The 144,179-nt window shown below is 44.2% G+C and overlaps 1 protein-coding gene and 1 long non-coding RNA gene across 3 annotated transcripts; one reads left to right on the top strand and one right to left on the bottom strand.

Moving 5' to 3' along the window:
* The first annotated feature begins 27,488 nt into the window (after positions 1–27,488).
* LOC130362702 (uncharacterized) lies at positions 27,489–44,518 on the top strand. Of its 2 annotated transcripts, XR_008891528.1 has the most exons (4): positions 27,489–27,641; positions 29,702–29,821; positions 40,249–40,789; positions 43,921–44,518. It is a non-coding gene; the product is annotated as an uncharacterized LOC130362702 (long non-coding RNA). The 2 variants fall into 2 exon arrangements; XR_008891527.1 differs by lacking the exon at positions 43,921–44,518 and having other exon boundaries at positions 40,249–41,050.
* SNX5 (sorting nexin 5) lies at positions 41,848–141,444 on the bottom strand. Its single transcript, XM_056567605.1, has 13 exons — positions 141,262–141,444; positions 101,751–101,855; positions 101,524–101,634; positions 97,758–97,879; positions 88,009–88,132; positions 84,896–84,991; positions 80,125–80,230; positions 68,081–68,156; positions 59,038–59,077; positions 57,351–57,437; positions 57,098–57,257; positions 54,927–55,012; positions 41,848–42,153 (listed from the first exon to the last, which is right to left on the bottom strand). Exons 1-13 carry the CDS (start codon positions 141,298–141,300, stop codon positions 42,103–42,105), a joined length of 1,203 nt encoding a protein of 400 aa, XP_056423580.1. The 5' UTR covers positions 141,301–141,444; the 3' UTR covers positions 41,848–42,102.
* Positions 141,445–144,179: the final 2,735 nt, after the last annotated feature.

Here is a 144,179-nt window from a genome sequence, read left to right as displayed (position 1 = left end):
TGCACCAGAATTTGTGACAGAATTGAAAAAAACTCGACCAACTCCCCATTTTACTGAGAAAACCCGAAAAATTGGCGTGGCCATTAGGGAAAGGGGGCATGGCCACCAAAATGGGTGTCCTTGACATTTTCTAAAAATCCCAACATATTTACTGAGGTTTCCACAGAAAATGTGTTAGATTTGAGCCGAGGAAAAACCCACTACTCAGAGCAGGTGTAAAAAAAATAAATAAAATAAATAAATAAAAAAAGCAAAACATGAAAAGTGCAAAATGTTGGGAAACCTTCGTAAATACTGTGGAAAAATACTTGTAGGGAATTAAACCCCACAAAGAAAACAACACCCCACCCTTAGTAAATCAGGACTAATCTGTAATGTCAAAACTTTATTGTAATAAAATCAGGCATGGTAAATAAAAAAGTGATGTATTTTGAGTGGATCAACCCTTCTTAGTCATAACATTTTTGACCGTGTCTGATATCTGATTTTACTACAATAAAGTCTTGGCATTGCATGTTCTCTTTGTATTGCTGTCTGCTGTGGGTGCTGCCCTGCACCGTCTGGGATGCAGAGGGAACATGGGCCCAGATTTATCAAACTATGTGAGAGCAAAATTGGAGTGATTTTCCCACAGCAACCAATCACAGCTCAGCTTTCACTTTTCCAGAGTTCATTAGCTGCACTGTGATTGATTGCTGAGGGAAAAACACTCCAGTTGATAAATCTGGGCTACTACTGTGTACCAGAAGTGGAACTGACACAGATAAAACTATATTGAAAAGATTTTTTTTTTAATTCTGTGATTTTAACTTACTTCTGGTATAGCTTAACAATACTGACCAAATACTGTGTGTTAACCCAGCTTACAGACAAATAACATTTTATTGTTGTGTGATAACTCGCTCTTGCAAATAGGTGCGGTTACAGTATAGAGGCAAGGAAACAGTACTTTTCAAATCAAAGTTCAGTGTTTTATTCACACCTGTGTCCAGGCCATGCGGCATCAAGCAAGTCTTATCCAGGCCTCCAGGCAGTCTTTTCACCAGCTTCCAACCTTAGAGCAAACGCAGGGGTGAACTCCTCATTCAGATCTCTCTGGCAGTGTGAGCTGCAACTAGCAAATCCCCCCAGCTGGTGAAGCAGGCTGCCTTTAAGGCCAACAAAAGGCGGCCTGGATTGTGGGGAATGGCCCCCACCCTGCACTTGGTCATTCCCAGTAAGAGCCATCCCAGATGGGCCTTCCAGCCATACTACAGCCATAGTGTCAGACTGCATCGCAGCACAGACACTGAATAAATACCGGCTCTTACTTCACCAAAGCCAGGAGCCTTGGTGACACATATTGCCCCCATCCACCACAATGCCTTTCACCTTAGATACAAAATTCTGTGCTGATTGATTATTATAATTTTATAGTGATCTAAACTCAGTTTCTGATATATATGGTATATCCAAATCTCATTGAATAAATTGGCCCTGGTGGAAGTGCCACAGTGACATCACCGTACACTGTGCTGAGATGCTGCAGTCAGTCACTGGCTTCAGTGGTCACAAGCACTTTTTCTTGCACTGACTGTTTCTTGTGACTGTTGAGGACAGTGATTGCCTGCAGCATTCTATGCAGAGTATGGTGATGTCACCGGCACCAGGGCACTGCTTCTATGGGGCAATGGTGGCACTGGGTCAGTAGTCATCAGAGAGTGAATGGAAGTTTAACCCCTTAAGGACCGGGGTTTTTTCAGTTTTTGCATTTTCGTTTTTGCCTTTAAAAAATCATAACTCTTTCAATTTTGCACCTAAAAATCCATATGATTGCTTATTTTTTGCGCCACCAATTCTACTTTGTAATGACGTCAGTCATTTTGCCCACAAAATCTAGGGTGAAACGAAAAAAAAAATCATTGTGCGACAAAATAAAAAAAAAAAAAACGCCGTTTTGTAACTTTTGGGGGCTTCCGTTTCTACGCAGTGCATATTTCGGTAAAAATGACACCTTATCTTTATTCTGTAGGTCCATACGATTAAAATGATACCCTACTTATATAGGTTTGATTTTGTCGCACTTCTGGAAAAAATCATAACTACATGCAGGAAAATTAATACGTTTAAAATTGTCATCTTCTGACCCCTATAACTTTTTCATTTTTCTGTGTATGGGGCAGTATGAGGGCTCATTTTTTGCGCCGTTATCTGAAGTTTTTAACGGTACCATTTTTGCATTGATAGGACTTATTGATCGCTTTTTATTCATTTTTAAATGATATAAAAACTGACCAAAAATGCACTATTTTGGACTTTGGAATTTTTTTGCGCGCACGCCATTGACCGAGCGGTTTAATTAACGATATATTTTTATAATTCGGACATTTCCGCACGTGGTGATACCATGTATGTTTATTTTTATTTACACTGTGTTTTTTTTTATTGGAAAAGGGGGGTGATTCAAACTTTTAATAGGGAAGGGGTTAAATGATCTTTATTCACTTATTTTTTTCACTTTTTTTTTGCAGTGTTATAGCTCCCATAGGGACCTATAACACTGCACACACTGATCATTGTTATCCCATAGGGACCTATAACACTGCACACACTGATCTCTTACATTGATCACTGGTTTCTAATAGGAAACCAGTGATCAATGATTCTGCCGCTTGACTGCTCATGCCTGGATCTCAGGCACTGAGCAGTCATTCGGCGATCGGACAGCGAGGAGGCGGGTAGGGACCCTCTGGCTGTCCTGTAAGCTGTTCGGGATGCCGCGATTTCGCCGCGGCTATCCCGAACAGCCCACTGAGCTAACCGGCAGTTTTTACTTTCACTTTTAGCCGCGTGGCTCAGCTCTGAGCGCGCGGCTAAAGGGTTAATAGCGCACGGTTAACCCCGCGTTATATCACGGGAGCAGGACCGGTACGTCCTTGGTCCTTAAGGGGTTAAAAAGGAAATCAGAAGTGGAATCCAGCACATCAGTTGCTAAAATCCATAAAACTACCTAGAATGTGAAGTCAGAAAGCATATGTATATGTTCATGCATATCGGACCCTTGTGACTTTTCTGCACAAGAAGCAAAGCAACACTATCCATTTTAAACCTGAGGGAGTCATTTATCTACATGCCTGACATAAATACAAAGTAAAGGTCAGGTTGATCATTCTTTGTATTCTAGCTACATTGCAGGTAACGCCTTCCACTCTGATATAAGGGAAATAACATTAGTTTCACTTGCTGATCCTCTTTTGTAATAAATAGCAGGTGTTACCTTAGGATTCTTGTTGTTTTCACCTTTTTTTGCAGTTTTCTCTGTGTAGGAAGTCAAGTTTTCCTCAGGTAACCCAATGAAAAGAATCTAATTCATTCCTTACATTCGGTTTACGTTATTCGTTAACATGCATTATTCGTTATGCGTTATTTAACGAATGCATTCGTTAACTGTATATTCGTATTCTTTTTCGGAAATATTCAATTTTTTTTTCGTGCATTCGGATTGTAACGAACACCCGAAAACGGGAACATTCGTTAAGTTTAGTATTCGTTCCGAAACGAATTGCACATGTCTAGTGGCCATCTTATTTGAATGCAATATCAGTGTGTATTATGCTCCAGGTACATGCTACGCTAAGCACAGACTGTGAACTATATCCTGAGTGTATATTGTGGTAATATCTCGGCAGTGTGTACTACTTCTAGAAGTTGTGAAGATAAATGATATCACCATATAAGTGGAAACGCTATATCAGTGTAAACTGTGTCGGTCATATATGCTGTGGTCATTGCAATAATTAATGCATTGGTTGTGTGGATTGCGCTTGGAATCCGTGAACGGAACTACCTAGAATGAGTAATTCATAGAAAATGCAATATCAGTGTGAACTGTATCTAAGATCCATCATCTATAGTAGGGCTGGGCGGTATGACCAAATATGTGTATCACAGTATCTTTTTAACTTACGGCGGTTCCACGGTATATAACGGTATTTTCACCCCCCCCCCCCCAAATCATGTGACCCGCCAGCGCTGTTCTGCTCCCCCCAATTAATGATCAGCCCAGCAGGCACTGCCCTCCTCAAGCACTGCCCTCCTTCTCTTTGTTGGGGGCCGCCGTCGATGGAACTCACTGTACGCCAGTGGTCTCCAACCTGCAGACCTCCAGTTGTTGCAAAACTACAACTCCCAGCATGCCCAGACAGCCAATGGCTGTAGGTAAACTTTAACTTACCTACGTCGGCCACACACTGTTCCTTGGGACGGGAACGTCGGACAGCCGTCAGCCTATCACCGGCTGCAGCGATGTCCCCCCCCCGGCCATTGATAGGTTAAACGCACTGTCATGTAAGAAGCCAGCCAGAGCTCCTTACATGACAGTGTGCTCAGCCTATCACTGGCCAGGGCGGGACATCGATGCGGCCGGTGATAGGCTGACGGCTGTCCGACGTTCCCGTCCCCAGCGTGAGGCCGACGTAGGTGAGTTAAAGTTTATTTTCTTTATCTTTTGCAGCCCAGGCATAGGGATACAGCGTACAGCAGTGGTCTCAAACATGCGGACCTCCAGCTGTTGCTAAACTACAACTCCCAGCATGCCCGGACAGCCGTTGGCATGCTGGGAGTTGTAGTTTTGCAACATCTGGAGGTCCGCAGGTTGGAGACCACTGGCGTACAGTATAGAGTTCCAGCACCCGGCGGCCCCCAACAAAGAGTAGTAGGGCAGTGCTTGACATATGTGAGTAGTACCCCGCTGGTCTGATCATTAATTGGGGGGGGGGGGGCAGAACAGTGCAGGCGGGTAACATAGGATTAGTTCCCCGATGTGGGGACAGCGCTGCGCTGGGCTGACAATACATTCCCGAGGGGCCCAACCGGTATTGCGGTATAGGGGAAAATTCATATCGTGCGGCACAAAAAATTTGGTATTCGGTATGAACCGGTATACCGCCCAGCCCTAATCTATAGTAAATGGCACTTGATGATCTATACTTGATGTATTTACAGTAGGACTATTACAGTGCATCCTGTGAGAATGATGTCTTGCCAACTGTAGAAAATCTTCTCCATAGGGATGAATCCGGATTTCCGCAACAGTAACGGATCCCCATGCCAAGTGGTGATGCTTAAGGTGTGAACTTGTGCTGAGCCGTACATATTCTATAAGTGAAGCATCCATAGACTTTGGTACCCTAAAATGGATGCACTGCTATATATTAAAGACAGCAATCTGATGGCGACCTAATCTGAACATTTTTGAATTTTTTTTTTTTTTTTTTGCTATTTTTCTTTTTTTGCGATGTTTTACACATTATTGCTATTTTTATACTAGCATTAAAAAAGCTAAGTTTTAAGGTTCCCTGTACAGTCACTATTTTTCTATTACCTTTTCTGGGAGACCTAATTTACCTATCTAGTAATATCAATGCCCCGTATTAGTACAGGTACTACAGCTCCCATCATGGAACAGTTTGTTCCATGCTGGGAGTAGTAGTACTACCTAAAACAATTAAAAAAAATAGAGGAAAAAAAGGGAAACATACACTCTTTATTAAACAAAATATTAAAATACACTACTAATAAAAAAAAATTAAAAAAAATAATTATAAAAAATATATTATTTTTACATTTAAATGGCCCCTTTCTACATTTTTATTGTTGTCGGACACATTTTAAGGTCCCTGCCCACCCACATAAATTGATCCCTGTTTAAAAATAAAATTTTCTTTTTTTTTGTCTTTCAATTTTCAGAAGCGGGCAGGGACCAGAAAATTCAGCGCTCAATATTAAAAATGAATGAGGAGTGCATTTCATAATTGTTTTTTTCTAGTTTTCGTTCTAAATCATCATTTTTTTTATTTTCACTTTACTTCTTTAGCCCCATTTATTTTATTTTATTTTTTCGGGCATTTAGATGTGCTGCCATGAATAATTGCGGGGGCAGCAAAAAATGTAATAAATGGGGCTAAAAAAGTAAAGTGAAAAAAAAATTATGATTTAGAACAAAAACTAGAAAAAAAAATTAAGAAATGCACTCCTCATTCATTTTTAATATTGAGCCAGAATTTTCTGGTCCCTGCTCACTCCCGAAAATTGAATGACAAAAAAGTTAATATTAATTTTTAAACGGATCAATTTATGTGGGCAGGCAAGAACCTAAAAATGTAGACGACAATAATAATAATGTAGAAAGGGGCCATTTAAATGTAAAAATAATATTTTTTTATTATTAATTATTTTTTTTTTTTTATTAGTAATGCATTTTAATATTGTGTTTAATAAAGTGTGTGTGTGTGTGTCTGTGTTTCAGGTAGTATTACTACTCCCAGCATGGAACAGACTGATCTGTGGTGTTAACAGTGGTGTTTATGGTGATACTGGTCTGTTTACAGTGGTGGTAATGGTCATATTGGTCTGTGTATAGTGGTGTTATTGGTGATACTGGTCTGTGTACAGTGGTGGTAATGGTCATATTGGTCTGTGTATAATGGTGTTATTGGTGATACTGGTCTGTGTACAGTGGTGGTAATGGTCATATTGTTCTGTGTATAGTGGTGTTATTGGTGATACTGGTCTGTGTACAGTGGTGGTAATGGTCATATTGGTCTGTCTACAGTGGTGGTAATGGTCATATTGGTCTGTGTATAGTGGTGTTATTGGTGATACTGGTCTGTGTACAGTGGTGGTAATGGTGATACTGGTCTGTGTACAGTGGTGGTAATGGTCATATTGGTCTGTGTACAGTGGTGGTAATGGTCATACTGGTCTGTGTACAGTGGTGGTAATGGTGATACTGGTCTGTGTACAGTGGTGGTAATGGACATATTGGTCTGTGTATAGTGGTGTTATTGGTGATACTGGTCTGTGTACAGTGGTGGTAATGGTCATACTGGTCTGTGTACAGTGGTGGTAATGGTGATACTGGTCTGTGTACAGTTGTGGTAATGGTCATATTGGTCTGTGTATAGTGGTGTTATTGGTGATACTGGTCTGTGTATAGTGGTTTTATTCAGTATTAGTATGTCAGTATTATCCTGTCACTTATATGAGTCACTATAAATGTATCCATTACCCAAAGAATAGGGGATTGGTCTCGAAACGGGGGGCAATTTTCTGGGCTTTCTCTAAGGTGCAAAAGGAGCTAGCTACAGCTCTGGATATAATCTTTGTAAAACTCTGTGTTTAGAGCTGTGTATTCTCCAGCTGTGTGCCGCCAGCTCTTGCAAAACTACAGGCAAAGGATGTGTGGACATGCTGGGAGTTGTAGTGTTGCAACAGATAAAGGCAACACTGCTCTAACACAGTGCTTTACAAAAACTGCAGCTTCAGCTTTTGCAAAACTACAACTCCCAGCATGCTTGAACAGCCAAAGCTTTCTCTGACTCCTGAATTACAAAGAAGCTGATCAGACATTCAGGAGTCTGCGACAGCTGAATGACACACATAGTGAGAGCTATGTTGTGGTGTCCCGGTACCGTATTACATACCGTACCTAGTGTAGAGGTCCCCAAAGTCAGAGTAACTACGCTCAGGTAGGGTCCCTCAGGTGGGACAGCCCCTAGTCGCCTCTCCTTAAGTCTAATTCTCTAATGTTAATACGTGTATATATTTAAGAAATAATGTATATCTAATATAATGTAAAGTACTTACCTTGTTTAGAGTCGCAGGACCTTGGGTCATGTGACCATGTTAATATACTCTATGGTATGTTGGAGGACCTTTGGAGGTCCTTGGGTCACGTGTTACCCACAAGTCCTTGTGATGGTGATTGACAAAAGTATGGACCAATTAGCACTAGTCCAGCCCCTGCCCATATAAGGGCGCTGTAGCCAATTATCGCTCTCTTGGGTTGCTGCGCAAAGACACGCTAGGCGTAAAAAACCTACCGGCCTCAGCTGAACTAAAACCTTGAGTTCTAAACTACCCCCGCTAAAGCTAGCGTGACTACTGGACCGCAACTAAATCCCCTAAATCCAGTGGGACAGCGCACAATACTTAAAGACTCTAAATTGCTAAAGTCCCAACCTTTGTCAATCTCCAAAGAAAGCAGTTGTATGCATAGAGACTGTTCAGTTTATGAAGCTTGCAGAAAATCTTCAGTAAAAATTATACCTGTTTCAGAAAACTCTCCGTTTGTGGACATTCAATTATTCTATACCTCCCTATCGCTCTTGGGAAGGGTGGCGGTAGGACAAGCATTACTGAGGAGCCCTCACCCTGGCGTCATGAATAGCAAGGGTTAACAAGCACCATTTAATTACCACACAGCTACACTCCCCATACCCTACATCCCCCAGGCTATCACAATGTTGATTAGCATCCATCTTTACTAGGAACAGATAGAAAATGTATGCATAAAAACTACTGTGCAGTGATTTGCAGACTGCCAGGCTGCACCCAGACTCATAGCAGATGAGTCATCACAGTGAGGGAGAGAGATGGACATATCCCATCCACAACGAAAAAGACAAAGCAAGTGAGCTACATTTAAAGGCTATTTGTTAGGGATATATAGGTCCTAGACACATAAAAATTATAATGTACATGATCAGGATTAGGTACTGAGTAACATATCCCCTTTTTCTTTTATTTTGGCACTATGACAGGTACGCTTTAAGGTTGAATGTTCCTTCATTTAAGAACATAAATAGCCTAATATATCTACCGATACTCACTACAAATTTTTTCTCCTCAGAAAAAATAGCATTGCACTCACTTGACATAGCTAGATGCCTCCCGATCTATGTGGATAGGTTCATGGAGTTCAGAAAAGATAAAAATCTTCTTATCCTGAAAGTCAGAAGTCACAAAGGCTTCAAAGCCACTAGGCCTACCCTATTTAGGTGGTCTATAAGAGACTCCTTTGTTGCTCAAGGTTTGGATCCACATGCCTTTTTTTTACAGCCAATTCAACAAGGCAGTTTCGACTTCTTACACAAAAAGAAGATCTATTCCATTTGCCCAGATCTGCAACTCTGCTTCTTGGAACTCTAACTCTACTTGCATTTCCCACTACCGCTTAGATGCCAGAGTTTCTCAATACTCTTTGAGCAAACCATTCTAAGTTCGAACTTACATGAGAGGTATATATATATATATATATATATATATATATATATATATATATATATATATATATATAGTTCCTTTTTGTTAAATACAGATCTGTGCTGCTGGTAGGATGTACGGGAATTGTTACTTTGTAACAGTAGTTTGATTTCTCTTAGTCCTTACAGCAGCACACAAATTACCCTCTCTATTTCTTTTTATCTCCTTGTTTTTACACACTGGACTGGGGGTGCTCTTCTTGTTTATAGGGGATATAAGTGGATATATAAGTTCCACCACACCGATCTGTGCTGCTGTTCAGGCCAAGAGAAAAACAAATTTTTGCTAGAAATGATTTCCCAGCATTAAAAAGCACCATTTTACAAGGTAAAAGTGATCACTTAGTGGCTCAGTTAACAACAAATTTTGGGTCCATGGCCAGAAAATTTCCCAGATCTCAATCACATGAAGAACATGGAGTCAATCTGTGGTGGCCCAGTACAGGTAACTGTGTCCCCGTACTTCTCCTGCCCTGTCAGGCAGAGTCTCTCCATGTCCCCAGGGCCCCATTTATGGGTTATCCCCTATGTACATAAGTTGTATAATAAAATGTACTGTTTCTTTAATAGCTGTTACCATGTGATTGTTACCCAGGAGGCACTACTGACCAGGTGACCCCTCTAGTGAACTATGGGCTCTTTGCTAGACACCCCTATAAAACTATGGGTGGAGCTACAATCTCTTCTCGCATTCTTGCTCCTGCTGAGGTCCAGTTAAGTCAAGACGTCTCAGTGTGTCCAGAGCATTGGAGGCCTCAAGCCTTAAGTCTGCAGCCACAAAGTCAGCTCAGGTAAGCTCAAAGTCATCTTCATGTCAATTGTCAAGTCAGTCAAGTCTTCTATATAGTCACCGTGGTCGACACTAAAGTGTCTCTAAATACTGTAAGGCCCAGCAAGCCTGCGAGGTCCCCGTGTCACTGGTCACTTCATTGGGATATTGGCTGTACTTCATAGACTGTATCACCTGTCTACCCTCAGTAAAGCTACCGTTGTCTGTAACTTGGCGTCGGTGTCTTCATTGCCCCCTGGTCTAGCCCAGGACCAGTGGTATGACCTTCGTTTGGTTAAGGCTAAACCACGCCCTGGCATCACGACAAGAAGGGATTAATAACATCTGCCCCCAGGTTACCACATCTGCCCTACATTGCACCCCCCGACACCACAACCTTTGGCGTCCTACGAACTGGATACGGGTGTGTGCCATATGCCACAAGTCCTCCCCCCTAGTCTGAACTGTGTCCAATGCCATGTTATGAAGCCATGTTATGTTATCCAGCATTGCCTGAACCTGAACAGCTTAAAGATGCACCGGAGAAGCGCGCAAAAATGTCCTGCGCTGGTCAACGTCCCGCCACTGGGCGTGGAAATCATGTCGCTGTCTCCATGCCGAAGGGGAACTGTGAAGATCTGCCCCTTGTTTCCGGGGGGAGTAGAAGTCAGCTCTGCACTGCTGACGTCCTTTTGGTCGGCAGCCATTTTCTTGGAGCCCAATATAAAAGGGACCACGCTGCCAGAGCTGTACAGTATACCAGAAGATGGAGAGAGGAGTAACATGGCGGAACAAGTGAGAGCACATGTGGAGAGTCTCAAGATGGCACCAGAGGCCCAGCAAGTTGCCACGGCTGCGGCACAGCTGTTCCAAGAACTGGCTGACTGCTTGCAATCTCTTTCCCTCAGGCCTGCCATCTAGTCCCACTGCCAGAGGATGACGGGGACTGGCCAGCAACCCCAGAGAAGGAAACATCCAAGTCATCAGGTACATCATTGCCAGTGAGGCTGTCCCCTCACCACTGAACCTGGGCCGAAATCCTGACGGAAGAATCGGAAGTGAGTACCCCTGTTGAGGCCGCATTCTCCACCCCTCCTTCCACTTCTGGCCCTGAGCAAACCCCCCAGGCCCTGAAGTCTGTTGTCTGTCCACCATCACCACCTTTGCCTAAGTAGTTATTTGGCGATGAGCCCGGTTTGATCCGATACATGAGGGAGCTCATTCTTCCCCTGCCAGGGAAGTTCAATCCCCAGTTCCTCCGGCCCAGTCCGAAAGGGCCAAAAGAGAAGCTGAAAAGTCTGAAATTGTGGAGGGACTGAGTGCTCAGAGAATGGAGAAGTATTGGACAAAGCTGCCACTGAAAGTCAAAAGTACCACCTGAGATAAGGTTTTCATGCCCGGGGCGCCTGCTATGGCTCCAGGGTACCTGCCAGAGTCATCTGAGGTGTGCCCAGGCCTACTCATGTGGTCGAGGAGGTTTGGCCTGATCAGCGGTCACCAACCAAAGTGCCTAAGCCTACTCCAGCTGTTGCGGAGGTTTGGCTGGTTCACCAAGCACCAACTGTTCATCCCCCATTGGCGCAAGCTGCTGCGGTTCAGGTTGTGGTCACTGTGAGTCCGATCATCACCGAATCCCCTTTGTCCCATGTGTTATGGAACACACATGTCAACCCCATGGAGGGGGCTCAGTCTCGTGGCCCTAGGTTCATGTCACAAACCGACAAGGCTGGGAATGAAAGATGCCGTATTGAGGAGCATCTTGTTAACTAGCTCAAGTAAGCTCAAAGTCATCTTCATGTCAATTGTCAAGTCAGTCAAGTTAAGTCTTCTATATAGTCACCGTGGCCTGCACTAAAGTGTCTCTACATATTGTAAGTCCCAGCAAGCCTGTGAGGTCTCTGTGTGACTGGTCACCTCCTTGGGATATTGGCTGTACTGCATAGACTGTATCACCTGTCTACCCTCAGTAAAGCTACCGTTGTCCGTAACTTGGCATCTGTGTCTTCATTGCCCCCATGCCTAGCCCAGGACCAGCGGTATTACCTTCGGGTGGTTAAGGCTAAACCACTCACTGGCGTCTCGACAAGAAGGAGTTAATAACATCTGCCCTACATTGCACCCCAGCTGACACCACAAATCCTTAAAAAGCTCAAATCCTGTGAAAAACTCCAAGCAGTGATTAGGCAAAAATAGGTTGTCAACAGTCAGGATTTGGCCCTGAATCTGATATCCAGCATGTCAAATCGAAATGAAGAAGTCTTAAAGGGTCAACACTGTAAATACTGAGTTGTTGCATAAACTTGATGTATTTGTCAGTAAAGGTTTAAAAACATATAAAAACTTTATACTTGTACTTCAGTTTCTATAGAAACTTTTGACTAAAAGATAAAAAATTGCAGCAGCAAAAATAAAAAAATTGTGTCAGTGCCAAAACTTTTGGCTATGGCAGGAAAAAGAATGTGAACATTCAGGTTAATTAATCAAATGTTACAAAGTTGTTCAACTGCTTCTGTCTTATGTGGAATCTCCAGGGCCTGTGACTGAGCGCCAAATATGTTGGTGTTCTAAATATGTGTGTATGTACAGTATATAGAAATTATATGTGTTTGTGTTATGAGAGTGTACAGTAATACTGCAGTCAGTCTTTTATTGCTATAGAAAACACTGTCATTTTTAAGCTTTCAAATATATTGTTATGAATGCACTATATACAATTTTACGATTATATTATGGTGCAGAGCCATTTGTCGTGATAATTGTCTTTTGTTGTCATTATCTTTTATCATTCACTGATTTTACTTGTCTTATACATCATTTTTTTCCTTATAAATTGTTAATTCAGAAAGTTCTCTGGTAGATTTATCTAAGTCTTCTCTCAGGAGCAACTAAATGGTAGAACATTTTGTAATGGAGACTATTCAGAAAGTTGCGTAATTTTGCAGTTGCTTAAAAGAAAAAGAAAAATCAGTGCAGAGGTGTCCATAGCCTTTAAAGGAGTACTCTGGAATAGAAAAACGTATTCCCTATCCTAAGGATAGAGGATATGTGTAAGATTGCGGGGTTCCAACTGCTTCTAAATGGAGCATGTCGGCCACTACACGAAACAGTGGGTGACATGCCCTCTCCATGCAGCTCTATGGATGGGAGAGCCGGAGATTTCCCAGTGCAGTCCCCAGGTGCATTGATGCCCTCACTTTGTGCGGTGGTCGTCATGCCCCATTCAGGAGGAGAGCCGGAGCACCGTACAGGAGTTTGTGGGGGGGTCCCAGTGGTTGTACTCCCCATGATCTGACACTTATGCCCTATCCTTAGTTTTTGTATCCCTGGAATCTCCTTTAAAGGGGTACTCCGGCGCTAAGACATCTTATCCCCTATCCAAAGCATAGGGGATAAGATGCCTGATCGCGGGGGTCCCGCCGCTGGGGTGTGACACACCCCCTCACATAGGCTTGCATTCAGGGGGCGGGGTGGGGTGTGACATAATGCAGGGGCGGGGCCATGACGTCACAATGCTCCAGCCCCCTTGATTGCCAGTAATCAGACCTGGAGCGAACGTGCTTCGGGGACTGATTCTAAAGGGGTGCTGTGTGCAAGATCATGGGGTCCCCAGCGGCGGGACCCCCGCGATCAGGCATCTTATCCCCTATCCTTTGGATAGGGGATAAGATGTCTTAGCTCCGGAGTACCCCTTTAAGGTCTAAAATAGGCTAGGTTAAAGATGTAAAAACTGAGTTATACAGCCAGCTAGGTCAATAAATGTGGAAATATGCAAAGGGAAAAGGTGGTCTTCCACTTCTGTAGCTTAACTTAACAATTCAAACAGCCCACCCCACACATGAATAGTCTCTTGGTTTTTAAAGTTTCTCTATAAATACATTAGAAAACACAGGTTGAGGGAAGTTAAAGCATCTGAAAACTCAATAGAAAAATTGTCAAACACAATAGCAAGATCCGATGACAAAATGATCTTCAAGTTTCTTTTTAGCTAAGAATCATGACAGCATAGCAATGCACTGGCGGCATCCCAGAAATCTGAGTCAGATTGCCACACACCCCGATTCCCTGGAAGCATTCCTTGTCTCCAACAGGCATTCCTTAGCATGAGCTAGAAATTATCAAATAACTGGAAATAACCCAAAAATAACAGCTGTCAGTTGGCAGGCCTGGTAAACTTGATTTAGGCCAGGTATGGATCTGGCACACTCATTCCATGAGACATTCTGAGCAACTAATGCGGAATTTAGTCTTAGGAGAAAATATAAAATAAGAGCCGCTTCCCTCCCTGCTCTTGCTAGTAACAGTAACACGGGGCGCAAGAGCAGGGAGTGGGGTTATGGATATTGATGAGCCGGCTGGGCCTAATCTGGACGCTGATAGGGATGACCCTTATGTTTCTAATGACTAATATATATATTCATATTAAAATGCCATTGCTGCTGGAAAAATCTCTGTTCCCTTACCCTTTAACCCATATACATCAATGCTATCTGTTCGTGACTCTGGACCGAGATCTTGCCAAGACGCCTTGCGGGAGTAAAGACAAAACATCTGACGAACAGAGAACTTCTGCCAAGAAATGAATGGACACTAGATATGCTAATATACACGGACACAATAGTTGAACAACCAATCCCAATGTAATATGCGAATTGTGATGTCATAACTATCCCGCCTTTCTTCCGAATGTAAAAACCAAATTTACTTCCTGTAATAAAACAGAACTCTTTTGGGAGCAGCAGAGCTTCCAGCCAAGCAAGAGTGTATACCAATATATCCTGTGTGGTGTATATCTTTTTATGTCGACACTTGGCAAAGACCTTACCTGCCTCCTCGGTGTCTTCTCCGTTCAGGGATCCCCTGTATGGCCGGCGCTCTCCTTCCTCGTCATCACGTCGTCGCGTACGTGCGTCGGCATGTGTAACGACGTGATGGCGGCGACGGAGAGAGAGGATACCCGGCCGGCAGCAGAGACGTTCCGGAGCGACGGGGACACGGCGACAGTGATGGAGCGACATCCAGGGCAGCGGTGACGGGTCCGGAGCGGCGGGGACACGTGAGTCTTACCTCCGATGCAGTGGTCTTCAATATGCGGACCTCCAGATGTTGCAAAACTACAACTCCCAGCATGCCCGGACAGCCAACGGCTGTCTGGGCATGCTGGGAGTTGTAGTTTTGCAACATCTGGAGGTCCGTAGGTTGAAGACCACTATTGGGTTCAAAATCTTTATTTTTTAAGATTTTGCACCTATAAATTGGGTGCGTCTTATACGCCGGTGCGTCCTATAGGGTGAAAAATACGGTAGGTTTTATTTTATTTTACTTCTTAAAAAATTATAACTACATGCACCAAAATAATTTGTTTTGATGAGACTTTTTGATCGCTTTTTCTAAAAAAAAATTTAGAGTATACAAAGTGACCAAAAATACGCATTTTTGTACTTTGGAATTTTTTTACGTGTACGCAATTGACCGTGCAGTTTGATTAACATAAAATTTTTATAGTTCGGACATTTACGCACGTGGCGATACCACATATTTTTATTTACTTTTTTTTTTTATTTATTTTTTTATGGGAAAAGGGGGATGATTCAAACTTTTATTCAGGAAGGGATTACATCACATTCATTCACTTTTTTCTTGACACTTTTTTTTAGCCCCCATAGGGGACTTGTCACACAGACATGCTGGCCGTTAGCGCTCCCCTTCCTTGTCCTCCCCAGCTGGCGAGGCCGAGATTTGCCTTGTATTTCCTCAGCCGCCTGTGTGGTCGCCTGCTTTGTGGCAGGCTCTGGTGAAAACCAGCAGCACCTTAGACTCCGCACCCTGACACAGCCCGCATCATCAGCCACACAGGTCCAGAGGATCCATTACTTCCCCGTGTGCTACAGCTTATTACTGTGAGTCTTCCAGGATTATTGCATGGAATCCTTTGATTGCATACACTGAACAATGCTATGCCATAGCATAGCATTGATCAGTGTAATCTGTGCTCGATTGCTCCAGGTTGGATTTCAGGCTTAGTGCAATCAAATGCCGATCGGACAGCGAGGAGCAAGGTAAGGCATCTCCCGCTGTCCTCTCAGCTGTTTTGGATGCCTAGATTTCACCGCGGTGGTATCGAACAGCTCCGCTGAGCTAACCGGCAGTATTTTCTCCCAGTTTAGATGCCGCGATCAACTTTGAGCGCGGAGTCTAAAGGGTTCATACCGGACATCATCCCAATTGGCGATGTCCAGTATTAGCCGCGAGTCCTTGGACATTTCCGCATACAGCGATATCAAATATGTTTTTTTTTTTTTTTATATTTACATTTTTTTAATTTTAATTTATATTTTTATGGGGGGACTTCAATACCTTTTTTAAACATGTTTTTAATACCTATTTTACACTTTTTTTTCCGATCCCCTTAGGGAACTATTTATAACAATCATAGGATTGCTTTTAGTGTTCAGTACTATGTAATATCACAGTACTGTTCAGATCTATCTGAGATCATCATGTATAGCCTGGCTCTGCAGGCTTTATAGTAAGATCGGCCATTGATAATGCAGGAGGTGAGTAGCAGATCTCCGCCCTCAATTAGCGCTCATCGAACTCCCGCGATCGCAAACTCACCAGTACCTCCATTTTGCCTACATGTGCCGTGATCTGCATTGAGCATAGCATCTACAGGGGTCAAAAGTGACCATCATGATTCCTGATGTCCACCATTAATGGTGAGTCCCCTGCTGCTGATAGCAACCGGAACCCACATGCTATGAAGAGAGTGCAGCTCCTTTATTAGACTATGAAGTAGAGTGTGACTTTTAATTCATGTGGTCCTTACAATGAGCAATTACATCAAACATTGTTAAATTGCAACAAATAGCTAACTAACACTAACAAAATAGGTGTTATAGTAAGTTACATATTAATGTATTTAAAACAGAAACATGGATACAATTAAATAAAACCTTACAACAATATAAATGGAGTCTTGGTTTTCACATTCTGTATATAAATGTCATTCCGCACATAATCACTTATATTTGGTACAACAAATATTTACTTTACAGGTGGAAGAGGAATCATTTTCATGTACAAGAATCCGGTTTATCTTGTAGAATGAAAAAACTTCTCTTTCACTTACTTTGTATTTCTAGTTGTTTCTTATTAATAGACTACACATTTTGGAAATACAGTGCTCCAAGGTAGATCCCCCGCTTTTCAGATGAATTGCCTTTAGGGGATACAATGCGTGCTCTTCTTAAAAGGGTACTCCGGAGTAAAAAAAAAATAAAAAATCTAATCAATTGGTGACAGAAAGTTATACAGAATTATAAATTACTTCTATTAAAAATCTTAAACCTTCCTGTACTTAGCTGCTGTATACTACAGAGGAAGTTGTATAGATCTTTTCTGTCTGACCACAATGCTCTCTGCTGACACCTCTGTCCATGTCAGGAACTGTCCATAGCATGAGCAAATTCCAATAACAAACCTCTCCTGCTCTGGACAGTTTCTGACATGGACAGAGGTGTCAGCAGAGACCACTGTGGTTGGAAAGAACTTCACAACTTCCTCTGGGGCATACAGGAGCTGATAAGTACTGGAAGGATTAAGATTTTTAAATAGAAGTGATTTACATATCTGTATAACTTTCTGGCAACAGATGATTTAAAAACATTTTTTTTCCACCAGAGAGAGAAAGTGTCATAAAAAAATTATCTTTTGTTTAAATTAACTTCCTATGTTAAAGAGTACCTGTCATCAACTAAACTTTCCCTGATCCCCCTCCCCAATTGTCCCTTACTCTAACTATGCCTATCCCTGTGTTTATTGAGGTTTAAAACGCTGTGGAAATACCTTTTATATCCCTCTTCATTAGCTCAGGAGCACTGTCTTTCTGAGGGGTGGAAGGAGGCGGGTCCCGGCGGGCATGATGTCACATGAAGCCTGTCCAGGACTCTGCTTCTGCCAGTCTTCCTGTATGCTGCTCTCCCTCTGCAGCAGTGTTTTCCAACCAGGGTACCTCCAGCTGTTGCAAAACTACAACTCTCAGCATGCCCAGACAGCCAACAGCTGTCCGGGCATGCTGGGAGTTGTAGTTTTGCAACAGCTGGAGGCACCCTGGTTGGGTAACACTGCTCTGCAGTGTGCATACAGACTAATTACAGGGGAGGGACGGCAGCCTATGTCTCTCTCTCTCCTGTGTCTCTCTGCACTAAAAAGTCAATGCTGAGAACCAGGTGCGGTGAGAGCAATTACAGAGGCAGTAATTAAGATGAATGTCAGGGGGGAAATATACAGAGCAGGGAGTGCAGTAAGATAATACAATGTATAAGATAACGTGTGGTGAGGGGCAGGGAGAACACAGAGCAGGGGGGAGGGGGAGGTGACTGGCCTCTGTTATATGAGAGGCATGTGCAGGCTTGTAGCTCACAGTGCTGCTCCAGGCTGGGAGCGAGTCCTGAGCTGAGAGTACTGCACTTCCTGTGGAAGGACCAGAGCCCTTTCAGCATTAGTCCTAAAAGCTGTACACTTACTATGAAAAGCATAGGAAGCTGCCTGCAGACCAGGCATAGAAGAGTGACCCCTAGTGGCCAAAAGTATAAAATGAAAAAACTGGTATAAATATTAATATTTTTTAATGAAGATATATTACAATATGTCTTCATTATTGATTATGAACAACATATTAAACGTTTTTGTTGATGACAGGTACTCTTTAAACATATGTTTTAAAAATTTTATTGATACTTTTTCTAATTTTCTATTTTATTATCTAAATTTATTTATTTTTAAATCCTGAAACTTTGCAGTTGTCATTCTTGTCCCTAGTACTAATAATAAGCTGATGTTTTCTGTTCTGTAGAGAAAACTTTTCAGCAGCCTCCTCCTTACCATCACACAGAAATACAGTCAAAGTTGACACTTATATAGAGAGTGCAGGCTCCACCATTGGCAATAGGCGATGTTTATGGCTTCTTTCATTCCCATCTCTGCACAATGACCTCTGCACAGGTCACAGAACATGCCTAGAACACTCTAGTCCCCTCTAGTCTATTGTTTCCTATGTCCTTATAGCTCTGCTGTTAAGCACATCTCTAAACAACTCTCTGTTAACAGAGCAGAGCAGATGCCATGGCAATATCATGTCCAAAAATATTAATGTTTTACAATTACAAAGTAGAAACAGGTTAGAAAAAAGAAACATGTATCAGTCTCTATTCTATGGAGTTAATTGTGCTGCAATGTAATCTAAATTGACTTTTCTCAATAAACATATAGCTTTTTTCCCTTTATGTGCTTCAGAGGTCAAAGGTAATGATCATGACTGCTAATAAGATATCTACAATGCTTAATCTTAAATCTGTCATCAGTATCACCTGTATTATCCTGTTGGATAGGCTTGTAGTGCAGGTGACACTGATGACAATGATACTCACTGGTCCCCGCTCTTAGCCTCTATCCACTCCACTGCAATCCCGGTTCTTTGGGACATGCAAATGACCTGCTTGGTCATTTGTATGTCCCACTGGGGGCATTACCAGGTGTTAAAATGAAAATGCGCGGAGACGTCCCTGTGTTGATCCTCGTCTGCTGCAGAATGGAGCTCCACTCTGCAGAGGCTCAGCACAGTGGAGAAGGTGTTCGTAGCAAGAAAAGATAGTTGAAATATTTTGATTCATCCAAAATGGTAGCTATCCTCTGCAAAATTATTTTGCGCCGTCGACTGTTGTGTTCTCCCATTGTTTACCCATAAATATCAGTGCCACTGTAGTATGATTGATTTGTATGAAATTACAGGTCCCCCTATGCCACTGTGTCTATTAATTTACAAACTGATGCCTACAGCTTTTTAGCTGTTCAATGGGCACTAAATTAGGAACACCTTTGGTAGGGTCCCCTTTTGCCAGAGAATGAGAAGTTTTTGTCCTGAAATGGATGTGCATGGTCACCAGCTATATTCCATAAGAAACTCCAATGACACTGCTCAAAGATTTTTATTACTAGAAAAGTGAGAACATTGAAAGCGCACTGACATTGATCTGAATGGGCCTTTTGCTAATGTGGAGTCCGATACCGTATTGCATCCAGTACCTAGTGTAGAGGTCCCCAAAGTCAGAGTAACTATGTTCAGGTAGGGTTCCTCAGGTGGGACAGCCCCTAGTCGCCTCTCCTTAAGTTTAATGTGTATATTAATAAATGTATATATTAGTAATTCTATCTATATTATATAGAAATGTATAGTACTTACCTTGTTCAGCGTCGCAGGACCTTCGGTCATGTGACCAAGCTAGTAACCTCTATGGTATGTTGCAGGACCTTAGGAGGTCCTTGGGTCACATGTTACCCAACATTCTCTGTTATGGTGATTGACATCCGTATGGACCAATTAGCTTTAGTCCAGCCCCTGCCCATATAAGGGAGCTGCGTCCAATTATCGCTCTCTTGGGTTGCTGCTCTCGTGGATGCTGGACTAACAGGATGGTGCTACGCAACTTTCAACGACACGCTAGGCCTCAAAACCTACGGCCTCAGCAGAACCAAAAATCGTGAGTCTTATACTAATTCCTGCTAATACTAGCATGACTACTGGACTGCAACTAATTCCCCTAGTGGAACCGCGCAATAGACTAAAGACTTTTAAAGCTAAAGTCCAAACCATTGTCAATCTCAAAAGGAAGCTGTATTGATGAGAGACTGTTATGTTGTTGAAGTATACAGAAAATCTTCAGTAAAGTTAACGCTGTTTACAGAAGCTTTCCGGTTGTGGACAATCCATTATTACTATCTACTTAAACTCAGTATCATCTACCTCCCTATCGTTCCTGGGAAGGGCAGCAGTAGGAAAAGCTTTATTGAGGAGCCCTCACCCTGGCGTCACGAATAGCAAGGGTTAACAAACCCTACACCCCCCAAGCTACCACACTAAGAATGTGTGTTGGATTTCCAGTAACAGATATCTCAGTGCTAGATTGAAAAGATTATGTTTGAACAAAAATGATGCAAAACATATTTGGTAAATAATTTTTTATGTCATTATTTAAAAAAAATCTTACATAGTTACACAGTATGGTTAAAAAAAGACACAAATCCATCAAGTTCAATCTTGCTTGGTCATAACCTACATCCCAGGTACTATCTTTTATTTGTCTCCTCTTAAAGAAGATGTCATAGTAAAAAAAATTATCCCCTATCTGCAGGATAGGGAATAAGTTTTAGATTGCGGGGGGTCCGACAGCTGGGACAGAAGACCCAGCTCTCCCCGGGAGCGGCGCGCCACGACCCCCGCCCGAAGCGGGGCTGCCACACTCCCTCCATATATCTCTATGGGAGAGCCGTTCGGCTTTCTTATGGTCTCCCATAGAAATATATGGAGGGGCGTGGCACACCGCTTTCAGGGAGAGACAGGGCCCCATACAGGAGATCGTGGGGGGTTTCACTATGAGCCTTCTCCTTTAAACACATGAGGTTAAACATCTTGAAAATATCCACCTTTGTAAATATGGTGGCACCATAATCAAGGGTAATGGATAAGGTTTCTTTCTGGATTTCATTCAAACCCCTATAATCTTTACAGGATTTTCAAAATAAAAGCCAGCTCTAAAAAAGGATGTTGTAATAAAGGAATAATCAACATTTTCTTTGTTACCAAAAGATATGGCATTTGTCTATGGGAGTGATAGGGGGTACACAATGGCCCTGATTTACTACTGTAAACCCAACCTATTTTGTTGGGCTGTGCACCAAATTAAGGCGCATTGCTCAACAAATTGTATCTATGGCACAATTTGCACCAGAATTTTAAAAACCCGACCAACTCTCCATTTTACATAAAAAAAGGGGTGCGGCTGCTGGGGAAAGGAGGCATGGTTGCTGGGGCAAGGGGTGTTTCCTAGACATTTTTGAAAAAATCCCAACAGATTTACTAAGGTTTCCACAGAAAATGTAGTGGATTTGAGTACTGGAAAACACCACAGATCAGGGCATGTGTAAAAAAAGCAAAACTTAGGGAAAAGTGCAAAACATAGGGAAACCTTCGTAATTACCATGGAAAAATATCTGTTGGGAAAAAACAACAACAAAGAAAACTACACTCCACTCTTAGTAAATTACGGCCAAAGAATCCCCTAAGAATCAGCCTAGTATATGACCAGTTAATATTGAACAGTGCCGGACATCCTGCAGTCACATGTTGCCTTTCACGGCAGGGCTTCCATCTGGCAATTTTCAGTGGAATGATTCTAATTCACACATAGCAAGGGTTTCTCAGAAAAGTCTCAGATTCTCAGATTGCAACACTTTTTTGGCCTCACCGATCACCAGATTTCTCCAATGAAACAATTATGGGATCAACTGGAAAACCAGCATCAGCAACCTATGCAGGATCTACAGGCCCATCTGTGGGCAAATGTACTGCGGGATGCCATATGGAACTTTTATACCTCCAAGCCTGTTTTTAATTGTGCAGTTTTCCCCTAATAAATGTATCCTTTCATACTAAGCCAGGTTCAGACTTAAAAAAAAATGTAATTTTACTTAAAATTTTGGGATGTATTTAAAGAAGCATTCTGGGATTTTTTTTTCTTATATAGTGCAGCATAAGCTATTACCTGAATAATGTAGGAGTTTCTTGTGTACACGTTCTCCTTACTATGCTAGCTGATGTGGCAGGCATGGCATAGGCCATTGGTTATGCTGCCTACATTTCCCATGAATCCTCTTGGCTTTAGCTGGGGTGTTTGGTTATTGTAGCTGGTCACCTCATCAGGCTGCTAGCACGGGAGATTACCCAGATGAATTCATAAGACTCATAAGTGGGTTGGGGTTAGTTCACACTGGGCAGTTTTCATGCATCATTCTGAGTTTCTGAGAGAAATATTGCCATGAGGAGAAAGTGATTTGGCCTATCACAATTGAGGAGTTATATAAAGTTTTGACATCTTTAGGTTGTGTTTCACACATTTCTACTGCATTTTTGTAAAAATGAAGTTTTTACCATATTTGGTACAACTGACGTACAATATCTAAATTTTTTTGTAATTTTTGGGGGAAATTCACAACAAAAACTGAAAAAGAAGCAATAAATGCAATATGTGAATACAGCCTCAGGCAATGCGTATGTGTTTTAATTAATTAATTTAGCGCTCAAGTTGCGCCCACCGAATATCCCTTTTTGTAGATATTTACTTATCTCTACATTTCTTCTACACTAGCCATGCCCCCTTCTTTAGGCTTACCTAGCTAACCTACCAAGACTCACCGCAGGCAATCATAATGCCCTCCATACGGACCCGACCACAACTAATATATATCATGATCCCATAGACATAGCTGATAGAGCTGTGTAGGGTCTGGGAGCTAGTAGGAGGGATCTGGTAGGTGATGTCATCTTGTAGTCCACCGATTTTAGACAGAAAGTTTGAATTCCGATCTGACATCCTGTCACTCACATTAAACACAGTAGCTTTTTTTTTAACCAGACTGGTGATCACATGACCAAGCTCTAGTAATGAAAAACAATTGACTCTGTATGACTAGTGAGTGCGCATGATGTAGGGAAAAAAACGGTGGAGTGCCTCTAATTTTACTCCCACTTTTTGCAGATAATTGTGTAAAATGAAATACTGTACGTTGGTAAATTTTGCCATGTCTGAACTAATGATGTAATCACATATATCATCATCATTATATGCACACATATAAAGTTTCATTTGACTCCAAAAGCTCCTTTGTGTATTTGTCATCACTACAGGACTCATTTTGGGGGTAAATAATATCTGTTGAATAAACTACCTGAAAACATAAAAATAAAAAAATTTAGAACAACCTACATAATGAATTGATATCTACTCTAATTTTAAATAATAAGAAAGCCCAATGCAGGAGACTTATGAAAACCTCTGTAGAGGAAAACTGGTGCAGCTGCCTATAGCAACATATCCGAACACTTCATTCATTTTTAAAGAGGCCTGGGAATGAAGCAATCTGATTGGTCGCTATGGAAAACCGCACCACTCTTCTTCTACACAGGTCTTGATAAATCTCCCCAATGTGTCCTGCAAAAGAATAAATAAATAAACAAAATAAACCATTGTGGGGACAATTAAGAAACCAAAAAAAGAAAAAGGCCCTGGTCATGAAGGGGTTAAGCTTGTAAATTGTCTCCACTATTGTGAAATTTACAACACTGTATACCGTATTTTTCGCCATATAAGACGCTCCGGCATATAAGACGCACCTAATTTTAAAGGAGGAAAATCTAGAAAAAAAAGACTCTGAACCAAATTCAATGTAAAAGTATATGTGGCAGTGTGGCAAGGAAAGGGTGTATTTCCTTGGCTCACCCTGCAGAAGCTCTCACCTGCTTCTTAAGTAATGAGGCAGAAGGGAAGGGAAGTGTGTATATGAGATGGAGACTCAGTCTAATGTGGGCTCTTCCTAGAAGACAGCATGTGGGCTGTAGGGAAGAGACAGAGCCTGCTGAGGAGGACACAGCCCGAGCTATGAGTGGCTCAAAGAGAGTGACATACATTGTGAGTAGAAGGTTGCAGGGGACATATGTTTAACCGGCTGAGGGAAGCTCAGCGGATGTTAGTCAGGACAAGCTGATCTGTTTAGTCAGTGACCAGACGGTCTAGGATTTTGTTTGTTCCTGCTTTTTGTTTATTTCTTTCCCTGCAACCTGTCTAATAAAACTGGCAAGGTGCCAGATTTGCATTATAAGCGTTTGTTTGCTGATTTATTGAGAAAAAACGCATCCTGTGGCGTGGTCCAGGACGATCCCAGAGCTAATCCCCAAGACGGATCGTCACATATAGGACAGCGATCTTCAACCTGCGGACCTCCAGATGTTGCAAAACTACAACTCCCAGCATGCCCAGACAGCCGTTGGCTGTCCGGGCATGCCAGGAGTTGTAGTTTTAAAACATCTGGAGGTCCGCAGGTTGAAGACCACTGGTATAGGATGTAGTATTCACGTGTCCCCGCCGCTGCGGACCCGTCACTGCTCGTCACCGCTGCCCTGGATGTCGCCCTCCATCGCTGTCGTTGCATCCCCGGGGTGTCCCTGTCGCTCCGGAACGTCTCTGCTGCCCAGGATCCTCGCTTTCCGTCGCCGCCATCATGTCGCTACGCGCGCCGCTCCTATTGGATGACGGGACGGCGTGCGCGACGACGTGATGATGACGAAGGAGAGCGCCGGCCATGCAGGGGATCCCGTCACGGAGCAGACACCGAGGAGGCAGGTAAGGTCCCTCCTGATATCCTGTAAGCTGTTCGGGATGCCACGATTTCACCGCGGCGGTCCCAAACTGCCCGACTGAGCAGCCAGGTTAGTTTCACTTTCCCTTCAGACGTGGCGGTCAGCTTTGATCGCCGCGTCTGAAGAGTTAATACAGGGCATCACCGCGATCGGTGATGTCCTGTATCAGCCGCGGGTCCCGGCCGTTGATGGCCGCAGGGACCGCCGCGATAGGACAGGGTTTTAATGTGTATTCGCTGTATAAGATGCACCAACTTTCCCCCCCCCCCCCAGTTTTGGGGAAGAAAAAGTGCGTCTTATACGGCGAAAAATACGGTAATCTGCTTCCAAGATATAAATAGTCACTAATGATAAGAATACATGCTCATAAATGCTTTACTGTACTCCCACTATTGGTCCTTCCCAGTTATCTCATATTTCCTGAGCCAGATGTAGTTTGGGAATTCCCTGTCCTAATATCCAATTTAGTATTGTTATCTGCTTCTATTTGGGTGTCATTGCCAGCGTCAGAGAGAGAAAAGAGCAGCGTTCTATTTCATCCGGCCACACACGATGATTCCTGTCCGTTTCCCCCTGGCCGACAGCTTCATATTTTTATATCAAGAATTAGAATTTTCTGGGTAATGTTTACTTTAACATGTATGAAATACTGAGCAAAAATAGCTACAGGAAGAGTAACCGCAGAGGAATCCAGTCTGCTCCCTATACTGGCTGCTTTACTTATTTATGAATGGATTCTTAAAGTGTATCTATTATTTAAAAAAAACTTTTAACAAGTCACAGAGACGTAGAAGAACGTTAGGTTGGGGGAGAATGACAGCTTATTTTTTTTAACCCCATGGATTGCTTGAATGGGCTGGGAGAAGTGTGTGGCTTCTCGTTCCCCAGTTTGCCGTGCTCCTCCACTGCAGGAGACTGGCTCCATAGACATTACTTTAGAGTTTGTCTTGTACAGCAAGACCTCTAGCCTAAAGGGGTATTTTGGATGTACAGTGACCCCTCGACCTACGATGACCCCGACATACGATCATTTCAGCATACGATGGTCTCTCAGAGGATATCACATGTTGAAGGCAGCATCAACATACGATGCTTTTTTATGTCGGGGCCATGGCATAAACGGCTATCCGACAGCGCAGACTGCTTCAGCTGCCACCGGATAGCCGTTTACGGTGCCCCGTTAGCTCCGCTGACGATCACTTACCTGTCCTCGAGGCTCCGGCGCGTCCTCTTCGGGATCCCCTGCATCGTCGGCGCTCTCCATCGTCGTCATCACGTCGCTGCGCACGCTGTCCCGTCATCCAATAGGAGCGGCGTGCGTAGCGACGTGATGGCGGCGACGGAGAGCGAGGATGCTGGGGAAGCAGAGGCCTTGCCAGAGCGTCGGGGATGCAGCAACAGCAATGGACGGCGACATCCAGGGCAGCGGTGACGGGTCCGGAGCGGCGGGGACAGGTGAGTATAACCTCCAATACCAGTGGTCTTCAACCTGCAAACCTCCAGATGTTGCAAAACTACAACACCCAGCATGCCCGGACAGCCAACGGCTGTCCGGGCATGCTGGGTGTTGTAGTTTTGCAACATCTGGAGGTCCGCAGGTTGTAGACCACTGTCCTATACTTTACATTGCACGGATCCCTCAACATACCATGGTTTCAACAAACGATGGTCCATTTGGAACGGATTACCATCGTATGTTGAGGGACCACTGTATACAATTTTTTATATGTTGCTGGAGCTGCTATTAAAAAAAAAATTACAAACAAAAACCTACCTGGTACCCCTGCTGCAAAATCTTAGGATTGCCCACTGGTGACTTTGCTTTCTTCTTACGGGATGGACTCGACTCGGCAGTGACTAACTGCTCAGCCAATCACTGTGATGAGTAGGGGACCAGAAGACGTCATAGCTGGAGCTGCGGCAGGACCCCAATAGGAGAGCATGTCCCAGCAATACAGTGTGTTAATGGTGTCCCTTAACTTAGACCAGTATTGTGAAAAATCTAATTTTTTCCTTTTTTTTAAAAAAAACAAAAAGAAAAAAATGCTGTTAATATCATTTATTTTTATTTGTTTAAAGGAAGGCTTCTCAAAGTTAGAATTTTCAGTTTTTAAACTTGTATTGTATAATATCTGTGGGAGGAGTTGTACATTCTGGTTATTAATGTTAGTCAGGTTATCTTAATATACTGTAAGACCTTGTACAAAATATAGGTCCAGTGGGGGAGATTTATCAAAACCTGTCCAGAGGAAAAGTGGCCCAGTTGCCCATAGCAACCAATCAGCTCGCTTCTTTCATTTTTAACAAGGCCTCTGGAAAATGAAAGCGATCTGATTGGTTGCTAGGGGCAACTGGGCAACTTTTCCTTTGCACAAGTTTTGATAAATCTCCCCCATTGTGTTTCATTAAAGGGGTATTCCCCTTCCGAACATTTCTAGCATGTCCACTGGATGCGGGTCAGAACTCTAGGACAGCATCAATCTTATGTTCTCGGGCTCCCCAGCCTAACTCGACCTGTTATATCCGCTAGAGGTGATGGGTAAGATGAAAGCAGCTGAAGTGGAGGAGATAGCCCCATAAAATACGTAAACAATATATTGGTGGCGCTATGCTATTTGCCCAACTTATATTAAAAGTCACTGGGAGTTACATAAATTGCTTTAACTGCTTAAAGGAGTACTCCAGTGCAGTAAAATGCATTCTCTTTCTAAAGTATAGGGGATACGTTTTAGATCGTGGGGGTCCGGCCACTGGGACCCCCCGCAATCTCCTGCAGTCCCCAGGAAGGGGACACGTTGACAGCCGCATAAAGCGATGGCTGACACGTACCCTCCTTATATCTCTATGAGAGAGCCAGAGATACAGGGTTCAGGTATCTCCAGCTCTCCCATAGAGATACATGGAATGGGCGTATCGGCCACCGCTTCGTGCAGGGGTCCACATGCTTCCTGTCTGGGGACTGATGCGGTGCTGCTGTGCAGGAGATTGCAGGGGGTTCCAGCGGTCAGTCCCCCTACGACCTAAAATGTATCCCCTATCCTTTAAGTAGGGGATAAGTTTAACTGCACTGGAGTACTCCTTTAACCCCTTAAGGACTCAGCCCATTTTGGCCTTAAGGACTCAGACAATTTAATTTTTACGTTTTCATTTTTTCCTCCTCGCCTTCTAAAAATCATAACTCTTTTATATTTTCATCCACAGACTAGTATGAGGGCTTGTTTTTTGCGCGACCAGTTGTCCTTTGTAATGACATCACTCATTATATCATAAAATGTATGGCGCAACCAAAAAACACTATTTTTGTGGGGAAATTAAAACGAAAAACGCAATTTTGCTAATTTTGGAAGGTTTCGTTTTCACGCCGTACAATTTATGGTAAAAATGACGTGTGTTCTTTATTCTGAGGGTCAATATGATTAAAATGATACCCATTATTACATACTTTTCTATTATTGTTGCGCTTAAAAAAAATCACAAACTTTTTAACCAAATTAGTACGTTTATAATCCCTTTATTTTGATGACCTCTAACTTTTTTATTTTTCCGTATAAGTGGCGGTATGGGGGCTCATTTTTTGCGCCATGATCTGTACTTTTTTTTGATACCACATTTGCATATAAAAAACTTTTAATACATTTTTTATATATCTTTTTTTTAATAAAATGTATTAAAAAAGTAGGAATTTTTGACTTTTTTTTATTTTTTTTCGTTCACGCCGTTCACCGTACGGGATCATTAACATTTTATTTTAATAGTTCGGACATTTACGCACGCGGCGATACCAATTATGTCTATAAAAAAATGTTTTTTACGCTTTTTGGGGGTAAAATAGGAAAAAACGGACGTTTTACTTTTTTATTGGGGGAGGGGATTTTTCACTTTTTTTTTACTTTTACTTTTACATTTTTTTTTACACTTGAATAGTCCCCATAGGGGACTATTCATAGCAATACCATGATTGCTAATACTGATCTGTTCTATGTATAGGACATAGAACAGATCAGTGTTTTCGGTCATCTCCTGCTCTGGTCTGCTCGATCACAGACCAGAGCAGGAGACGCCGGGAGCCGCACGGAGGAAGGAGAGGGGACCTCCGTGCAGCGTTATGAATGATCGGATCCCCGCAGCAGCGCTGCGGGCGATCCGATCATTCATTTAAATCGCGAACCGCCGCAGATGCCGGGATATGTATTGATCCCGGCACCTGAGGGGTTAATGGCGGACGCCCGCGAGATCGCGGGCGTCGGCCATTGCCGGCGGGTCCCTGGCTGCGATCAGCAGCCGGGATCAGCCGCGCATGACACGGGCATCGCTCCGATGCCCGTGGTTATGTTTAGGACGTAAATGTACGTCCTGGTGCGTTAAGTACCACCTCACCAGGACGTACATTTACGTCCTGCGTCCTTAAGGGGTTAAGGAAGAGTAGAGAGTAAAGTCTCAGATTCAAGATGGTGTCTGATCAGAGGCCGACAGGAGACTGAACTGCAGGGAAGTGAGCCCACCATACTGTTCTTAAAAGAGATGAATTGGGGAGGGTTCTATGAAAACTCGTGTTTCTATTGGATGAACCTTTCCTTATTTTGAAATACGTTCATGCAGAAAGTCAGGTTCCTGAGCTGCAGTTTTGTGACTATTACAGAAGGAACAGTGTTTCGGGTCTTTGCTAGATTATTGACTTTGACCATCTGGCTCACATTACGAGAGTCTTAGACACATCTGGTGAGTTGACTCCATGTCATTTATTTTTACTCTTTCCTCTGAAGAGCGTTCATTTGTTAGAAATATTTGCATGGTACATTTCCTCTATGACTGTCAGAAACTGTACAATGAAAGTTCAGAGATGACTCTATTCTTATTGTTAGAAAAGATCTTCTCTGAAGAAAGAAAAATTAAAAAAATTCACAGTTCATTAGAAATATGTAGATCTGTATATGTCAGATAAGAAGATGGCTGCACATACTGACCTAGGCTAGGCCGAATGCACAGCATGAACACAGCTTCCCTGCATCTTGCTGAGCCCCATAACTTTCCTACCACATGTCAAAACCCTTCTATTTAACCAATTCATCACCAAGATTTCCCGTTAGAACATACATTTTCCAGCCTATTTAAAAATGCTTGGCAAAAAAGGAATTATGGCTTACCGATAATTCTGTTTTCTTGAATCATCATCATGAGATTGGCCCCAATGATCTTAAAGAAACAGGAAGCACAAAGAGGTTAAAAGGCCCCTCCCCGGACAACCCCTCAGTGTTTACAAATTACTAAGAGGCATACATATATATACAGTGACCCCTCGACCTACGATGGCCCCGACATACGATCATTTCAGCATACGATCACTCTCAGAGGCCATCGCATGTTGAAGGCAGCATCAACATACGATGCTTTTGTATGTCGGGGCCATCGCATAAACGGCTATCCGGCAGCGCAGACTGCTTCAGCTGCCACCGGATAGCTGTTTACGGTGCCCCGTGTGGTCCACTGACGATCACTTACCTGTCCTCGGGGCTCCGGCGCGTCCTCTTTGGGATCCCTGCATCGTTGGCGCTCTCCATCGACGTCATCACGTTGCTGCGAACGCCGCCCCGTCATCAAGTAGGAGCGGCATGCATAGCGACGTGATGGCGGCGATGGAGAGCGAGGATGCCGGGTAAGCAGAGGCCTTGCCGGAGCATCGGGGACGCGGCGACAGCGATTGACGGCGACATCCCAGGCAGCGGTGACGGTCCGGAGCGGCGGGGACAGGTGATTACAACTTCCTATACCAGTGGTCTTCAACCTGCGGACCTCCAGATGTTGCAAAACTACAACTCCCAGCATGCCCGGACAGCCGTTGGCTGTCCGGGCATGCTGGGTGTTGTAGTTTTGCAACATCTGGAGGTCCGCAGGTTGTAGACCACTGTCCTATACTTTACATTGCACGGATCCCTCAACATGCGATGGTTTCAACAAACGATGGTCCATTTGGAGCGGATTACCATCGTATGTTGAGAGACCACTGTATATAAATAAAACATACGTACACTATTTAGGGAGGGATTAAAGGGTGCTGATGTGATGATTCAAGAAAACAGAATTATGGGTAAGTCATAATTCCCATTTTTCACCTCATCATCACATGAGCACCACACATGAGACATACCAGATAAATGATGTCTAGGGAGGGACTACAGCTGGCAGCACTTTCCGTCCAAAGGCCAAATCTTGAGTCGAGGCTACATCCAGTTTGTAGTGTTTAAAGAAGGTGTGCGTGGTAGACCAACTCGCTGCCCTGCAAATCTGCTCTAATGGAGCAGAAGACTTTTCGCCCAGGAGACTGCCATTGCTCTGGTTGAATGAGCTCTTAGATGTTCCGGAACTTGATTCCCTGATCTTCTGTAAGCTTCAGAAATAGATGACTTCACCCATCTGGCAATAGAAGCTTTAGAGGCTTTCTTCCCTTTGTTAGGGCCCTGGAACTGAACAAATAGATTTAGATTTTTCCTCCAATCCTTGGTTTGTTGTAAATAAAGAATAGTTCTTCTCACGTCCAAGGAATGAAACATTTCTTCTTTCCAATTTTTTGGAGAATTACAAAAGGTGGGTAGGATGATGTTTTGAGACCTACGGAAGTCTGTCACTACTTTTGGTAGGAAAGCTGGATTTAATTGCAGAATAATTCTGTCTTCAAAGTACAGTTAGGTAAGGTTCTTCAATCGATAACACTTGAATTTCACTCACCCTTCTTGCTGTTGTGATGGCTGTTAAGAAGACTGCTTTCCAGGTTAGAAATGTTATTGAAGAGTCCGAAAGTGGTTCAAAAGGTTCTTTAGTAAGACTAGTGAGGACTAAATTTAGATCCCAAGGTGGAGAGAGGTTAGTTATTCTGGGTTTCAGTCTTGCCACAGCACCAAAGAATCTTTTAATTCACTTATGGTCTGCGCTACTTGTGTGGAAAAAGCAACCCAAAGCTGCTGTTTGTACTTTTAAAGTACCAATGGATAAACTTTCGTCAAGTCCATCTTGAAGAAAATGAAGGATTTGAGGGATATTAGGGTTTAAGGGATTCAGAGGATAGGAGCCGCACCAAGAGACACATTTTTTTCCATTGTTTCCCATAGATAGCAGAGGTAGTAACATAGTTCATAAGGTTGAAAAAAGACCAGAGTCCATCAAGTTCAACCTATATTCCTAATGAATCCCTGCTGAGTTGATCCAGAGGAAGGCAAAAAACCATCATACTAGAGATAAAAATTCCTTCCCGACTCCAAATATGGCATCAGAATAAATCTCTGGATCAACGTTTTGTCCCTATATATCTAGTATACATAACCTGTAATGTTATTATTCTCCAAAAATGCATCCAGACCCTTTTTGAACTCTTTTACAGAGTTCACCATGACCACCTCCGCAGGCAGAGAATTCCACAGTCTCACTGCTCTTACAGTAAAGAACCCCCGTCTGTGCTGGTGTAGAAACCTTCTTTCCTCTAAACGTAGAGGATGCCCCCTTGTTACAGATGCAGTCCTGGGTATAAATAGATCATGGGAGAGATCTCTGTACTGTCCCCTGATATATTTATACATAGTTATTAGGTCACCCCTAAGCCTTCTTTTTACTAAACTAAATAATCCTAATTCTGATAATATTTCTGGGTACTGTAGTCCTCCCATTCCGCGTATTACCCTGGTTGGCCGTCTTTGAACCCTCTCCAGCTCCACTATATCTTTCTTGTACACTGGTGCCCAGTACTGTACACAGTATTCCATGTGTGGTCTGACTAGTGATTTGTACAGCAGTAGAATTATTTCCTTGTCGTGGGCATCTATGCCCCTATTGATGCACCCCATGATTTTATTTGCCTTGGCAGCAGCTGCTCGACACTGGTCACTACAGCTAAGTTTACTATTAACGAAGACTCCTAAATCCTTTTCCACGTCAATCGTCCCTAGTGTTCTCCCATTTAATACATAATCCCAGCTTTTTTCTTCCCCATCTGCTTTACCTTACATTTATCAGTGTTGAACCTCATCTGCCACTTCTCAGCCCAAACCTCCAACCTATCCAGATCCATTTATAACAGTGCACTGTCCTCTATAGTGTTTACAGCTTTACAGAGTTTAGTATCATCTGCAAAGATTGCTACTTTACTATTCAACCCCTCTTCAAGGTCATTAATTAATATATTTAATAGAACAGGACCCAAGACTGACCCCTGTGGTACCCCACTAGTAACAGTCACCCAATCAGAATAAGTACCATTAATAACCACCCTTGGTTTCTTATCACTGAGCCAGTTACTTACCCACTTGCACACATTCTCCCCCAGCCCAATCCTTCTCATTTTATGCACCAACCTTTTATGTGGAATCGTATCAAATGCTTTGGAAAAATCCAGATATACGATATCCAGTGATTGCCCCTGGTCCAGTCTGGAGCTCACCTCCTCATAAAAGCTGATCAGGTTAGTTTGACAGGAACGATCCCTCATAAAGCCATGATGATATGGAGTCATACATTTATTTTAATCAAGTAGGTTTCTTTATCTAGTAGGTTTCTTGTGTTTTGATAGAGTATCAATAGCTCTATGAGAAAGACCCTTCTGATTTAAAATTGACCGCTCAAACTGTCAACTGCAGATTTGATAGATCCTTGAAGAATAGCGGGCCCTGCAACAGAAGATCTTCTCTTATGGGAAGAGGATAAGGGTGATCTATGGGCAGTTGCAGAACCAGGGTGTACCACCCCCTCTTGGGCCACCTTGGAGCTATGAATAGGACTTTGGATTTCTCCATACGTATCTTCTGCAGAGTCCTGCTGAACAGAGGGAATGGAGGGAACGCATAGACTATTTTGAAGTTCCAACTTTGTTGAAGAGCATCTACTCCATCTGGGAGGTCGCCTGGAAACAGGGAAAATAATTTGTTTACCTTCCGATTTTTTCCGGTGGTGAATAGATCTACTTCTGGTACTCCCCACTTCAAGACCAACTCCTGAAAAACTTGTGGATTGAGTTCCCATTCTCCTGGATTGATCTGGTGTCGTTTTAGGTAATCTGCCTGAATATTCTTGCTTCCCTTGAGATGTATAGCAGTAATTGACAATATCTTGTCCTCCGCCCAAGAAAAGATTTTTTCTGTCAGTGCTTGTAGGAAACTGTGTCTTGTCCCCCCGGTTGATTTTGAATGAGATGTTCTGAAGCCTTCAAAGCCTTGAACACAGCTTTTAGTTCTCGGAAATTGGAAGAGCGGAGGAGAGTTTCTTCTGACCAGGTGCCCTGGAGAAAATGATCCTGAACATGTGCTCCCCTACCTTTTTGGATGGCATCCGTTGTAACTGTAACTGACGAAAGGAGAATCCAGGATACCCCCTTCTTTAGATTTTGCCTTTTCCTCCACCATTTGAGAGATTTCTTGACAGTCAGAGGAATCACCATCTTCTTTTCCAGAGAACACTGGGAACGATCCCAGACTTTGAGGACTTGTTTCTGAAGACTTCTGGAATTACTTTGGCTCCATGGGACTGCTGGAATACATGAGGTCATGGAACCTACCAGGGACATTGCATTTCTGATGGAAGTCGAGTCCGCTTGATGTTTATGATCCAGCCTAAATTCTGTAGAGAGAGAATTGTTAGATTGACATGCTGGGACAAGAGTACTTTGGACCGAGCAATGACCAGAAGATCATCCAGATATGGAATAATTAAAATTCCTTTTTGTTTCAAGGATGCTACTAGTTCTATCATAACTTTGGTAAAGATCCTCGGGGCCGAGGATATCCCGAACGGTAGTGCCTTGAATTGATAGTGGAAAGTCAGATGGTTTTGTGTTACAGCAAATCTCAGGAATTTTTGATGTGTTGGAAAATGGGTATGGGGAAATATGCATCCCTAAATCTATTGTTGCCATACAGGCATTCTGAGGTATTAAGGGAATAGCTGTTTTGAGTGTTTCCATCTTGAAGCATTTGTAAGTTATAGAATGGTTCAGATGTCTTAGATTTATTATTGTCCTGAAAGACCCATTCGGTTTGGGTACAAGAAAAAGGCGAGAATAGTGGCCCTGTTCTTGTTCCTCCAAGGGGACAGTAATGATTGCTCCCAGAGCTAGTAGATCCTGAACCCCTTAAAATAACCGTTTGTTTAGACAATCAGAACTGAGATTTGTTGTGCAAAAGGTTTAAAGGTGGAGGGGAGACAAACTATGTTGAACCCGTTCTTGATAGAATTTAGAATAAACTGGTTTCTTGTTATATCCTTCCACTGATGGTAGAATAGAGTTAGTCTCCTCCCACCGGAGAATTGTTAGGGTTGAGCAAGAAATCTCGCCCCTTACCTCCTTTAGGGTAACTCCACCTTCCAGACTTTCCTTTCCCTTTATATTCTCTGTTTATTCTTGAACGGACGAAAAAAATTTTTTTTAACAGGAATAAAAGAAAGTAGTTGATCTTTGGGCGTTTTATTTTCAATGTGGTTTTTCCAGTTGTCCAAGCCATAGAAACAGAGATCATGCAACACTTGTGGCTGCAATATTAGGATTTTCTAAATTCTCTGGCTACAGGTATTCAGTTTACTCTCACATGCTCCACCTCTACTGTACAGTTCTTGGACACCACAGTCACTATACAGGACCATAGTCTAGTGACTGATATATACACTAAGCCAATTGATGTAAATTCCATAGTGCGTTTTGACATTCATCACTCATGCAGTATGTTACTTAGTTCCCTATTACTCAGATGATGAGAGCAAAAAGGATCATCAGCACTAATAATGTGGAATGTACACTAGACAAAATGTGTAATCATTTTATGAATAGAGGTTATCCTCGCTCACTGGTAACATCATGCAAACAGAAGGTACTAAGCAACAAAGAGTCTTTAAGCTCACCTCCTGCACTGACTCTGCACGGAACCGCCTGGACCAGGCGCACAATGTAGCAAGAAGAAAGGATTCGATCCAGCAGGGTCTGAGTCATTCGATTTATTTGCAGGTAAAATCAATACATTCACGGCAGTGGTAGAACACTGGACGCGTTTCGGACGGATTACCGTCCTTTGTCACAGCTACAGTCTAACTGATACAGATCTCTTTTTATATAGATATTTTATACACACACTCAGGATATACAAAACAGGTGTGGTAAAAACAGGTAACTTAAGATCATGTGATCAAAACAATGGGTGGTACAAAACATTAACTCTTTCCTGGACACAGCATGTGAGCAGGGTGTGGTATACAGAGAAGCTTCTCTCAAAGTGCAAAAATTAACCACTGTTCACATTGTGTTTTGGGATCCACATGAGACTGCTTGATTTTTTTATACATATATATAAAACAGAAAATAAGTATACAATATGGAAACATATGTGTATGTACCTAGGAAAGAAATACACCTAAGGAAACAGCATTTGCGAATAAATAAAAAAGTAAATATATGAATAGTAACAAAAATGAAAGTATTGCAAACATAATGATAATAAAATGTATATGTAGGAAAGGACCTGGTTAACAGAAATACGGCAGATGAATAGGCTATCAATAATATAAAAATAATTCTTTGCGAATATTCATGCCCAATGGCTCTGCAGTATTTAGTGTCACCTACCAGAAAGCTTCACGATTCAGAAGCCGTCTGTGCAGATCTCCTCCACGTGGATTATGAAAAACTTTTTCAATCGCATAGGCTCTAAACGCATTGTCTGAACCTGCATATCTGTTTCCAAAGTGAGCAGATGCCGCTGAGATGTTGCGCCTAGCAACGCTGGGTATGTCATTGAGATGCTCCAAAATTCAGGTTTTTAATTTGCGTTTGGTGCAACCCACATACATTTGGTTGCATTCTATACATTTAATGACATACACTACGTTAGTAGAGCAACAATTCAGAAACTGTTTGATAGTAAATTCTCTATCTCGGGATGAGTTAGAGAAAGTTTTTTTGTTGTTAATGTACGTGCACACCCGACATGGGTGTCGACCACAATCATAAAAACCACTACATTTTAGCCAATTTTTGGGTTTAGACTCATATACCCCTGTTGGGTTGACAGAGAGTTGATCACCAAGAGACTTGGCTTTTTTAGAGACGAGCATACAACCCTGGGACAATAATTGGGCTTATACCGGATCCTGTCTTAAGATATTTAGATGTCTCAAAATGATACCACAGGCTTTGTTAAACTGTGGGGAATAGGTTAAGGCTAGAACTGGTTTAGAAATGGAGGTGGAAGGCAATTTGGGATGTAACATTTCGTCTCTATCCCGTTTATCCACTATTTTCTCAGCTACCTCTAGTGATTTACGTGAGTAACCACGCTCTTGTAATCTGCCCATGAGTTCAATTTTCTCAGCTTCATAGGTCTTCAAGGTTGAATTGTTCCGTTTCGGGCGTGTCAATTCGCCTATAGGGATGGCCCTGGTTGTGTGCCTGGGGTGATTACTGTCAGCCATAAGTAATGTATTACCGGATATGGGTTTTCTATATGACATCGACTGAACAGTGTCACCGGCTCCCCAACCAGGGTCAAATCCAGAAATGATACAGACCTAGGAAACGTCTCAGAGGTAAAACTAAGGTTGAAGGGATTACTATTAATATACGTGATGAAGTCTGGTACGGAAGATACATCAGACTGCCAGATGACGAGCACGTCATCAATGTATCTTCTGTACCAGACTATGTCAGCGGAGAAGGGGTTAGAATCTGAAAAAATAAATTTGGACTCCCAATACGACATTGTTAAATTGGCAAGAGAATGGGAGTGTCTAGACCCCATAGAAACTCCACTGACCTGTAAAAAGAACTCATTACAAAAGGAAAAATAATTATGAGACATGAGAAATTGAGTGGCTAATAAAATAAATTCACATAGGTCTGGAGTGTAATGGCTGAAATTAGAAAGATGGAACGTAAGAGCAGTCAGGGCAATGTCCCATGGAATGCAGGTACACAGCGAGATGACATCGCATGTCACCTAACTGTTACCCGCATCCCAGGGCATGTCCCTGAGTTGGAATAATACATCTATGGTGTCACGTAGGAACCCGAACCAAGCAAATACTCCTAAGTGTCTCAGGGCAAAACAATGAAAATTACAATTTTAGGGACACGTCCCCAAGGACTGCCCTAAACTAGAGACTACTTAACTAAATTGTTAAAACTTAACTTTTATTACAACCACTAAATTATTGTGCTTTTGGTACCATAGTGAAAAAATGTTAAAAAAGTCCGGTCATCCACAGTGTGACTACAACATAGGTCAAAATTGCCCATATGTCTTGTGATCAGTATCACAGTGGAAAGGTCTAGTTAAGCCAGACAGTGTCGCCACCGCTGACTAGAGAAAACCCCCACCCTGTTAGAATCTTGCTATAGTGTCACTAGGATGCCGATTTATAAAAACATTATAGCCCCTCCTGCTGACGTTTCGCCAGTGTACCCTGGCGAAACGTCAGCAGGAGGGGCTATAATGTTTTTATAAATCGGCATCCTAGTGACACTATAGCAAGATTCTAACAGGGTGGGGGTTTTCTCTAGTCAGCGGTGGCGACACCGTCTGGCTTAACTAGACCTTTCCACTGTGATACTGATCACAAGACATATGGGCAATTTTGACCTATGTTGTAGTCACACTGTGGATGACCGGACTTTTTTAACATTTTTTCACTATGGTACCAAAAGCACAATAATTTAGTGGTTGTAATAAAAGTTAAGTTTTAACAATTTAGTTACGTAGGAACCCGGGCACTCGTTGGACCAGAGGTTGTAACATCTGGTCCAACCATTGTGACAGACGTTCCATTGTGACTGCCATGGATGTATTGATTTTACCTGCAAATAAATCGAATGACTCAGACCCTGCTGGATCAATTCCTTTCTTCTTGAAACAGAAGGTACTGACTTTAAATAGATGTAAGTTACTACAAACTAACCCTCCAAAACGAAATGACATCAGGATTGCATTTGTCACCACTTATTCAGAAGCCTCACATAAGATGGCCAATATAGTGGGGAAAGATTGGCACATTTTAAGCACCAGGTTATCACAAATATCTGAGTTCACTAACCCTCCAATGATGTCATACCATAGGGCTACCAACTTAAGAGACAAAATAGTGAGATCGGATGTGTCGATTGCAAAACATAAACAAAGATATTTGACCGTGGCCAACAAGGGATCTTTCCCTTGTTGGTCTTGTGTAAATTGTGCGTATATGATGTAAGGCAAATAATTTACTCATCCCATTACTGGTAAGAAATATTCTAATCGGTTTTATCTCACATGCAATTCTGATCACGTGATATATATTCTCCAGTGTCCTTGCAATATGCTATATGTTGGCGAGACTACACTTGATGCAAAAACTAGGCTAAATCAACACCGATACTCCATTGGGAAGAGACATGCTGATCTGCCAGTCCCCAGCCATTTTAATGAATGTGGTCATAGTGAGAAAGATCTAAAATTCATTTTGATAGATCATGTGCCACTGCCAAAACGGGGTGGCAACCGTACAGAAATTTTGACGCGTAAATAATTGTGGTGGATTTATTAAACACTTTAAATGATCACTCATTAAAACTAATTTTTGCTATTGCACTCCTTATGGTAAATAAAAAATATTTCTAATATACTTTAAAAAAAAGAAAAAAAGGAAGTTTTCTATGTTTTATTTGTGCTTAAAAAAAGCTCAAGAGCACATTTCCCCCCATCTCATACACAGACTTTGGACCGAAGCCCAAACACAGGAAGTGCAGCCTGGAGTGCTGGGGGGGGGGGGGTGTCCAACCAACAGCATATGGCAGTTAAGTGTGAGAGGAGCTATGATTGGATGAGGCTGGACACACCAAAGGCGTTGGTCCAAAGTCTGTGTATGAGATGGGGGAAAATGGGCTCTTGAGCTTTTTTAAGCACAAATAAGACATAGAAAACTTCATTTTTTTTTTAAACAAAGTATATATATATATTTTTTATTTACCATAAAGGAGTGCAATAGCAAAAATTGGTTTTAATGAGTTACCCTTTAAAACATAATGGTCTGAATGTCAATTTTACACATGATATATACCATGCATGATCCTACAAATGTCTGTTTGATGTGCTGGCTATCTTTTCGTATCTCTTGATACCTTACTTCTATATTTCTTTTTACCTTTTTAGATCATTGGGGAATTGAGATGGAGGATCACTCACCGAAAATTACATCTTTTTGTATATACTATTTTAATTATATGCCACTAGGAGCTCATATACAGCTTGTATGCATTATGTTTTAAGAACTGTTTTCTTCTGTAAAATGAGGCCACCTTACTGAAGCACTAATGCATTGGGTTGCACTTCTTCATATAGTGCCTCCTAGTGCCTCTGAAACCTGGAGTCACTATCATTTGATGGTGTTCCTGGTAGTAAGGGAATTGGGATGCTAGGTATGTGATGGGGCTCCGCCGCTGCATGGCTTTACCATGCGCTGGATATAGGGAACTGGAAGATTGCTGTGCGCCGCTATAGCTATATGTGTGTAGGTGTGCCCACAGTTAAGATGGCGGATACACTTTTCTCATGTGGTTTGCGTAAGCTCGGCCGTGCACTTTACCTGACTTGTTCACATGACTGCTAGTGATGCTACTTCTGGCTCTTGCAGTCGGCGTCTGTAACTCCACGGTAATGGCGTCCTCGGGGCGCTGTATTCACATCTTCCTTGGTGAGTGACCCCATGTCCCTGCCCATATGATCATTGTTTTTTACTTTGCACCTGTGTATATGCACTAATAATTTGCACTTTTATTTATCATACATATTGTATACATGTTTGGGTCACAATCGATATGCACTCTGTACGTATATCTCTTAAACCTGCACTGAACTATTGATCCACAATATTTTGATGTATTTTTCACTAATTATGTATCATTCATTGTAATTAATTGATTTTGTATGCCTATATATACCCACCACTGTGTATCATTTGTTGCTTTAAAAATGGCTAGGTGAGCTAGCGGAAACATTGCCTCACGTTTATTGAATAAATCATTTTCTTCTGCTGCTGCCTTTTGGATGTTGTAGCTGTAGTGGGTCCTGGACCCGGACCGGACACAGCGGGCACCTGAGCACCTCTTTTAGTCGGGTGCTGCTTTCCTGGAATGTGCTGTAAGCCACATTATAGCAATGGACAGAAATGCTGTAAAGCTTTACCTTCACCTAAACCAGTGTTGCATAACCAGGGTGCCTCCAGCTGTTGCCAAAATACAACTCCCAGCATGCCCAGACAGCATTTTGTTCCTGAAAGCAGAAGCAAAGCTGTCTTTTAAGGGGACTTTTTACCCACTGGAGGCTCCATCTCTAATTTTTAGATGTTGCCGAACTAGGGTTGAGCCTAGTCTGATGTCTCCCATACACTGCACATACATACAGAGAAGAGTGGATCCTGCTCCCCTATATTTCTATAGCACACCCTCAGAAGTAGCAGCACAGAGTACGATATAGAGCAGTACTGAGCAGTGTGTCTCTTGTCCTTGGTCTCTCCCCAGTCTCCCACCCCCATTTTCTTTTACAACTTCTATGTGCAGCATGTAACCTGATCCGAGTGTATTTGCAGTTTAAAAGTGGAAAGGGTTGATAAGTGACGAAATCTGATAAGATACATTACAGAGTTTCTTTCATCCACTTTTCCTGATGATTTCTGTAAAGTTTGTTGAACCAACTGTGACCATTAGACTATTACCCGTTATTATCAATAAAGAAAATGAACACAACTTTATTTTTGTATGTATATTTGTATTAATATATACAATGAAGCAGATCTTGCCCAACAAATACAGAAAAAAGATCAGCTTAAACTTTTTGCGCAAAGCTTAAAGAAAATATCATCTTTAGTATAGAAATTAGATTTCCCCCATTGTTAGAAACTTTACAAAACATATATACTAATATATAGCTTGACTTCTATGGTAATCTTCTAGGACCCAAAGTTTAGATCACATTGAAGTTGGTGCTTCTTTAGGTTAAGGCTCCTTTTTAGCTGTTTTTAAAGAGGTCAATGCAGCTTTGTAATAAGGACATGTTATTCTGTTAAAAAGAAAGAAAAACAAAATGTAATGCATAAAACAACCAGTATGTAGAGACTTTCATAACACGATTCTCCTTGACGTTCTGAGAATCTACATATCATTCGCAGGCATAAAACGTTGTCCCAATTTTAGGATGAGTTTAGACAAGGTGGATATCTTGGCTTTGCCAATAATCCATGTTTGCTGCAGATCTGCCACAGATTTTACCCCTTAGACAGGGTTTACACACAGTATTTTGGTCAATATTTTAGTCTGTATTTTTAGCCAAAACCAGGAGTAGAACAGACAAAAAAAACCTATAAAAGTTCTGAAAGGATAATTGTTTTTTTCTGAGTTTTAAACTCCTTCCTGGTTCTGCCTAAAATGCTGACCAAAATACTATGTGTGAACCCAGCCTTACAATGTCAAAGATTAACGTGTGCCTCCAACTCTTAATATTATTTGGTTTTAGGTGTCAATTTCAGTTCTGATTAACTTTATACTATTCTTTATGTTTGAGCTCTGGTTTTCTGATACAGAATTTCCATCTCCCTTCTTATCTTTATTAACACTAATAGACTTACATAATTCCTGCCAACAGAGCGAATTTTATCCCTAGGGCTCATTAAAGGGGTACTCCAGTGCTTAGACATCTTATCCCCTATTCAAAGGATAGGGGATAAGATGCCTGATCGCGGGAGTCCCGCCGCTGGGGACCTCCGAATCTTGCACGCGGCACCCCGTTTGTAATCAGGCCCCGGAGCGTGTTCGCTCCGGGTCTGATTACCGGCGACCACAGGGCCGACGGCGTGTGACGTCACGCCTACGCTCCCATGTGACGTCACGCTCCGCCCCTCAATACAAGCCTATGGGAGGGGGCGTGCCAGCTATCAGGATAGTAGGCTTGCATTGAGGGGCGGAGCGTGACGTCACATGGGAGCGAAGGCGTGACGTCACACGCCGTCGGCCCTGTGGTCGCCGGTAATCAGACCCGGAGCGAACACGCTCCGGGGCCTGATTACAAACGGGGTGCCACGTGCAAGACCCCGGAGGTCCTTTGGATAGTGGATAAGATGTCTAAGCACCGGAGAACCCCTTTAAAAGCTATAAAAAACTATATGCAGTGAGCTTTCCTTAAATGGGCACTCATTAAAACTAATTTTTGCTATTGCACTCCTTATGGTAAATAAAAAAAATCTCTCTAATGTACTTTGTTTAAAAAAATGAAGTTTTCTATGTTTTATTAGTGTTTAAAAAAGCTGCCACAAGGTGTCTCCCTACTTGTAAAGAGGACATTTTTCCCCATCTCTTGCACAGACTTTGGACTCCTGTTGGCCTGGCAGAAGGCCAAAATCAGTCTGGAGTGCTGAGGGGGGGGGGGGGGGGGGGGGAGTGCAGCCTTAGCCTATCATAGCTAATCTCACACTGAACTGCTCTGGGCTGTGTGTAGCAGAGATAGGGAGGAAGTTCTCCCCTGTATGGCTTCATATGATGTTACACCTGCTGGGTAACACCCCTTTCCAGTCTGTGAATCTGACTAAGAAAGAGCAGAAAATACAGAGCAATATCAAGGTAGAAAACTAAAAAAAAAATATATAAAAAAAAAAAAAAAAAAAAAAAAAAGGCAGGGGGTGGTTTATTATGATGGGGGCAGTGACCTGGGAGGATTATACAATTTAACAAGTTTATGAGAGGTACTCTAAGTGTTGGAAGCACACGGCTAGTATTACAGGGAGAGCTATCCTTAATGTGAATCATAATGTATTTAATTGTTTTTCCAACATAGTTTCTCAAATGATGGCTCCTGGAAGACATTTAAGGACCGCGGTGCAGTGCCTGACATCAATATATCAATGGGGCGGAGCAGCAATACCAGACAAAACAACATAGACCAAAGCAGCACTGAGTTGGGTACTAAGGGAGCCCTGGCCCCCTTCTTTCTGATGATGATTGTGGGGTCCGGTGTCACAAAAATGTCAAGCATTAAAAGGGTTGCCTGGCCCCACAAACTTCTTGTGCTTCCCATTTTCATTTCTACATGCAGGAAGTGCCTACTTAGTCACTTAGTCAGCCGGTAATCAGGAAGCCTGCTGTGGGGGTGTCCCTAATGGCACTCGCTCCGAGGGTGAGAGTGGGTGCCGGGAGCGTGTACCTGTAGCGGGGGCCCCCAGAACTGAGACCGCAGCGGTGGCGGCAGGATGACAGGCAGGATGTGCGCAGCAGCAGGAAGTAAGGCCGTGCTTCCTGCTGTTGCCTAGCAACAACAGAAGGCACAACTACAACTCCCAGCATGCAACTGGACGCACATTTTTTCTATGAAAAAGTGTGCCTCCAGCAAATGCATAACTACAACCCCCAGCATGCACAAACTACCAAAGGGCATGCTGAAAGTGGCAGTAGTGTGCCTCCATCTGTTGCATAACTACAAGTCCCAGCATGCCCTTCGGCTGTAAGTGCAGGCTGAGAGTTGTAATTTTGCAACAGCTGAAAGCACACTGGTTGCAAAACACATAGTTTGTTACCTAACTTAGTGTTTTGCAACCAGGGTGCCACCAGCTGTTGCGAACTACAACTCCCAGCATGCACTGACAGACCGTACATGCTGGGAGTTGTAGTTTTGCAACAGCTGAAGGGCACACTGGTTGCGAAACACTGAGTAAAGTAACAAACTCTCAGTGTTTTGCAACCAGTGTGCCTCCAGCTGTTGCATAACTACAACCCCCAGCATGTACGGGCAGCCAAAGAGCATGCTGAGAGTGTTAGTAGTATGTCTCTAGCTGTTGCATAACTACAACCCCCAGCATGCATGGACAGCCAGAGCATACTGGAAGTTGTAGTTTTGTAACAGCTGGTTTGCTCCCCCCCATATGTGAGTGTACAGGGTACAGTCACATGGGCGGGGGTTTACAGTGAGTTTCTCATTGCAAGTTTGAGATGAAGCAAATTTTCCGCTGCAACTCAAACTCCTAGCAGGAAACTCGCTGTAAACCCCCGCCCATGTGAATGTACCCTAAAAGCACGACACCACGCTGCTCCTACACAAAATAAAGGCTAAAACACTACATATACACATAACCCTACACAGTTACAACCCCCCCCCAAATAAAAATGAAAGACGTCTGGTTGCGTCCAGCTGTTGCAGAACAACAATTCCCAGTATTGTCGGACAGCCATTAACTGTCCAGGCATGCTGGGAGTTTGGCAACAGCTGGAGGCACCCTGTTTGGGAAACACTGCTGTAGGGTAATTTTGGTATTGGAGGCAAGTCTAATTCTAGCATCCGGGTCTGTCCCATGCAAATCCCTAATTCAGGCCTCAAATGTGCATGGCGCTCTCTCACTACGGAGCCCTGTCTTATTTCAAGGCAACAGTTTAGGGTCGCATATGGGGTATTTCTGTACTTGAGAGAAATTACCTAACAAATTTTGGGGGGCTTTTTCTCCTTTCACCCCTTATGAAAAGGTAACTTTGGGGTCTATTCCAGCATCTTATTGTAAATAAAAAAAAATTTTTACACTAATATGCTGGTGTTGCCCCATACTTTTCATTTTCCCCAGAGGTAAAAGGAAAAAAAAAAAACCAAAATTTGTACAGTGTAAGGGGGTGTTTATATAGTGTTTTACCCTTTATTTTGTGTTAGTGTAGTGTAGTGTTTTTAGGGTACATTCGAACTGGCGTGTTATGATGAGTTTGCGCTGCGTCGAAAAATTTGCCCCAGCCCAAACTTGAAGCAGGAAACTTACTGTAAACCTGCCTGTGTGAATGTACCCTGTACATTCACATGGGGGGGGGGGGGGCAAACCTCCAGCTGTTTCAAAACTACAACTCCCAGCATGTTCCGTCAGACCATGCATGCTGGGAGTTGCACTTTTGCAACAGCTAGAGGCACACTGGTTGGAAAACCTTCAATTAGGTTCTGTTACCTAACTCTGTATTTTCCAACCAGTGTGCCTCCAGCTGTTGCAAAACTATAACTCCCAGCATGTACTGATCGCCGAAGGGCATGCTGGGAGATGTAGTTATGCAACAGCTGGAGGTACTTAACTACAACTCCCAGCATGCCGAGACAGCTGTTTGGGCATGCTGGGATTTGCAGTTTTGCAACATCTGGAGGGCTACAGTTTATAGACCACTGCACAGTGATCTCCAAACTGTGACCCTCCAGATGTTGCAAAACTACAAATCCCAGCATGCTCAGACAGCAAACAGCAGTTTGGGCATGCTAGGAGTTGTCATTTTTTGAAAATCTGGAGGGATACAGTTTAGAGACCACTGTATAGTGGTCTCAAACTGTAGCCCTCCAGCTGTTGCAAAACTACATATTCCAGCATGCCCAAACAGCTTTTTGGGCATGCTAGGAGTTGTAGTTTTGCAACATCTGGAGGGCAACAGGTTAGAGACCACTGTATAGTGGTCTCAGACTGTAGCCCTCAAGATGTTGTTAGGCAACTTACCAGCTTCTGTAGGATCCAGGGAGCCGTCCTCTTCTGCCGCACGTAATCGCCACCCGCCGATCACCGTCGCCTGCTGCCTCCGGATGGGTAAGTGGACTTCGGCGCCCGGTCCCTGTCTGTTTCCCCGTTCTGGCCCGCCTATTGTGGGTGGGCAGGAGGGAGAAAACAAAAGTTAACCCCTCCGCCCCCGATCTGCTATTGGTCGTCCCTTCTGACGACCAACAGCAGGGATAGGAGGGGTGGCACCTCTGCCATCTCACTCCTATCCCTTCAGGGGGATCATAGGTGTCTTAGACAACCGCGATCCCCCTTATATTCTGGGTCACCGGGTCACCATAGATTCCGTATGACCCAGAATTGGCGCAAATCGCAAGTGTGAATTGAACAACCCGCTCCATATACTATTATGCATTTTTTCCTAAAATATATTTTTTTTCATTCACCTTCTGTTGTCACAGTGGACCAGTTACTTTCTCGGAATCTCCTGTCCCTGGTATTTCTAAGTGGTGCGTTCAGCACCTTAGTGACGCCGGCATAGCCCATCCAGTGGGGGTCTCCCCTTTCTGGGTGGGCGGAGTTAGCTGTGGTTGAGGCCGGATCGCTCCACCTTTAGCTGAAGTATGCACCAGGGAATTACAGAGAGATTTCGATAGTTAGGACCACAGTGAACTTTGAAATCTAATTAAAGAAATAAAGTAAGATTTATTTTACTGGTACAGAGTTCGCAGCTCCCGTATCCACGGTTGCCGCGCAACAGGAGACGCGGTCTCTCTGTCAGTGACTCCGCTCCGCTTGAACCAACGGGATCACAATCCTGTCGGAGGAGGGCGGAGCTGGGAGTGGGCTGTGGAGAGGCCGCGCCACCCTGTCATGAGGCGGTAGCAGGGAGGACCGGCTGATGCGCGAAGGTAAAGGTAAATGCAACCTATTGGTTGAAGTCAATTGCTGCACAGGTGAAGTGATTAATAGTAGGAAGTTGTATGTATAAAGGGAGCGGTTTGTCAGTTCATCAGTAGAGCCAGACGATGCGCTTGTAGCCTGAAACACGTGTCGCTCCTTCACCTGCTATATGAGATGTAACCCCCGTTCACAGAAATAAAGCACAAATTATTAGGACTGGTGAGTGCGATCTTATTTTTTCTTCTTCTCACTGTGAATGATTTCTATTATTGTACTGCTTTTAAAAATCTCAACCTTTTTTACAAAACCAGTATGTTTAAAATTGCCCTATTTTGACCACCTCTAACTGTCTTATTTTTCCGTATTCAGGGATGTGTGAGGGCTTATTTTTTGCGCCATAATCTGTAGTTTGTTTTGGTACCACATTTGCGTATGTGACTTTTTGAGCGCTTTTTATTAATTTGCAGTTTGATGTGACAAAAAGCAGAAATGTTTGACTTCTTTTTATTTTTTTTTTTTACATCTACGCCGTACGGAATCATTAACATTATATATTTATAGTTCAGACATTTATGCACGCAGCAATACCAAATATGTTTTATTATTTATAATGTTTTTACGCTTTTTTGTATTAACCTGTTGGGGACGAAGGGCGTATGCATACGCCCGTGGGAATTTCGGTCCCTGCCCGGGACTGGGGTGACTGCTCATATCGATCAGCAGGCACCCCGCGCAAATGCCCAGGGGGCTCATCAGTGCCGACTTCACAAGAACAACAGAAACACAAATCGGATTGAGAAACACCAATACGCTTCAGCTTAGCAGGAGTATAATATAACCGTAACATACCGGGATTGGATCAGCATATCTTTACTACTGACGAATAATAAGAGCCTTCACCCTCCTTCCACGGATCCTCAGACAAATCTTGGATATCAGCCACCCATTTAGGAAAGGCTTGTGAAAATGGGCTAAGCCCAAGTGTCTGGAGGAGAGCATAGGCCCGAGTTAGGGTAAACCTCAGGGAGCCATACTGTGCCTGAACCGCATGCCTAAGGTGAAGATACCTATAGAAGGCATTTCCAGGGATGCTGTAACGTTCCTTCATGTCTGAGAAGGATAAGAAAACATGATCCTCACCAAACAAGTGGAACACAAATTTGACACCATGAGAAGCCCAGAACCTGGCTTCCTGTAACCCATGCAGGTGAGGTAAATGTACATTCCCCCACAAGGGTGCCCTAGGAGATGCCAGTGGCTGTGGAAATTTACTCAACACCACAGACCACACTTTAGCTACAGTCTGAAGGGCAATAGGAAAAGAGTATATAGTAAGAGCTTCATAGGAACCCATAATTGCTCCAGCCAAGGCCGTCGACTTTCTGTGCGACAAATTTAGACAGGAAAAACCAGTCTAAATCCTTTGATAAATCTCCCCCATTGTGTTAAAATATTTCCTAGTGGGAATCGTGGGAGCTAAATGAAACAGATAAAGGAATTTAGGAAGGTAAATCATTTTAAAAATATTGACAGACATTTATCAAGCGATTTAGTAAATTTTTTTTTTTTTTTTTACTAAAAATGTCGCACAAATGTCGCACCTGCGACTACGCGATTCTTCTTGCGACATTTTGACTGGAAAGCGAGAAAAGCAAGTTTTCCAAAACGTAACTACGTAGTAATCATTTTAAAATGGACTACGGGTAGTTTGGTATTTATTAACTGCGACAGTCGCAACTGCGCAAAAAAAAGTCGCAACAAGGTTAAAAATGGACTAAATTTACTCCAGCTCAAACATGGAGCAGAAAAAGCTACTACCCGCCTGCGCCGCACATCTCCCATCTGTCTGCTACCTGTTGCAAGACTACAACTCCCAGCATGTCCATACAGTGAGGGGATGCTGGGAGTTGTAGTATTGTAGCGGGCGGACAATGTGCGGCGCAGGCGGGTGGAAGACAAGGGGGGGTGGGGGTATGTACAGCAGTGTCCCCATCCCCATCATTATCTTAGGGTAGTGGGGATAGAATCAGAGGAGCGCGGGCAGCTGCAGAGTGATGCCAGCCTGGGCTCCTTTTAACATGCCGCGGAGCCGCAGATACCACGGCTCCGCCAGATGTTAAAAGGAGCCCGGGCTCCTCATATATCCTGTGGCGCCGTGGTAAGGAGTCCAGGCTAGCCACACTTTAGCTGCCCGGGCTCCGTCAACTATTATCTCAGCAGCGCCTGGTAAGGAGACATAACTCAGGAGCCCCCCCAGGACTCCCACAGCCGGGCAGGGAGATGTGTAGGTGCCGTCCCTGTCATCCCTCAGCACTGCGGTACACGCCGAGAGATGGCAGGGACTGCTTCTGCACATCTCCCTTCCTGGCTGCAGTATTATGTCAGCCCGGGCTCCTTACCACAGCGCAGCGGAGTTTGGTGTAATTTCATATTTCCCGCTGGGTCCCATGTCACGTGTCCCGGCAGGAAATATGAAATTACAGTGATACTCTGATCACTGCAGCCAGGGAGCGGAGCGCATTACCACCCGCTTCCCTGGCTGGCACGAATACAACTCCCAGCATGTCCTTACAGTAAGGGCATGCTGGGAGAGTTGTAGGGGGGGTGGGGGCGGGTGCTTGTCACCTGCCCCCTGCCGCACAACTACAGCTCCCAGCAGGCCCTTACAGTAAGGATATGCTGGGAGTTGTAGTCATGTGGTGCGGGAGATTGTTTCCCCCCCCCCCCCACACTACAACTCTCAGCATATCCTTACTGTCAGGAGACAGGCTTGCAGGTGACAGGTGGCAGGCTTGTCATCCGCCCCCCTACAACTCCCAGCATACCCTTACAGTGGGGATATGCTGGGAGTTGTAGTCATGTGGTGCGGGAGATTGTTTCCCCCCCCCCCCCCCACACTACAACTCTCAGCATATCCTTACTGTAAGGGCATGCTGGGAGTTGTAGTTGTCACCCGCCCCCCTACAACTCCCAGCATGTCCTTACTGTAAGGACAGGCTTGCCACCTGCCCCCCTACAACTCCCAGCATACCCTTACAGTGGGGATATGCTTGGAGTTGTAGTCATGTGGTGCGGGAGATTGTTCCCCCCCCCCCCCCCCACACTACAACTCTCAGCATATCCTTACTGTAAGGGCATGCTGGGAGTTGTAGTTGTCACCCGCCCCCCTACAACTCCCAGCATGTCCTTACTGTAAGGACAGGCTTGCCACCTGCCCCCCTACAACTCCCAGCATGCCCTTACAGTGGGGATATGCTGGGAGTTGTAGTCATGTGGTGCGGGAGATTTTTCCCTCCCACACTACAACTCCCAGCATATCCTTACTGTAAGGGCATGCTGGGAGTTGTAGTCATGGGCAGGTGACAATAAATGTATTAACCTATTTTTATTTTTCATTTCAGATCCGTGTATCCTGTGGACTACTTCGGATTCGGTGGACTGCTTCGATGACCAGCGTTTTTTTTTAAATCTGTTTAATATTAATAAAATGGTTAACGAGGGCTTGTGGGGGAGTGTTTTTTGGAATAAATTTTTTGCAACGTGTTTTTTTATTTTATTTACTTGACAGGCTTAGTAGTGGAAGCTGTCTTATAGACGGAGTCCATTAGTAAGCTGAGGCTTAGCGTTAGCCACAAAAACAGCTAGCTAACCCCCAATTATTACCCCGGTACCCACCGCCACAGGGGTGCTGGGAAGAGCCGGTACCAACAGGCCCGGAGCGTCAAATATGGTGCTCCTGGGCCTAGGCAGTAACAGGCTGGCGTTATTTAGGCTGGGGAGGGCCAGTAACAATGGTCCTCACCCACCCTGGTAACATCAGGCTGTTGCTGCTTGGTTGGTATTTGGCAATTATTTATGCAAAAAAAAAAAAGAAAAGATTCCCCCTATTTTTATTTTTAGCCAAATACCAACCAAACAGCAACAGCCTGATGTTACCAGGGTGGGCGAGGACCATTGTTACTGGCCCTCCCCAGCCTAAATAACGTCAGTCTGTTACCGCCTAGGCCCAGGAGCTCCATATTTGACACTCCGGGCCTGTTGGTACCGGCTCCTCCCGGCCCCCTTGTGGTGGTGGGTACCGGGGTAATAATTGGGGGTTAGCACTAGCTGTCTTGGGGGCTAACACTAAGCCCCGGCTTAGTAATGGACTCCGTCTATAATACAGCTTCCAATACGAAGCCTGTCAAGTAAATTTAAAAAAAAAAAACACGTTTAAAAAAAAAAAAAAATTCCAAAAAAAACACTCCCCCAAAAGTCCTCATTAACCATTTTATTAACATTAAACCAAAAAAATACTGATCACTGTACTACCCTGAATCTAAAGTAATCCACAAGATACACAGATCTGAAATGAATAGAAAAAAAATTAGTTAGTACATCTACGGAAAAAAAGCGGTAAGAAATGTAAAAAAAAAAAAAAAAAACACATATACATACATATATATATATATATATATATATATATATATATATATATATATCACACATTTTTTCTAAAGCTTCAAATTTGTATTCTGAAGACATTTATTGGTTTTTGCTTATGTACCGTATATACTCGAGTATAAGCCGACCCGAGTATAAGCCGAGACCCCTAATTTCAACCCAAAATCCCAGGAAAAGTTATTGACTCGAGTATAAGCCTAGGGTGGGAAATACCTCATCCCCCCCTGTCATCATCCAGACCCGTCATTAACATCCTCATCATCCCCTTGTCATCATCCCACACATCCCCCCTTCATCATCCCCTTGTCATCATCCCACACATCCCCTTATCATCCCACACATCCCCCCTTCATCATCCCCTTGTCATCATCCCACACATCCCCTTATCATCCCACACATCCCCCCTTCATCATCCCCTTGTCATCATCCCACACATCCCCTTATCATCCCACACATCCCCCCTTCATCATCCCCTTGTCATCATCCCACACATCCCCTTATCCCACACATCCCCCCTTCATCATCCCCTTGTCATCATCCCACACATCCCCCCTTCATCATCCCCTTGTCATCATCCCACACATCCCCTTATCATCCCACACATCCCCCCTTCATCATCCCACACATCCCCTTATCATCCCACACATCCCCCCTTCATCATCCCCTTGTCATCATCCCACACATCCCCTTATCATCCCACACATCCCCCCTTCATCATCCCCTTGTAATCATCCCACCCCCCCCCCCCCCTTCATCATCCCCACACCCCCCCCCCCTTCATCATCCTCTTCTCATCATTCGCCCTCAGTGGTCTTCAACCTGCGGACCTCCAGAGGTTTCAAAACTACAACTCCCAGCAAGCCCGGGCAGCCATCGGCTGTCCGGGCTTGCTGGGAGTTGTAGTTTTGAAACCTCCGGAGGTCCGCAGGTTGAAGACCACTGCAGCCTTCAACATGCGGACCTCCAGAGGTTTCAAAACTACAACTCCCAGCAAGCCCGGGCAGCCATCGGCTGTCCGGGCTTGCTGGGAGTTGTAGTTTTGAAACCTCCGGAGGTCCGCAGGTTGAAGACCACTGCGGCCTTCAACATGCGGACCTCCAGAGGTTTCAAAACTACAACTCCCAGCAAGCCCGGGCAGCCATCGGCTGTCCGGGCTTGCTGGGAGTTGTAGTTTTGAAACCTCCGGAGGTCCGCAGGTTGAAGACCACTGCGGCCTTCAACATCATCCAGCCCCCTCTCACCCCCTTTAGTTCTGAGTACTCACCTCCGCTCGGCGCTGGTCCGGTCCTGCAGGGCTGTCCGGTAAGGAGGTGGTCCGGTGAGGAGGTGGTCCGGGCTGCTATCTTCACCGGGGGCGCCTCTTCTCCGCGCTTTCGGCCCGGAATAGAGCCGTTGCCTTGACAACGACGCATCTGCGTCGTTGTCAAGGCAACGTGACTATTCTGAGGCCGGGCCCGAAGCGCTTAGAAGAGGCCTCCCCGGTGAAGATAGCAGCCCGGACCACCTCCTCACCGGACCACCTCCTTACCGGACAGCCCTGCAGGACCGGACCAGCGCCGAGCGGAGGTGAGTACTCAGAACTAAAGGGGGTGAGAGGGGGGCTGGATGATGTTGAAGGCCGCAGTGGTCTTCAACCTGCGGACCTCCGGAGGTTTCAAAACTACAACTCCCAGCAAGCCCGGACAGCCGATGGCTGCCCTGGCTTGCTGGGAGTTGTAGTTTTGAAACCTCTGGAAGTCCGCAGGTTGAAGACCACTGCGGGTGGGGGAGTTCACTCGAGTATAAGCCGAGGGGGGTGTTTTCAGCACGAAAAATCGTGCTGAAAAACTCGGCTTATACTCGAGTATATACGGTATGCTAAAAAAAAAAAATTGTACTCAAAAGTGATTTATTGTTTTTTGCTTATGTAAGCCAAATTCATCAACCCACCATGATAGTATAATAAATATGTCACACATAAGCAAAACCAAAAGCAAGAAAAAAATGCCTACAGAACTTGCTTACCAAAGCAACGATGATAAATGGCCCTGATTGATCCTGCCAGCTAAGGAGAGAGGGAGTGAGGACCAGGCAGTCAGCTGCTCCACAGTGGATCGGAGAAGCGGCTCCAAGTTCAGGGGCAGATAATCTATCAGGGACCCAGTTACCTCCACCCCTAAATATCTAAAACTGGAAACCACCTGCACGCCTGCTGGAAGAGAGGCGTGCAGGTGGTTTCCAGAATAACAACATTTCCCCTTGACAGCGCAAAGAAGGGGCCACATACAAAGAGGAGTAAAATTCCCGAAAGACAGAGTTGATCAGCTGGGGGTCTACCACTACAGCACCGTCACTGCCCTTAATACAAGGGATAGATGAAGCCAGGCGACTCGCCCCCGCCAAATATGCCAACAGTTTACAATTTTTATCTCCGAATTCAAAGAGGGCAGCCTCCCTATCCAATAACCGCAACTGGACCCTATCTTTCTAAACGACCAACAGGGATCTCTGCGCCTTGGTACAATATTGATGCTTTAATAGATTGGGCTTCTAACAGCATTTATTACCTATGCACATGCATGATAAATGTATGACCGCTGGGGGGGTCTGATCTCAGGACTACCATCGGGGTCCCAAGCGACCCATGTGAATCCAATGACCGTGCCAATTTGTAATCACCACTCAATTCACTGGATATGGCACTGACAGCAACAGCTTAGAACTGTACTCTGCTATCTCCATGGAGAATGGAGTGGTGGTCACACAAGCGAACTTATCACCACTAACATGAGGCACCTTTGGTGATCGGTGGTGGTCCAAGTGGTCAGGCCCTTACCGATCATAAATGTATCGCCTATCCTGTGAATAGGTGATAAATCCTGTTAGTGGGCCATCCCGCTCTATAGGAATATCATTATGAAAATCTTCTAGAACTACGGCTACGAGTGTTATGTACCAAAAAAACTACCAGTATTTTCAAAGTCAATGGATAGAATAAAGAGACAACACCACATACCTTGGCATGCTTAATTTCTAACTCTGTCATCTCTACCAGGTTTTTTCGGAAAGCAGACACCCTTCTTTGTTTGAAGCTAGTCAGTTCTAGAAAACAAGTCGTAGTAAAAGTGAGATCTCCATTAATGCGAAAAAATTTTTAAAAATGGTGCTAAGCATTCTTTGATTCCTGAATGGCTACCTATTTACTGTATATTGTAGTATTAGTCCTCGTTCACATCATGTTTGGTGGCTCCGAGGCACGAATACGTCGGGAAAATGTCAAAATGACATGTCAACGTATCCCTGTTTGGACCGGCGTGGGTCCCATTCTTTTCAACGGCACACGATAGTCAGCTAGTGACTACAATCAGGTAATTTTCCCAATGTATTAAGAGTTTTGTCTCGGACTGAAAAAACACTGCAAGCCACGTTTCTCAGTCCAAGTCAAAACTTGAAGTGACCCGAACATAGTCACTAGCTGACTACACTCAGGCCATTGAAAAAATTGGGGCCTCGTGTCTGTCCGAGCAGGGATACGTCCGCATGTCATTTTGCTCTTTTCCCGACATATCCATGACTCGGAGGCACCAAATATGATGTGAACCTAGCCATGACATATACTCCAGTTAGCACTTTCTTGCCAGAGAGGAATCAATTGCTTGGAACTGATCATGAGAACTGGCTTTCCCAGTAGGCTCTGCCTATAGATATACACATATATAAGATCTTTGTTGTGAAGCCACTAAGCTTGCCACTTCCGAGTGTAGCGTGGAAGCGGCAGATGCCCAGTAGTGGTACAGGCCTGCTGTGCTGGAGATCTTGCAGCATGTAATGACTACGTGTTTTAGGCAAAGCCATAACATGAAGGGGATGTAGCACAGGGCCAATGCAGGTGGGCATAAGAGTGCACGAAGGAGCTGGAAATGCCCAGAGTGCACCCAAGCATCTAATTTACATATAAAAAAAGGTAAACACCATTGTAATCAGTGTTAGCTGCACTATTAGCCAGTACCAGCAGGTAAGTACAGGTGAAGCTGTTGTCATTTTTCCTTTAAAGGGGTTATCCAGGAAATAACTTTTTTTTTTTTACATATCAACTGGCTCCAGAAAGTTAAACAGATTTGTAAATTACTTCTATTAAAAAAACCTTAATCCTTTCAGTACTTATGAGCTTCTGAAGTTAAGGTTGTTCTTTTCTGTCTAAATCTTCTCTGATGACACCTGTCTCGGGAAACACCCAATTTAGGAGCAAATCCCCATAGCAAACCTCTTCAAAACTGGATTTAGACAGAAAAGAACAACCTTAACTTCAGAAGCTCATACGTACTGAAAGGATTAAGATTTATTAATAGAAGTAATTTACAAATCTGTTTAACTTTCTGGAGCCAGTTGATATGTAAAAAAAAAAAAGTTTTTCCTGGAATACCCCTTTAAAATAATCATGAAATCTTGGGGTTTCCATTTTGGCCATGAGGCCTAAAACTAAGCTAATCCTTCCTGCTCTGAACAGATCAATTCCCAGCAGTACCCTTCTTATCACAGACAGGAGTACAGTGAAAGATGAGACCAGTAGATAGAGGTACACACAATAGCTGTTGCTCACAGATCAGCATCCCCTTCCTGTGGAATGACTACTGAAAAGGTCACGGAGTATGTTCAGTAATGTTTCCAAATTATGTGAATGGAACAGTTCTTGTCTATTGTAACTTATGTCCATGGGTCCAGCCTTAAAGCATATTAAAAAACAGCTGAAGAAAAATGGCTGCCCCATAATAATGGCGACTAAAATAAATTAAAAAAAATTACAACATCAGAAAACAGATTAGAACAAACAGATTAGAAAAAAAAAAAAAATAAATAGGCAGCACATTCCCTTTAAACCGCTGGTAATAACTAGGTTTTAAAGGAGCAGGAACACAGAAGTTCTTTGCTACTTTTTCAATAATCTTCACAGTTTTTTATATACCAGATAGTCCGTGGTTGCTACACAACTGTGCATAAACCAAAACCGATTCTACATTTTTGTGGTTTCCTCTGCTACTGGTCAATCTTTTTTCCATTGTTGTACTTGATTTTTAAAAAGTTATACAGAGCAATGAACAGTAATAAAAACAGAATGGTTAAGTTAGTAAAGTATTCAGTCTAAAGAAGGAAGTGGTGATGGAAAACTGAAGCACCACTCATCCCTACCCTGTTTCCCAGACTCCGAGAGCTTCTCAAATTTCTGGCAGCACAGTTGTTGATGCAGCTCGGCCTGTTTCACATCTTTGCTTTTCAACCTGGCCTTATCAAGAGCTTTGTTTGAGTTCTCATATTCGACCAGGCTCTTTGTCCTCCTCATCAATAGGTCCTGGATGAGATTGAATAAATGTATAAAAGGTGAAACACAAAAAAATGACAAATAACCACTTTTCTTGTCATCTTTTAGGACAATGAAACATACCTTGGCAGCTTCGATATTGAGCACATAGTATCGTAAGAGTTCGGACAGCTTTAGGTCTTCATCTGAAGCAACTCTGGCTTCTACTTTCTGAAAAAAGAACACAGCAAATTTGGAAAATGCTTCATGCCAATTTTTTAGAAAGGGAAGCAAAAGCAAAATAAATAAAAAAAATAATTAAATTAATTAATTAATTGAAGGAGAACTCCAACAAAAGTTAACTTACCGTATATACTCGAGTATAAGCCGACCCAAATATAAGCAGAGGCCCCTAATTTCACCCCAAAAACCCAGGAAAAGTTATTGACTTGACTATAAGCCTAGGGTGGGAAATACATCATCCCCCGTCATCATCCAGACCCCCGTCATTAACACCCCCGTCATCATCATCATCCCTCCCCCCCTTCACAATCGCCGCCTGTCAATTCCTTCATCAGTGGTCTTCAACCTGCGGACCTCCAGATGTTGCAAAATTACAACTCCCAGCATGCCCGGTCAGCCATCGGCTGTCCGGGCATACTGGAAGTTGTCGTTTTGAAACATCTGGAGGTCCGCAGGTTGAAGACCACTGCGGCCTTAGCCATTATCCAGACCCCCCTTTAGTTTTCTACTCACCTCCCCTCGGTGGGAAGGAAGGATGAGCTGGTCATCTATGCTGCAGGGACCGTCCGGTGGGGAGGGTTAGTCGTTCCAGGCTGTCCATCTTCACTGGGAGGCCCTCTTCTCCGCTCCGGGCCTGCCCCGGACTAGTGATGTTGCCTTGACGACGACGCACAGGGACGTCCGTCCCTGCGCATGAACGTCCCTGTGTGTCGTCATCAAGGCAACGTCACTAGTCCAGGGCCGGCCGGGAGCGGAGAAGAGGGCCTCCCGGTGAAGAGGTACAGCCCGGAACGACTAACCCTCCCCACCGGACGGTCCCTGCAGCATAGATGGCCCGGAACAGCTCTCCCTTCCTTCCCATCGAGGGGAGGGGAGTAGAAAACTAAAGTGGGGGTCTGGATGATGACTAAGGCCGCAGTGGTCTTCAACCTGCGGACCTCCAGATGTTTCAAAACTACAACTCCCAGCATGCCGATGGCTGTCTGGGCATGCTGGGAGTTGTAGTTCTGCAACATCTGGAGGTCCGCAGGTTGAAGACCACTGAGAAGGGATTGACAGGAGGAGAGTTCACTCGAGTATAAGCCGAGGGGGCATTTTCAGCATGAAAAATCGTGCTGAAAAACTCGGCTTATACTTGAGTATATACGGTATTCCCTATCCACAGTATAGGGGGAAAATAGCTGATCGCCGGGGGGTCTGACCGCTGGGACCCCTCACGATCTTCGGGATGGGACTATGGCTAAGTGAGGAGCACATGTCGTTTACCGGTAGACGGCACATGCTCCATTAATTTCTATGAGAGCGCATATAATGCCCGAGTGCTGTACTTTGGTCTTTGGCTCCCATAGAAATGAATGGAGCCTGCAGCACACGCTCCTCACAGTGCTGGGGTCCATTCAGGATAACACTGTGGGGGTTCCAGTGGTAGAAACCCCCGTGATCAGTTAGTTATATCCTATCCTGTGGATAGGAGATAAGTTAATTTTCAATAGATATCTCCATTGATTAATTAATTAAATTAATTTAATAATTACTTAAATAGTACAATAAATAAATAAGTCATAGAGTAAATAAATAAATAGCTTACCCTGAGTTTTTCAAACAATTCTGCTAACTTCAGTAGATATCTGGGGTGAACAAAAATGGAATATGTGCAAAATAAGTCGTAATGTAAAACATAAGTATACAATTAACTCACGAAGCAATATGGCTCCTTTTATAGCTTATTATATTTGCTGTCTGCATGGAATCTTATGTTTATACAGTACACGACCAAGTGACATATGGTAGAGTCATGAATACCACTTCATTGCCAGGAGGTTACGTGCCTGGCATGGTTTATAACTATCACTATGACAGTAACTATCCATAGATTTCTTGTACTTACAGATAATTTGCTGCCATTCACACAAATATAATCTGAAGAGCAGCACAAAAATACAAGCCGTGATAGTATAACGCCGCGCCATTGTCAAACCACAAATTCTAGTTCACAATAACTAGTGGTAAAAGCAAATATCCAGCTGTAAGAGAGTTCAAACCTACTGCAAGTAAAAAAGGAGTCAAGAACAAAACAACAGTTTAGAGCAGTGTTTTCCAAACATTGTGTCTCCAGCTGTTGCACAACTACAACTCCCAGCATGGCCTGACAACCTTCGGCTGTTCGTGCATGATGAGAGTTGTAGTTTTGCAATAGCTGGAGACACCCTGTTTGGAAAACACTAGTTTAGAAAAGGTATTTAAAGGAGATCTCCAGCAAAAATTTACTTATCCCCTAACCACAGGAAAACAGGATAGGGGATAAGTAGCTGATGGTGGGAGTCAGACCGGTGGGGCCCCCTGCAATCACCAGCACGTGCGCCATTCATTTCTATGGGTGCGCGGAAGAGACCCGAGTACAGCTCTTGGGCATTACGGGCACTCCCATAGGAATGAATAGAGCGTGTGCAGTCTACCGGTAGAATGCACGTCCTCCTCACTGAGAGAAATATATATTATAGCTGCCTGTATTTTTAAGGGAACCAAGCATTAGATTTTACTATATATAATATATATCTAATATATATATAATATATATATAATATATATATAATATATATCTAATATATATAATATATATATTATATATATATATATATATATATATATATATATATATATATATATACACACACACACACACAATGCTTGGTAATCTTTACCCTCACCATTCCCCGGGATGTTTTTGGCTGGAGGGATGGAGAGAATATGAAGTTATAAACTCTCCCCCACTGCCCCGTATGTAGTCCTCTGGGCGGGAAGCTGTACTTACTTGGTTCTGTCATTCCGACCATAGTGACGTCCCCTTGGAGTGATCGACGGCCCGCGTAGCCACTCTGTTCAGTCTGCTTCGGCAGCAGGACGCTGATGTGGGCTGTCAATCACGCCAAGAGGGCGTCACTATGGCCGGAGAGACAGGACCAATTAAGTTCAGCTCCTCCCCCAGGGGACTACTTACATGGTAGTGTGGGAGAGTTTATAACTCCATATCCTCGCCATCCCTGGGGGGCAAAAACGTCCCCCAGGGATGGTGAGGATTAAGATTTTACCATATATAATGCGTTGCTAAGGGTTTCTGATGCACTGGCATTATGACCACAGTATGAAGCTATATATACCAATATACCATACATCGCGTAATGACTATGTCCCAATTCTCCATGTTCTACTGTTTGTTCAAGAACTAGTTCACTGTAGTAATACATCACTGCTTTAATTTTTTTTAATTTTTTTTGGGATCCCTAAAGTTATAGTGGTATGTCCCAGAAAGAGATCTCTCTACGAATGACATGTAAGAAAATGAAAAGGCTTCAAAGTAAAAAAAACTTGAATTTGTGAATTCAGTTATCTTCCTTTACCAAAAGGCAAAGCATTTTTTACTTCTAGCATTGAATGGAAATTTTACGGGATGGGATAGTGTAAAAGCAACGTGGCAAAAGGAAGGCGCTATAATAATTTTACCCCATGTGACAATGCTCTTATATATACTCTTATCTTAAAGGGGCACTCCGCCCCTAGACATCTTATCCCCTATCGAAAGGAGGCTCTCATCCTAACACCTCATGACCACGGTGACGGGAGATTGTGATGTCACGACTCCACCCCCGTGTGACATCATGCCCCGCCCCCTCAATGCAAGTCTATGGGAGGGGGGCGTGACGGCTGTCATGCCCCCCTCCCATAGACTTGCATTGAGGGGCGGGTCCTGATGTCACACAGGGAGGAGTCGTGACGTCACGATCTCACGTCCCCGTGGTCGGGAGCCGAAGCCTCCAGCGTTTCCGGAAGCCGCAACAGGTGGGTGCTACAGCCGAGATCCCGGGGGTCCCCAGCGGCGGGAGCACCGCGATCTGACATCTTATCCCCTATCCTTTGGATAGAGGATAAGATGTCTAGGGGCGGAGTACCCCTTTAAGGTTTGAGTTTGAAAAATGTATAGAAAAGAAAAACAGAGACAACTAACACAGTAAAGAAAATGTTGAATTCTCTACAAATTTCTATTCTGCAGGATATTCAGCTGTAGAATATACATGAAGGGATATTACTTTTTCTCATATGCTTAGTTAGTTAATTTTTGACAGGATCGGTGTCAACGTGGACAAAGTTTCTTCACTATTGTGTTTACTCTACAGCGGACTTTGTATTATCATGTTTGAGATCAAACCGTATACTGTGCCCTCATTTTATTAAAAGCAATGCATTGCATCTGGATTATACTGGCAATGCAAAATGGCGTACAACTTCCTTTTGGTGCTATTTACTATTACTACGTTTTCACTTAAAAATGTGCCCCAGGGCTGTCACTGTCCTGTCATTCCAAACTCTATGCCTCATGTTCCATCTCCAAAAGGTCACATTCTAGCTTTACAGTCACCTTAACAATAAGGACACACGCCAGAACAACAGTGACAGCCGCAGGACCTCTTCAATGAAAAGAATACCTGCCAGCAACTGAACAGCGTAAGCGTGACATCACAGAATGGAAACAATTCAAAAATACTTTCAAGCCCCGAAGGGTGTTTTGCATTACTTCAATATTGAAAACTTAAAAAAGGGGTATCACCCTTGTAAACATTTTTTTTTTAATCAACTGGTGCCAGAAAGTTAAACAGATTTGTAAATGACTTCTATTTAAAAATCTTAATCCTTCCAGTACTTCTCAGCTGCCAAATACTACACAAAGTTCTTTTCTTTTTGAATTTCCTTTCTGTCTGACCACAGTGCTCTCTGCTGACACCTCTGTCCATTTTAGGAACTGTCCGAAGCAGGATAGGATTGCTATGGGGATTTGCTCCTACTCTGGACAGTTCCTAAAATGGACAGGGGTGTCAGAAGAGAGCCCTGTGGTCAAACAGAAAGGAAATTCAAAAAGAAAAGAACTTCCTCTGGAACATACAGCAGCCGATAAGTACTGAAAGGGTTAAGATTTTTAATAGAAGTAATTTACAAATATTTTTTACAATTGTAGTCTGTTCCCTCTTTCATAGCCAGCACTCTGCTCCACCCAGTCGGCCCAGGCATTTTTAATTAGCAGGAGACTGCATAAGGGTTTCCTCCTAGCATTCTCCCAGCCCTCTGGGAGCATTTGGTAGGTATTCACATTGGTGTGGTTGCACTGTGGCGGTCATTGTTACTGTGATGCTTTGTCTGTGGGGTAGTGTGGCCCGGAACCAGGGGCTTGGTCGGGCAGCAGTGGGGCTGCCTGGCCACTGGGTGGCTCCCCCTGTGGGCATGGTGTTGCGGTGGTGGTGGCCACCGCCCGGCGCTACACAAATGTTGAGTTAGGGACCCACTCTATACAGGTGGCCTTGACGTGGCGAGTGGGCTTGTACTTTTTGATCAAAATGTATACTAACAACCTGTTAGTGGTTGAATTTATGCTGAGAAGCAAGTAGATCAAAATACAAATTGTGGATGTGCGGCCGTGTTTCTTTTTCTATATTTTTGTTTTATAATTTACAAAATCTGTTTAACTTTCTGGCACCAGTTGATAAAAAAAATGTTTTCCAGTGGTGTACCCCTTTAAGTAAACTATAAAGCCTACTGGCCTCAGATTTATTCATCACTGATCTGTTTGATGGTCATACACCTTCAATAGCTGTTGGCGTTAAACGTTTTCGGCCAACAGCCTTCTCTCCCGATAACCCCATGTTCCAAATCAAGGGAGGGAGAGTAAGCGGCTTACAGTCAACTCTGGCAGCTGCTTATCTCTGCAAGAACAAAATGATGGAACAACTGCAAACCAACATGCTTGATGCTTTTCTGCCTAAACATCACCTGTCTGGGCCCACCGAAATCAGCAGGTTTAGCCAACCATTTTCTGATATGTATGGGGGCAAATCTACTCTAGGGCACCGCTCATATTATAGCATTTCTCTGCAGAATTTATTCAACATGGGATTCTGCTGCTCCATTACACACTTTACAACTCAACATTGGATTCCGACTAAAGATTGAACATATTCAAACCTCCGGCGCAATCTGCTGGAAAAGTCCCAGCAACGCACAGTAGTAAATGAGACAATACTTACATTAAAAGGTACTCCGCCCCTAGACATCTTATCCCCTATCCCCTTTGGATAGGGGAGAAGATGTCTGATTGCGGGGGTCCCACGATCTCGGTCACGGTCCGCTGGTGACGTCACAGCCATGCCCCCTCAATGCTCTAAACAAACGCCGGGTGCAGCAGGAAGATCGCAGGGGTCCCCAGCCTCGGGACTCCCGCGATCAGACATCTTATCCCCTATCCTTTGGATAGGGGATAAGATGTCTAGGGGCGGAGTACCCCCCTTCAAGCACAGATTGCTGGTGGGGTTGTGACCAAAAGTACATTTCACTAGTAGTAACTTAAGTATTACATCAGAGACATTTAAATAAGACGCACCCATGAAATATATATGGATGGGGTGTATCCTCCTCTTCCATGAAGCACAAATGCCCCACAAAAGGCCTATAGAAGGGGCTCATCTAATGCCATGTTCATCTTTGTTGCCCGAGGCTTGCAGTGCTATTTTTTCCAACAAAACTACTAACATCACTGAACCCTATTACAAAAAAGTCAACTTGGGCTGGTGGATGCACCTCCTGAACACCTCTAAATACTGCAAGGTGTATAAAACAATCCTAAGGTTTCTATGAATATTCGAGTCACAGTGGTAACCTCACATGTGGATACCAGATCACAGATAAGGTGCACACTTCACCTATTAATGTCAGGGGCAGGGTGACCTGCAATCCTTTTTTTTTAAATGAACTTTGATAATACAAGGCAGGTTAGGAAAGGTATCCTAAAGCTCAACCTAGAGTGGCCTCCCCAATTACATACTAAGGTTATATGGGGCAAGTGACATGTAGGACATGAAGTGTAAAGATTACAAAGATCAACAGGAATGGAGAACAGCGAAGGTCTGAGCTATGTTCCATGTACATTAGTCGTCTCCAAAGTGTGGACCTCCAGCTGCTGAAAAACTACAACTCCCAGCATGTACGGACATCCAAGGGCCACCCCTGTTTCTCAGTTGCTGCTGTCTTTCTACATCTGTTTTTTGTATATACAGTGGGGCAAAAAAGTATTTAGTCAGCCACCAATTGTGCAAGTTCTCCCACTTAAAAAGATGAGAGGCCTGTAATTTTCATCATAGGTATAACTCAACTATGAGAGACAGAATGAGAAAAAAAATCCATAAAATCACATTGTCTGATTTTTAAAGAATTTATTTGCAAATTATGGTGGAAAATAAGTATTTGGTCAATAACAAAAGTTCATCTCAATACTTTGTTATATACCCTTTGCGTGTAATGACAGAGGTCAAATGTTTTCTGTAAGTCTTCACAAGGTTTTCACACACTGTTGCTGGTATTTTGAAGAATAAAGATCAATGCATGCAGTGCCTCACGTAACCGCAAACCGAACACGTTAAGTGACCGTGAAGAAGCTTTTCATGTGCTTTACTATATGGCACGCAACGCACAGGAGCAGCAATACTTATACTTTCCATAGTGTTCTGCTGTTACAGGGAACCCATGGGTAACCTAGCCTCTCACTGATAAGGGATTAAGTAAATATGTTTTTTGCAGGACTAGTGACACTTGTATAAGTGAAGGGAATGGAGGGTCAATAGTTCAAGACTGAAGCTGTAAACCATTGGAAAAACTGCTGCCATTCAGCTAAGGCTATAAAAACTTGTAAACTCCATTGTTAGCTTAAAGGGGAACTCCGCACCTAGACATCTTATCCCCTATCCAAAGGATAGGGGATAAGATGTCAGATCGCCGGGGTCCCACTGCTGGGGACCCCCGGGATTGCCGCTGCGGCACCGCGCTATCATTACTGCACAGAGCGAGTTTGCCCTGTGCGTAATGACGGGCGATACAGGGGTTGGAGCTCTGTTACATCATGGATCTGCCCCTCGTGATGTCACGGCCAGCCCCCTCAATACAAGTCTATGGGAGGGGGCGTGGCGGTCTTCATGCCCCCTGCCATAGACTTGCATTAAGGGGGCGGGCTGTGATGTCACGAGGGGCGGAGCTATGACATTACGCTGCTTCGTCCCCTGTATCGCTCTGTATCCGTCCCCCGAACTTTCTCTGTGTAGTAATGAAAGCGCGGTGCCACAGCGGTGATCCCGGGGGTCACCAGCTGCGGGACCGCGGGGATAAGATGTCTAGGGGCGGAGTACCCCTTTAAACATGACTATGGGATTCTACTAGGGAAATCATGTTTTATAATAAATGCCCCTTACTGGATCCTCCCACTGCCCTATCTTCAGCAGCAGATCAGCACACAAACTGTTCAATACAGTAGACTGTTGGCTTCCCAGCCAGTAGTCCTGTGGTAATGACATGTATGTTGCCTTTCTTTCCTTCAAGGAATGTATAAAATACATTCGCATATTAATACAGAGGAGTCGGGGAGTCTGAGTCGGAAGTACAGAAAACTCCGGAGTCTGAGTCGGAACATTTATATACCGACTTCACAGCCCTGCTAATATTACTATAGTCTTTTTTCTTAAAGGGGTACTACCGTGCTGACAACTTATCCCCTATTTAAAGGATCGGGGATAAGTTGCCTGATCGCGCGGGGTCCCGCCGCTGGGGACCCCCGCAATCTCGCATGCAGCACCCCTCTCTCATCAGGCTCCAGAGCTAACATCCGCCCCGGGTCTGATGATGGGGTAGGTGATCGTGATGTCACAGCTCTGCCCCGTGTGACGTCACACTGAGGGGGCGTGGCGGGACGTCACTATACTCCGGCTCCGTGATAGGCAGTCATCAGACCCGGAGCGATGTTCGCTCCGGGGCCTGAAAAGAGCGGGGTGCTGCTTGCGAGATCGCGGGGGTCCCCAGCGGCAGGACCCCACGCGATCAGGCAACATATCCCCTATCCTTTAGGTACCCCTTTAATATAATGTTTCTTTTCTCTTTAATTTCTTAATAGGTTAAAACCTGACAAAAGTGCAGTATGCCACTTTTTAATCAGTGAGCCACAATTCAGGTGGAAGACCCCTGGAAGTAATTCAAAACATTTAAAGGGAACTAAGGATCAGATTTTCCCGTATATATTCAGTGACAACGGGTTATATTATATATATATATATATATATATATATATATATATATATATATATATATATATGATAAGATCTTCATCCTCACCATCCCTGGGTTACGTTCCTGCCCCCCAGGGATGGCGAGGATATGAAGTTTGTAAGTCTCCCCCAGGCAGGGAGCTATACTTACCTAGTCCGGTCCCTTGTGTTGTAATCACTCCCTCTCTGCCATCTGCTTAGAGAACAGAGTGGTGACGCGGGCTGCATTAAGTCCACCAATTTGAAATCTGCACTATAGGTCAATTTCAACAATTTTATGGGGATTTTTTTTTCAGCAATTACTTTGTTGCTTTAGTAAATGTTGCAAATGTAAACATCTGCATTAAAGGGGTTCTCCAGTGCTCCAGCATTTAGAACAGTTAGTTCAGAGCGCTCAGAGCTGGAGGCCGTGATCGAGACGTCATGGCCACGTCACCCTCGTGATGTCATGACACACCCCCTCCATGTCTATAGGTGACGGCAACATATTTGGTATCACCACATGCGTAAATGTCCGAATTATCAAAATATAAATGTTAACGATCCTGTACGGTGAACGGCGTAAACGTAAAAAATAAAAGTCCAAAAATGCTGCTTTTTTCACATTTTATTCCCAAAAAAAGTTATAAAAAATTATCTAAAAGTTTTATATAAGCAATTGTGGTATCGATAAAACGTACAGATGACTGCACAAAAAAGGAGCCCTCATAACGCCCTATATACAGAAAAATAAAAAAGTTATAGGTGGTCAAAATAGGGCGATTTTAGATTACTGATTTTGTACAAAAAGTTAGATTTTTTTTAAGCGGTACAAAAATATAAAAGTATCTAGTCATGGGTATCATTTTAATCATATTGACCCACAGAATAAAGAGCATATGTCATTTTTACTGTAAATTGTACAGTGTGAGAACCAAACCCTCCAAAATGTGCATAATTGTGGTTTTCATTAAAATTTCCTTCCTAAAAAAATTGTTTTTTGGGTTCACCGTACATTTTATGGTAAAATGAGAGGATTCATTACAAAGTACAATTGGTCACACAAAAAACAAGCCCTTATATGGGTCTGTAGATGGGAATATAAAAGAGTTACGGATTTTAGAAGGCGAGAAGGGAAAAACGAAAAACGCAAAAATAAAATTGTCCTGGTCCTTAAGGTTAAAATGGGCTTGGTCCTTAAGGGGTTAAAAACTAAAGAAGTACTCTGATTGGTTGCTATGGGCAACTGGTCAACTTTTTCTCTGCACAAGTTTTGAGAAATCTACCTCTTTGTTCGCAAATTCTTAACCTAGACAAATCTAAAGAAGCGCTGCCCTCTAGTGGCGAATCTCTGCATAGAAATCGATTTTGCTAACTGTAAGCACACGCTGAATGTGAGGAGTGTATTGTGAAGATTTATAGGCCTCTGCTTAAAGGAATGTGTTTACTCAACAAAAGGGAAGTCATCAAAATCACTTCCTACTCCAAATTCTTTTTCCACCCACAATGGACTGCAACACTTACTTTCTAACAGGAGTGTTCTCCTCATCGGCTAGAGAGACCAGAGCAGCAGAAATGTGGATGTAATCGTCCGCTACATCTGCAAAGAACAGAGGAAATGCTCATTGTATATAATGTAGTAACACAAAGGTCCATAACGGATCCCCTCCCAGTCCATGTCTAGGTCATGTTATTCGATCACTTGTAAATACAGTACAGCCGCCTGCAGATCTCATGTGTAGTAGACGGTCTACATGGAAACGGAAAAGCTTCCAACACAGTGATTCTTAACCTTGTTGGAGGTACTGAACCCCACACGTTTCATATGCGCAGTCACCGAACACCTCTTAATTTGGAAAAAGAAAATATGATTTTTTCAAATTCAAAACATAGGAGGTATATATTTAAGTATATATTTATACATAGGTGCACAAAATGAACAAAACCATTAAAGAACAAAACATGAAAACATGATTTTCACACAAAAACATAATGAATATTTACTGCAAATCAGTGTGACTTCTGCTGTTGTCTTTCAGAGACCAGTTCAGAAATGCGCGGCTTTGCCTTGGCAAGTGCCTCTCATGTCATTTTCGCAACAATGGCAGTGTTCCCCCCACATTAAGCAGACAGTGTTCCCCCCCACATTAGGCAGGCAGTGTTCCCCCACATTAGGCAGGCAGTGTTCCCCCACATTAGGCAGGCAGTGTTCCCCCCACATTAGGCACGGGCAGTGTTCCCCCCACATTAGGCACGGGCAGTGTTCCCCCCACATTAGGCACGGGCAGTGTTCCCCCCACATTAGGCAGGCAGTGTTCCCCCCACATTAGGCAGGCAGTGTTCCCCCCACATTAGGCAGGCAGTGTTCCCCCCACATTAGGCAGGCAGTGTTCCCCCACATTAGGCAGGCAGTGTTCCCCCCACATTAGGCAGGCAGTGTTCCCCCCACATTAGGCAGGCAGTGTTCCCCCCCACATTAGGCACGGGCAGTGTTCCCCCCACATTAGGCACGGGCAGTGTTCCCCCCACATTAGGCACGGGCAGTGTTCCCCCCACATTAGGCGGGCAGTGTTCCCCCCACATTAGGCGGGCAGTGTTCCCCCCACATTAGGCGGGCAGTGTTCCCCCCACATTAGGCACGGGCAGTGTTCCCCCCACATTAGGCACGGGCAGTGTTCCCCCCACATTAGGCACGGGCAGTGCTCCCCCCCACATTAGGCACGGGCAGTGTTCCCCCCACATTAGGCGGGCAGTGTTCCCACACATTAGGCACAGGCAGTGTTCCCACACATTAGGCGGGCAGTGTTCCCACACATTAGGCGGGCAGTGTTCCCCCACATTAGGCGGGCAGTGTTCCCCCCACATTAGGCGGGCAGTGTTCCCCCCACATTAGGCGGGCAGTGTTCCCCCCACATTAGGCACGGGCAGTGTTCCCCCCACATTAGGCACGGGCAGTGTTCCCCCCACATTAGGCACGGGCAGTGTTCCCCCCACATTAGGCACGGGCAGTGTTCCCCCCACATTAGGCACGGGCAGTGTTCCCCCCACATTAGGCACGGGCAGTGTTCCCCCCACATTAGGCACGGGCAGTGTTCCCCCCCACATTAGGCACGGGCAGTGTTCCCCCCACATTAGGCACGGGCAGTGTTCCCCCCACATTAGGCACGGGCAGTGTTCCCCCCACATTAGGCACGGGCAGTGTTCCCCCCACATTAGGCACGGGCAGTGTTCCCCCCCACATTAGGCACGGGCAGTGTTCCCCCCACATTAGGCACGGGCAGTGTTCCCCCCACATTAGGCACGGGCAGTGTTCCCCCCACATTAGGCACGGGCAGTGTTCCCCCCACATTAGGCACGGGCAGTGTTCCCCCCACATTAGGCACGGGCAGTGTTCCCCCCACATTAGGCACGGGCAGTGTTCCCCCCACATTAGGCACGGGCAGTGTTCCCCCCACATTAGGCACGGGCAGTGTTCCCCCCACATTAGGCACGGGCAGTGTTCCCCCCACATTAGGCACGGGCAGTGTTCCCCCCACATTAGGCACGGGCAGTGTTCCCCCCACATTAGGCACGGGCAGTGTTCCCCCCACATTAGGCACGGGCAGTGTTCCCCCCACATTAGGCGGGCAGTGTTCCCACACATTAGGCGGGCAGTGTTCCCACACATTAGGCGGGCAGTGTTCCCCCCACATTAGGCAGGCAGTGTTCCCCCCACATTAGGCACTGGCAGTGTTCCCCCCACATTAGGAACTGGCAGTGTTCCCCCCACATTAGGCACGGGCAGTGTTCCCCCCACATTAGGCAGGCAGTGTTCCCCCACATTAGGCAGGCAGTGTTCCCCCACATTAGGCCGGCAGTGTTCCCTCACATTAGGCAGGCAGTGTTCCCCCACATTAGGCAGGCAGTGCCCCCCCACATTAGGCAGGCAGTGCCCCCCCACATTAGGCAGGCAGTGCCCCCCCACATTAGGCAGGCAGTGTTCCCCTACATTAGGCAGGCAGTGTCCCCCCCCCACATTAGGTAGGCAGTGCCCCCCCCCCCCACATTAGGCAGGCAGTGTTCCCCCCCCCCACATTAGGCAGGCAGTGTTCCCCCCCCCCCCCACATTAGGCAGGCAGTGTTCCCCCCCCCCACATTAGGCAGGCAGTGTTCCCCCCCCCCACATTAGGCGGGCAGTGTTCCCTTCCCACATTAGGCGGGCAGTGTTCCCCTCCCACATTAGGCGGGCAGTGTTCCCCTCCCACATTAGGCGGGCAGTGTTCCCCTCCCACATTAGGCGGGCAGTGTTCCCCTCCCACATTAGGCGGGCAGTGTTCCCCTCCCACATTAGGCGGGCAGTGTTCCCCTCCCACATTAGGCGGGCAGTGTTCCCCTCCCACATTAGGCGGGCAGTGTTCCCCCCACATTAGGCGGGCAGTGTTCTCCCCACATTAGGCGGGCAGTGTTCCCCCCACATTAGGCGGGCAGTGTTCCCCCCACATTAGGCGGGCAGTGTTCCCACACATTAGGCACAGGCAGTGTTCCCACACATTAGGCACAGGCAGTGTTCCCACACATTAGGCACAGGCAGTGTTCCCACACATTAGGCACAGGCAGTGTTCCCCCCACATTAGGCACAGGCAGTGTTCCCCCACATTAGGCACAGGCAGTGTTCCCCCCACATTAGGCACAGGCAGTGTTCCCCCCACATTAGGCACAGGCAGTGTTCCCCCACATTAGGCACAGGCAGTGTTCCCCCCACATTAGGCACGGGCAGTGTTCCCCACACATTAGGCACAGGCAGTGTTCCCCCCACATTAGGCACAGGCAGTGTTCCCACACATTAGGCGGGCAGTGTCCCCCCACATTAGGCGGGCAGTGTCCCCCCACATTAGGCGGGCAGTGTCCCCCCCACATTAGGCGGGCAGTGTCCCCCCACATTAGGCGGGCAGTGTCCCCCCACCTTAGGCGGGCAGTGTCCCCCCACATTAGGCGGGCAGTGTCCCCCCACATTAGGCGGGCCAGTGGTCTTCAACCTGCGGACCTCCAGATGATGCAAAACTACAACTCCCAACATGCCCGGACAGCCAACGGCTGTCCGGGCATGCTGGGAGTTGTAGTATTGCAACATCTGGAGGTCCACAGGTTGAAGACCACTGGTGTAGGCAGTGTTCCCCCACAGACATACAGCCTCCAGCCATATACAGTGTAGGCCTGTGTACTGCCCACTCAGTGCTCCGACCACCGCTCCGGCTGTAGCAGTAGGTCTCGGGACCGGTGGTCGGAGCACCGAAGATGACGTGCCGCTGGTCACTTACCAAGCTAGCCAGAGCACGTCTTCCTCCTTCTCTATCCTCAGGTCCTCGGCGTCTTCGTTTCCATGGGTGCACGGGACGTCAGTGACGTTCCGGCGTGCGCTATGTCCCGGCGGCCCTGCGTTTTTAAACTTAACGTGGGGCCGCAGGGAGTTAATAGTGATGGGGGGAATTGCCCCGTCACTACAGGATGGGCAAACACCGGCTCTGCTCGGGGCCCCAAGCAATTGCTTGGTTTGCCTGTCCTGTTGTGACCTCCCCCGCCGAACCCCCGGGACTGACTCACCGGACCCCTGGGGTTCGATCGAACCCAGGTTAAGAACCACTGCTCCAACATCTGTATCCAACATTTAGAAAAGGCCAAAAAAAATAACATTTTCCGTCTGTAGTACAAAACTTTTAGCCAAGCAACTCCCATTTGGATAAACCTGACGTTCACTTTGACAAGATGGATGGACAGTATTTACAAACACAAAATTATGATCAAACCTATTGAACACTTAAAAAAAAAAATAAAAAAAAATGTTTGGTTAGTAAAGCTGTATTTAAAGACCCCAAACCTGTCATTGTTTCTGTTAACAGGACTGTGTGAGGACTTGTTTTGTTGCAGTGAGGCTTGCAGCTTTTATTGGCACCCCTTAAACCTATAAGCAACAAAGGAGGGTTTAGCGCTGTGAGTGCAGATAAAATCTTCAATACTTTATTCTAGAAGAACAGAGAGGAGTCAAAAGTGTGATGCGTTTCAAGTACGTGAAGCACATGCAGTGTATGCATAACAGTGTATGACTAAGGGCGCTCCAGATGCCTGAAACGCACCACACTTTAGCCTCTTCTGTTTTGTTTCCTGCACGTTCCTATGAAATAAAGTATTAAAGATCTTATCTGCACTTACAGTGCTGGACTCTTCTTTGTTGTTTATATAAACAGTGACCCCCCAACCTACGATGGCCCCGACATACGATCATTTCAACATATGATGGTCTCTCAGAGGATATCACATGTTGAAGGCAGCATCAACATACGATGCTTTTGTATGTCGGGGCCATCACATAAACGGCAATCCGGCAGTGCAGACTGCTTCAGCTGCCACCGGATAGCTGTTTACGGTGCCCCGTGTGGTCCGGTGACGATCACTTACCTGTCCTCGGGGCTCCGGAGTGTCCTCTTCGGGATCCCCTGCATCGTCTGCGCTCTCCATCGTCGTCATCACGTCGCTGCGCACGCTGTCCCGTCATCCAATAGGAGTGGCGTGCATAGCGACGTGATGGCGGCGACGGAGAACGCTGATGCTGCTGCCGGAGCGTCGGGGACACGGCGACAGCACTGGAAGGCGATATCCAGAGCAGCGGTGACGGTCCGGAGAGGCGGGGACAGGTGAGTATAACTTCCAATACCAGTGGTCTTCAACCTGCGGACCTCCAGATGTTGCAAAACTACAACTCCCAGCATGCTGGGTGTTGTAGTTTTGCAACATCTGGAGGTCCGCAGGTTGTAGACCACTGTCCTATACTTTACATTGCACGGATCCCTCAGCATACGATGGTTTCAACAAACGATGGTCCATTTGGAACGGATTCCCATCGTATGTTGAGAGACCACTGTACTGTGTTGTTCCAAACTATCTGTTGCACAGTGTTACACCAGGTGAGCTAAAGAAGTATATATGACTATAAGAAGTATATATGACTATGAGAAGTATATATGACTATGAGAAGTATATATGACTATGAGAAGTATATATGACTATAAGAAGTATATATGACTATAAGAAGTATATATGACTATAAGAAGTATATATGACTATAAGAAGTATATATGACTATGAGAAGTATATATGACTATAAGAAGTATATATGACTATAAGAAGTATATATGACTATAAGAAGTATATATGACTATAAGAAGTATATATGACTATGAGAAGTATATATGACTATAAGAAGTATATATGACTATAAGAAGTATATATGACTATAAGAAGTATATATGACTATAAGAAGTATATATGACTATGAGAAGTATATATGACTTTTTGATCTGATTTTTGAGAGGTTACTGACGTTCCAAACAACTTTCCTTTATTTAGTAGATTATGCGATTCCTATCATTTCTCTAAATAATTTCATTCACCAAAAATGCTCAGGAACAACAGCTCTAACTCTTGGCTACTAAGTGCCTCTATTCCCTGTAATCTGCTGTTCACTGCCTGTTAAATTAAAAAAATCTCTAGAAACTTGACAAAACAGATTACAGGAAGTGGGGCGAGGCTTAGCCGCTGCTGGTAGAAGAGGAGAGAAAGACTGTGTACCTGTAAGCTGTGTCTGTTCTGTACTGTCACTGAAAGGTAAATCACGGCTTCCTTCACAGAAGCGGTTAAGTGCTAACCCCTTCCTTGTAGTGCTGCTACTGTATGTATAAAATGCTGCCTTCTGTATCTATTTCCCCCCTCTATTTATTCTGCAGTGTTGTCTTCAGCAGCTCAGTGCTTAGTGTAACCCTTTTCTTGCTGTGCTGCTGCTCTTCTCATTTCTGCACACAAAGCTCCTTGCAAAGAAAATCAATAAGCCCTTAGCCCCCACATGCCATCTATAGAATTATGTAAATCATCAGCCCAGCACAGTGCCAATCTGTCCAGTGTGTTTTCACCAGAACCTTGAGGCCTTGATACTGGAGGAACATATTGATATAGTTGGGGTCACTGAGACATGGCTGGACTCCTCGCATGACTGGGCCGTTAATCTGCAGGGGTTTACATTGTTTCGCAAGGATAGAATGAACAGAAAAGGTGGTGGAGTCTGTCTGTATGTAAGAAGTGGTATGAAAGTCAGTGTGAACGATGCCATAGTGTGTGATGATTCTGAGGATGTGGAATCACTGTGGGTAGAATTACAAAAGGAGGGAAATACTGAAAAAATAATATTTGGGGTAATCTACAGACCCCCTAATATCACTGAAGAGATAGAAGGTCGGCTTCATAAACAAATAGAGAGGGCCGCCCGGGCAGGTACAGTGGTAGTAATGGGAGATTTTAACTATCCAGATATAGATTGGGGTCCGGGGTTGGCTAAAATTACAAAGGGGCGACAATTCCTAAATTTATTGCAGGATAATTTTATGGGCCAGTTTGTGGAGGACCCAACAAGAAGTGATGCCTTGTTGGATCTGATCATTTCCAACAACGCAGAGCTGGTTGGTAATGTAACTGTGCGGGAAAACCTTGGTAATAGCGACCACAATATAGTTACTTTTGACTTAAAATGTAGAAAACAAAGACAGGCGGGGAAGGCAAAAACATATAACTTTAAAAAGGCAAATTTCCCTGGGCTGAGGGCTGCACTACAGGACATAGACTGGGGGGAGGTGTTCTCAAATACTGATACAGAAGGTAAATGGGACATCTTTAAATCAACTCTAAATAACTATACAGCTAAATATATACCAAAGGGGAACAAATATAAACGATTAAAACTAAATCCTACATGGCTGACACATGATGTTAAAAGAGCAATAAACAACAAAAAAATTGCGTTCAAAAAATACAAATCTGATGGGTCAGCTATAACATTTAAACAGTACAAAGAGCTTAATAAAATCTGTAAAAATGTAATAAAAACAGCAAAAATTCAAAATGAGAGACAGGTGGCCAAAGAAAGCAAAACTAATCCTAAATATTTTTTTAGATATATAAATGCAAAAAAACCAAGGACAGAGCATGTAGGACCCCTTAATAATGATAATGGGGAGGTTGTCACGGGCGATCAAGAGAAGGCGGAGCTACTGAATGGGTTCTTTAGTTCTGTATACACTATGGAAGAAGGAGCTGACATTGGCCAGGTCGGTGCTGGTAACACATCATGTAATGTACTGAACTGGCTTAATGTAGAGATGGTACAAGGTAAGTTAAGTAAAGTAAATGTAAGCAAATCCCCAGGACCGGATGGACTACACCCAAGAGTTCTTAGAGAGGTAAGTTCAGTAATATCTGTACCCTTGTTCATGATATTTAGAGATTCTCTGGTGTCTGGTATTGTGCCAAGGGACTGGCGCAAGGCGAATGTGGTGCCAATCTTCAAAAAAGGGCTCTAGGTCTTCACCAGGAAACTATAGACCGGTAAGTCTAACGTGCATTGTGGGTAAATTGTTTGAAGGACTTATAAGGGATTACATACAGGAATACATAGGGGATAATAGTATTATAAGTCATAGCCAGCATGGGTTTACTAAGGATAGAAGTTGTCAAACCAATCTAATTTGCTTTTATGAAGAGGTGAGTAGAAGCCTTGACAGAGGAATGGCTGTGGATATAGTGTTTCTGGATTTTGCCAAAGCGTTTGATACTGTCCCTCATAGACGTCTGACAGGTAAGTTAAGGTCCTTGGGCTTGGAAACTTTAGTTTGTAACTGGATTGAACACTGGCTCATGGATCGTACCCAGAGAGTGGTGGTCAATGATTCGTACTCTGATTGGTCCCCGGTTATTAGTGGTGTACCCCAAGGTTCAGTACTGGGCCCGCTGTTGTTTAATTTATTTATCAATGATATAGAGGATGGTATTAACAGCTCTGTTTCTATCTTTGCAGATGACACCAAGCTTTGTAGCACGGTACAGTCTATAGAGGATGTGCATAAGTTACAAGATGACTTGGATAGACTAAGTGTCTGGGCATCCACTTGGCAAATGAGGTTCAATGTGGATAAATGTAAAGTTATGCATCTGGGTACTAATAACCTGCATGCGTCGTATGTCTTAGGGGGGATTAAACTGGCAGAGTCACTGGTAGAGAAGGATCTGGGTGTACTTGTAGATCACAGACTACAGAATAGCATGCAATGTCAGGCTGCTGCTTCCAAAGCCGGCAGGATATTGTCATGTATCAAAAGAGGCATGGACTCAAGGGACAGGGACATAATACTCCCCCTTTATAAAGCATTGGTACGGCCTCACCTGGAATATGCTGTTCAGTTTTGGTCACCTGTCCATAAAAGGGACACTGCGGAGTTGGAAAGGGTGCAGAGTTGCGCGACTAAACTAATATGGGGCATGGAACATCTTAGCTATGAGGAGCGATTAAAGGAGTTACAATTGTTTAGTCTTGAGAAGAGACGTTTAAGGGGGGATATGATAAACGTATATAAGTATATTAATGGCCCATACAAAAAATATGGAGAAAAACTGTTCCAGGTTAAACCCCCCCAAAGGACGAGGGGGCACTCCCTCCGTCTGGAGAAAAAAAAGTTTAGTCTCAAGGGGCGACACGCCTTCTTTACCGTGAGGACTGTGAATTTATGGAACGGTCTACCTCAGGAACTGGTCACAGCAGGAACAATTAACAGCTTTAAAACAGGATTAGATACATTCCTGGAACAAAATAAGATTAATGCTTATGAAGAAATATAAAATCTCATCCCTTCCCCAATATCGCGCCACACCCCTACCCCTTAATTCCCTGGTTGAACTTGATGGACATATGTCTTTTTTCGACCGTACTAACTATGTAACTATGTAACTATGTAACCACGTCATGGCATAGCATAAAATATAGTTATGTGTGTACTACTATTAAACCGCTCAGCTCTGCCCCCTTATAATAAGAAAATAAAAATAACTGTGCACCATGGAGAGGACTCTACGTGGCTCAATAACAGCAGTAAGAGCTGAAAAAGAACCTTGTCACTAGAGATGAGCGAACTTACAGTAAATTCGATTCGTCACGAACTTCTCGGCTCGGCAGTTGATTACTTTTCCTGCATAAATTAGTTCAGCTTTCAGGTGCTCCGGTGGGCTGTAAAAGGTGGATACAGTCCTAGGAGACTCTTTCCTAGGACTGTATCCACCTTTTCCAGCCCACCGGAAAGCTGAACTAATTTATGCAGGAAAAGACATCAACTGCCGAGCCGAGAAGTTCGTGACGAATCGAATTTACTGCAAGTTTGCTCATCTCTACTTGTCACCACTCTGAAAGCTAAACCTAACAAAATTAGATTATAGATCAGATTGTTTTAAAAGGAGAAATGCGAGTAAGGTAAGGAGGCGGCCAGAACCCCTTACCTATCACCGGCTGAGGCGGGACATCGCTGCGGCGGGCGATACGGTGACTGCAGTGTGATAGCAGGGAAGTAGGGAGCTGAGCAGTGCAGGAGAAACAGGATGCCGATACCGGCGCAACGAGGGAACGTAGGAAGGTGAGTGTTTGTTTTTTTAGATTAGTTATGTGCAGTTTATTATGTGAAAAAAATATAAACAAACCAGGGACACGTTTTTCTTTATTTTACATTATTTCTCAATTTTTTTATCTATTTGACTAGTTTTGCTTTTAGAACCATTAAAAAGGGACTTGAATATGAGATTACTTGCATAATACACTGCAATACTTCAATATTGCAGTGTACTCGTGTCTGTCAACAAAACGCTGACAGGGATCCTATGCGATAAGATGTGGATATTATGCTCCTGGTTGCCATGGCCAGCCAACAGTTCAGTTAGGTCTGTAGCGCTTTCCCCTTTAAAGGGGTACTCCGGTGAAAAACTTTTTTTTTTTTTTTTAAATCAACTGGTGCCAGAAAGTTAAACAGATTTGTAAGAAATTCTTTTCTTTTTGAGAAACAGAGCTGTCTGCTGACATCATGACCACAGTGCTCTCTGCTGACATCATGACCACAGTGCTCTCTGCTGACATCATGACCACAGTGCTCTCTGCTGACATCATGACCACAGTGCTCTCTGCTGACATCATGACCACAGTGCTCTCTGCTGACATCATGACCACAGTGCTCTCTGCTGACATCATGACCACAGTGCTCTCTGCTGACATCATGACCACAGTGCTCTCTGCTGACATCATGACCACAGTGCTCTCTGCTGACATCATGACCACAGTGCTCTCTGCTGACATCATGACCACAGTGCTCTCTGCTGACATCATGACCACAGTGCTCTCTGCTGACATCATGACCACAGTGCTTTCTGCTGACATCTCTGTACATTTTAGGAAATGTCCAGAACAGAATATGTTTGCTATGGGGATTTCCTTTTACTCTGGACAGTTCCTGAAATGGACAGAGATGTCAGCAGAGAGCACTGTGCTCATGATGTCAGCAGAGAGCTCTGTGTTTCAAACGGAAAAGAATTTCCACTTCAGCAGCTAATAAGTACTGGAAGGATTAAGATTTTTTAATAGAAGTCATTTACAAATCTGTTTAACTTTCTGGCACCAGTTGATTTAAAAATAATAATAATAATAAATAATAATAAATAATAATAATAATAATAATAATGTATAAAGTTTTTCACCAGAGTACTCCTTTAACTGCAGTGTAGGGATTCCATAATGTGTGCCAGCATAGTAACCTACTTATCTGCTAAACACCCACCTGCCCCCACCTCCCCTAACCAACCTGTACCATTGTAGATACAGTGGTCCCTCAAGTTACAATATTAATTGGTTCCAGGACGACCATTGTATGTTGAATCCATTGTATGTTGAGACCATAACTCTATGGAAACCTGGTAATTGGTTCTGAAGCCACCAAAATGTCATCCAAAAATAGGAAAAAAGTGAGGAGTAAAGAAAAATAAGTAGATAACTAATATAGATAAAGCAAATCCTTATATATAAAAGTAAGAAAGATCTGCTGGGAGCTGTAAATCACTGTCTAGGTCAGTGTTTCCCAACAAGGGTGCCTCCAGCTGTTGCAAAACTACAACTCCCAGCATGCCCGGACAGCCAAAGGCTGTCCGGGCATGCTGGGAATTGTAGTTTTGAAACAGCTGGAGGCACCCTCTTTGGGAAACAATGGTTTATGTAGAGGACAGGAGCTTCTTCAGGGTCCTATACAGAACACGCAATGTCCTAAAAAAAAAAGTAAAATGGAGCCGCCCTCATCTGGTGTCCAAAGGAGCAGGTAACCCTGGTACAGGTAAAGAGTACAGAACCTGTAATACCTCCCTGTACTGTAGGGGACGCTCCCAGACACCAGTGAGTGTATGCTCTTCAGTAACACAGGGGTTTTACCAGTGAATACCCATTCTGATTGGTCTGTTCTTCCAGCCATTGACATGTTTCGCAGATTCCATAGCATTGTATGTTGAGTCTGGTTTCAAGTTACAATGGTCCAGAAAAGACCATTGTATGTTGAAACTATTGTATGTTGAGGCCATTGTAAGTTGAGGGATCACTTTATATTGCTGACAACATCTTTTCAGTACATAACACAATTTATAAATTTAAAATCAGAGAGAAAAAGAAAAAACGGATCCATGAGCTATATACTCACTTTTGTGAGATCGCGTCATTTTGTCAGATTTGGCGCAGGAGTCCTTAATCCTATTGTGATAATTGACAAGAAACATTTTTTCTTGCTCGAAGAATTCATCAACTTCCTGCAAGAAGGAAATAATAAACATCGTACGGTCAGTTTAGGGTCAGACTAACACGGTAAGTGGTGATACTACTGCACTGGTTAGTAGAGATGAGCGAACTTACAGTAAATTCAATTCGTCACAAATTTCCCGGCTCGGCAGTTGATGGCTTTTCCTGCATAAATGAGTTCAGCTTTCAGGTGCTCTCGTGGGCTGGAAAAGGTGGATACAGTCCTAGGAGACTCTTTCCTAGGACTGTATCCACCTTTTCCAGTCCACCGGAGCACCTGAAGGCTGAACTAATTTACGCAGGAAAAGTCATCAACTGCCGAGCCGAGAAGTTCGTGACGAATCGAATTTACTGTAAGTTCGCTCATCTCTACTGGTTAGAGAAACATGTGAACTGAATTGTAAATAAATGTAGATTAGAAAACTATATATGATTTCTTACTCTATGAGCAAGTAAAATATAAAAAATATTAGAACTTTTTTCATTATACCAATTATAGGTTATCTGGGATTATAAAAACAGAGCTTATTTCTTTCAAAAGCAGTCCTCAGGTTGTGTGTGGTATTACTACTTGGCTCCACTTACTTCAAATGAAACCGAGCTGCAATACTGCACACAACCTGAGGGCAAGAGTGGTGCTGTGTCTGAATGAAATCAGCTCTGTTTTTCTAATCCTGGATTTAACCCCTTGGGGACGCAGCCCATTATGACCCTAAGGACGGGAGCATTTTTTGCAAATCTGACCACTGTCACTTTAAGCATTAATAACTCTGGGATGCTTTTACTTATAAATTTGATTCCGAGATTGTTTTTTTCGTGACATATTCTACTTTATGTTAGTGGTAAATTTTCGTCGATACTTGCATCATTTCTTGGTGAAAAAATCAAAAATTTTATGAAAAATTTGAAAATTTTGCATTTTTCTAACTTTGAAGCTCTCTGCTTGTAAGGAAAATGGATATTCAAAATAAATTATATAATGATTCACATATACAATATGTCTACTTTATGTTTGCATCATAAAATTGATGAGTTTTTACTTTTGGAAGACACCAGAGGGCTTCAAAGTTCAGCAGCAATTTTCCACAAAATTTTCAAAATCGGTATTTTTCAGGGACCAGTTCAGGTTTGAAGTGGATTTGAAGGGCATTCATAATAGAAATACCCCATAAATTACCCCATTATAAAAACTGCACCCCTCAAAGTATTCAAAATGACATTCAGTAAGTGTGTTAACCCTTTAGGTGTTTCACAGGAATAGCAGCAAGAACTTGCATGTTCTTGTAGACCCAGTTTTTGAATTTTTATAAGGGGTAAAAGGAAGAAAAATCCTCTCAAAATGTGTAACTCAATTTCTCTCGAGTAAGCACACACCTCATATGTCTATGTAAAGTGTTCGGCGGGCGCAGTAGAGGGCTCAGAAGGGAAGGAGCGACAATGGGATTTTGGAGAGTGAGTTTTTCTGAAATGGTTTCTGGGGGGCATGTCACATTTAGGAAGCCCCTATGGTGCTAGGACAGCAAAAAAAACGAAAAAAAAAAATAAAAACACATTGCACACTATTATGGAAACTACACCGCTCAAGGAATGTAATAAGGGGTACGGTGAGCCTTAAAACCCACAGGTGTTTGATGGCTTTTTGTTTAAGTCGGATGTGCAAATGAAAAATAAAATTTTCACTAAAATGCTGATTTTCCCCCCAATTTTTCTTTTTTACAAGGGGTAATAGGAGAAAATGCCCCCCAAAATTTGTAACCCCATTTCTTCTGAGTATATAAATACCCCATGTGTGGATCTCAAGTGCACTGCGAGCGAACTACAATGCTCAGAAGAGGAGGAGCGCCATTGGGCTTTTAGAGAAAGAATTTGTTTGGAATGGAAGTCGGGGGCCATGTGCATTTACAAAGCCGCCCGTGGTGCCAGAACAGTGGACACCCCCACATGTGACCCCCATATTGGAAACTACAACCCTCACAGAATTTAATAAGGGGTGCAGTGAGCATTTACACCCCACTGGCGTTTGACAGATCTTTGGAACAGTGGGCTGTGCAAATGAAAAATTAAATTTTTCATTTTCACGGACCACTGTTTCAAAAATCTGTCAGACACCTGTTGGGTGTAAATGCTCACTGTACCCCTTATGACATTCCGTCAGGGGTGCAGTTTCTAAAATGGGGTCACATGTGGGAGAGGTTCATTGTTCTTGCACTATGGGGGCTTTGTAAAACACACGTGGCCTTCAATTCCGGACAAATTTTCTCTCCAAAAGCCCAATGGTGCTCCTTCGCTTCTGAACATTGTAGTTCGCCTGTAGAGCACTTTACATCCACATATGGGGTATTTATATACTCAGAAGAAATGGGGTTACAAATTTTGGGAGGCTTTTTCCTATTTTCCCTTGTAAAAATGAAAAATTTAGAGTAACACCAGCATTTTAGTTAAATGTTTTTGTTTTTTTTTCTTTTTCCCATTCAACTTTAATGAAAATTCGTCAAACACCTGTTGGGTGTTAAAGTTCACTATACCCCTTGTTACATTCCGTGAGGGGTGTAGTTTCCAAAATGGGGTCACATGTGGGTATTTATTTTTTTGCGTTTATGTCAGAAACACTGTAAAAATCAACGACCCCTGTGCAAATCACCAATTTAGGCCTCAAATGTACATAGTGCGCTCTCACTCCTGAGCCTTGTTATGCGCCCGCAGAGCATTTTACGCCCACATATGGGGTATTTCCATACTCAGGACAAATTGCGTTACAAATTTTGGGGGCCTTTTTTTCCTTTTACCTCTTGTGAAAATAAAAAGTAAAGGGCAACACCAGGATGTGAGTATAAAAATATTTTTTTTTACACTAACAGGCTGGTGTAGACCCCAACTTTTCCTTTTCATAAGGGGTAAAAGGAGAAAAAGCCCCCTAAAATTTGTAGTGCAATTTCTCCCGAGTATGGAGATACCCCATATGTGGCACTAAACTGTGTCCTTGAAATACGACAGGGCTTCGAAGTGAGAGAGCGCCATGCGGATTTGAGGACTAAATTAGGGATTGCATAGGGGTGGACATTGGGAACCACTGGCTTAGAATACCCCTAACAGGGTGCCTCCAGCTGTTGCTAAACTCCCAGCATGCTTGGACAGTCAGTGGCTGTCCGGAAATGCTTAGAGTTGTTGTTTTGCAACAGCTGGAGGCTCCACTTTGGAAACACTGCCGTACGATACGTTTTCATTTGTATGTGGGGGGGGGGGGGGGGAAGACAGTGTAAGGGGGTGTATATGTAGTGTTTTTCCCTTTATTATGTGTTAGTGTAGTGTAGTGTTTTTAGAGTACATTCGCACTGGCGGAGGTTTACAGTGAGCTTACCGCAGCTCATACATGAAGCAGGAAACTTACTGTAAACCTGCCCGTGTGAATGTACCCTGTACATTCACATGGGGGAGGGGCAAACCTCCAGCTGTTTCAAAACTACAACTCCCAGCATGCATAGACAGACGGTGCATGCTGGGAGTGGTACTTTTGCAACAGCTGGAGGCACACTGGTTGGAAAACCTTCAGTTAGGTTCTGTTACCAAACTCAGTATTTTCCAACCAGTGTCCCTCCAGCTATTGCAAAACTACAACTCCCAGCATGTACTGATCACCGAAGTGTATGCTGGGAGATGTAGTTATGCAACAGTTGGAGGTACGCAACTACAACTCCCAGCATGACGAGACAGCTGTTTGCTGTTTGGGCATGCTGGGATTTGCAGTTTTGCAACATCTGGAGGGCTACAGTTTAGAAACCACTGCACAGTGATCTCCAAACTGTGGACTTCCAGATGTTGCAAAACTACAAATCCCAGCTTGCCCAGACAGCAAACTGCTATGTGGGCATGCTGTGAGTTATAGTTTTGCAAGATCTAGAGGGCCACAGTTCATTGCACAGTGATATCCAAACTGTAGCTCTCCAGCTGTTGCAAAACTACAAATCCCAGCATGACAGCTTGTCTGGGCATGCTGGGAGTTGTACTTTTGCAACATCTGGAGGGCAAAAGTGTAGAGACCACTGTATAGTGGTCTCAAACTGTAGCCCTCTAGATGTGGCTAGGCAACTTACCGGCTTCCGTAGGATCCAGCCGCACGACATGCCGCCCGCCGATCTCCGATACCGATCGTCCCCCGCAGCCTCGCCCGCAGGGTAAGTGGACTTTGTCGCTGGTCCCCTTCGGTTTCCCCGTTCTGCCCCGCCTATTGTAGATGGGCAGAACGGGGAAAACGGAAGTTAACCCCCCCCGCCCCTGATCTGCTATTGGACGTCGCTTCTAGACGCCCAATAGCAGGGATAGGAGGGGTGGCACCCCTACCACCTCACTACTATCCCTTCAGGGGATCATCTGTGTCTTGGACAACCCCTATCCCCCCCTATTTTCTGGGTCACCATAGACCTGTATGACCCAGAATAGCCGCAAATCGCAAGTGTGAGTTCACTTGCGATTTGCGCCGATCGCCGACATGGGGGGGGGGGGGTATCTGATGACCCCCGTGGGCATGTGCGCGGGGTGTCTGCTGATCGATATCAGCAGTCACCCCGGTCCGGTCCCCGCCCGGCGGGGATTCCAAATTCCCACAGGCGTATGCATATGCCCTTCGTCCCCAACAGGTTAAAAAGGTTTTGTAATTTCTATAAAGCAACATATCTTACCTTTGCACCAGAAAAAAGAACTTCATCCGCAGTCTTCACCACGCTCCGGAAAAACCCTCCAAACATTTCTTTTGTATTTTTTCTTCTTACAGTTAGCTAAGTGAAATGAGTACAAATACATTTGTTACTATTAAAGTATAGTATTATTATATTTGCAAATCCTTAAAAAGGGGTACTCCGCTGCTCAGCGATTGGAACAAAATGTTGCGAACGCTCAGAGCCGGGAGCTCGTGATGTCATAGCCCTACCCCTTATGACATCACACCCCGTCCCCTCAATGCAAGTCTATGGGAGGGGGAGTGACTGTCATCACGCCCCCTCCCATAGACTTGCATTGAGGGGGTGGGGCATCATGAGAGGCGGGGCTACGATGTCACAAGCTCCCGGGGTCGGCTCTAAGTATTCAGAATATTTTGTTCCAAATGCTGAGCAGTGGAGTACCCCTTTAACTCATTTCAGGTCACTTTATGCTTAGTTCCACTTATAAACAAGGGTGAAAAAGCAACATATCAACCCTGACTGATCTAGTGAATATACACAACTAAGGAGCGGCTGCAGACGGGAATGGAGGTATTCATATGAGTATTCTCAACTTGGGTGCCTCCAGCTGTAGCAAAATACAACTTCCATCATGGCATGCATGATTTATCTATTGATCAGCCATAACATTACAACCACCTAACTAACCCTGTAGGTCCCCATTACTTTCTCACTGATCCACTAGTTTGGCAGAAACTAATAAATCCCTACATATTGGGAACAACCTAAAAGAACAGTAGTCTAGCCATCACAAGGTGGCCCTTGTAAAAGTCACTTGGATCCTTAGGCTTCCAATGTTTTCCTTCTTACAAGTGCAGACTGTTTGGGAATAAAGTCATGGAGGACATTAAAGGGGTACTCCGGTTGAAAACAATTTTTTTAAGTTAACTGGTGACAGCAAGTTGAACAGATTTGTAAATTACTATAAAAAAAAATCCAAATTCTTCCAGTACTTATCAGCTGCTGTAAACTACAAAGGAAGTTGTGTAGTTCTTTTCAGTCTGACCACAGTGCCCTCTAGAGGGTTAATGCCAAGCTCGCCATTTGCAGCGAGTCTTGGCTGCCACTTCTCACAGGCTTAAGCTCAGCTCTGTTGCATCCTTAAGGGTTAAAGGGGTACTCCCGTGGAAAACTTTTTTTTTTAAATCAACTGGTGCCAGAAAGTTAAACTTAAAAAACTTAATCCTTCCAGTACATTTTAGGGCTATATACTACAGAAGAAATGCTGTTCTTTTTGGATTTCTCTGATGTCACGACCACAGTGCTCTCTGCTGACCTCTGCTGTCCATTTTTGGAACTGTCCAAAGCAGGAGAAAATCCCCATAGCAAACATATGCTGCTCTGGACAGTTCCTAAAATGGACAGCAGAGGTCAGCAGAGAGCACTGTGGTCATGACATCAGAGAAATCCAAAAAGAACAGCATTTCTTCTGTAGTATACAGCCCATAAAATGTATTGGAAGGATTAAAACATTTTTAATAGAAGTGATTTACAAATCTGTTTAACTTTCTGGCACCAGTTGATTTAAAAAAAAAAATAAAAAAAAAGTTTTCCATGGGAGTACCCCTTTGAACAAATCCAAAATCACCTGGGATGTGGAAATCCTATCACCCGACACCAGGGATGTCCAGCTCCAGGCAGGTAAATTTTTTAAACATTTTGCCCTGCTTCGGGCAAGCAGAGCCGCACAAATGACCCTCTCTTATTAAAAAAAAATATATATATATAAAAAATAGGGCAGCGCTCATGGTGTGTGGAGCGGGCTCCTGAAGCGAGCCTGCTCCATACCCAGCGGCCCCCAGCTCATTTCAGTAGCTGGGGGCCGCTGCTAATAGCCAACATGCGGCGCTTGCCGCAGCCAGCTATTAACCCTTTTGATTGCCGCGGTCAAAACTAACAGCAGCATCTAAAAGGGACCTTTACATGCTCCCTGGTGGTCCAGTGGGGTGGATCGCCCACCCAGCAGCGCAATGATGGGGGCGATCCACTGTAGAAGTAGCTGGAGGGCTTACCTCTTCATTAACCCCTTCCGCATTAAAAGTTATAGTTTTGAAACACCTGGAGGTCCACAGGTTGAAGACCACTGCGGCCTTCGTCATCATCCAGACCCCCCTTTTGTTTTCTACTCACCTCCCCTCGGTGGGAAGGAAGGGTGAGCTGGTCCGGGCCATCTATGCTGCAGGGACCGTCCGGTGGGGAGGGTTAGTTGTTCCGGGCTGTCCATCTTCACCGGGAGGCCCTCTTCTCCGCTCCGGGCCAGCCCCAGACTAGTGACCTTGCCTTGACGACGTCGCACAGGGACGTTCATGTGCAGGGACAGACGTCCCTGTGCGTCGTCGTCAAGACAACGTCACTAGTCCGGCCCGGAGCGGAGAAGAGGGCCTCCCGGTGAAGATGGACAGCCCGGAACGACTAACCCTCCCCACCGGACGGTCCCTGCAGCATAGATGGCCCGGACCAGCTCACCCTTCCTTCCCACCGAGGGGAGGCGAGTAGAAAACTAAAGGGGGGTCTGGATGATGACGAAGGCCACAGTGGTCTTCAACCTGCGGACCTCCAGGAGTTTCAAAACTACAACTCCCAGCATGCCCGGACAGCCGTTGGCTGTCCGGGCATGCTGGGAGTTGTAGTTTTGCAACATTTGGAGGTTGAAGACCACTGAAAAGGGATTGACAGGCGGAGAGTTCACTTGAGTATAAGCTGAGGGGGGCACTTTCAGCACGAAAAATCGTGCTGAAAAACTCGGCTTATACTTGAGTATATACGGTAGTTTAGGTTTTTTCTCCATTGCCACACCCCTGAATCACTAATGTCTGGAAACAAAAATAAAAAAAATTAAAACATGTGCAAGAATTCAGGTCAAAAGCTATCATACAAGCACCAGGAAGTAACCAAGAACGTCTGCCTAATACGTGAACGTAACGTGCTGAGACACTTCTACTGAGAAGGAAAATTATATTTAGTAAAACGATTTTACCATGTAATAAAATGTGCAACTGTATGGAAATATCAGCAAATAAATCTGCTGGCTCAGCACACAGGCTTTACTCTACACAGGAAGGAAGGGTGCTTACATCTTGGTCGTATTCCAGGAATATATGGAAGTTGTGGTCTTTGCTCAAGATGGGGTGAGAGGCGATTCTCTGGAGGAAGACTTCATGCACCGACACGGTCTTCTTAAACACGGCCAAATACTCACTGTCAGGAGAGGAGAGCAGAGACACATCTGTTATACATTTTACCGTCCATAACTTACAGTCTGTGTGCGCGACTTTATCAGCAGTTTCCCCATCCACTTACAAACTGGCGGTGCAGTGGCCATATACGCCTGACACTACAGAAGCTACATAATGCTTGAGCAGTACATTCCAAATTACAATATAAAACTTGGGAGCAGCTCTCCAAAACATTAAAGGGGTTATCCAGGAAAAAAGATTTTTTTTTAAATATCAACTGGCTCGAGAAAGTTAAACAGATTTGTAAATTACTTCTATTAAAAAAATCTTAATCCTTTCAATACTTATGAGCTTCTGAAGTTGAGTTGTTCTTTTCTGTCTAAGTGCTCTCTGATGACATGTGTCTTGGGAACCGCCCAGTTTAGAATAGGTTTGCTATGGGGATTTGCTTCTAAACTGGGCGGTTCCTGAGACAGGTGTCATCAGAGAGCACTTAGACAGAAAAGAACAACTCAACTTCAGAAGCTCATAAGTACTGAAAGGATTAAGATTTTTTTTAATCAAAGTAATTTAAAAATCTGTTTCACTTTCTGGAGCCAGTTGATATATAAAAAAAAAGGTTTTTCCTGGATAACCCCTTTAACTAAAGCCATCAAAACAAGGCAAAGGATCCAACAGCTACTGCTAACAGTTACTACAGCTGCTGGATAATACTAAGCATACATAGGAATAAGGGGATAGTGTATCTCCTTGAGGGGACTGCAAAATTGGAAAATGGAGTATTACAAGCCGTGCAGCGCTCCACAGGGACAACAAAAAGTATGTAAAAGTAGCCAAAAAATAATAATTTTTATACACTGCCACCTACTGGAGGTAACTTCCTTTACAGGTCGAACATTAAAGGGGTATTTTAGGAAAAACTTATATATATATATATATATATCTCAACTGGCTCTAGAAAGTTAAACAGATTTGTAAATTATTTCTATTAAAAAATCTTAATCCTTTCAGTACTTATGAGCTTCTGAAGTTAAGGTTGTTCTTTTCTGTCTATGTGCTCTCCAATGACACATATCTCGGGAACCACCCAGTTTAGAAGAGGTTTGCTATGGGGATTTGCTTCTAAACTGGGCGTTTCCCGAGACAGGTGTCATCAGAGAGGACTTAGACAGAAAACAAACTTCAGAAGCTCATAAGTACTGAAAGGATTAAGATTTTTTTTAATCAAAGTAATTTACAAATCTGTTTCACTTTCTGGAGCCAGTTGATATATAAAAAAAAGTTTTTTCCTGGATAACCCCTTTAACTAAAGCCATCAAAACAAGGCAAATGATCCAACAGCTACTGCTAACAGTTACTACAGCTGCTGGATAATACTAAGCATACATAGTATACATAGGAATAAGGGGATAGTGTATCTCCTTGAGGGGACTGCAAAATTGGAAAATGGAGTATTACAAGCCGTGCAACGCTCCACAGGGACAAAAAAAAAGTATGTAAAAGTAGCCAAAAAATAAATAAATAATTTTATATGCTGCCACCTACTGGAAGTAACTTCCTTTACAGGTCGAACATTAATTTAAAGGGAAGTCTTTTTTGCACTTTAAATAGGGTATTTGGGTCAGTTTGAAACCAAGTCTAAAGAATTCAGGTTAAACAAAGATGCCCAAGGAGAGGGCTGGGGTATTCGAAATAATAGAGACACCAAATCCTGAATTTTCAAGGGATAATTCCCCAGATATGGGGTGTAAAACCCTTTATCAAATAGCCCACCCCTAACCAAAATGTTGTAGTATACTTTTATTAATATACAATAAAACAGTGATGCCAGAATGATTATTATTTTTTTTTTAGAATACTTCTTTAAATTTTTTCATAGAGGTTATAAATTGTGGTCATATATCAGTCTATTACCTAATATTATATCTTATTATTTGGCTTTGGGGTTCCCTGTATGTCTATCCTGGGGTTTATGTTTTTTTATGGGATAGGGGATTTTTTGTCCTCGTTTTTTGGAGTTATTATTCTTTGTCTAATTTTGTGTGACATTTTGTGGATTTATGGATTAATAAAAGTAATTTTCTGATTAATTTGTGTAGATTTTTTCTGGTGACATATGTAGGTAAATACATTTTAAAACTCCAGCTTTTGTATATATATATATATATATATATATATATATATATATATATATATATATATACACACACACACACACACACACACACACACACACACACACACGTACTGCTCTCAACAGAGAGTCAAAGAAAATAGGTAGTGTCTGCAGTACGCTTTAGGACTTATGTGCTTAAAGAGGTATTCCACGACCGTCACGCCCCCTCCCATAGACTTGCATTGAGGGGGCATGGCCATGACATCACAAGGGGCGTGGCCAACCCATGCAGCATGAAAACGGCGCTCGGAACATTTAGTTCCAAACGCTGGCCGGTGGAGTACCCCTTTAATGTTGACATGAAATGATGATACACTCTTTGGGGAAGATTTATCAAAATCTGTGTGGAGGAAGAGTGGTGGAGTTGCCCATAGCAACCAATCAGATCACTTCTTTCATTTTTCACAGGCCTCTTTAAAAATGAAAGAAGCAATCTGATTGGTTGCTATGGGCAACTGCACCACTCTTCAGCTTGTTTCACACTAGCAAATTACTGTTTAGCAAGTTCCGTCGCTAGTTCTGTCCTAAAATCAGCTGTCACCAGCAGTAACCAAATCCTATACGTCCGTTAGAAAATCCCATTATAGTCTATGGGATTTTTCTAATATCCGTTTTAATCCACTATAGTCCGTTATTGATAACGGACGTTATTTTGTGATGGAAGATAGTACGGAAGAAAATAGTTCATGAACTACGGGATTTTCTAACGGACGTATAGGATTTGCTTACTGCCGGTGACAGCTGATTTTCGGACGGAACTTGCTAAACGGAGTAATTATCTAGTGTGAAACAAGCCTTACTCTGCACAGGTTGTGATAACTCTCCCCCTAGGCCTCTAGGCACCATTTTACACTGAAATCACAGGGCTCTGTAGCAAAACTTACTATAGGCCTCACTTGCCACTAACAACTCCAACAAATGTACTATTTTTTAGCATAACAGGTTATTACAGTGCAAGCAATCTTGCTCATCATGTAATAGATTTATTCAAATATTTATTTTTAAATTAACAAATAGTATTTTGAAACCTGTAGGGTACGGGCAGGCAGAGATGCGACCACGTAATTACATACACTAACACCACACAGTTAATACATTACACATACAGATGAAAATCTCTGCCTCGCTTAACACAATACATGACAAGGCACTACTAGGGGTAGTTCTGTGAACTCTGAACTCTGTAAAAATGTACTGTGCTCCCCCTAATGTAGCCTGCAGAAAGCGTTCGGACTATGGGGGAGATTTATCAAGACCTGTCCAGAGGGAAAGTTACTGAGTTGCCCACAGCAACCAATCAGATCGCTTATTTCAATTTGCAGAGGCCTTGTTAAAAATTAAAGAAGCGATCTGATTGGTTGCTATGGGTAACTCAGCGTTTGCCCTGGACAGGTTTAGATAAATCTCCCCCAATGTTAGGAAGCATTTAGCGATCTCCCCTTTGCCCTTTACCCTATAGCAGTGGCATGCTCTAGCTCTGTGCCGAGTACCCAGTGTACCTAGCGGCACTGTTTCTGCAGCTCCCTCTGAAGGCTTTGATGCTGCTGTATTTGCCTCCTCTCTCTGTGATCAGTACCCTGCCTCGTTCCATCAACTCTTCTGCACCATACAACAGGTGCCTGCCAGTTGAGTATCCCCTTCATGCCAACATTTTGCACCCAAATTTAAAAAGAAAACTGTCAGCCCTATCACCCACCCTAAATCATGGGTGACCAGGAGTGCACAGAGGGGTCACTTACTAAATTTGGTCCACTGGTTACGAAGATATGGGTTTTCAAAAGGTCCGTTGTTTAGTCCAGTAATTTGCACTGTGGAGGTAGGCCCCGCTGGCTGGCCACCTCTGCTTCCATCGGGCAGCTCATAATACTGCCCCCGCAATTTGCATATTCATTATCTTCCACTCCACATCCTAGTGATGTGAAGTCACCGGTCACGTGAGCGCTGCGCTCTGGCAGCAGAGCGCATGCGCTTGAAGATTTCGTACAGCTCGCGCGTCCTGATGGCATGAGAGCTCTCCCTGCTGTGACCGCTCTGCATGGTATCACTGGGCATGCACCACACTGACAGAGCACAGCACCCACATGACCAGTGACTCCACGTCACTAGGACGTGGAGTCGGAGATAATGAATATGCAAATTGCGGGGGGCAGTATTATGAACTGACCAATGGAGGCACAGCACAAATTACTGTACTAAACATCGGATCTTTGAAGGCCCATATCTTCGTAACCAGTGGACCAAATTTAGTAAGTGACCCCTTTGTGCACTCCTGGTCACCCACTCTATAACCCAGTGTTACTGACAGTTTTACTTTAAACCCTGCTCCTTATCCAATCAGCCATTCCCCCTGCACAAAAAGTGTCTAAGCCAGAATTTAGAATTAAATTGCGCTGATGCTGGAGTAACTCTGCAAAGTGCTTGTCCAGCAGGTAGAAGGTGATGCTCAAGCAGTGCCTCTTAGGGTTTGGTTCTTGGTCCGGGATGTCAGAATGAAGGTGCAGGAAGCGTATTGTAATAGCAATTTCTTCTTTATCATAAAAATGATAACGCTTTCGCAAGGGGTCCCTTGCTTCATCAGGTCACCTGATGAAGCAAGGGACCCCTTGCGAAACGCGTTGTCACCTTTATGTAATAAAGAAGAAATTGCTATTACCATACATTTCCTAAACCTTCATTCTGACATCTCGGACCGGAACCCAAAAAGAACCAAACCCTCTGAGGCGCCCCTTGAGCATCACCTTCTATCTCATGGACAAGTACTTTGCAGAGTTACTCCAGCATCAGCGCAATTTCGTACCAGACCGACACCATGGATGTTCGGGATCGATGGACGGCTATCACAAGGAGGACTGAATTCCACAATACGCGATCATCAGTGTTGTGCCTGCTATTGCACAACATGAAAAGGTGAGTGTACACACATCACCAAGTTTTTCTTCTTCTCTTTAAGAACCATTGTGTTATTTTAATCAATATACCATATCCCAAATACGGCACTTAGATAGCGCCCCCTTTGTTCCTATTTTTCTACTGCAGAATTTAGCATTAAATGTTCAAGGACAAATAAAAGAAACAGAGAAAACATATACGGTACTTTTACTCCACTTGCAAACTCAATGGCCTGGGATGTGCCGTAACTATGATATAACTGCTATACTTTTAGACAGTTTTTTTATAGCAAAATATCTGTCTGCAGAACTCCACCTTGCTCTGGGTAATACAATTCTTACTTCTTATACAGAAGATGTAGAAAAAAAAAAGAGGAATTTACACACCCGTTTCAAAAGTATTTTCCTTTATTTCTTTCTTAAATTTTTCATTATTCCAGCTTTATAGCATGTATTCCATTTAGTAGGAGCACGGAGCCATTACACCCACATCCATAGCTGATCCTGACGCTACGTTTCAGGGAGGATCCCCTTAATCATGCGGCGCATAGGCGCATGATTAACCACTTAAGGACTCAGGGCTTACCTATATGCAGTTAGACCCGCTAATAGGGTTTAAACCGTTCTCACGAGCGGAGAACAGGTTAAACCCCGTGGGTCCCAGTTGCTAAGGGCAGCCAGGACCTACGCCTAATGCCGGTCACTGCCGATCGGGCAGATGCCTGGCATTAACCTTTTAGATGCCGCTATCAAAGATGATTGCGGCGTCTTAACTGAAAGTAAAACTATCCCGGCAGCTGAGCTGATCGGGACTATCGAGACAGAATCGCGATGTCCCGATCAGCTTACTGGATGACAGGAGGGTCCTCACCTGCCCCCTCGTCATCGTCCGATCGGTGATCTACTGCTCCCTGCACTGATCAGTGTATGCAATCAAAAGATTGCCTGGTATAGCGTCCTAAGGAGGCAAAAATAAAAAAGTAAAAAAAAAAAGTTGTAAAAAAAAAAAAATTATTATATAAGAGAATAAATGTGAATAAGCCCCTCCTCCCTCTAATAAAAGTTTGAATCACCTAACTTTTCCTATTTTTTTATAAAATAAAGTATTAAAAAAAAAAAAAATCATCATATGCGGTACCACCGCATGTGGAAATGTCTGGACTATGAAAATGTAAGGTTGGCTAAGGTTAGCTAAACTGCACAGTCGATGGCGTAAAAATAAAAAAATATCCATACACAATAAAAATATTAATAAAAAGTGATCAAAAAGTTTCATAAAAACAAAAAGTAAGCCCTCATATAGTCCCATAATAAAAAAAAGTTATAGGGGTCAGAATTTAACCATTTTAAACATACTAATTTTGGTGCATGTTATGATTTTTTCAAAGTAGTAAAATAAATAAATCCTACATAAATTGGCTATCCCTGTAACCGTATGGACCTACCGAATAAAGATAAGGTGTCATTTTTACTGAAAAGTGCACTGCATAGAAACGGAAGCCCTAAAAATTTGCTAAATGCGTTGTTTTTTTTCATTTCAACCCACAAAAATGTTTTTTTGTTTTGACGAACATTATGTTATAAAAAAAAGTAATGTCATTACAAAGGACAATTGGTGACGCAAAAAACAAGCCCTTATATGAGTCTATAGGTGCTCCTACTTAAATGGGCACTGTCACCAACTTTATTTTTTGATATGTTGTAGTACTTATGTACTACAACATATCTCTAATATACTTTTATTATAATTTTTTTTCATTAAAAAGGTTTAATTTACATTTAAAAACCGGCTACTGAAAAAGGACTGATTTTGGAGTGGCAATCAGTCCTTTTTCAGTTAGGCTGCACTCGCTCCCTGCCTGTCAATCAGACAGGCGGGAGCGAGCGCATTGGCTCCCCGGCCACTCTTCCCGCACATCGCCGCCGCCTCGTTGCCGCCACTGTCCCTGCACGCCCGCTGCTGGACTCTGCAGTAACTGCAAGTGTAATGAGGGAACGGGGTATGCGGGGCGGGGGTGGGAAGGGGCTAGTGCCGTAGCGGGGGGGGGGATGGGTGAACGGGCTAGCAAAAAAAAAAATAAAATAGGATGGTGGGAGCTACCCTTTAACCCCTTAAGGACTCAGCCCATTTTGGCCTTAAGGACTCAGACAATTTAATTTTTACGTTTTCATTTTTTCCTCCTCGCCTTCTAAAAATCATAACTCTTTTATATATTCATCCACAGACTAGTATGAGGGCTTGTTTTTTGCGCGACCAGTTGTCCTTTGTAATGACATCACTCATTATATCATAAAATGTATGCCGCAACCAAAAAACACAATTTTTGTGGGGAAATTAAAACGAAAAACGCAATTTTGCTAATTTTGGAAGGTTTTGTTTTCACGCCATACAATTTATGGTAAAAATGACATGTGTTCTTTATTCTGAGGGTCAATACGATTAAAATGATACCCATTATTATATATATTTATATTATTGTTGCGCTTAAAAAAAAATCACAAACTTTTTAACCAAATTAGTACATTTATAATCCCTTTATTTTGATGACCTCTAACTTTTTTATTTTTCCGTATAAGCGGCGGTATGGGGGCTCATATTTTGCGCCATGATCTGTACTTTTTTTTTATACCACATTTGCATATAAAAAACTTTTAATACATTTTTTATAATTTTTTTTTTAATAAAATGTATTAAAAAAGTAGGAATTTTGGACTTTTTTTTTTTTTTCGTTCACGCCGTTCACCGTACGGGATCATTAACATTTTATTTTAATAGTTCGGACATTTACGTACGCGGCGATACCAAATATGTCTATAAAAAATGTTTTTTACGCTTTTTGGGGGTAAAATAGGAAAAAACGGACGTTTTACTTTTTTATTGGGGGAGGGGATTTTTCACTTTTTTTTTACTTTTACATTTTTTTTTACACTTGAATAGTCCCCATAGGGGATTATTCATAGCAATACCATGATTGCTAATACTGATCTGTTCTATGTATAGGACATAGAACAGATCATTATTATCGGCGATCTTCTGCTCTGGTCTGCTCGATCACAGACCAGAGCAGGAGACGCCGGGAGCCGGACGGAGGCAGGAGAGGGGACCTCCGTGTGGCGTTATGAATGATCGGATCCCCGCAGCAGCGCTGCGGGTGATCCGATCGTTCATTTAAATCGCGAACTGCCGCAGATGCCGGGATCTGTATTGATCCCGGCACCTGAGGGGTTAATGGCGGACGCCGTGAGATCGCGGGCGTCGGCCATTGCCGGCGGGTCCCTGGCTGCGATCAGCAGCCGGGATCAGCCGCGCATGACACGGGCATCGCTCCGATGCCCGCGGTTATGCTTAGGACGTAAATGTACGTCCTTGTGCGTTAAGTACCACCTCACCAGGACGTACATTTACGTCCTGCGTCCTTAAGGGGTTAATGGAATACATGCTATAAAGCTGGAATAATGAAAAATGAAAGAAAGAAATAAACGAAAAAACATCTGAAACAGGTCTGTAAATTCCTCATTTTCACTTACCTATTGCTACACCCTCTGTATACAAATGAAAGGGGTTATCCACCATAAGGTGATTTTAGTACGTACCTGGCAGGCAGTAATGGACATGCTTAGGAAGGATCTGCACTTGTCTTAGAGCTAAATGGCTATGTTGTGAGATTACCATAACACTGTGGCTAGCTTTTTGTCAACTGGTATTTCCTGTTTGACTTTTCTTTTTTTGACTACAAATCCCACAATTCCATCTTCCTCCCTACCAGACATCAGATGCCCCACCCACTGAAACATAAATGAGCTGCATCCTTTCAAAGACCTGTGGTTTTCAATCAGGGTGCCTACAGCTGTTGCATTAGTTGCAGATTGATCCCTCCACCCATTGAAGCAGAAAGGCTCCCTGTCATCAGCTGACTAGTGAGTCAGGTCTCGGCCGCACTGCAACCTGGGAAAAATCTGAGACAATAGTCATTTTGTATGCTGTTAAAAATAAATATTGGAGTGAAAATCACAGAAGAATTGTGAGAAAACCGTCACACACAAATACAGACAGTATATTAACACTAACTTTACAGCCCCTGTAGCATAGGCAAATAAAAAAAAATCCTGGAATAGCCGTTTAAGAACTGGGATGTACTGTACACAGCCTTACCCAGAAGGCCTTATCTTGTGAAGAAGTCTGCCAGTCCAGCTGCTAAACAAGTTTCTCATACCAGCATACTAAAGCTGGCAGATCCTTACATGATCCTATTTCACTACTATTTGAGTGTAGATAGGGACAGACACCATATATGGCAGGAAAATTATTATTACTAAAGAAAGTTCACTTGACCTTACCGACTTAAGGCAGTGTTTCCCAACCAGGGTGCCTCCAAGTGGTTGCAAAACTACAACTCCCAGCATGCCCAGACAGCCGAAGGCTGTCTGGGCACGCTGGGAGTTGAAGTTTTGCAACAGCTGGAGGTACCCTGGTCAAAGCCGTTCTGGTGACACGAGGGGTACTTACTTACACAATATTTGGCAGGGCTTTTAATATTATGGCTAATTTCGCTAATTTGTGTCTATTTAGCTCAGATACATACGCTTCCAATTCTTGTTTCATTTTGGCAAATTCGTCCTTTGTCATGGAGCCCTCGCCTTCTCCGAGCTTTTGCATTTTGTCTCTGGGCCCATCAAAATCAGGTTTTGCAGGAGTCGGTGGTATCTACACGAGCAAAAAAGAAATAGGAACAAGTCATTGTTTTCTAGATAAACAACCACATAATAAAAATATTGGAGCAATGCTTATATGTAGGTAAACATCAGAAGAAATAAAGAACTGAATATTTACATCTATTAAAGGGGTTATCCAGGAAAAAACTTTTTATATATATAAATATATCTCAACTGGCTCTAGAAAGTTAAACCAATTTGTAAATTAGTACTATTAAAAAAATCTTACTCCTTTCAGTACTTCTGAGCTTCTGAAGTTGAGTTGCTCTTTTCTGTCTAAGTGCTCTCTGATGACACCTGTCTCGGGAACTGTCCAGAGTAGAAGCAAATCCCCATAGCAAACCTCTTCTACTCTGCGCAGTTCCCGAGACAAGCAGAGATGAGAGCAGAGAGCACTGTTACCAGACAGAAAAGAACAACTCAACTTCAGCAGCTGATAATTATTGGAAGGATTAAGATTTTTTTTTATAGAAGTAATTTACAAATCTGTTTAACTTTCTGGAGCCAGTTGATGACTTTTCCTGCATAAATTAGTTCAGCTTTCAGGTGCTCCGGTGGGCTGGAAAAGGTGGATACAGTACTAGGAAAGAGTCTCCTAGGAATGTATCCACCTTTTCCAGCCCACCGGAGCACCTGAAGGCTGAACTCATTTATGCAGGATAAGTCATCGACTGCCGAGCCGAGAAGTTTGTGACGAATCGAATTTACTGTAAGTTCGCTCATCTCTAGTAACAACAGCTGATTTAGTATACATTCCGGTGTGTAATGTATATGTGCAGACTGTCATCATTTTGCCATTGCACCTTATCTTTATGGTTACTACTAATTTCAGCTATTGCATTGTATTTCTATGCTTTTCAGGCTCCATATTGTATTACTGTACTTGTATGGTATTGCTCACTATGGCTTCTCTTCACAGTTACACTTTTCTAATGGGTGTAGTTGTTCTGCTTTTTAACCTCTATTTTATATGTTTTTATTCAATGTTTTAATAAAGATTTCTACACTTTTATATAGTATATAGAAGCCTGTACTAATTTGTTTTGTGTTGTATGTTGTCAGAGCATATTTTAGCGGTTCCAGTTTATATCCGAAATATATTGTTGGTTACAATTGAAAAACCTTTATGGTAAAAGAGGAGCCCTTAATAAGTTTAAAAATATCTGGGTGGTGTGGCTCGATGACTTGGCCTCTACTAATCTAACCAAATCTTGGGTCTTATTGTGCCTGGCTATGCGAGTTGTGCACAATACAGAATATGTATGTTGTCTATTATATATATTAAAGGGGTATTCCAGGATTTTTTTTTATTTGCCTATGCTACAGGGGCTGTAAAGTTAGTGTAGTTCATAATATAGTTCCTGTACCTGTGTGTGACGGTTTTCTCACAATTCTTCTGTGATTTTCACCCCACTATTTATTTTTATCAGCATACAAAATGACTGTTGTCTCAGATTTTTCCCAGCTTGCAATGCGGCCGAGACCTGACTCACTAGTCAGCTGATGACAGGAAACCAGTCTGCTTCAATGGGTGGAAGGATCAATCTGCAACTAATGCAACAGCTGTAGGCACCCTGATTGAAAACCACAGGTCTTTTGTTTCAATGGGTGGGGTGGCTGATGTGTGAGAGGGAGGAAAATGGAATTGTGGGATTTGTAGTAAAAAAAAAAAAAAAAAAAAAAAAAAACATAAAAGCCAAACCGGAAATACCAGTTCACAAAAAGCTAACCACAGTGTTATGGTAATCTCACAACATAGCCATTGGCCATTAGCCATTTAGATCCTTCCTAAGCATGTCCATTACTGCCTGCCAGGTACATACTAAAATCACCTTATGGTGGAGAACCCCTTTAAGTACTCTGTCCCTTTAATTACGGTAGTGATTACTTGTTGTTCTCTATTTGCACTGTATCTTTACACAGAGAGATATACTCATATTATGTCCTTTTATATGGCGTACTGATGTACCTTATTTTCCTATTTTTGTTTTTCTTCAGGATTACTGAAGGAAGGTGTGAGGATAGGGGAGACGACTGGCTGGGGACACGCAAGAACAGCGCTAGTGTATCTCTGGGTCTTCTCATAGAAATGCATGGAGGGGGAGGGTCGACCCCCACTCAGTGTGCAGGAGATAGCAGGGGGTCTGACACTTATCCCCAACCTGCAGATAGGGGGGTAAGATTTAAAACGTGGGACTCGTCCTTTATAGTTTGCATGAACGACTATACAGCCTTGTGTGAACGATAATCAAGATGGGTAATAGCTTGTTAATTGATCAATGTCGCATCCATGCCAGACATTTATGGCATATCCACAGTACTATGTATACCTTTACAGTCATGCCTATTAATGCTCTTATCCATCTAAAATAAAAATCAGATAACTTTAATGAAATATTAAATATGCCCTACCTATGTATCTCCATAGATACAGACAAGACAAAAAAAACCTGTAAAGCCTTATCCTGCAGTCATATGTTATCTATCTCAAACATGGTTCTTGATAACTTGCACAGAAAATGAAATGGAGTAACACATGACTGCAGGGTCCGACCACACGAGGTTTGTTCATAGTAACTAACCGTGAAAAGCTTGGAAAAGCTGCAGGCACTAAATAGTACAATAAACAATAGAGGCGTTTGAGTACAAAAATATCTATAAATATATACTTTTGTATCTGTAAAGGAGAAAAACCTGCATCCTTAAAGTGGGAGCTATTGTGCAAATGGGTAAAGAGTATCAAAAATGTTGGTTAGAGATGAGCGAACTTACAGTAAATTCGATTCGTCACGAACTTCTCGGCTCGGCAGTTGCTGACTTTTCCTGCGTAAATTAGTTCAGCCTTCAGGTGCTCCGGTGGGCTGGAAAAGGTGGATACATTCCTAGGAAAGAGTCTCCTAGGACTGTATCCACCTTTTCCAGCCCACCGGAGCACCTGAAGGCTGAACTAATTTATGCAGAATAAGTCATCAACTGCCGAGCTGGGAAGTTCGTGACGAATCGAGTTTACTGTAAGTTCGCTCATCTCTAATGTTGGTCTAGGTGTGCCTTTATGTTAAAGGGGTATTCCAGGCAAAAACATTTTATCCCCTATCCAAAGGATAGGGGATAAGATGTCTGATCGCTAGGGGCAGCTGCTGAGACCCCCCGCGATCTCCCTGCAGCACCCACATTCTATGCGGGTGCTGAATCTCCAGTTTCGGAAACCTCAAGGTTTCCGGGACTGTGGACGTGACGTCACGCCATGCCCCCTCCATTCATGTCTATGGGAGGGGGCGTGAATGGAGGGGGCATGGCGTGACGTCACGTCCACAGTCCCGGAAACCTAGAGGTTTCCAAAACTGGAGATTCAGAACCCGCGCAGGGAGATCGCGGGGTGTCTTAGCAGCCGGCCCCCCGCGATCAGACATCTTATCCCTTATCCCTTGGATAGGGGATAAAATGTTTTTGCCCGGAATACCCCTTTAATATCCCACCCAACAGTAAAGTGAGAGTCAGACAATACCACAACCACACTGTGCACTAGTATAGTCAACTAGACCACAATTTATGTGAAGCTTTTTGTTACAGGTCATACAAGGTCAGCCATTAGGTCCACTTGAGGTAGGTTACATTCTGCTGGGATAAAGGACTCACAATAATTCCAGCATACTCCTCGGTCTCCGTAAGTACATCATGTAACCAAATGAAGTCTTCATGTTGACGGGTCACAGAGAATTCCGGACTCTGAAAGGTGTTCCATGTGGTCTGAAAAATCAATTTAAAAAAAAAAACGGTCCTATTACTTCTACAAATATCACACCACATGAAAAATAGAGAATATTATGAACATCCAACAGTCCACTGATCATTCCAACACTCACCTTTGTATGGACAGTAAACTTGACCTTTTCACGCTCGCTTAGTGCATCTGGAATATCAATCTGCAGGGAGGGGTCAGTGTTGAGATCCACAGATACTGACCTCACCTGAAAAGGGAAGAACAAAATGAAATTCATGAAATAATTTTAGTTCATTTTCTAGTAACATCTGGTAATGAGAGAGAACATAAACATCATGAAAAACCCGCAATAGATGGAATAACTAGCGCATTTTGTGCCTGTCTGAATGTGTTTTGGGCATGGAACCTGCACCGATTTTAACATCAAAAACAGCATGGTGTAACTGCCCAACAACCTGCTCCAAATGCCTTGATGAAAGAAGGTGATAATACGCTAATAAATAAAAACTCCAAGGCCTTCCAAACTGTTCGCAGCTAAAAGAGCTGTAGAGCTTTGTGTGATAGCCTGGGGGATGTAGGAAATGGGGAGTGTAGTTGTGAGGGTATTAAAGGGTGCTTGTTAACCCTTGCTATTCGTGACACCAGGGTGAGGGCTCCTCAATAACGCTTTTCCTACCACCACCCTTCCCAAGAGCGATAGGGAGGTAGATTATAAGAATAGATTGTCCACAACCGGAGAGTTTTCTGAAACAGTATTAACTTTTACTGAAGGTTTTCTGCAAGCTTCAATAATACAACAGTCTCTAAGCATAACAACGGCTTTCCTTGGAGATTGACAAAGGTTGGGACTTTAGCATTTAGAGTCTTTTAGTATTGTGCGTTATTCCACTGTATTTAGGGGAATTAGTTGCGGTCCAGTAGTCACGCTAGCATTAGCGGGGATTTAGATTTGAACTCATGGTTTTGGTTCAGCTGAGGCCGTAGGTTTTGAGGCCTAGCGTGTCTTTGAAAGTTGCGTAGCAGCGTCCTGTTAGTCCGGCATCCACGAGAGCAGCAACCCAAGAGAGCATTGGACGCAGCTCCCTTATATGTGCAGGGGCTGGACTAACGCTAATTGGTCCATATTGATGTCAATCATCATTACAGAGACCCGTGGGCAACACGCGACCCAAGGACCTCCTAAGGTCCTCCAACATACCATAGAGGTTACCAGCATGGTCACATGACCGAAGGTCCTGCGACGCCGAACAAGGCAAGTACTATACATTACTATAGAATATATATATAATTATTAAATATATACTATTATTATCATTATTATTAAAGATAGACTTGAGGAGAGGCGACTAGGGGCTGTCCCACCTGAGGAACCCAACCTGAGCGTAGTTACTCTGAATTTGGGGACCTCTACACTAGGTACGGTATGCAGTACGGTACCGGGACACCACATTTGTTTTGTTCCTGTATAAACCCACCGGTAGGGGTTCATTACAAGGCCGAACCATGCTGTAGAAAACGCCAATCCAGTAAGACGGCTTGAGCACTGTGCGGGGAGGGCCGCACAATCACTAGATTGCTCATGCAGCACTCTCCTGCCATCATTCATCACCCACATTTACTTAGTTGCACCTAAAAAGATGGTCTCATGAAGTGAGTGTTTGTCTGCATATGAACCACCTATGACATCATATGTCCTACCAAATATAACACAAAGTATATTCCAATAAACACACGTCAGAGCTGTTGGTAACCTTTTTTTGGCCACAATGTTTATTAAAGGGGTACTCCACTGGCCAGCGTTCTGAAGTAAATGTTCCGATCGCTGTTTTCACGCTGCGGGGGTCGACCACGCCCCTCGTGACATCATTAACATGCCCCCTCAATGCAAGTCTATGGGAGGGGGCGTGGCAGCCTCCCATTGACTTGCATTGAGGGGGTGTGACCATTGTGTAACGATAGGCATGGCCAACCCGTGAAGCTTGAAAATAGCATTCCGAACATTTACTTTTGAACGCTGGCCCTTTAAAGGATATGGATAAATATGTAATAATTTATTCATAATTAAAACCACCAGTAAATATAAAAACAACCACCAATAATAGGACTGTACCTGCCTCCTGCTGTAGGTAGTAAGGTATGCCCTCTTCGGAATATTGTTTAAATATTTTTGTTCTACATGTATGTTTCTTACTATTATGGATTCTGGGAATGCGTGTTATTTTACTTGTATTTAATACTTCTGTTCATGAGGATACACTCTGCTATGGTTGTAGGTATGAGATTACCCCAAGTGACACAAACTGCGGCTTTTCTGTTGGTCGTGCTGGCAATCGGTTGTTTAGTTTACTGGGTTCTTCTAATCTTGTTTTTTCTTACAGGCAATTCTTTCTAATCTTGCACCTTGATGGCTTCTCCCCCGGTGGCACCAATCTGACTATGCTGGGTACCTTCTCTTCCACTCATTTTCTGTATTAATGGGCAATGTCTAACCTTAATGGTATGGTGTAGAATGTCTGTGGGCTGGTAGACCCCACCAGATGGTACGTCTTTGACTTGGTGAGGCAGTTCCAACCTATTCAATTTCATATGGAAATGCACCTCCTTAGTACTACTCACTTATCCATAGGACTTATGTTGGTTGGTCAATCATATTATTCTACATTCTCCTCTCATTACAGAGGGGTTCGCTTTCTAGTCCACAAATCTACTCCCTTTTGCCCCTTACAGTCTTTCACTGACCCAGACGGTCAATTCATTTTTAGGTTTTGTGAAGTGTCTCACTGACCTCTTCTAATAGTAGCACTCTATATCCCTCTACATCTATGACATCACTAGCACCCAAGTCTATCCATAATACCGACATGAGAACCTAACAAATCGGATTCGGTCACTGCCCCAACTCAGAACAAGTGGGCAGAGAGTTTGTAGTGGTCAAGTTTAAGATATGACAAAGCTCTTTTCAACACCACATTAAATTGGAAGTTACAAGGGGTACTTTGGTGGAAAACATTTTTTTTTTTTTTTTTTTAATTAACTGGTACCAAAAAGTTAAACAGATTTGTAAATGACTTCTATTTAAAAAGTGTAATCCTTCCAGGACTTAGCTGCTGTGTGCTCCAGAGGAAGTTCTTTTCTTTTTGAATTTCCATGTCAGGAACTGTCTAGAGCAGGATAGGTTTGCTATGGGGATTTTCTCCTACTCTGGACAGTTCTCGTCATGGACAGATGTGTCAGTACTGTGGTCAGACCGAAAATAAATTAAAAAAGAAAAGAACTTCCTGTGGAGCATACAGCAGCTAATAAGTACTGGAAGGATTAATTTTTTTTTTTATTAGAAGTAATTTACAAATCTGTTTAACCTTCTGGCACCAGTTGATCTGAAATTTTTTTTTTATATATATATATATATATATATATATATATATATATATATATATACACACATATATATATATATATATTTTTTTTTTCCCATATATATAGTTTTCCACCAGAGTACTCCTTTAAAATAAAAACTGTTGTAAATAATTCAGACTCAAAACATTAAGAGACCAGATTCCAAAAAATAGAGAAAAAATTGCAAATATTCAACACATTTAGGGAAAAAAAAAAAGTTCTCCTATCACTAACCCCCCCCCCCCCCCCCCAAGCTTTACTGTAAGGCTGCATTCACAACTCGTTTTTACGTTACGGGTGCCAGATCCTGCTGTCCTGCTGGGGGAGAGGCAAACCGGGCTCTCCCGTACCCCAGCCGGACCAGCGCTGAAATCCATTAACTTTAATGAGCCGTCCGAAGTCAAACGGTGAACCGGTCGGCTCATTTTTGACCCGTATGTGGTTTCCTGATCGGACCTAAAACCATAGTATACTATGTTATGTCTGGCTACGTCCTAGAATAATTCTTGTTGCCTTAAGGGGGTACTCTGCTGCTCAGTGTTTGGAACAAACTGTTCCGAACGCTAAAGCCAGCGCCGGGAGCTCGTGAAGTCATAGCCCCTCCCCTCATTTGCATCCCCTTCCATAGACTTGCATTGAGGGGGTGGGATGTGACGTCATGAGGGGGCGGGGCTATGACATCACAAGCTCCCGATGCCGGCTCCAACATTCGGAACAGTTTGTACCAAACACTCAGCAGCGGAGTACCCCTTTAACTTTAATCACAGTAATTTCAAGTACAGAGGAATACTCTGAATGAACACATGAACATCGTTCCACTGGAGATACTTTAATCCAGCACGTTGATTCTTAATTTAATTTTGTACACCATTCCCTTCTATCAATTTTTTGAGAGGTGTCAGCAGAAAGCACTGTGGTCAGACAGAAAAGAAAAAAGAAATTCAAAAAGAAAATAACTTTCTGTGGAGCATGCAGCAGCTGATAAGTACTGGAAGGATTAAAGGGGTACTCCGGTGAAAACCTTTTTTCTTTTAAATCAACTGGTGGCAGAAAGTTAAACATATTTGTAAATTACTTCTATTGAAAAATCTTAATCCTTCCTGTACATATTAGCTACTGAATACTACAGAGGAAAGTCTTTTCTTTTTGGAATGCTCTCTGATGACATCACGAGCACAGTTCTCTCTGCTGACGTTATTATAATAATAATAATGCTTTATTTATTGTTGTCCTTAGTGGGATTTGAACCCAAGGCCCCAGCATTGCAAGGCAGCAGTGCTAACCACTGAGCCACCATGCTGCCCTTAGCATACATCTGCTATGCACGGTTGCTAAAATGGACAGAGATGTCAGCAGAGAGCACTGTGCTTGTGATGTCATCAGTGTTCCAAAAAGAAAAGGAATTTCCTCTGTAGCATTCAGCAGAGTACCCCTTTAAGATTTTTTAATAGTAGCAATTTACAAATCTGGTTGACTTCCTGGCACCAGGTGATTTAAAAAAAAAATTGTTTTCCACCGGAGTACCCCTTTATGGAACTACCCCAAGAGGAGACAACCAAAGCTCTAGCTCACAGAACAGAGCAGTATTGTCACTGGAGACTTTCCCTTACTCACTTTGCTCCCTATAATACTTTCTGTTTTATGTATCACTGTGAAAAAAGATGAGCTATTGCAAAAAGTATTTTTGGAGGTCTCGAGTGGAACTGATCTGTCCATACACATTCGACTGACTAGTTTCTAATGGATACAAGTGTTACACAAATGTCCCTCAATGGTTGATGTCAGTTTTCAATATTTTGTTTTCCCTTACATTACACAGTAATTATTTTCAGATTATATATTAATTTAACTATGACAGTCACATAGAAAAAAGATGGCACTCACCACGTGGATGATACAGTGATTTATTAGTGAACCGGCAGGACACAACAGATCGGGAGAGAGGGACGCCAGGTAAGCAATAGCTATTTCGTGCGCAATAGCATTTTCAGATTATATATTAATTTAACTATGACAGTCACATAGAAAAAAGATGGCACTCACCACGTGGATGATACAGTGATTTATTAGTGAACCGGCAGGACAACAGATCGGGAGAGAGGGACGCCAGGTAAGCAATAGCTATTTCGTGCGCAAGCGCACGAAATAGCTATTGCTTACCTGGCGTCCCTCTCTCCCGATCTGTTGTGTCCTGCCGGTTCACTAATAAATCACTGTATCATCCACGTGGTGAGTGCCATCTTTTGCTGCACTTTCTGGATTGAGCACCCCTGTGAACTATTGGGGTCGGTCGCGGTGTTACAGTGTCTATTTGATATCCAGAATGGTGGCGGCTGTGCCGGACGCTGCTTTTATATTCCAGCATTAATTTAACTATAACAACCATTTATAAAGAGGACAGAAAAAAAAATAATTACATTTATTGCACAAATACACAGAAATCCCAATAGACGCTCAGAGCTCAAGGACACCAGCTATAAACCTTTTAGAAGGGAAATTCCATTTTAAGCAGAAAGCACTGTATACCATTTTTATAAAGGCGACTACTCTTCCCATAATAAATCTTCAATTTCTCCTCACATTTTGTATGGCCAATTCCCCTTCTTGTGCAATATTAACCATGAACTATGCAATGGTTAGGCCTTTGGCCTCTGGTGCAATGATCCCTGACTAAACCTCTGTCAGATAGCTGATGTGATATTAGGAAAGACTATAGGATTAAAATCTTGTCAGTTTAGACAACTAAAAGGGGTATTCCCATAATAGACATCACTATACAACAAGAGAACAGGGGTGTGGAAATTTTATAAAAAAAACTACTTGCCCTTGGGACTAAAACGGAGCAAAATCTACTTGTCCCTCATGACGATCCACTTGTCCGGGCCAATTTTTGCTTTTACATTCATTTTTTTCCCTCCTCGCCCTATAATAGCCATAACTACCTACTATAATGATACCTTTTAATTTTTCAATAACATTCTCCCAACCAAATTTGGTGGTTTTCTTTTCTACGCCATTTACCTTGTGGTCAGATAACATGTTGTTTTGATACTTTAGGCCGCCTGATTACAGCAATACCAGATTTGTATAGTTTCAGTCATGTTTTACTAATTTTTTAAAAATTCTGAACTTTCGAATTTTTGTAATTGCCATTTTTTGACCCCCGTAGCTTTAAAAAAAAAAGAATTATAATTTCACATGCCAGGCTGTATGAGGGCTCATTCTTTGCACCACAATCTGTTTTTTGTATTTGGTATTGATCTGACTTTTTAAAAATCGCTTTTTAACTTTCTGGGATATTATAAAAATTGCAATTCTGTGTTTTTTTATTTTATTTTTTTTTTACATTTACGTAATTTACTGTAGGAGATACATAATGTTATATTTTAATAGTTCGTACAATTAGGCACGCAGCGATACTAAATATGTTTACATGTTTTTATACAGGAAAAGGGGGTAATTTGAACTTTTGACATGGAAGGGGTTAATGTGTGTCTTTAAAACTTTTATTAAAACTTTTTTTTTCTTTAACACTTTATTAGACTTCTAGGAGGAATCATTAGATTCCTCATACAGATGAATAGAGTTCTATTGAACTCCACTGATCTGTGTGCTCTGCGCTCCATTAATAGAGCCTAGTCTAGCCAGGTTCTATCAATGACAGAGCCATGGGACAGCAGGGAACAGAGGTAAGCCCTCCGGCTTCCTCTATAGTGGATCGCCCCCTCGCGATCGAGCTGTGCGGAGATGATCCACCCCACTGGAAACCCAGGGAGCATTCACATGTCCCTTTAGACGCCGCTGTCAGCTTTGATCAGCAGTGATCTAAAAGGTCAATAGCCAGCCGCGGCGATCGCCACATGCTGGCTATTAGTGGCGGCCCCCGGCCACTGAAATCAGACGGGGGCAACAGAGTATGGAGCAGGCAGGAGTCGGGAGCCTGTTACTGCTGGAGGCCTGACACCTCCGTGCCACATCACGGAAACAGCTCCTCTGCCGATACCAGCAATACCAGCGGCCGTAAGGGTGGCGAGTGGTGCTGTGCACCGGACTCTGTTATTTTCCTATTCTCCTCATTTCACCAAGTGAATCTGCGAGACAGTTTGTAATACTGCACTACCAACGGCTGATACATTGTTTAATGAAACTGAACCACTAAGACTGGATACTTAATATCTCCACGTACTGTGACCGCAACTGTTACTGATAACGGCTATTGATATAGTTCATTCAGTTACAGGCATTACTTTGTTCTTATAAGAGACTGAGCAGGGAAAGTACACTGATAACTGATCATTATTGAGTTTAACATGGAATATGCGATACTGAATTTTAGGTGCAAGTTTTTTTTCTTTTTATAGAATCATTGATTTATTGGTATTCTACAATTTTACTATCCACGCTGTGTTCTGTGTCCCATGCAAGGGCCCTGCAGGGACACTAGATACCAGTGAACACTACTATCTTTTAATAAATATACTGTATTTTAATCAACACCTAGATCTTCTTCTATTCTCTTTTTTTCTTTTTCCCCCTACATATTCCTTGAGGACTGGTACCTAGTTGATCCATCAACTAATTGATTTTCTGCCCCCTCCATACAGACTGCTGAGCGCCTCCGTGCTTGTCTTGCCCGAAGCTGGGATAAGGGCCAGAAAAATTCACCTGCCCGGCACCCGGAACTGCATGTCCCGAGCGTCGGGCGATAGGAATTCCACATCCCTGGAGACGCGCTCCATTGTGTGACAATTTCCAAGTAGGTGAGCGAATCTGTACTGAAGCTGCTTACCAGAGATGGTTGTGTAACCTCATACACAACAATGGTACTCTTATATAGAGGTATACTTGGGTCCTATCTGCAGCCTTACTGCCAAGGGTATATACAGGAGTAGTGTTGAGCGGCATAGGCTATATTTGAATTCACGAATATTTGTCATATATTCGCGAATATTCGCATATTCGTCATATTCTAGTTTTATTTTCGCATATGCAAATTTTTGCACGCCAGTCTCACACAGTAATATTACAGCCTTCTTTACACCACACAAGCTGGGAGCAGAGAGGGGTGATCACTGCGATGTGTACTGTGAAAAAAAAAAAAAAAAAAAAAAAAAAAAAACGAATATTCGTAATTACGAATATATAGCGCTATATTCGCGAAATTCGCGAATATGCGATATTCGCGAATAATATTCGAATTGCGAATATTCGCGAGCAACACTATACAGGAGCACAAACTTCACAACAAATGCACTGACCAGGACCAACATATCAGGAAAGGTAGAATAAACCTTTATTTTGGCATGACGAAAATGTAAAGTGTATTCTACCCTTCCTGATGAGTCCTGGTTAGAGATGAGCGAACTTACAGTAAATTCGATTCGTCACGAACTTCTCGGCTCGGCAGTTGATGACTTTTCCTGCATAAATTAGTTCAGCTTTCAGGTGCTCCGGTGGGCTGGAGACTCTTTCCTAGGACTGTATCCACCTTTTCCAGCCCACCGGAGCACCTGAAAGCTGAACTAATTTATGCAGGATAAGTTATCAACTGCCGAGCCGAGAAGTTTGTGACGAATCGAATTTACTGTAAGTTCGCTCATCTCTAGTCCTGGTAAGTGCTGAAATATTCCTGTCTTTGTTGTAAAGTTTGTTCATGCTCCTGTATATCACATCTACAGGACAGTCTCCTCTCTGTCACTCACACCTATCCCCAAATCTTGACCCCTTCCCGGCATGGTTAGATAAGATGGCCACTGCTTGTTGAATCCCCACAGTGACTGAATGGAGAGGTACACGAGACCGTGTGCAGCTCTCCTCATTCATTTACACAAAAAGAATATAAATGAAAGAGCATGAAATGAGAAATAACTGCTTGGAACCACACACATTGGAAGGATTTAGAGCCACACACAAGGCTCCGCTGTGTTAATATCCCATCAGAGGGACCACCAGGTGGGAGCCCTTATATTATCAGATAATTATGTCTAATCCTGTGGCTATGTGTATTATATATATAGAATAATGATTTAAGCATTTGCCATATATGTATAGTGGACATGCACTAAAGTAGTATTAAGCCAAGCCTCCCCCATATGCAAAAGGGGATGTATTTACCGTATTTTTCGCCGTATGAGACGCACTTTTTCTTCCCCAAAACTGGGGGGGGGGGGGAAGTTGGTGCATCTTATACGGCAAATACACCCCTATCGCGGCGGTCCCTGCAGCCATTAACGGCCGGGACCCACGGCTAATACAGGACATCACCGATCGTAGTGATGCCCTGTATTAACCCTTCAGACGCGGCGATCAAAGCTGACCACCGCGTCTGAAGGGAAAGTGACACTAACCCGGCTGCTCAGTCGGGCTGTTCGGGACCGCCGCGGTGAAATCGCGGCATCCTGAACAGCTTACAGGACACCGGGAGGGACCTTACCGGCCTCCTCGGTGTCTACTCCGGGCCGGGATCCCCTGCAAGGCGGCGCTCTCCTTCGACGTCGCGCACGCCGTTCCATCATCCAATAGGAGCGGCGTGCATAGCGACGTGATGACGGCGACGGAGAGCGTGGATCCCGGGGAAGAAGATGTCCAGAGCGTCGGAGACACCCCGGGGACGCGGCGATAGCGATGGAGCGACATCCAGGACAGCGGTGACGGGTCCAGAGTGGCGGGGACACATAAGTATTACCTCCTATCCAGTGGTCTTCAACCTATGGACCTCGAGATGTTGCAAAACTACAACTCCCAGCATGCCCGGACAGCCAACGGCTGTCCGGGCATGCTGGGAGTTGTAGTTTTGCAACATCTGGAGGTCCGCAGGTTGAAGATCACTGTTGGGTGCAGAATCTTTTTTTTCTAGATTTTGCACCTTTAAAATTGGGTGCGTCTTATATGCCGGTGCGTCCTACAGGGCAAAAAATACGGTACCTGCTGACAACAGCTGAGATTGGAGAGGACACCAATCCTGGGGATTTAAACCCCTCCCCCATATACCACATTTAAAAATTGTACAGGAATATGATCATAGCAAGACCATGGGGTGCCAAAATGTTGTGGTAGCCAAGGGATGAGTGAAGACCAGGCCTTCCACCACTGTTCTCCCATTACACCCTGCCCCAGATGTAATAGAAAGGCAGAACATTCATAACACAATGTACTGTAGAAGTGATCAATGGATTGCATAAAAGAAAAGTTGAAACTATATTTGTATAAGTTACTATCCTGCACAGTATAGACCATAAAAAGGAAACAAAAAAATACCAAATTCTAGAAAGTCCTATGTATTCAAAAATGATATCAATTAAAACTACAGCTCACTGTAGCCCTCACAAAATTCTGTTGATGAAAATGTTTTAAAAGTTATAGGGGTCAGAATAAAGCCATGTAAAGCAATTTATTTAAAAGGGGTTATCCAGGAAAAAACTTTTTTTGATATATTAACTGGCTCCAGAAAGTTAAACAGATTTGTAAATTACTTCTATTAAAAAATCTTAATCCTTTCAGTACTTATGAGCTGCTGAAGTTGAGTTGTTCTTTTCTAAGTCCTCTCTGATGACACCGGTCTCAGGAACTGTCCAGAGTAGAAGCAAATCCCCATAGCAAACCTCTTCTACTCTGTGCAGTTCCTGAGACAAGCAGAGATGTCAGCAGAGAGCCCTGTTGCCAGACAGTAAAGAACAACTCAACTTCAGCAGCTAATAATTATTGAAAGGATTAAGATTTTTTAATAGAAGTCATTTACAAATCTGTTTAACTTTCTGGAGCCAGTTGATATAAAAAAATAAAATAAAATAAAAAAAAAGTTTTTCATGGAATAACCCTAATGGATAAAAAATTTTTGAAGGGGTATTTTAGCCCCAGAGTCAGGGTTGAGGTTCATAGACTGGGAGTCACTGGAAAGAAAGCTGTAGAGGATTGGGAATAGCAAGTAAGGTTTCTTTTTTATTTTCACAGCCCATTTTATACCACAGAAAGTATATCTTATCCTACAAAAATAAGCCATACAGGTTTGTCAAAAGAAAAACAATAAGGCTCAGTTCCCATTATGAAAGTTCATTTCGGCAGAAGTTCATTGGTGAAACATCCCCCTGCAGTGTGCAGCAGCAGAATTCTGTAGCCCACAATGGGATTCTGCTGCAACTGAGTTTCCAAGTGGAATTTCAAAGCTGAATTCCACTCTGAAATTCAGATGCAGCAGAATCCCAATACTGGCAATAGAATTCCACTGCACACTACGAAGTTTCATTGGCAAATGTTCCACCGCTGAGATTCCTCTGCTGAAAAAAAATGATCTTGCATATTGTTTTGGCAGAATCTGCTTAGAATATACTGTATTGCCATCTATGGGGACAGCAATGTACGTGTGGTCCTAGAGCTGCCCAGCACTGTAAACAATGGATATGGGACAGCAGTGTGAATGACTGTTTACACCACCACTGAATGTTAGGAGATCATTGCAAATCATACTGTAAAACATTCTTTTCCGCAGATATAATTAAGGCCTTGTTCACCAGGCGGAATATATCATAGTGGAATCCGGTGAAAAAATTCCCAATGTTTTTAATGGTATTCGTAGCAGAATTTCTGATTTTGGCCTCCGCAAAAATGATTGACATACGAGCTTGGAAAAGCATTGCATTGTCTATGGAGGCCGCACATTCCCAAGCGCTCCTTGTTCTGCTGTTGCCCACTGCTGGTTGAGTGTCCGCCAGAAAGTCTGCAAAAAATCAGTTTTTAGCAGTTCCCATTCCCCAATTCCATTTATGGCATGCAGTATAAAAAAATAAAAAATAACAATACGATGAAGCTTTTTTGCAAATCTAGCATTACAGAAAAGAACATGTCACATGATTATTTGATGCTTATCTGTATATACTACAGCAATACATACCGAACAATGACTGGTACAACGTGACCAGCTGGGAATGACACGGAGATAATACTTCCTGTTTTACAACACTTCATACAGTGAAAGTAATGGGAAGGATATCATAGGTTCAATAACTGTCCATTTCCTTTTCACTGAAGACTAAAACTAAACTACAAACTGCTGAATGGAGAGAAAAAAGATAAGGTAAAAAGATCAACATCCTATAAGATAAAAGTCAGGAAAGCCATGGAAGACAGAATCTACTCCAACACCGAACTCAGCTTACACTAAAAACATACAAAAAATAACGCTTCATAGGTAGCCATTTTATTTCACATACTGGCCCCTCAGACTTTTCTAAATATTATAACTACTAGTACGGTATATTTGCTGCCTTACCATGGCGAAAAAATAAGCATTTGCAAATGGCTGACAAGATAGCTTCAATTAACTGAAGTGAATAGTCAACAAATCACACTGCGGCAAACACATCCCATCACTGGGCCCTGATGTACTAACTGTGGTCACACTGTGCAGATTTGCTGAGGATTTTCTGCTGCAGATTTGCCTCCCAGCAATGTGGATGAGTTTTTCAAAAGTGCAAGTCAATCTATTTTGTGGATATGCACATCTACAATGGCAAATCTACAACGGATTTACCTGTGGAAACATCGTCGATTTTCTGCCAGCAAACTAGTCCTGTGCAACCATTCCATCAAAATTAATCTCTTTCTGCCTGCGATGTGCGCCGCCCCCCACCTGTGCTGCAAGGCAGTGCGCCACCCCCCACCTGTGCTGCAAGGCAGTGTGCCACCCCCCACCTGGGCTGCAAGGCAGTGCGCCACCCCCCACCTGTGCTGCAAGGCAGTGCGCCACCCCCCACCTGGGCTGCAAGGCAGTGCGCCACCCCCCACCTGGGCTGCAAGGCAGTGCGCCACCCCCCACCTGGGCTGCAAGGCAGTGCGCCACCCCCCACCTGGGCTGCAAGGCAGTGCGCCACCCCCCACCTGGGCTGCAAGGCAGTGCGCCACCCCCCACCTGGGCTGCAGGCAGTGCGCCACCCCCCACCTGGGCTGCAGGCAGTGCGCCACCCGCCACCTGGGCTGCAAGGCAGTGCGCCACCCGCCACCTGGGCTGCAAGGCAGTGCGCCACCCGCCACCTGGGCTGCAGGCAGTACGCCACCCCCCACCTGGGCTGCAGGCAGTGCGCCACCCCCCCCCCCACCTGGGCTGCAGGCAGTGCGCCACCCCCCCCCCCCACCTGGGCTGCAGGCAGTGCGCCACCCCCCCCCACCTGGGCTGCAGGCAGTGCGCCACCCCCCCCCCCACCTGTGCTGCAGGCAGTGCGCCACCCCCCCCCCCCACCTGTGCTGCAGGCAGTGCGCCACCCCCCCCCCCCCCCACCTGTGCTGCAGGCAGTGCGCCACCCCCCCCCCCACCTGTGCTGCAGGCAGTGCGCCACCCCCCCCCCACCTGTGCTGCAGGCAGTGCGCCACCCCCCCCACCTGTGCTGCAGGCAGTGCGCCACCCCCCCACCTGTGCTGCAAGCAGTGCGCCACCCCCCACCTGGGCTGCAGGCAGTGCGCCGCCCCCCCCCCCCCCCCCACCTGTGCTGCAGGCAGTGCGCCACCCCCCCCCCCACCTGTGCTGCAGGCAGTGCGCCACCCCCCCACCTGTGCTGCAGGCAGTGCGCCACCCCCCCACATGTGCTGCAGGCAGTGCGCCACCCCCCCCACGTGTGCTGCAGGCAGTGCGCCACCCCCCACCTGGGCTGCAGGCAGTGCGCCACTCCCCACCTGGGCTGCAGGCAGTGCGCCACCCCCCCACGTGTGCTGCAGGCAGTGCGCCACCCCCCCACCTGGGCTGCAGGCAGTGCGCCACTCCCCACCTGGGCTGCAGGCAGTGCGCCACCCCCCACCTGGGCTGCAGGCAGTGCGCCACTCCCCACATGTGCTGCAGGCAAGCTGTTGATCTGGACACCAGGTGATGAGGTCTGTTTTATTTATACAGTTTATTGTGTGTTCTACACAGTCAGAAACTAGAGACAGTACTTGGAGGCACAGTTATGCACTTAACACTCTGGCACACTTTCCTAAAAATGAATATGATCTGTATGAAGACACTGTAGGTTGAACATATCAGTAATGGCGGGTGATGAGAGAAGTCTCCTGTCCTCCTCATGCTTTTACTGATTTTTGGGGACCTGCTCCTTCCAGTTAGTTACATGCTTCTTTACTCTCCATTTTTGGTATTTAAGGTGGACACATTGCACTGCGCTCTGCAACATCCGCATAGGCCTATGTAGGAGCATGGTCCAAAATGTTACAATTAGGGTTAAATTAGTAATATTTCCAGGAATCATAGAAACGCTCAGTATTCTTTCTATTGCACAGGAAGGGACCCAAGATAAAAGTTCTCAATAACTACAACAGGATTTTACGTCGCCTTCCAGGCTGATGACAGAAATATTGCTTCTTTCCGACTTGCTACAAAGCACATTCCATTCCCTGGTATGAAGACATCTAGAGCCTTCCATTTACTGCTATAAGACATTTCTCACATACACCAGCTAAATAGGAAACACTGTAGTACAAGCCAAAACACATTCTGAATAATGGTGTACAAAGAGGAACAGATGCATGTATAACAGCCCCAGCTCATGGTTTGCATCCTCTTTACTCAGGGGACACGTCTTACGTTAGCTTAGCAACAGACTTTGACCCCTATTCAGACATGAGTCAGCCATAGCTGCATATTCACATACAGTGACAGGATACCACATAAATATCAGCACTAAATACGTACCCATAGGATTGCTGAAAACTATTGCTTTTTATCAACTGGTGCCAGAAAGTTATACAGATTTGTAAATTACTTCTATTAAAAAATCATAAATCCTTCCAGTACTTATCAGCTTCTGTATGATCCACAGGAAGTTCTTTTCTTTTTGCATTTCCTTTCTGCCTGACCACAGTGCTCTCTGCTGACACCTCTGTCCATTTTAGGAACTGTCCAGAGCAGGATAGGTTTTCTATGGAGATTTGCTCCTACTCTGAAAAGTTCCTAAAATGGCAGAGAGCACTGTGGTCAGGCAGAAAGGAAATTAAAAAAGAAAAGAACTTCCTGTGGATCATAACAGCAGTTGATAAGTACTGGAAGGATACATTTTTTTTTTATAGAAGTAATTTACAAATCTGTAACTTTCTGTCACCAGTTGATTTATAAAAAAAATAAAAAAAAATAAATAAAAAGGTTTTCCAGTGGAGTACCCCTTTAAAGGGGTACACCGGCATTAAACATCTTATCCCCTATCAAAAAGATCACAGGGATCCCGCCAGTGGGGACACCCCCAATCTCTCCTGCAGCACCCTCGTTGTTCAGCTGCACAGAGCGAGGATCGCTTTGTGGCTGATGACGGGCGGTGCAGGGGGCGGAGTATCATGACGTCACACCCCGCCCCCTCAATGCAAGTCTATGGAAGGGGGCGCGACTGCTGTGGCAGGATCCCCGCAATCTAACATCTTATCCCCTATCCTTTTGATAGGGGATAAGATGTTTAGCACCAGAGTACCCCATTAAGGAGGAATTTCCATCCTTTTTGGGCCTCATTCACACTACCTCTTTGTGAATAATCCCAGCCTTACGACAACAGAGATGAGTCTGGATGGAGTCCTAGTCCATTCAAAGTCCTAGGAAACTCACAGAAACAGTTGTGGAGGGGGGGGGGGGGAAAAATGGATAGCCAATTTTGAGAGACAACCCTGGGCCTAGAAAAAAAAATCCTGGGCTGCTTTATTGCCTTATACACATTAGGCTTCCTCTTCATTGTTACAACATATCCAATAAAGTAACAGGAAAAATGTTAACGTTTGGAAAATGGAAAAAAAAAAAGAAAAAAAAAGAATAATTAGCAGAACTGTTTTTTTTGTTTTGTTTTGCACATTATGTAAAAAGATTGCCATAAAAAAGGTTTACATTATATGCCATGAAAAATATACATCCAACAACAAGATCTCACAAAGCAACATCAATGAAAATGTTAAACCATCACGGCTCCCGTAGTACAGTAGTGGTAGCCTAAGCCAGAGGTTAGAAAATTAAGCCTTTAAAGGGTTAAAAGCAGAAAGTGATTTCCCATGCACACACTACTATGATTCCACTCATTTCTTTTCCATGCGGGTCCAGCTTCACTGTCATTCAGCCCTCACCAGGAACGCATCCAAGTCCTTCACTTTATCTGACGATCACAGAATAAGATAGGGTTACCAAGAACCGGTAGCTGCCGTCTGCTCATCGGCAAATGCCCAGTTCCCGATACACAGAAGTAAGGGGCTTTAGGATTTTATTTCCTTCAAAGAATTCCACGTACTCTCCCTATAACATCCTTTATCCATTTATGCTTAGTTAGAACAAGAAGCAAACTTCTGACTTAGTATTTCAAGGTCCATCTCCTACGTAGCCACAACACGACTCACTCGGAGATGCTAACAACTATTTCAAGAGGAAACAACGTTCCAAATACTTCCAGCTAGTAAAACCTCAGCCCGATCTCTTTTGTCTGACTCCATGACAATAATATGAAAGGCTTTAAAGGGGTACTCTGCTCCTAGACATCTTATCCCCTATCCAAAGGACCACGGGGTCCCGCTGCTGGGACCCCCGCGATTGCTGTGCAGCACCCGGGTTTGTTTAGAACACTGGGAGCGGGAGGCGGGGTGGTGATGTCACGTCACACCCCCTTGTGACTTCACACCACGCCTCCTCAATGCAAGTCTATAGGAGGGGGCGTGGTCACGCCCCGCCCCCACCCATAAACTTGCATTTCCTTCAGACGTATGAGCCTGTGATCTATATAACTAGCTTGTCTATGTTCAGATGTAGCATAGTTAACATAGCGCGTTTGAAGGCGCAAAAGCTGTCCAGTAATGAAACTGGTGCTGCTAGCATCCTCACACCAACTTACATTTATTGTAATGAATAAAACTTATATAGCCATAAAACAATGCATGCAGATGTCCAAAAAGGGGCACTGCATGCCTTGAAAAGCTTTATTATTCCTAAGAGGAGCGCTGCAGTCCCTTTTTTCCTGCATGCATATCTTTATACCTTTGTGCACTTGGGCTTTGTCACAGGACAGTACCACAAGCAAAGAACATTTCCATTGACTTCTATGGGAGAAAAAAAAATGTAAATACATCCAATGCAAATAAAAAAAATTAGCCCTACGCCACTTTGGCTGCATTACATAACATAGTAACATAGTTTATGGTCAAAGCCTTATGCCTGTGTAGTAGGTTTCCCTCACCCAACCTAATACACTACTAAGACACCCATTCATACCAACTAACTGCAGCTAGTGGTGTGCCCGAGACGCCATCAGGGATACACCTAAAGAGGGCATACCCATGAATACTGAAAGTATAAATATGATAAAAAGGGGAGGGTAAGGGTGGGGAACAAGGCGAGCAACATAAGCTACACCCCTACCTTGACCCCGATATAGGGGAGGCTGCAGGCTCCTCCCATAAACTCCGGTTGTAACCAACCTTCCACTTAAGGTCAAAGCCTTACGCCTGTATAGTATGTTTCCCCCACCCAACCTAATACACTATTCAGACACACATTCATACCAACTAACTGCGGCTAGTGGTGTGCCCGAGACGCCATTGGGGATACACCTAAAGAGGGCAAAAGCAACAATCTTAGGGAGAAATAGTTTATTAGAAAACCAGCGATTTGACAGCATTAATCATCTCATTATGTGGGTCAGGAATATAGGTAGTTAAACACCCGGACCTCCCTCTGCCTAACCTCTTAATGATATGCGCTGGTAGATTGTTCCTGGATGCTGCCCCTATTCTGAAAGAATGGCCTAACTATTTGAGGAGAGAACAGATATGAGAAATGAAAAACCCTGGAAGTAAGTGGTTTCTCAGGGAATGGTAAAAGAGGGTCATTAACTGATGCCGGAGCAAGAAACTGCATATAATCCATGAGTACCAAAACTGGACATGTGTGACCAGTAGAAAAGTAAGGTACTCACGACTTGGTAAGTGAGGTCTTGGAAGACACCAAGGTAAGTTACACATGCTCGGGAAATAACTGCAGTTGCCCGGCCCGTACAAAATTATGCATCAGTAATACCAGATAAGTCTCCTAGCGAAGATTATAATAAGTGCCAACCTGGACCTGCCTTTATTGATAATCTCGACCTCTGCTGCATTGTCTGTATTTGAAAACAACAGTCTTCCTAGCCCAATGCCTCCCCCAGGTAGCAGCAGCTGCAACAATCGGAAAAATTTCAAATAAAGCCGACGTGGAGTTCCTAGCTGAGGAACCTGAGCTCTTATTGGCACTGTTGGAGGCTTGGGTGTTGACCTGCCCACACCAGGCACTAGTGTGTGCAATAGATATACAATTCGTACAAGACGGAGCCTTGAGGCCCGCAAAATGGCGGCAGAACAGTTCTGTATCCATCACAGCCCAGTCAGTGGTATGCTGGAACTGTGCCAAGGCTGCCGCAGCCTTAGCCGCAAGAGACAAATGGTAGTGGTAGAATGCAAATTCGACATATTTAGGTCCCAAATCCGTGAGTTTATACAGATAAATGTCACCCTGCGGTGAGGATGTACTGAACAAACAACATCCCAATAAAGACTACATGCCAGCATGAATTCAGGTAAAGTTAGTTTCCGGTTCAATCTAATATCTATGCTTTTCAGCACTACAGAGACCTCACCGCAGGCAATGGGCTTTCAAAAGTGAGGCAAGATTAACGTCTTTACCTTCCAAAATGTCTTTCCGTATATTCTGCGGAATAAAACGCACTGGGAGCACACGTGGAGATTTATCAATAGCACCTGAACCTGAAGCTTGAACCGTATCTGAAGCTTCGGCTGAAGTAGCCGCTGGCATCTGCTGAGAACACTGTGGAGAAGAAAGTGCTGTCACAGCTGACACCGTGTTCTCTGTGATTGTCGTAGGAGCCACTATCATAGAGGATTCCTCCTCCGGAACCCCTGCCCCTGCTGTTGGCATCCTGGATTCCATGGAATCCAATCAATCCCTGACTTCTGCCAGAGAATTAGAGGGTCAAGGCTGCCTGAATTGTCGAAAACTGATCCACCTGTTGACTGGGACCCAGAGAATCTGCCATCATAATTCTATACAGCTCCGCCTTTCTAGCTGTTGCCGGGAACGGCACTCCTCTCCTACGCAATTCTGCTGTAATTTTCGGAATAGTCCACACCCTGTAGGACACAGAACTACCATGCTCCGAGCCTCTGGACAGAGTCTCTGGAATGGATAGCTGATCCTCTATGTCCGATGCGTGGGACATCTTCCTAAAAACATCCAAATTGACCCCCCACCCAAGAATGCATAATGAGAAAACAGCTGCAGTATAAATAACATATCCCCAACCGTGCGCAAGGTACTAATGTGAACTAACACAGCACTTACCTGCCAAGCTGAAATACCGCACCTGGAGCTGCCATGACGGCATTCTAACCCTAAAAAGCAAGAACACTGCCAGATCGAACGGATGACGCAACTGTAATGGGATGAAACGCACCAGCCTGTCCCCTGCGGCCTAGCCAGGAAGCAGCCATTTTGAGCCTCACGGAGTCACAGGCCACTTCAAACCACCCGACCAACCGAATAGCACTCGCCGGTAGCCGTCATAGGACTTCCGAACCTACAATCTGTAGCCGTGACAGGTCATACCCAAGCTTTGCCCGGGAGCCGTGACCGGACAGTATCTCGCAACCCTGATGCCTTGTGAGGAAACGTTAGTAAACGCCAGCTTGCCTGTAGTCGTGACAAGACTTTCAACCTGAATAGCAGTGATATGATAATTCCTTGTGACTGTAGTGCAACACTAATTACCCCCGAAAACTAACACCCAGTGAGATACTGATTGTAAAACAACATGGTGCAACATGATGACTACCCTACCAACCCTTCGTATCCCCCAAAGCAATTCTAGTCTAATTGCTTAAAGAGCGTTTGCTGACAAGGCAGCACACCTCCCCTGCCTCGTAACTTACCTGCGCTGTAACACCGCCAGCTCGAAAGTGAAAGTAAAAGGGGAACTGTTTGTGAGCAATGTTCCGCCCGCCTATATACCCGCACAGAATGCCGCCCTGTGAGCCACCAGAGAAGCCCCAAAAGGACCATCAGACTTGCCAAGACGCTGCTGACACCACTGACCGCGCACCGTATGGAACCACCAAGAAAACAGGAAGTACCTCCTCCTCACACAAGAACGAGGTGAGCAACGTAAGCTACACCCCAACCTTGGTCCTGATATAGCGGAGGCTGCAGGCTCCTCCCATAAACTCAGGTTGTAACCAACCTTCCACTTGCAAGGTGGAAAAACAACAACATTCCATCGAGTTCAACCTAAAACCCTACTGTGTTGATCCCGAGGGAGGCAAAAACCTCCTATGAGGCTGATGCCAATTGCCCCTTAAGAGGAAAAATTCCTTCCCGACCCAATGTGGCAAATAAAACCCTGGATCAACGTTCTATACCCATAAATCTACTATCCATAACCTGTAATGTTATTACTCTCTAAAACCAACACCCAGGCCCACCTTGAACTTGTTTATGGAGTCAGACATCACAACATCATGCGGCAGGGAGTTCCATAATCTCACTGCTCTAACAGTAAAGAATCTCTGTCTGTGATGACGGTGAAACCTTCTTTCCTCTAGATGTAGAGGATGCCCCCTTGTCATGGTTACCGGCCTAGGTATAAAAAGATCACTTCTTAAATGGACACTGTCACCAACTTTATCTTTTGATATGTTGTAGTACTTATGTACTACAACATATCTCTAATATACTTTTATTATTTATTTTTATTTTTTTATTAAAATGGTTTAGTTTACATTTGAAAACCAGCCACTATGGGTCTCCCTCCTAGTGGCCGGCTGCAGCCTGGCGTGACGTCACGCCTGAAAAAGGACCGATGCGGCCGGGCATCGGTCCTTTTTCATTCAGCCTGCGCTCGCTCCCTGCCTGTCAATCAGACAGGCAGGGAGCGAGCGCATTGGCTCCCCGGCCACTGGCTGGGAGGCCACTCCTCCCGCACATCGCCGCCGCTGTCCCTGCACGCCCGCTGCCGGACTCTGCAGTAAGTGTAATTAGGGAGGGGGGGGGGGGGGGGTGTTGTGATGGAGGGAACGGGGTATGGCGGGGGGGGGGGGGGGGGGAGATGGATGGGATGGGCTAGCGCCGCATGTAACTAATATAGTTTATCTACACAGGGTGCCTCCAGCTGTTTCAATACTACAACTCCCAGCATGCCCTGACAGCCAATAGATATCAGGGCAAGCTGGGAGTTGTAGTGATGAAACAGCTGGAGGCACCCTGTGTAGATGAACTAAGGGTGGAAGTCCCCCCCAGCAGGCATCAGTGACGTGGTGCCTGCTGGGGAAGTCTGTCTGGTAGTGAGCACACTACCAGGCAGACAAAAAGAATTTTCAATATAGTAAAAATTAAAATTAAAAGCAGGGAGGGGGTTAGGGATAGATTGGCAATAGGCAGGGACAGAAAAAAAAATAGGATGGTGGGAGCTACCCTTTAATGATATGTATAGTGCTGGTCTTTTCGCAGACTATAAGTGTACACAGTTTACACATTACGAGATCATTTTCAGGGACCCTATACCTAATGCAGATGTTACTAATGTGATAATACTAATAAGGTTCAGCCCAAGGTTTGGCAAATATCCGACCACCACGAGCTGTGATAACACGGTTAGATCTTCATGTATCCTAGAAGATATAGTAGAAGCATAACCCACAAATAACAGTAAATGTGTACAGACACCTAGAACTAGAATTAACCATCCATGAACTATAATCGTGGATGTGAGGTTATGGCTGGAGCGCATTAAAGTACGACAAAATCCCTTTCTTTTCACTCATTTTCTATCCCGTCATCTGAAGAATGCCAAGAATGTTGTTTGGGTTGTTTTGATGGAGATTTTAGAAAAGGGGATAAGGAGTTGGTATAAGAATTAACTTCTTTATGTGAATGCAACCAAACCTTCAAATCATCTACATCAGTGGTCTCAAACTGTGACCCTCCAGATGTTGCAAAACCTCAACTTCCAGCCGTTGGCTGTCCGGGCCTGCTGGGAGTTGAAGTTTTGCAACCTCTGGAGGGTTACAGTTTGAGACCACTGATCTATATAGAATTATAGATGACTAACTACTCCTAACACCCCTCCTGACCTAAGAAAAATGTCTAAGCTTTAAAAAGCTGTGTATCTTACCTTTCCCCTTGCTCGAATTGTGTGAGCTCCCAGCAGGAGAAAGCGGGCGTTCCCCAGCAGGCGCAACGTCACTGAAGCCTGCAAGAGCTGTGCCCCGCCATGCCCACAACTTTCTGAGTTTGGACTTCTGCAAGTCCAGGTGGAGACCAAATGAACTGTTTGGGAACAGAACAGGGCTACCTAGTGGGCGTTTTTTCAATCACATTAAAGGTTGAGAATTTTAACAGCAAGTAAATAGCAAAGTGTCTTATAATTACATAAGGAACAATATATTAAAAGTTTAGTTTGGTGACAGGTACTCTTCAACTCCTATAGGGATACCCGAGACTTATTATAAGCCATGCCAAAGGCTCTAAGGGTGTCTTCACATGGTTCGGGGACAGAGTACCCTGGATATGTAGTGTGCATGTTTTACAATGCACGAGGCATGGCTGTCCGACCATGCCCTAAAATTGGAATGCGCAAAGGCAACAATCTCTGCTGTGCAACTATTCCAAGTGTGCATGAAGGCAACCAGTGCTCCCATCCATGCAGTTCTGGAACAATACATCATACAGCATGTGAAATATGCCGGATCTAGAGTATACAGAAAATATAGTCTGATCATTACGTTTCCAGGACCCAAAGTATTTTAAACAAAAGGGTTGGATACAATGTCAATCTAGAGCAGTGCAAAGTTGGGCAACATTTATATTTAAGTTGGAGGCTCCAACATGTACCCAGAAATGCAAGTAGCAATATTCTTCATGTCAAAATGACACCAGGATGAAACCTGACAGATGGCAATTGGTCCATTGCACATGAGGGTATCGGTTGTACAATTGATCTGGCAAAGTATTGTGTCTTTTTTTTTAAAAGAAGAGCCAATATGGAGATGGGAAGAGAGCCAAAAACTTAGTCATTTCAAACACAGGGGAATAGTCCTGTTAGAAAAAAAACTGGGACCTTATATTTGGCCCATTCAGAATAGGGGGCAAAAAGAATTGATCACCAATATATCAATAATAGATTAAAGGGAACCTTTCATCAAAGGGAGCAGTGCTGAGCTTGTCTGTGTCCCGGCTGCAGTCTAAGATTTAGGACTCCAGCATGAGTCTGAAATCTATAAAAAAAAATTAAAAAAAGGCTTGCAGCCAGGACTGGTAGGGTCATTTTTTTCAAAGTGGAAAATTAAATATAAAGAAGCATATATTTAAATAACATGCAATTGGAAAGTTATTCTGCATACATTAATCTATAATATATCAGAAGGTTTTTTTGATGAAAGACACCGTTTAAGCATAGGCGGAGTTTAGTGAAAGACCTTACACCTTTTCATAACTGGTGCACTTTCTAAATACAGCGCACATCGCCACCATTTTTAGATCTAAAACTATGCCAACTTCCTGGAAATTTCACTTAATAAATGTGCCCACTGTGCAGAGGCCACGCAGTACAGACAAGCTATATTTGTATGAGAACTAAGTTGGCATAGACGTTTTTAGCGCTGAAGTTGTAAGGGTTTGTTTATAGCAGTGAGCGCCCTAGCATACAGGCATAAGGTTACATCAGGGGGAGAAAAGTTACAGTAAACTTAATTAAGCAGCCAGTCAGATCACACTAAGGGCTAGGTACCGTATTTTTCGCCCTATAGGACGCTCCGGCGTATAAGACGCACCCTATTTTTAGGTGCAAAATCTAAAAAATTTAAGATTTTGAACCCAATAGTGGTCTTCAACCTGCGGACCTCCAGATATTGCAAAACTACAACTCCCAGCATGCCCGGACAGCCGTTGGCTGTCCGAGCATGCTGGGAGTTGTAGTTTTGAAACATCTGGAGGTCCGCAGATTGAAGACCACTGCATAGGAGGTAATACTCACGTGTCCCCGCCGCTCCGGACCCGTCACCGCTGCCCTGGATGTCGCTCCATCGCTGCCGCCGTGTCCCCGTCGCTCTGCTGCCGGCTGGGTACGCGACGACGTGATGACGAGGAAGGAGAGCGCCGGCCATACAGGGGATCCCTGAACGGAGAAGACACCGAGGAGGCAGGTAAGGTCCCTCCCGGTGTCCTGTAAGCACTAACCCGGCTATTCAGTCGGGCTGTTCGAGACTGTCACGGTGAAATCACGGCGGTCCCGAACAGCCCGACTGAGCAGCCGGGTTAGTGTCACTTTCCCTTCAGACACGGCGGTCAGCTTTGATCGCCGCGTCTGAAGGGTTAATACAGGGCATCACCGCGATCAGTGATGTCTTGTATTAGCCGCGGGTCCCGGCCGTTGATGGCCGCAGGGACCGCCGCGATAGGGGTGTATTCACCGTATAGGACGCACCGACTTTTCCCCCCCAGTTTTGGGGAAGAAAAAGTGCGTCTTATACGGCGAAAAATACGGCATATCAGTATATACAATGGGCAGGGGTAGTATAAAGTGCCTCCACAGAATGAGCTGCCACCTGTTCAGCAGTGCTCACACTCTACAGATATTTAACACATTCCCACTAGGACTGCAACACGTAATTGATATTATTGATTAAAACCAATGACAGAAAATCAACAATTTCCATTATCGATTCCTGAGCATTTAGATTAGTTGTTGCCCCCGACCTTTACATTTACAAGATCCAGCAGAACCACTCACACAGCAATCCCCCTAGCAGACTGCAACTCCAGGGATGTGGAATTCCTATCGCCCACCACCCATGACATGCAGTTCCGGGCGCCGGGCAGGTGAATTTTTCCGACCCTTGGCCGAGGGGGCGGAGCCGTGATGTCACGATATTCCTGGCCCCAGTATCGTGAGTCATCAGGCACGGAGCGATCTTCGCTGATGACAGAGGGGTGCTTCAGGAGAGATTGCGGGGGTCCCCAGAGGTGGGACCCCCATGATCAGATGTCTTATCCCCTATCCTTTGCATAGTGGGTAAGAAGTCTAGGGCCAGAGTACCCCTTTAAGCTAACAAAACCATGCTGGTTTTCTTTTAAAAGTACTCATACACTTGAAATTTTTACAACATTCCCTCAAAACCACACGGACATTCTCCCCACAATTCCCAATATGTATTTGTTATACAGTTAATATAGTGACTTGTGGGGAGAATGTATTTATGAGATTGTGCGGGATGGTTTGTCGGCATTATTGTGCACTGTATGGTAGTAACAAGCATTGTGTGGCAGTGTGCAGTTTATTTTTGTAGCGTAGGATGGTAGTGGCATTGTTATTTATGCACAAAGTAGAACACTATCATTTGACCGCCAAACTGTATGCAACATAGAAATAGACAGTATTGTATAGTCATTTGTGCACTGTATGAAAGTACACCATTTTGGAGAGAACAAAAATTACCGCCAAAGGCACCATTCATCTACTCGCTATCGGGGTGTCAGAACCTTGGTAGCCAAGATGTCTATAATGTGACAGTCACTTAATCAGCAACAGTGTTGTGCAGCTTGGGTGCGTTCATGTTTCCACATGACTGATGACTACAGTGAGGAGGACTAGTCATGCCACACCTAGTGCTACTAAGCTTATATAATCATCAACAGTTCATAAAACGGAGATCAAAGCTGTAAAGAACCCGGAACCATGCTACTAGCATCTAAAAAAGGCTAAAATACATCATTATGTCCTGTCACATATACAGTCAGAGCAGGGGTGCATATACATTAAACTAACACTGATCTACCATAGCAAATGTAGTTTGGATGACTAGACAACGAGAGCTCCCTACAAGTGCACATTTACCTTACTTAGCGGACGGCTACACGCGACATAAAACGTGGTCCTATAGTACCGGTAGGCCCTGTCAGGTTGAGTCCCTCAGTGACCTGGGGGCTCCCCTGCAGGGTCTCCCCCTGTTGGTTTAATAAATGTGTGTGTGTTCCTTTAATGCATAGACAGGATCCCTATGTCTAGATAGTATACAGGACCTGTGGAGGTCTCAAGGACCTGTGAGTAAGCCTGTCACATGTTATGTTATGCAGTTATATGATTTGTTGTAACACATGTACTCCCAGAGAGCACCAGCTTAAAGGAGTAGTCCGGCACGCACTTTTCTTATTTTATCCGGTCCGGGCTGCAAAAAAAAAAAAAAAAAAAAAAAAAGAAACCAAACTTTCTCTTGCCTGCCTACGTGCCCCTGGAGTTCCGGTACAGGTGTGCGGTCGCCGGGCTGTTTGCTTCTTATTTCCTGTTAGGCTGAAGCTCCGTGTGACGTGCCGGGTTAACAGGAAGTAAGAAGCAAACAGCCCGGCGACTGAACACCTGCACCGGAGCTCCGGGGGCGTGTGGGCAGGCAGGAGAAAGTTGTTTTTTTTTTTCTCTTTTTTTGCAGCCCGGACCGGATAAAATAAGAAACACCCGTGGCCCTGCCATACACCGGTGGTTACCACATTTGCATATAGGTAGAATGACAGAATTACACCCTTCCGTATCCCACGCGTGCGCAGTAACGTTCAGTCAACCTTTTTAACAATTGAGGTCACCAGCAGATAGGTGCCAGGTGGATAAAGTAACCTTTAGTTTTGCAAAATGCTGTTTGTAAAGTTATGAAAGTGCCTTTTATGTTACCAGCTAAAGAGACTGATAGCGCTGAGCTGCAGCATCACCTTCTCTCACCCCAACCCTGCATTATTGTACAGGGCTTGGCTTCCAGCCCTGTTTGTCAATTAGTGAAAGCAGGGTAGGAGAGGGAAGGAGAAAATGTGCTGCTGCAGCTCAGTAGCATCAGTTTGACTCTTCGTCTGCTAACAAGAAAGACACTTTTGTAACTGTACAAACAGCGATCAGCAAAACCAAATGTTTCCTCCTAGCACCTATCTGCTGGGACCTGCAGCTCCATGTCTGGTTTGGACCAGACAGATTCCCTTTAAAGGGGTACTCCGGTGGAAAACTTATTTTATTTATTTTTTTATCAAATGGTGCCAGAAAGTTAAACAGATTTGTAAATTACTTCTATCAAAAAAATCTTAATCCTTCCAGTACTTATCAGCTGGTGAATACTACAGAGGAAATTATTTTCTTTTTGGAACACAGAGCTCTCAGCTGACATCACGAGCACAGTGCTCTCTGCTGACATCTCTGTCCATTTCAGGAACTGTCCAGAGAAGCATATGTTTGCAATGGGGATTTTCTCCTACTCTGGACACTTCTTAAAATGAACAGAGATGTCAGCAGAGAGCACTGTGCTCATGATTCAGCAGAGAGCTCTGTGTTCCAAAAAGAAAATTTATTCTGCAGTATTCAGCAGCTAATAAGTACTGGAAGGATAAAGATATTTTACTAGAAGTAATTTACAAATCTGTTTAACTCTCTGGCAAAAGTTTTCCACAGGAGTAACCCTTTAAAGAGAATTTGTCACAGTGTTCTACACCCCACAACTAATGGAACAGCTAGATAGGTGCCAAGGCACCTATTCTGAATATATGACTTGATATTCAGTAGCAGTCACCTGCTATAATCCTGCAACTGATCTGACTAATTAAAGGGGCACTCCACTGTAAAAAAAAAAAAAAAATTATCAACTGGTGCCGGGAAGTTAAACAGATTTGCAAATTACTCCTATTTTAAAATCTTAACCCTTCCAGTACTTATCAGCTGCTGTATGCTCCAGAGGAAGTTCTTTTCTTTTAGAATTTCCTTTCTGTCTGACCAAAGCGCTCTCCGCTGACACCTCTGTCAGTTTTAGGAACTGTCCAGAGTAGAAGCAAATCCCCATAGCAAACATATGCTGCTCTGGACAGTTCCTGACATGGACCGATGTGTCAGCAGAGAACACGGTGGTCTGACAGAAAGGGAATTAAAAAAAAAAAGAAAAGAACTTCCTGTGGAGCATATAGCAGCTGATAAGTACAGGAAGGATTAAGATGTTTAAATAGAAGTAATTTACAAATCTGTTTAACTTTCTGGCACCAGTTGATTTAAAAAAAAATGTTTTCCCGGGGAGTACCCCTTTAAAGGGGTATTCTGCACAAGGCATCTTATCCCCTATCCAAAGGATAGGGGATAATATGTCTGATTGTGGGGGTGCCTGCCGCTGGGGCCCCCAGGATCTCCGTGCAGCACCCACATTCTATGCAGGGCTGCTGCTCCAGTCTCGGAAACCTCTGGGAATGGAGAAGTGACGTCACGCCACACTCCCTCCATTCATGTCTATGGGAGGGGCGGGACGACACGAAAGGAGGGGGCATGGCGTGATAGAGGATAAGAAGTTTTTGGCCGGAATATCCCTTTAATGGTCTATTCACACGTACAGTATTCTGGGCAGATTTGGTGCGTAGGATTTTCTGCTGCAGATTTCAATGTAAACTGAACACAGCTTCAAATCCTGCGCATCAAATCTGCCCAGAATACTGTATGTGTGAATAGACCCTAAAGGGTTATTCCCCACTGGCAAAGTTATCACCTACCCACCTGTTATGTTTGCAGTGCACTAATGCACTTTGGCATGGTATTGCACCTAGATGATACTAGTATATACTTTTATGTATTACATTCATGAAAGGTTAACATACTTTGGGGTGCTTTCTACGTGCATATTAGGGGTATTAGGCTAGGATTCCACTTGTTTTTTTTTCTGGCAGTTTTTGTAGATCTGCCACTGCAGTTTTTGAGCCAAAGCCAGAAATGTATTCAAAAGGAATAGGCCATATAAAGGAAGGACTTATACTTCTCCTCCCTTATGGATCCACTTCTGACTTTGTGGCAGTGGCAGTTTTCCAAAAACTGCAAGAAAAAAAACGAGTGGAAACATAGCCTTAGGAGTCATTTTGTCATGCTGCGTACAGGTGACATACTGATATATTGTGAGATGCAGATCGGGATCATTTTGTCATGCTGCGTACAGGTGACATACTGATATATTGTGAGATGCAGATCGGGATCATTTTGTCATGCTGCGTACAGGTGACATACTGATATATTGTAAGATGCAGATCGGGATCGCTCACAATATATGGCCAGTGTGCAGCAGATAAAATAATACTGTTTCCTACCATTGTCTTTTAGTGTGAACCGAACATTTTAAGTGACTAAAAAAGCATTTATAATCCAGCGCGCAGGGAACGATACTGAACAGCAATAGTCCCGGGGGGCACGGAGCAGGGCAGAGCCAGTCCCTGATCTGCCAGTAATTATGCTCAGCAGCTGTGATTGACAAGCAGAGAGGCCTCTTAGTCCCGGTGTAGTGTGTGTAGTAGAGGCCTCTCTGCCTGTCAATCATGCCTGCCAAGAGTGATTAAAGGGGTACTCCGGCGCTAAGACCTCTTATCCCCTATCCAAAGGGGACCCCCGTGATCTTGCACGCAGCACCCAGTTACAATCAGTCTGTCACAACTGTCATACCCCCACACCCCCCAATAGGCTTGCATTGAGGGGGCAGAGCGTGACGTCACAATGCTCTGGCCCCCATGATCGCCAGTAATCAGACCCGGAGCGAACATGCTCCGGGGACTGATTGTAACGGTGGGACCCCCGCGATCAGGCATCTTATCCCCTGTCCTTTGGATAGGGGATAAGATGTCTTAGCGCCGGAGTACCCCTTTAATGGCGGAGAAGCGGGACCCCCTGCTCTCAACCCGCTTGGACTTCTTTTTTTGTTCAGTATACTCCGCGTTGGAATATAAATGCGTATTCTAACACTAACACTGCTCGGTCCACACCACACGAATATTCCTGCTGACAGGTTCCCTTTAACACTTTATTTAATTTGTCTAATAAAATTCTGTCTATATTTTATTTTTGACTCTGTTGTTTTTTCTTGGTTTATAGCTTACACAGGTACTCTCTGTTGCTCAGCATTTGGAACAAACTGTTCCGAACGCTGGGGCCGACGCTGGGAGCTCGTGATGTCATAGCCCCGCCCCCTCATGATGTCACGTCACGCCCCCTAAATGCAAGTCCATGACGTCACTAGCTCCCTGCGTCGGCTCCAGCGTTCGGAACAGTTTGTTCTAAACGCTTAGCAGCGGAGTACCCCTTAAAGGGTTCATCTTCCAGTGCTTGTACATAATACAGCTGTCATGATCACATTACAGCACATGTAATATATCCCTGTAGGTTCTCACTCACATTTTGGTTTGTAGATTTCTAAAGTAAAAAAATAAAAAAAATAAAAAAAATAACATTTTCTATAGACAATGTGGCTTCTAATCCCCCTATTTTTTCCTACCTTTACTATGAAGTATTTTTGATGCGGAGATCAGAGCTGGCAGTGGTTTCTCTCATCCAGGATAGCCATCATGCCTGTACTCTCTTTTCTCCAACCACATCAGTCAGAGAACAGCCATAATGCCCCAGTACACATCCAATCATAGGCCAATCTAGCCAGAATTGTAGGTCCTGATAACTTGACACCCATGGCCAGGTTTTGGTGCACATGTAGTTTCAATGCCTGACAGCAAAGACTTGTAAACTGTAAGGAAACATTGGTGTTATGGCTTCCATTTCCACTGATTTGCTGTCAAGGATTCCACCACACAGTGTACACTTATGGTAGTTATTTTAGCGGCGGAGCTTTGGTCGCTGAAATTCCACCATTCTTTCAGCAGAATTTGCGCACAATACATTGCTGTCAATAAGGGAAGCCAATGTCTGCATGGTCTTAGAGCTGACCGATTCAGTCCTAGCCCTCAGTATGAACCCTGCCCTGATCGGCTATGTTCTAGGCAGAAAGTGGAACCATAAAAGGACATCTACATATGATGCATCCATCATTTTAATCCACTCTCCATAGACTGTAATAGGTGATCTCCATCTGCAGAATGGAGGAATGGCGTGAAGGCTGCATTTATAAAGTGTACCTATCATTGTAAGAAACTTTTTTTTTTTTATTTCCCGCCCCGGCCTGCGCGCCAGTGACTCACAGCACCACAGGGGGGCGGGGGGGGGGGGGCTGAAGGGAAGTCTGTGTGTGCTTTGCTGTGCACAAAGTGTCCCCCAGCGTCCCCCTCCCCCTGCGGCCCTGTTACCCCTTTACACTGCTGATGCTGGTAAAGTGTGGAGCCTAACAGATTTGTTTTGTAGGTTTAACGGTGAAGAGTTTTGGCTGTAAGAAATGGTCATGACGGTCCGGACCAGATGGAGAAGAACAGGGAACGACGCTGATCACAGAAGACGTCATTTGTGAGTTGCTGTATAAAACAGCACTGTTAACTACATTCCCACAGATAAATAGATATTGCGCATTGTTGCTTTTTCCTTTTTTGCTCATCAACTTCGGTAGGGGTGCCATGCAAAAATATTTTTTGCCCTGAGCCTAAAAAGTTTGGGAAACACTGTCCTAGGGACATGTGAAAAGTTTTGATAATTAGAACCACATGCTTCTCTACCCGCTCTGTGTTTAGGTGATGGGGACCATCCCATACACTTACATTATATGACTTTCAGTCACTTGACACAGAGCAGGGAGAGAGCCACTTGGGCAGATGTTTTACATTGAAGATCGCATGTATAAAATAGCTGCCACATTTGGCCACTTTCAGTGGCCTTTTACCTCCAGGAAGTGGTTAAAGTTGTCTTTTCTTGAGTCCTGTCACTTCTAAATCTCACAACCTCTGTGGGCCCACCCTCTTGAGACTGAGCCCATGTGATTTTTTTTTCTTTCTAGAGAGCCTGGCTTGCTGCAGCATCTCATTGTTAGCCAGGCCCCTTTGCCCCATGATCGCGGCATGGCCGGCCAGGGGTATAACGCAGCCAATAAGAGTTACCCAGCAGTCAGACGTCAGCCGGACTGACTGCTGAAATTGCACCCGGACGGTGCACACAATGCTCAACAGCAGAGGTACCTGAATGGGTATGTAAATCCAGAAAACAGAACAGAAAAGAGAGGCTCTTGGGCCCAGCTAACCCTTTAAACTAATCTAGAACTTTAAGGCTATTTCCTATTGAATCTCTGTCTCTTCCATAGAGATGAATGGAGGGGGCATGTTTGAAAAGTATGCCCACAGATGCTCAATAGGGTTTAGGTCTGGAGACAGCTTGGCCAGTCCATTACCTTTACCCTAATATGCTGGAATACTGCCCTGCGGCCCAGTCTCCAAAGGGAGGGGATCATGCCCTGCTTCAGTGTGTCAACGTACATGTTGCCATTTGTGGTTCCCCAGACCATGACACTCCCACCACCATGCTTGACTGTCATTGTACATCATCTGACTCAAATTAGTTTATCTTGGTTTCATCAGACAATTGGAATTGGTTCCAGTAATCCATGTTTTTAGTCTACTTCTTTTCAGTAAACTGTTTGTGGGCTTTCTTATGCTTCTTGTTTAGATGAAGCTTCAATCTGGGACAGCAGCCAGACAGACCAATTTGACGTAATGTGTGGCGCATGGTCTGAGCACTGACAAGCTGATCCCCTTCAACCTCTGCAGCAATGCTGACTGCACTTATATGTTTATTTCCCAAAGACAAACTCTGGGAATGATGCTGAGCATGTGCACCTAACTTCTTTGGTCGATCGTGCAAGGCCTGTTCTGAGTGGTCTTGCCTATAGTGCTGCAGGTCAGTTTCAGGGTCCGGGCAATCTTCTTATAGCCTAGGCCAGTGGTCTTCAACCTGCGGACCTCCAGATGTTGCAAAACTACAATTCCCAGCATGCCCAGACAGCCAACGGCTGTCCGGGCATTCTGGGAGTTGTAGTTTTGCAACATCTGGAGGTCCGCAGGTTGAAAACCACTGGCCTAGGCCATATTTATGTAAAGTAACAATTCTTTTTTCAAGATCATCAGAGAGTTCTTTATCATGAGGTGCCATGGTGAACTTTTAGTGACCAGTATTAGAGAGTGTGAGAGCAATAACACCAAATTTAAGACACCTCCTTCCTTATAACAATAACAAGTCACATGACACCAGGAAGGAAAAATGGCTAATTGGGACCAATGTTGTCATTACTCAATGAAGTTGCTAAGATTCAGACATTAAAGGGGTTAAAAAAAACTTTTTTTTTGTATATCAACTGGCTCCAGAAAGTTAAACAGATTTGCAAATTACTGCTAATAAAAAATCTTAATCCTTTCAGTACTTATGAGCTTCTGAAGTTAAGGTTGTTCTTTTCTGTCTAAGTCCTCTCTGACGACATGTGTCTCGGGAACCGCCCAGTTTAGAAGCAAATCCCCATAGCAAACCTCTTCTAAACTGGGAGGTTCCCAAGACAGGTGTCATCGGAGAGCACTTAGACAGAAAATAACAACCTTACCTTCAGAAGCTCATAAGTACTGAAAGGATTAAGATTTTTTTAATAGAAGTCATTTACAAATCTGTTTAACTTTCTGGAGCCAGTTGAGATATATAAAAAAATAAAAATAAATAAAAAAGTTTTTCCCTGGATAACCCCTTTAATGGCTTAGTGTTGAGGTTTTTGCATTGTAAAGACACCAAACATGCAAAATACACACAGTAGGGGGCAAACCTGTATACAGAACAAAGGTAAGAATGGTGGACAGCAGTGCTAATATGAAGCAGCCCAAAAGTGTGATAGGCCTAACAATTGACTCCTGACAAGAGCCAACGTAGAACAAAATAAAGCTTCTCAAGGTGTGTAAAATTATATTATATATACACATTAATTATTTTTTATCATTAGACAAGTGCACAATACTATTAAAACAGTCTAAAAATTAGGAACAAACAACAAAAAGGTGGCATAACTGGGACTATGTTAATGGGATAAGACCAATATAAGGTCATAAAATCTATACAGATAGATGGTATATATAGTATATAAGATATAAATGTATTTGAACCGGCAGTCACACAAGAAAAAGTCCTATATCCAGAACCTGTAAGAAGCAAAGTGCAGAGGTATATACAGGCACAAAAGCCTAAATGTATAGACCAGATACCAACCAAAGAAGTCCTGGGATTCTGCCACCCCAACATGTATTTCCGTCCAGAAACCTAAAATGTTGTTTTTATAGTATTGTGCACTTGTCCACTAAAATATAAAAGGTATATACACAGTATATATGTTTCACACATCATGTTTTTCACACACTTGAGTAGCTCCATTTAGTTTTGTGTTTTTACATTGTAGCAGTGTCGTTTCTTCATCTTGTCACATGAAATGATAAATATTTAAAACTTTTAAGGCCCCTTGATATCTCTTTAAAATAAAAATGTTTCGTTTCTTGGACAACCCCTTTAAAGTATATATATATCACTGTTTTTAAGGAAGAAATTAGCTCTGTTCTTCTATTTCTGGAGAACCCCTTTAACTATTTCCACTACTTTCAAATCTGCAATAATTTCTGATCTGGTGCTCGCCTATTTCCTAAATGTTGTGCCAGTATTGTTAGATCTCACCCCTTAACATTCCAAGAACACAGAGTGCCATGTACACGATCAGTACAGGAGATCTCTCCAACCACACAGGATCAGAACAGGGCATCTCTCCAACCACGAACAATCAATACAGGGGATCTCTCCAACCACACAGGATCAGTACAGGAGATCTCTCCAACCACACAGGATCAGTACAGGAGATCTCTCCAACCACACAGGATCAGTACAGGAGATCTCTCCAACCACACAGGATCAGTACAGGAGATCTCTCCAACCACACAGGATCAGAACAGGGCATCTCTCCAACCGCACACAATCTATACGGGGGCATCTCTCCAACCACACACAATCTATACGGGGGCATCTCTCCAACCACACACAATCTATACGGGGGCATCTCTCCAACCGCACAGGATCAGTACAGGGCATCTCTCCAACCACACACAATCTATACGGGGGCATCTCTCCAACCACACACAATCTATACAGGGGCATCTCTCCAACCGCACACAGGATCAGTACAGGGCATCTCTCCAACCACACAGGATCTATACGGGGGCATCTCTCCAACCACACACAATCTATACGGGGGCATCTCTCCAACCACACACAATCTATACGGGGGCATCTCTCCAACCGCACAGGATCAGTACAGGGCATCTCTCCAACCACACACAATCTATACGGGGGCATCTCTCCAACCACACACAATCTATACAGGGGCATCTCTCCAACCGCACACAGGATCAGTACAGGGCATCTCTCCAACCACACAGGATCTATACGGGGGCATCTCTCCAACCACACACAATCTATACGGGGGCATCTCTCCAACCACACAGGATCAGTACAGGGCATCTCTCCAACCACACACAATCTATACGGGGGCATCTCTCCAACCACACACAATCTATACGGGGGCATCTCTCCAACCACACACAATCTATACGGGGGCATCTCTCCAACCACACAGGATCTATACGGGGGCATCTCTCCAACCACACAGGATCTATACAGGGCATCTCTCCAACCACACAGGATCTATACAGGGCATCTCCCCAACCACACAGGATCTATACAGGACATCTCTCCAACCACACAGGATCAGTACAGGGCATCTCTCCAACCACACAGGATCAGTACAGGGCATCTCTCCAACCACACAGGATCTATACAGGACATCTCTCCAACCACACAGGATCTATACAGGACATCTCTCCAACCACACAGGATCTATACAGGACATCTCTCCAACCACACAGGATCTATACAGGACATCTCTCCAACCACACAGGATCAGTACAGGGCATCTCTCCAACCACACAGGATCAGTACAGGGGATCTCTCCAGCCACACACGATCTATACAGGGGATCTCTCCAGCCACACACGGATCTGTACAGGGGATCTCTCCAGCCACACACGATCTATACAGGGGATCTCTCCAGCCACACACGGATCTGTACAGGGGATCTCTCCAGCCACACACGATCTGTACAGGGGATCTCTCCAACCACACACGATCTATGCAGGGGATCTCTCCAACCACACACGATCTATACAGGGGATCTCTCCAGCCACACACGGATCTGTACAGGGGGATCTCTCCAGCCACACACATGATCTATACAGGGGATCTCTCCAACCACACACGATCTATACAGGGCATCTCTCCAACCACACACAATCTATACGGGGGCATCTCTCCAACCGCACACAATCTATACGGGGGCATCTCTCCAACCGCACAGGATCAGTACAGGGCATCTCTCCAACTACACAATCTATACAGGGGATCTCTCCAACCACACACAATCTATACGGGGGCATCTCTCCAACCACACACACACAATCTATACGGGGGCATCTCTCCAACCGCACACAGGATCAGTACAAGGCATCTCTCCAACCACACAGGATCTATACAGGACATCTCTCCAACCACGCAGGATCAGTACAGGGCATCTCTCCAACCACACACAATCTATACGGGGGCATCTCTCCAACCACACACAATCTATACGGGGGCATCTCTCCAACCACACACAATCTATACGGGGGCATCTCTCCAACCACACACAATCTATACGGGGGCATCTCTCCAACCACACACAATCTATACGGGGGCATCTCTCCAACCACACACAATCTATACGGGGGCATCTCTCCAACCACACACAATCTATACGGGGGCATCTCTCCAACCACACACAATCTATACGGGGGCATCTCTCCAACCACACAGGATCTATACAGGACATCTCTCCAACCACACAGGATCAGTACAGGGCATCTCTCCAACCACACAGGATCAGTACAGGGCATCTCTCCAACCACACAGGATCAGTACAGGGCATCTCTCCAACCACACAGGATCAGTACAGGGGATCTCTCCAGCCACACACGGATCTGTACAGGGGATCTCTCCAGCCACACACGAATCTGTACAGGGGATCTCTCCAGCCACACACGATCTATACAGGGGGATCTCTCCAGCCACACACATGATCTATACAGGGGATCTCTCCAACCACACACGATCTATACAGGGGATCTCTCCAACCACACACGATCTATGCAGGGGATCTCTCCAACCACACACAATCTATACGGGGGCATCTCTCCAACCGCACACAATCTATACGGGGGCATCTCTCCAACCGCACAGGATCAGTACAGGGCATCTCTCCAACCACACAATATCTATACGGGGGCATCTCTCCAACCGCACACAGGATCAGTACAGGGCATCTCTCCAACCACACAGGATCTATACAGGACATCTCTCCAACCACACAGGATCAGTACAGGGCATCTCTCCAACCACACAGGATCAGTACAGGGGATCTCTCCAGCCACACACGATCTATACAGGGGATCTCTCCAGCCACACACTGATCTGTACAGGGGATCTCTCCAGCCACACACGATCTGTACAGGGGATCTCTCCAACCACACACGATCTATGCAGGGGATCTCTCCAACCACACACGATCTATACAGGGGATCTCTCCAGCCACACACGGATCTGTACAGGGGGATCTCTCCAGCCACACACATGATCTATACAGGGGATCTCTCCAACCACACACGATCTATACAGGGGATCTCTCCAACCACACACGATCTATGCAGGGGATCTCTCCAACCACACACGATCTATACGGGGGCATCTCTCCAACCGCACACAATCTATACGGGGGCATCTCTCCAACCGCACAGGATCAGTACAGGGCATCTCTCCAACCACACAATCTATACAGGGGATCTCTCCAACCACACACAATCTATACGGGGGCATCTCTCCAACCGCACACAATCTATACGGGGGCATCTCTCCAACCGCACAGGATCAGTACAGGGCATCTCTCCAACCACACAATCTATACAGGGGATCTCTCCAACCACACACAATCTATACGGGGGCATCTCTCCAACCGCACACAATCTATACGGGGGCATCTCTCCAACCGCACACAATCTATACGGGGGCATCTCTCCAACCGCACACAATCTATACGGGGGCATCTCTCCAACCGCACAGGATCAGTACAGGGCATCTCTCCAACCACACAATATCTATACGGGGGCATCTCTCCAACCGCACACAGGATCAGTACAGGGCATCTCTCCAACCACACAGGATCTATACAGGACATCTCTCCAACCACACAGGATCAGTACAGGGCATCTCTCCAACCACACAGGATCTATACAGGACATCTCTCCAACCACACAGGATCAGTACAGGGCATCTCTCCAACCACACACAATCTATACGGGGGCATCTCTCCAACCACACACAATCTATACGGGGGCATCTCTCCAACCACACACAATCTATACGGGGGCATCTCTCCAACCACACACAATCTATACGGGGGCATCTCTCCAACCACACACAATCTATACGGGGGCATCTCTCCAACCACACACAATCTATACGGGGGCATCTCTCCAACCACACAGGATCTATACAGGACATCTCTCCAACCACACAGGATCTATACAGGACATCTCTCCAACCACACAGGATCAGTACAGGGGATCTCTCCAGCCACACACGATCTATACAGGGGATCTCTCCAGCCACACACGGATCTGTACAGGGGATCTCTCCAGCCACACACGATCTATACAGGGGATCTCTCCAGCCACACACGGATCTGTACAGGGGATCTCTCCAGCCACACACGATCTGTACTGGGGATCTCTCCAACCACACACGATCTATGCAGGGGATCTCTCCAACCACACACGATCTATACAGGGGATCTCTCCAGCCACACACGGATCTGTACAGGGGGATCTCTCCAGCCACACACATGATCTATACAGGGGATCTTTCCAACCACACACGATCTATGCAGGGGATCTCTCCAACCACACACGATCTATACAGGGGATCTCTCCAACCACACACGATCTATACAGGGGATCTCTCCAGCCACACACGGATCTGTACAGGGGATCTCTCCAGCCACACACGGATCTGTACAGGGGATCTCTCCAGCCACACACGGATCTGTACAGGGGATCTCTCCAGCCACACACGGATCTGTACAGGGGATCTCTCCAGCCACACACGGATCTGTACAGGGGATCTCTCCAGCCACACACGGATCTGTACAGGGGATCTCTCCAGCCACACACGATCTATACAGGGGATCTCTCCAACCACACACGATCTATACAGGGGATCTCTCCAGCCACACACATGATCTATACAGGGGGATCTCTCCAGCCACACACGATCTATGTCTGCACCAGGAATAAGGGGCAGAGATCAGGAAGTGCCCGCGTGACATCTCCAGCTCCCCGGGCACCGACATGACAACACGCCTCAGGTCTGTACCTTGTTGGAGCTGCTGTCGTCTACCGCCAGGGAGGCCATGCCGCCGGTGCTGGACAGCTCGCTGTAGCCGGGAGAGCTCTGCTGACTGCCGGGACTGCGCTTCCTGACACACGGGCGCTAGAGTTCACCGGCAACACACAGCGTCCAGACCCCGCCCACATACTCCAAGTCATACCCACGCCTTCATAGCCACGCCCACTAGAGGACGTGATAAGAATTTCCCTGCGGTTGGGCCACGCCCCTTTAGAACTTCTGTCAGGCGCTCGTTCCATAGCGGTTACTTTGTATTCTCTGAGAAAACTTTGTAACTCCGCCCACCTCTTGCCACGCCCACTGTATTTGTCATTAAGAAGACTACATTACGTATAGACGGGGAGAGTGTTGTGGCCTATAATATCCTCAGTTCATAGATAGGATTGTATGAAGTGTTTATTGTCTGTGGGTAACATCTTATGTGAACATGAACTGATCTTATGACAATGGACTGGGATCTGTGGCGGAAAGAAATACACAAATACGTCTGGATAACCTTGCGTTGTTGGGAATTTGCTGCAGAGACTATTGTAGATTTACTGCGAATTATTTACAAATTGAAAAAAAGCTTAAAGGGGTTATCCAGCAAAATGGTTTAAAAAAAAATAATAATAATAATTCTGTACTTCCCTCCATTGCTTTCCCCGCAGCCTTTGTTATCACATCGCCCAGTCTTTGGTGTGATTCAATTACTGGTGGCGGGGTCGGCACAAGACATTGTCACTCAGCCAATCAGGGCACATTTGTTTAAAAAAAACTACTGTATTTTTCTCCGTATAAGACGCACTTTCTCTTCCCCAAAAGTTGGTGCGTCTTATATGGCGAATACACACCGATGCGGTGATGCCCTGTATTAACCCTTCAGATCAAAGCTGACCGCCGCGTCTGAAGCGAAAATAACACTGCCCCGGCTGTTCAGTCGAGCTGTTCGGGACCACCGCGGCGTCCCGAACAGTTTACAGGACACCAGAAGGGACCTTACCTGCCTCCTCTGTGTCTGCTCCGTGCCGGGATCCCCTGCATGGCCGGCACTCTCCTTCGTCGTCGTCGCGCACTCCGTACCGTCATCCAATAGGAGCGGCGTGCGTAGCGACGTCATAGCGGCGATGGAGAGCGAGGATACCAGGCAGCAGAGACGTTCCGGAGCGACGGGGACACCCCGGGGACGCGGCGACAGCGATGGAGGGCGACATCCAGGGCAGCGGTGACGAGCAGTGACAGGTCCAGAGTGGCGGGGACACGTGAGTACTACCTCCTACACCAGTGGTCTTCAACCTGCGGACCTCCAGATGTTGCAAAGCTACAACTCCCAGCATGCCCGGACAGCCAACGGTTGTCTGGGCATGCTGGGAGTTGTAGTTTTGCAACATCTGAAGGTCCACAGGTTGAAGACCACTGTCCTATACTTTACATTGTATTTGGTTCAGAATCTTTATTTTCTACATTTTTATCCTATAAAATTAGGTGCGTCTTATATGCCGGAGCGTCTTATATGACGAAAAATACGGTACTTTTTTCTGGACTATATTACCTTACCTAACTCCTGGTGCTCCAATGACAATGTTGCTTTGGTCCCTCACCATTCTTAGAATTGGATAAGTTAGTTAGTGTTAGTCCTGTACTGGCTGTGCAAAATATAACTGGGAAAATAGTGAAAAAACATGTTTAGGGTCTATTCACACATACAGTATTCTGCGCTTACTTGATGTACAGGATTTGAAGCTGTGTTCAGTCATTTAGTTTACATTGAAATCTGCAGCATTCAATCCTGCACATCATCAAATATGCGCACGATGCACCCTTAAACAACCACTTCTCAAAAACTGAAAAATTGTGCTGTTCATTTAAAAAAATCATGGCTCTTACTTTTTACCAACCTCTAGTGATTAAAATGATACCCAGCTTATATAGGTTTTATTTTGCTTTACTTCTTTTTAATAAAAATTAAAACTTTTTGTGCGAACATTGTGGTTAAAGTAATGTTATATTTTTATAGTTTGGACATTTGCGTACGCTGCAATACCACATATGTTTATGTTTATTTTTGTTTACATTTTTATTTAATTTTTTATGGAAAAAATCATAGAAAAACTGCTAGTTTTAAGGCCTATGCTTTGCCCTCTCAGGAGTAAACTTCTTTGGCAAAACCAAATATATCTCAAAAGAAAAAGAAGTGCCTAAAACATAATGTTTATTAGGATCAATTTAAAATCCACCAATATAAAAAAACAAAATAAATAAATGTGTGGTAGCCCTTGGGGGGGGGGGTGTTGGTAGTGGGGGTATTGTTTCGGTAAATGAGGGGTTAATGTTAACCCTATAGTTCGTGATGCCAGGCTGAGGGCTAGTATGCTCAGATGATTCTCCGGCCTATCGCCGCCCTTCCCAGTAACGATAGGTGCATAAGAGTAAAGACTGAAGGTCCACAAGGTAGTTGAATTTGAACTTGCATAAACTTTACTTAACGGCTTGCGGTACATCCACAGAGTAGTAACAGTCTCAATCAAACAGTCTCCATATACCTCAATGACTGACAGATGTTGCGGACCTTGACTTTAGACAATAGTCTCTGAATTCAGGGTATATTGCAAAGATCCGTCCGGATTTAGGGGATAGATAAGGTCCGGTGGTCTTGCAGAGTGTTTAGGGATTGATACACTCACAATTTGGAATAGAACAGCCGTCGCCGCAAGGCTAAGGCCTAGACTCACTGATGACAGCAGCACAGATCCTTTCTCGTCAACAGCCAGGAACCAAGAGAGAGATTAATTGCCGCTGCGCCCTTATATGGGCAGGTACGGGGCCGTTTTGATTGGTCCAGCCATCTGTCACTCACCGTCACAAAGGAAATGAGTGCATTACGCATTATGCACAAGGGCCTCCAA

The sequence above is a fragment of the Hyla sarda genome, chromosome 3 (genome assembly GCF_029499605.1).
Source record: "Hyla sarda isolate aHylSar1 chromosome 3, aHylSar1.hap1, whole genome shotgun sequence".
Classification (NCBI taxonomy): Eukaryota; Metazoa; Chordata; class Amphibia; order Anura; family Hylidae; genus Hyla; species Hyla sarda.
The sequence above is the reverse complement of the archived record's forward strand: the minus strand, read 5'-3'. Positions and strand labels throughout refer to the sequence as shown.

Coding starts and splice junctions, on each gene's coding strand:
- SNX5 (XM_056567605.1), bottom strand. CDS start 141,300: ATGGCCTCCCTGGCGGTAGACGACAGCAGCTCCAACAAG. Junction 80,231..84,895: donor TTCTTTTTTCTGGTGCAAAG/GTAAGATATGTT, acceptor TCCTTCTTGCAG/GAAGTTGATGAATTCTTCGA. Junction 68,157..80,124: donor AATGACGCGATCTCACAAAA/GTGAGTATATAG, acceptor TGTTCTTTGCAG/ATGTAGCGGACGATTACATC.